The 139,001-nt window shown below is 35.1% G+C and overlaps 20 protein-coding genes and 1 pseudogene across 25 annotated transcripts in view; 8 read left to right on the forward strand and 13 right to left on the reverse strand.

The window, feature by feature from the left end:
- Positions 1-4,770, reverse strand: part of LOC112776173 (phosphatidylinositol 3,4,5-trisphosphate 3-phosphatase and protein-tyrosine-phosphatase PTEN2A) — a 5,173-nt gene extending 403 nt beyond the window's left edge. The window contains exons 1-13 of the mRNA XM_025820213.3: positions 4,451-4,770; positions 3,401-3,943; positions 2,768-2,869; positions 2,619-2,675; positions 2,084-2,149; positions 1,607-1,783; positions 1,404-1,490; positions 1,237-1,301; positions 1,085-1,161; positions 872-918; positions 621-751; positions 463-532; positions 1-314 (exon numbers count right to left, since the gene is read on the reverse strand). The exon at positions 1-314 is cut by the window's left edge and continues 403 nt beyond it. Coding sequence (XP_025675998.1) covers positions 1-314; positions 463-532; positions 621-751; positions 872-918; positions 1,085-1,161; positions 1,237-1,301; positions 1,404-1,490; positions 1,607-1,783; positions 2,084-2,149; positions 2,619-2,675; positions 2,768-2,869; positions 3,401-3,850 — 1,643 coding nt within the window. The 5' untranslated portion in view covers positions 3,851-3,943; positions 4,451-4,770. The remainder of the gene's footprint in view (positions 315-462; positions 533-620; positions 752-871; positions 919-1,084; positions 1,162-1,236; positions 1,302-1,403; positions 1,491-1,606; positions 1,784-2,083; positions 2,150-2,618; positions 2,676-2,767; positions 2,870-3,400; positions 3,944-4,450) is intronic.
- A 1,958-nt stretch (positions 4,771-6,728) lies between these two features.
- LOC112775962 (urease accessory protein F-like) lies at positions 6,729-10,400 on the forward strand. 2 transcript variants are annotated; one of them, XM_072227461.1, is made up of 2 exons: positions 6,729-7,217; positions 9,506-10,400. In XM_072227461.1, the coding sequence occupies exon 2, from the start codon at positions 9,559-9,561 to the stop codon at positions 10,279-10,281; it is 723 nt and encodes a 240-aa protein (XP_072083562.1). In that variant the 5' UTR covers positions 6,729-7,217; positions 9,506-9,558; the 3' UTR covers positions 10,282-10,400. The 2 variants fall into 2 exon arrangements, with proteins under 2 accessions (XP_072083562.1, XP_025675672.1); XM_025819887.3 differs by having other exon boundaries at positions 7,074-7,217; positions 9,543-10,400.
- Positions 8,493-8,918, forward strand: LOC112775964 (uncharacterized). Its single transcript, XM_072227462.1, has one exon. The coding sequence runs from the start codon at positions 8,493-8,495 to the stop codon at positions 8,916-8,918; it is 426 nt and encodes a 141-aa protein (XP_072083563.1).
- A 5,205-nt stretch (positions 10,401-15,605) lies between the features above and the next one.
- Positions 15,606-18,236, reverse strand: LOC112779858 (cysteine proteinase mucunain). Its single transcript, XM_025824211.3, has 5 exons — positions 17,654-18,236; positions 17,338-17,573; positions 17,120-17,260; positions 16,115-16,567; positions 15,606-16,032 (listed from the first exon to the last, which is right to left on the reverse strand). The coding sequence occupies exons 1-5, from the start codon at positions 18,132-18,134 to the stop codon at positions 15,931-15,933; spliced, it is 1,413 nt and encodes a 470-aa protein (XP_025679996.1). The 5' UTR covers positions 18,135-18,236; the 3' UTR covers positions 15,606-15,930.
- A 12,937-nt stretch (positions 18,237-31,173) lies between these two features.
- On the forward strand, positions 31,174-33,150 carry LOC112776261 (cyclin-D3-3). Its single transcript, XM_025820343.3, has 4 exons — positions 31,174-32,014; positions 32,115-32,316; positions 32,415-32,548; positions 32,636-33,150. The coding sequence occupies exons 1-4, from the start codon at positions 31,427-31,429 to the stop codon at positions 32,936-32,938; spliced, it is 1,227 nt and encodes a 408-aa protein (XP_025676128.1). The 5' UTR covers positions 31,174-31,426; the 3' UTR covers positions 32,939-33,150.
- Positions 33,151-44,169: 11,019 nt separating this feature from the next.
- On the reverse strand, positions 44,170-46,894 carry LOC112775310 (cyclase-like protein 2). 2 transcript variants are annotated; one of them, XM_025818879.3, is made up of 7 exons: positions 46,321-46,894; positions 46,202-46,246; positions 46,038-46,110; positions 45,531-45,628; positions 44,892-44,962; positions 44,730-44,775; positions 44,170-44,590 (listed from the first exon to the last, which is right to left on the reverse strand). In XM_025818879.3, the coding sequence occupies exons 1-7, from the start codon at positions 46,646-46,648 to the stop codon at positions 44,559-44,561; spliced, it is 693 nt and encodes a 230-aa protein (XP_025674664.1). In that variant the 5' UTR covers positions 46,649-46,894; the 3' UTR covers positions 44,170-44,558. The 2 variants fall into 2 exon arrangements, with proteins under 2 accessions (XP_025674664.1, XP_025674662.1); XM_025818877.3 differs by lacking the exon at positions 44,730-44,775 and having other exon boundaries at positions 46,321-46,717.
- A 153-nt stretch (positions 46,895-47,047) lies between these two features.
- LOC112775309 (cyclase-like protein 2) lies at positions 47,048-49,809 on the reverse strand. The gene is made up of 7 exons (XM_025818876.3): positions 49,289-49,809; positions 49,125-49,169; positions 48,779-48,851; positions 48,319-48,416; positions 48,115-48,185; positions 47,626-47,805; positions 47,048-47,485 (listed from the first exon to the last, which is right to left on the reverse strand). Exons 1-6 carry the CDS (start codon positions 49,716-49,718, stop codon positions 47,680-47,682), a joined length of 843 nt encoding a protein of 280 aa, XP_025674661.1. The 5' UTR covers positions 49,719-49,809; the 3' UTR covers positions 47,048-47,485; positions 47,626-47,679.
- A 3,338-nt stretch (positions 49,810-53,147) lies between these two features.
- LOC112775313 (cyclase-like protein 2) lies at positions 53,148-55,616 on the reverse strand. 2 transcript variants are annotated; one of them, XM_025818883.3, is made up of 6 exons: positions 55,079-55,616; positions 54,758-54,802; positions 54,547-54,619; positions 54,072-54,169; positions 53,695-53,762; positions 53,148-53,565 (listed from the first exon to the last, which is right to left on the reverse strand). In XM_025818883.3, the coding sequence occupies exons 1-6, from the start codon at positions 55,614-55,616 to the stop codon at positions 53,440-53,442; spliced, it is 948 nt and encodes a 315-aa protein (XP_025674668.1). In that variant the 3' UTR covers positions 53,148-53,439. The 2 variants fall into 2 exon arrangements, with proteins under 2 accessions (XP_025674668.1, XP_025674667.1); XM_025818882.3 differs by having other exon boundaries at positions 53,695-53,765.
- Positions 55,617-56,353: 737 nt separating this feature from the next.
- LOC112775312 (uncharacterized) lies at positions 56,354-57,702 on the forward strand. Its single transcript, XM_025818880.3, has one exon. The coding sequence runs from the start codon at positions 56,354-56,356 to the stop codon at positions 57,527-57,529; it is 1,176 nt and encodes a 391-aa protein (XP_025674665.1). The 3' UTR covers positions 57,530-57,702.
- Positions 57,703-66,330: 8,628 nt separating this feature from the next.
- LOC112775055 (uncharacterized) lies at positions 66,331-69,960 on the forward strand. The gene is made up of 6 exons (XM_025818527.2): positions 66,331-66,821; positions 68,489-68,593; positions 68,704-68,756; positions 68,862-68,911; positions 69,386-69,540; positions 69,636-69,960. Exons 2-6 carry the CDS (start codon positions 68,574-68,576, stop codon positions 69,835-69,837), a joined length of 480 nt encoding a protein of 159 aa, XP_025674312.1. The 5' UTR covers positions 66,331-66,821; positions 68,489-68,573; the 3' UTR covers positions 69,838-69,960.
- An 85-nt stretch (positions 69,961-70,045) lies between these two features.
- Positions 70,046-71,498, reverse strand: LOC112775054 (ADP-ribosylation factor 1). The gene is made up of 5 exons (XM_025818526.3): positions 71,159-71,498; positions 71,011-71,081; positions 70,750-70,869; positions 70,476-70,594; positions 70,046-70,376 (listed from the first exon to the last, which is right to left on the reverse strand). The coding sequence occupies exons 1-5, from the start codon at positions 71,304-71,306 to the stop codon at positions 70,280-70,282; spliced, it is 555 nt and encodes a 184-aa protein (XP_025674311.1). The 5' UTR covers positions 71,307-71,498; the 3' UTR covers positions 70,046-70,279.
- A 393-nt stretch (positions 71,499-71,891) lies between these two features.
- LOC112775056 (stress enhanced protein 1, chloroplastic) lies at positions 71,892-73,684 on the reverse strand. Of its 2 annotated transcripts, none has more exons than XM_025818529.2 (4): positions 73,514-73,684; positions 73,312-73,419; positions 72,581-72,756; positions 71,892-72,257 (listed from the first exon to the last, which is right to left on the reverse strand). In XM_025818529.2, exons 1-4 carry the CDS (start codon positions 73,560-73,562, stop codon positions 72,153-72,155), a joined length of 438 nt encoding a protein of 145 aa, XP_025674314.1. In that variant the 5' UTR covers positions 73,563-73,684; the 3' UTR covers positions 71,892-72,152. The 2 variants fall into 2 exon arrangements, with proteins under 2 accessions (XP_025674314.1, XP_025674313.1); XM_025818528.2 differs by having other exon boundaries at positions 72,581-72,759.
- A 31-nt stretch (positions 73,685-73,715) lies between these two features.
- LOC112775053 (sodium/proton antiporter 1) lies at positions 73,716-77,651 on the forward strand. Its single transcript, XM_025818525.3, has 10 exons — positions 73,716-74,169; positions 74,428-74,604; positions 74,705-74,833; positions 75,089-75,265; positions 75,595-75,701; positions 76,023-76,143; positions 76,382-76,443; positions 76,551-76,853; positions 76,993-77,287; positions 77,371-77,651. The coding sequence occupies exons 1-10, from the start codon at positions 73,957-73,959 to the stop codon at positions 77,488-77,490; spliced, it is 1,704 nt and encodes a 567-aa protein (XP_025674310.1). The 5' UTR covers positions 73,716-73,956; the 3' UTR covers positions 77,491-77,651.
- Positions 77,652-77,732: 81 nt separating this feature from the next.
- LOC112775052 (D-3-phosphoglycerate dehydrogenase 1, chloroplastic) lies at positions 77,733-81,168 on the reverse strand. The gene is made up of 5 exons (XM_025818524.3): positions 80,222-81,168; positions 79,431-79,807; positions 79,208-79,318; positions 79,022-79,117; positions 77,733-78,692 (listed from the first exon to the last, which is right to left on the reverse strand). Exons 1-5 carry the CDS (start codon positions 80,763-80,765, stop codon positions 78,021-78,023), a joined length of 1,800 nt encoding a protein of 599 aa, XP_025674309.1. The 5' UTR covers positions 80,766-81,168; the 3' UTR covers positions 77,733-78,020.
- An 11,364-nt stretch (positions 81,169-92,532) lies between these two features.
- On the reverse strand, positions 92,533-94,200 carry LOC112777196 (probable carbohydrate esterase At4g34215). The gene is made up of 2 exons (XM_025821500.3): positions 93,162-94,200; positions 92,533-93,072 (listed from the first exon to the last, which is right to left on the reverse strand). The coding sequence occupies exons 1-2, from the start codon at positions 93,738-93,740 to the stop codon at positions 92,875-92,877; spliced, it is 777 nt and encodes a 258-aa protein (XP_025677285.1). The 5' UTR covers positions 93,741-94,200; the 3' UTR covers positions 92,533-92,874.
- Positions 94,201-95,169: 969 nt separating this feature from the next.
- Positions 95,170-98,695, reverse strand: LOC112780057 (receptor protein kinase-like protein At4g34220). The gene is made up of 2 exons (XM_025824400.3): positions 96,393-98,695; positions 95,170-96,118 (listed from the first exon to the last, which is right to left on the reverse strand). Exons 1-2 carry the CDS (start codon positions 98,032-98,034, stop codon positions 95,418-95,420), a joined length of 2,343 nt encoding a protein of 780 aa, XP_025680185.1. The 5' UTR covers positions 98,035-98,695; the 3' UTR covers positions 95,170-95,417.
- Positions 98,696-104,622: 5,927 nt separating this feature from the next.
- Positions 104,623-107,350, forward strand: LOC112776206 (protein TIC 21, chloroplastic). The gene is made up of 4 exons (XM_025820262.2): positions 104,623-105,018; positions 105,257-105,514; positions 105,843-106,046; positions 106,940-107,350. The coding sequence occupies exons 1-4, from the start codon at positions 104,716-104,718 to the stop codon at positions 107,051-107,053; spliced, it is 879 nt and encodes a 292-aa protein (XP_025676047.1). The 5' UTR covers positions 104,623-104,715; the 3' UTR covers positions 107,054-107,350.
- Positions 107,351-108,362: 1,012 nt separating this feature from the next.
- Positions 108,363-110,546, reverse strand: LOC112777440 (reticulon-like protein B11; annotated as a pseudogene).
- A 669-nt stretch (positions 110,547-111,215) lies between these two features.
- Positions 111,216-113,733, reverse strand: LOC112775559 (uncharacterized). Of its 2 annotated transcripts, none has more exons than XM_025819256.2 (3): positions 113,344-113,733; positions 112,946-113,248; positions 111,216-111,729 (listed from the first exon to the last, which is right to left on the reverse strand). In XM_025819256.2, the coding sequence occupies exons 2-3, from the start codon at positions 113,183-113,185 to the stop codon at positions 111,457-111,459; spliced, it is 513 nt and encodes a 170-aa protein (XP_025675041.1). In that variant the 5' UTR covers positions 113,186-113,248; positions 113,344-113,733; the 3' UTR covers positions 111,216-111,456. The 2 variants fall into 2 exon arrangements, with proteins under 2 accessions (XP_025675041.1, XP_025675042.1); XM_025819257.2 differs by having other exon boundaries at positions 113,340-113,670.
- Positions 113,734-115,148: 1,415 nt separating this feature from the next.
- On the forward strand, positions 115,149-119,153 carry LOC112775560 (uncharacterized). The gene is made up of 10 exons (XM_025819258.3): positions 115,149-115,500; positions 115,910-115,977; positions 116,220-116,245; positions 117,038-117,128; positions 117,474-117,569; positions 117,650-117,718; positions 117,943-118,001; positions 118,098-118,220; positions 118,604-118,675; positions 118,756-119,153. Exons 1-10 carry the CDS (start codon positions 115,402-115,404, stop codon positions 118,818-118,820), a joined length of 768 nt encoding a protein of 255 aa, XP_025675043.1. The 5' UTR covers positions 115,149-115,401; the 3' UTR covers positions 118,821-119,153.
- A 2,141-nt stretch (positions 119,154-121,294) lies between these two features.
- LOC112775398 (cinnamyl alcohol dehydrogenase 1) lies at positions 121,295-122,923 on the reverse strand. Its single transcript, XM_025818984.2, has 4 exons — positions 122,760-122,923; positions 122,328-122,669; positions 121,802-122,241; positions 121,295-121,712 (listed from the first exon to the last, which is right to left on the reverse strand). The coding sequence occupies exons 1-4, from the start codon at positions 122,846-122,848 to the stop codon at positions 121,510-121,512; spliced, it is 1,074 nt and encodes a 357-aa protein (XP_025674769.1). The 5' UTR covers positions 122,849-122,923; the 3' UTR covers positions 121,295-121,509.
- Between the last annotated feature and the right edge of the window lie 16,078 nt (positions 122,924-139,001).

Below are 139,001 nucleotides of genomic sequence, written 5' to 3' on the forward strand. Positions count from 1 at the left end.
GAAATTTTGTTGGTTTCAGATCCACTGGTAGCCTTGTTAACCGTTTTAACTGGTTCAGAAGCTGGTTTTGCTTGCTTGCTTCTTGAAGAAGCAGAATGCTCCGACTCACCATCTGAAAACACATCATCTTTATCTCGACTCCCTGACTCTTTGTCTGTATTCTGCGCAGGTATGCTTGCTTCAACTGGGGTGGCACTATTACTTGAACTCTCATCTGATCTTTTTCCAGTAGCCTCGGGTTCGGAAGCCACAACATTACCATTATAATCAACCAGCACAACCTCAACCAGGAATCCTGGAGAAGGCAATTTCCTCTGCCAGAAGATAATTTTATTGAAAAGTTAACAAACTAGTTTCAATTTCCTGAGAGTCACCATTGTGTACTATTACTTACAACACCAACTCTTGACAACACTCATCAGATATTCAAAGATGATCATAAAAGGAGCACAATAGATTTACCTTGTCAAAGCCATCAAGATCATTGGTGTTCAATACTTTTCTATTTTCTGTCATAGTTGTGTTCAACCAACTAAAAGAAAAAAAGAGCAAGATGTTTCAGTTTCAGCTCTAGGTTATCAGCGGAAGCAATTGAGTACTGATTAAGACTTGATTAGTACCAGTAAAAGTCTCCTTGGCGATCATGAAAATGAATTTTGAAGTCCCCAGCCAATTCTGTAAGACCAGGCTCTCCTGGCAAAGCAAAGACCATTACTCCCTTCTTTGGAGCACTGAACCAGAAATCTTCCGGCTGCAAATCATTACTTCGTATCACAACGAAATCCCAAACAAGTTTAAAAATAGAAAATTGGTTGAAAAAGGAGAACTAGGGGATAAAAATAGCTGGCAGCAAAATATTAAGGATTCACACCAAAAGATCCTTGGTCCTTGGATGCTTTTTGGTAGAGAACAGCACACCTGCACATTAAAAATAAATAAATAAAAGAAAAGAAGGGGGATTGCATCAACAGCAGATGGTATTATTAAGTGTCTTTCATATCTATATTTCTCTTAGATCCACACAGAGAGTAGCCATAACTATATAAACATGAGGGGAAATTTAGCACAAGAATTTAAAGCACACCACTATGGTCTGAGACAGTTATAGAGGGCCTGATCCAGTAAGGGCACCTGTGAAGCCGAAATCCCCTAAGCATGCACCTGCACAGAATATGATCTCAGCACACTAGACATCAATGAGGTGAATATTTAAGTTAAATCAGGGCCAGCACTTACCTACGGGCAGGTGGGTTTTCGCCATTGAAGTAAGTCAAGACACGTTCAAAATATTTGACATACCTCTAAACAAAAGATAAAGTAAGACATAAGACAAGAAGCAAGAGTGTAATACTCCAGAATCCCCAATTTTCGGCTGAATTAGCACATAGCAAAGCTGAACTTACAATCTGACTGGGCAGAACAAGTCCTTTTCCATCAACACATCGTTTTTGATTATAGTAATCCATTGACTCCTCAGCAGTTGGAAAGAACTGCAGCACATTTAATTTGCCAAATCTAAATAAAACTGAGCAGCATAAAGAGAAAGATGGAGTAAATGTAAAGCAGGTTCATTAAGTATAGAAGAAAATGTTTAGATACTACTCACCTTTAAGAATAATAGAAGACTGGAAATCATCAACCCTGTTCTTGCCATTCCAGCCTTACAGTGGACAACCACAACATTCTCAATATCTAACTTCAACCACGAGTATGCACTATGACAGAATGAGATAACCAGTTGAAGTGGGGGGCAATTATGGTCATCAAATGGAAAGCTAGCCACCTGAAGAGGGAATTTGACATTGCAGATGAAAGCAGCAGTTGGTTTGAAAAACAAATCTAGGTGCTGAAAAAAACCTAAAACCCAAGTGAAACAGAAAGCTGACACATGTACTCTAAGCTGTCTAGCTATCATCATAACAAAACTAATGATAGATGATATGAATTAATATATTCAAAGTAGACAAAGAAATTAAAGCATACATTAATGACACACTTAAAGTTTATGGAGTATAAATGAAATTCACATCGCTTCTGTGGTTCCACACTTCTCCTCAAAGACTCAGTAAAATTTAGGACTCACCTTTCCCTCAAACAATGATGCATCATACAGCCGCTCAGAACAAAGATTGTATACTTTGTATTTATCCTGCGCATAAAAAACAAGTCAAATGCAAAATTATACAAGAAATGAAAAGAAAGGACAGAGGCTCCTGGGCTTTCAAATTTTAGGACACGGAAGAAGCAAAACACCATGTATTCAGGTTGTCTGAGATTCTCCAATAAAATTGAAACTTACCATAAAACAATAAAACACAAAAGGGCAATGGCAGGATAACAGAATATATAGAACATGGGCTCATTTTATTATAAAGGAAGTAAGGAAATATACAGGTTTACTGTAAATACAACAAGCTATGCACCAAAATTCCTAGCAAGCTATAAACATTTAATGGACCAAATTAAACAAGGGATCTGAAAACTTATAAACATTTAATGGACATATTAAATGCAGTACAAACATTTCAATGGTTATAATTTGCATGGGATATAACATTAGCCACAAATAGCCATATGAATGAGTACTTGAAATTTCATGTCAGAATATGTGTGGCTACCTTATGGTGAGTCTCAAAAAACTTAATAACTTCTTCCATATGATTTCTGTAAAATCCCTGCATGGTATATATAGAGAGAGTATGAACACTTATGTTTAACATGAATACAACTACCATAACAAACTGCATACCAAAATTCAGCAACTCACTTCAACATAACCGAAAAACCCAGAGCTCATGTCACCAGCAGGGAACCCCATAGCAATGATGTTTTCTGTGATATATGTCATATCTAAATCAAAACCTCCTTCCTGAAAACAGACATAATAATCAACAATATTAGTACATATTAGCCACAAAGTTATTTGATAAGAACATACACTTCAGAGGGAGAAAAAAAAAATAGAGGAGATGAAGAGAGAAATAAATAAAACGAAAATTAAACTCAACCAACTAGCACCAATAATTAAGCAACGAATGAATGAAAACATTTTCTCGACAATGTTCATCAACCTAAATTATATTCATGTTCTATCAAGGAGTAGGAAAACATCTGCAACCTCCAGAGAATTTTGAACTCAATAGCAGCAATGAGATCTGATCTAAATAATCCAATAACAATATAATATTGCTTAGCTCAATTTTTCTTATCACAACAGTGGTATCTGAGATTAGGCTTCAGAGATAAGCTCTAACTCCTAATTAAGGAAAGGGAAGGGAATAGAGAACATGGGATAACATCAACCATCCCAATAGAAGAAACAATAAATTGTTCAAATCATAAGACATAACAGTCTAGCAAGAATAAACACATAGTAGTTTATCTTGAAAAGGAAAGACACCTGATATCTGCGTTTATTCTGAGAAACGACATGTCGTGCCTTAACCTGGACAGCTTTCACTGCATTCTTAGAAGTGTCAACCAAACCTCTTGTGATACTTCCAAAAATATTAGATTGTGCTGGTGTCTCATTGGAACTGTCATCTGCCGGAGGAGACTTTGGTGACAAACGCAATCCCAAATTACTGGTTATGCGGGCAAAGGTTGATTTCCCAGCATTTCCAGTGGATGGGTCATCTTGTGAGCCAGATGGCTGAGAAATGTTCAAGTTTTTGGCCCAAGATGATGCCCCGGTGGAGGATGGCTTAGATGGTGCCACATGTGCAGAACTATCTTGCCCAAAGGCTACAGGAGCTGAAGAAGCTTGTCCATCGGTCTCTTTGACTGGAGGTGAAGGAGATGGGTCTTTACTAGGAGGTAAATTTGATACATCAGCAGGGACCGATTCCATTAGATCGAGAAAATATATATATGCCAATGGCAACTTAGGCAGAAGTTGTTGTTCTTATCATTAGGTAGCCCTACTGTATCTTCCTAGTTGATGCTGCAAATTCAGACATGGAATTTATAAAATGCAGGGCAAAAAACATAAATGATATTCTTTGTTAAGATTATTAGGTGGAAAACAGAAAACATGCTTATGTTTTATACTGGAAATATGTACATTTGGGATAACAAAATTGAATTAACAACCGTAATAATCATATTAATAATAGCAACTCTTGTCAACTACACAGAAAAACTAGCAGTTTTATATAGTATTGTCCCTTCTTAAGCATCTCGGCCAAAATCAGTTCAGGATAATGAGTTCAGTTAGTTGAAACCTCAAGGTCCCCAACACCCAACTGAAGTGAACCATTGAAGAAGAAAATAACAAGATAAGAAAGTGCATGAGACTGAACTATGAATCACAGTTTTTTTTTGGCATAAATTGGAAAGTCGAAGAGGATTAGCGCAACATACGTATGAAGTCAAATAAAAAGGTAAAATCGCAATGAAGATTCGAAAGAAACAAGCAATTTCAGATCTACAGGAAGGACAGAAATCTTACCAAACGTGAGAAATCCGAAGGAGCGGAAATGGATGAGAAAGGGGAGCAAGGAAGGAGCTGGGAGGTTAGGGTTTCGAGGTGGATCAGAACGGGGTTTCGTTGAATTTTCAATTTGCATTCATGGTTATTGATTATGACGTCAGAAATTAATGATCCGACGCTCGGTGTGCTCCCAGGAGTACCCGATTCCAATTTAGTATTGGTGTATCCTGTGAAGACTTCCGTCGTCAAAATTTTCTTTTAAAAAAATGTAAGAAGAGGAATAAAAAAATTATTTTTAGGAGACATTATTCAATGAAAATTAATATACATGCCCGTTAAACCTTTTTTTTAATATAATATACATAAATAAATGTTAGGTGTGCAAGTTTTTTTAGTAATTAAATTTAACCAAGTTGTTTACAAATAAAAACTTATTTGGGTGAGGTTTCTTCTTTTTCTTTGGTTTTTTTTTTATTCTTCTTTTTTTGTTATCATTGTCATCTTTTTTTTTTTCGTTCTTCTTTTTTTGTTATCATTATTATTGTTGTTATTGTCGCTGTCACTACTGTTGTCGTTTTCTTCTATTGATAACATAAAAATAGAAATTTTGTGGCATAACATAAATTTTTTTTATATGCAATATAGAAATATTTGGGAATTTTTTATTTTTAATATTGGAGTGGTAGTGGTGTTTTTTTAAAATGTGGATTGTTGGGGTGTTATACTCAAATGTGGGATCGTTTAATTAGAGAAGTAGAAATCGGACCGTCCGATTTATTAGAGGTGTAGAAATTGGACCGTCCGATTTGTAGAGGTGCAGAAATCGGACCGTCCGATTTGTGGAAGGTGCAAAAATCGGACCGTCCGATTTGTAGGGGTGCAGAAATCGGACCGTCCGATTTGTGGGAGGTACACAAATCGGACCGTCCGATTTGTGGTAAAAAAAAAAAATTTTAAGGTACAGAAATCGGACCCTCCGATTTGTGTACTTCCACAGTTTTGAAAAACACCAAAAATTACAATATTAAGGTATATCACCACTTCTACTTCCATAACAAAAAAAAATTAGCCAATATTTAGAGGATTACATATTCTATTGATAAGTTTGTATTATGTGCACAATTTTATATTATACTTTAAAAATTTGTATCCTATATCAATAAGCTATATCAATAAGCTTTTAAGTTTTTCAACAAAAATTTGTGTTCTCCATAAAATATCACTCTATATCAAAGTTCTGAAAATCGGACAAGACCGACTGATTCGATCAAATTAACTAGGAATCAATCATTTGGCCGGTTCGGTTGACCTTTAAAATTATCCTGCAAAAACTCGATTTAAAAATTGGATGAACGGGTGATTAACCATCGAACCGAGGAACCAGTCGGATTTTTTAAAATTCCGGTTCACTGATCCAACAATCAAGAAAAATACTAATATTTAAAAAATACTAATATTTTTCTAATATTATCCTTAAAAAGCAACGAAACTCCCAACAAAAATGAATTTGTCAAATCTAGTTGGTTCTTAACAGATAAATTAACAGTTTAAAATGCTACGTAGGTTTTGTTTCATTAATACAGAGAAAAAATATTAACAAAGGGACTAAATAATCTCATAGAAATAAAGTTCAAGAACCGAAAGATATTTTTTATTGAGAACTTCATTATCTTTTGAAATAATTATAAAAAACTATTTAGAATTTTTTCTCCATAATTATTAGGTGACAAATTGGTAACAAGCCAATTTGTAAAAGGTATAGATCGAACTGCTTTTTTAAAAAATTTTTAGACAAATTATCTTATTCAACTAATTTGAATTGATTAAATGGTCAAATCATTCATCTATTTAAACAAATGTTAAAAATTTAAATTTCGTCTTGTATAAAATTAAATCTGCAACGAATTAATTATTGATATGCTAAATTAAAAGATATTATGTGCAACAAAAAAATTATCTTATTCAGTTAAGTACTTATCAGCTGAAAAAAATTATTCAGCATATTCTAAGGAGACCAAAGTCTCTCTCTCTCTCTCTAACTTTCACATACCCTTTTGATTCATTTTCTCTAAATTACTCTACTTTATGTTGATAACTTGAAATTGCCTCCTCTAAATTACTTTTCTTTATGTTGATAACTTGAAATTGCTTTGTAAATTTTGTTTGAACCTCAATATTTTGTGTGTCAAGGATTTTAGAGTTAATTGCATATCTTCCTTAGTTCAATAATCATTTGTTGCCAGTAGAAAATATTAAGTACTATGATATTGTTCAATAATGTTTCGACATTTTCTTTGGGGGCAAATTTTATGATTTAATCCTCAAATATTTCATTTTTCAATCAGCATGATCACAGAGGATGTATAAGTTAGGTGAGTGTATAGTACAATAGAATTTTATGATTTAATCCTCAAATATTTCATTTAGCCGTCCGTCGCGCTCAGGCTACCATCGTCGTCTGGTCGTCCGTGCTTCTTCCTCCTTCAAGAATCGCAGCTTCTTCTTCCTCGAGCTCGGCGCGTCAGTCCCTGGTATTCATCTACTCCGTCGCGCTCCTGCCGCCGTCCGTCGCGCGCTCAGGTACCATCGTCTTCGTCTGGTCGCCGCATGTTCTTCCAACCACCACCGTCTTCTGAGTCGTGTTCGTCGCCTGGCCTCTGTCTCCGTCGCGCTTCTGCCCCTCTGCTCAGACTGCTCAGAAGAAAAACCCTTCTCCATTCCAATTTCCTTCCTTCGAGTTCAGAGAACAGAAGCTCAACCAAGAAAAAAACCCTAGACTTCGAAGGTCAGTTCACTGCTAACTTCTTGTGCGTTTTTTATATATGCCATGTTCAATGATTATTTGATTACTGATTATTTGAATGTTTTGTGTTTTAATTTTTTATTGAATGATTATTTGATTACTAATGAGCTCTAGTTCTGCTGTGTTGCTATTTTTGTGTTGTGATTTTTTATTCAATGAGCTCTGGTTCTGCTGTGTTGCTGTTTTGTGTGTTGCTGTGTTGCTGTTTTTGTGTGTTCTTTATTTTTTATTGACATGCATTGAGTGATATCACCACTGTAAGTTAATTACTTGCCCTTTCTCTAGTCCATAGTATCTTGCAATTGCTTCTGTTTGTAGAATGTGGGGTGGCTGACAAGTGACAACAACAAAGCTTCAAACCAGAATAATATAATAGTGTCTTGTAATGTGAACAATAATTCTGACTCTAAGATGGTCACAATAAAATTTTATGCACAAAAAACATGTAATGTGACACTGTAATGCATCATTTATGCTCTGTTCTGAAATTTTTATTTCTGAATAATCATTGATAAGTTGTGTTGTTGTTGAAATTATTGATAAAAATGGCTTTGCTATGCTGCTGCTGTTTTTTAATTTCTGAGTCTGCTAGTTTTGAATTTTTTTTTTATAGATTTATTGATTCCAGGGTTTAGGGTAATTATTTGTTGCTGTTTTTTATTTTGTTGCTGTTAAACAAATTGCTTGAACTGAATTGTGTGTTTCGAGGTCCTCTGAATCCTGGATCCCTTTCCAAATTAAAGCTTTTGACATTGAAAAATTGCCCTTTTTAAGAACCATTTTTTGCAATTGGGCTATTCAATATCTCTCAGAGCTCCAGAAACTGAAAATTCACAGTTGCTTTAGATTAGAAGAACTTATTCCATTCACAAAGTTGCTAGCTAACTTGCCAAGACTCAGATTAGAACATTTTAGCCATATTTCTTCATGGTTCACATTAATGTTTTATGAAGAAATAAAAAGTGAGTTGTGCTTGTGCCTGTTGTATTTGGATGTTTATTTGTAATTTATTTATTATTTTATTCTAAAACGGTTTTTCCGGTTAAACCACGGTTGGACCGATTGGACCAGTAAACCAGTGAACTAGTAACTAACGCAGTTCGATAACCGATCCGGTTCTCAAAACCTTGAGGAACAGTCACAATCATGCCCACCAGATGTTTGAGAAAATGTTAAAGTAAGTAAGAAGCTCGTTTGTTTCAGATATCCAGGGTCATGGTGGAGTAGATACTGGAAATAGTTTGCTTGCTTAGATAGATGACTATTGGGACCCTGAGTTTATTGACAATGATTCGATTCGAGAGTGGGAGTTTCAATGGCCTACCTCCTCTGCGCTCCCCCAAGTTGTCGCCACATAGTCACATCTCACTCACTAAGCCATCTTGGGTTGTGAGAACGGAGTCAAATGTTAAGAAGAAGAGAGGAAAGAAGCCGGATCCACATTGTGTAGTCTGTGAGGGGAGTGGACGAGTCGATTGCCACCAGTGTCGTGGGAAGGGAAGGACAAACCAGGTTCATTTGGAAATGCTCCCGAAAGGTGAATGGCCAAAATGGTGTAGAACTTGTGGCGGAAGCGGTCTTGGTTACTGCTCCCGTTGCCTTGGTACCGGAGAATATAGGTATATTATGGGATTCCATTTCATGAACAGGGACAATGATAAATCCCAAGAAAACAAGTCTTAGTCCCCCCCCCCCTCCCTTTCTCTTGTGGTAGCATAGGTGTATTTGTTTGTAGGTTGGAACTACTGAATGTTTTGTCTTTTTATCACATAATGTAGAATCGCTATTAATAGATTGTTCCAACTCTTACTTGTGCAATTTGATTTTAACGTGCCGATTTGTTATGTTATAAGATATGATTCTGATTGGACTGAAAAAAACATTTTTTGCAAATCCTTGTTTGGACACAGAACAACATAGTGAGTTCAAATTCATAATGTGATCTGATAAATAAATGTCCTACTCCCTCCGTAAGTGAATTATGGTTAATATTAATAAGCATGGCATAGAGAGTTCAGAATAATTAAAGAAAGGGAAACGAGGAATTTTCACGGTTCTTCCGGATTTTAAGCATTTGTTTGAAGATAGGTTTGGAGCAATGATTGAGTTGTCTTTGTGTGACCTCAAGATCACGCTTTTGGGAGCTCAATTTTGGTCGAGACATTGAGTTTTATTTCTTGTACAATATATAATTCATTTTCAAATGATGTCTGCAAGTATTTCAATTTCCTTAAAGAATTTGAATGTATAAGCCTGGTTTCTTCTTCTAGGCTTTTGTGGGAATCTGATATTTGTCGTCGATGCCAGCTGACTATCATTTACAATGCAAATAAGTAAAGGGTGTGACAACGGACCTCGCCTTGCAGCCTCCATTGCACAGTGGAGCCAATGGCAGTTGCTTGATTCTCTTCTACCTACCGGCGGCTTTGCTCACTCTTTCGGCCTTGAAGCAGCAGTTCAGTCCAACCTGGTCTCAAATCCAGATGAACTCAAGACATTCATTATCCATGTCTTGGAGAACACAGGAAGCTTACTCCTTCCTTTCGTGCACGTGGCTTCCGTGTCGCCCAAGTTGGAAACCTGGCACAATCTTGACAAAATATTGGATGCCACACTGACAAATGAAGTCAGCCGAAAGGCATCGATCTCACAAGGGTCTGCACTAATGAGGGTGGGTTCGGCTGTGTTCTCGGAACTCCCTTCTCTGAAAACAATGAGAAATGCTTCTTTGGGGTCAGGTACTGTATCTTTTCACCATGCTCCTATATTTGGACTTATATGTGGCACACTAGGATTAGATAGTACTGATTCTCAAAGAGCTTATATGTACATCACAATGAGGGATGTTATTTCTGCTGCCACAAGGTTGAATTTGATAGGTCCTCTTGGTGCTGCAGTTTTGCAGCATCAACTTGCTCCTAATGCTGAAGGTATACTAGAGAAATGGAAGAATCGCAACATTGACGATGCATGCCAAGTTGCACCTCTGCTAGATACAGTGCAAGGTTGCCATGGTTATTTGTTTTCTAGGCTCTTTTCGTCTTAGAAGGCACAAACATAACACTGATGATGTATTTTTCATAATATGAAGTACATAGACATAGTAGAGTTTTGATTGGAAGAGACAATGTTAAGTCTTTTGGTAAATTGAATTTTCCTTTTTCTTGTGAGGTTTGAGGTGGCAACTCACTCAAAAAATTGGCTTCCATTGGTTTTACATGACGATGTAGGTTCAACGATTGACACATGTCAAGTTGTGGTTCAACCCAAAACACCAATCCAAATAACCCATATATATATGTAGAGTCGTAGGGGGATATAAATATGTTCATTAAGAAAAATGTTTGCACGTCATTGCTTGGCTCCTATGGGTAAAATCAGGCCAGGTTGGGTTTGGGTGAATTTGAGAATCAAATAGATTAAATTAACTAAGCCAAATTGATGAATCCAGTACCCGATTAAAATTAAATTTATGAAACAAATTGATTAAATTAACTAAGCCAAATTGATGAAATATGGGTTGGATTGGGTAATCCAGTACCCGATTAAAATTAAATTTATGAAACAAATTGAAAAATAAAAGGAAAAAAATAAAAAAAATAAATAAAAATTAAAGTGAGATTAAGATTTGTAAAAGTTATATAAATGTTATTTTTTTAATATAATATATTAGATAATTGGATAATTGAGTTTCACGATTTTAAGTCCGATATTCGAACCGATTAAAGTAAGGTACAATACCAATATAGTTGTGTCGGGTTGGATTTTATTTTTTGATGTCTTCCGCATAAGCTTTTTTGGTGATTCATGCGACATGACTTGTACGAAGAGGATCACAACATTTTTCATAAGTTAATTAAATTTGAAACCTTTTCCTTAAAACTATTTTTGTATGGTTTTGTTATGCTATTTCATGAGCTTGTTTGGGTGTTATTTTTAAAAAAGATATTTTTTTAAATAATATTTTTTTAAAATATCTTTTATAAATATAAAAATAATTTTATATTTAGATATCTCATATAAAAAGGTTATTTTATTTATTAATTATATTTGAGTAAGATAAGATAATAGTATTTTTTTTGTTCATTTATTTTGTAAAAAATATTTTTTTAAAGAAAAATATCTTTTAAAAAAAATATAAATTATAACCTTCTCAAAAAATATATTTTTTTATTTTTCTAATATTTTTACTTTTACTATTAGAAATTTATCAAACACACTAAAAAATAAAAAAAAGATATTTTTTATTGAAAAAAGATCTTTCAAAGACCTACACAGTGGCATGGGGGACACTTGCCCCACTGTTATTTCATTTTTTTAAACAAAAAAAAATACATATATAATATGCTCCCATTTTAGATTTTAAATTATCCTACTATAAATAAACTAAGTCCAATTATTTAAAGTCCTAAATCCATTTTATCTTTTTATCATTTTGACTATTAATTAACCTAATCAAATTTAGTCTTTTTCCATTTTTAAATTTCAGCCGCCACTCATTTATTCTCTTAAACCCTCTTCTTAGTTTTATATTTTCAACTTTCTTTTTCTATTCCTTGTCTAGTGGTCACCTTCTCTTCATTAAAAGGTAAATTTTAAATTCTCTATTTTATTTTGTATAGCTCTCTATGATTCTATGTATCTTTTAATTTCATTGTTTCTGTTTTTGATATTTTGAATTGCAAATTTTAATTCAAACAATTATAGTTTATGTATTAATCTATTTTTTTATTCTCTTTATAAATTTATATATTTTATTTTATTCTTAATTTACTGATCTTTATTATTTATTTGTTTATCTTTGGTTTTATTCTATTATATGTAATTGTGTTGTATATAAATTTTTAAAGTGAATTGATCAATTTACTAATTTAAAATATATATTTTTTATTTTTAAAAATAATAATAAAAAAATATTTCAAAAGAAAGTTACCACTAGAATCTGAAATCACTCCATTAGAAAAAATATTTCTAGTGGTTGAATAAGAGATAAGTGGTTGAATGATAGTTTAGTTACGTATATAGAAAGAGAGACATTCAATCAAGTTGATAATAAAATAATTATTCAATATTTTTAAAATATGAAAACAAGAAGAGAAGTACCTTCAAAATTTGAAGAGAAAAAAGTTAGTAGCTAGTGTAGTTTTTAATTTTTTTTTGTATTCAAATAATTAATATGCACTTTTATTTTTTTTAATTTAAATTAATATATCTTTTGATAGTATTGTGTATTATTTTTATTTTTCCAACATAAATTTTTTAGATCCGTCACTACAAACAAGCACATAATTGACCATTTTCTGGGACTTGAACATTATTATTTTCTTTTAAGTTTCATTGCTGCTACAGTAATATACTAATATTGTTATTATTCAGATATAATTAATCGTACATTTACCACATTACTTGGTAGCATAAGTTTTAACACATCATGTGTAATGTTCCAACTTGTGTCACGCCTTGTGATCGTCGTCCGAGTGTAAAATACTCCGATGTTTAAGTCAGTAAGAGTTTTGGCAGATTTTTGTGTATTAGAACTTAATTTACTATCAGTATATTTATAGGAGACGAATCAATAACTACCGCTGAAGTAGTCTACTTCTGATAGTGGATAACCGGCCCTTTATTTTAGGATTGTTGAGATTTCTCTTCTAGAAATGGGTAAGAGATTCTAGAAGACAGTTACTTACTTAGTTAAGTGTGAGTTTAATCTGTTCCGACATCTTAAAAGAGGTCGGATACGTGGACGAGACCGTCCTATTAGATTGGACATTTTAACTGCATTGGGCCTGATTTGTATTTTAGGTCAGGGTATATATATATATATATATATACATGCGAGAAATTTAAAATTAAAAAGATAGGCCAATAATAATAATAATAATCATAATAATGATGACGAAAACAAAGACAGGAGATTATGTTGAACATTTCACAATTATTATTTATCTTCCTCCGCAGTCCGCATGAGGCAACTCATTGAGATCAAAATCTAGCATTCTTCTAATAGTAGGAGGATTATTAATATTATTTGAATCATCAACCACTACTTCCCTTATTGAATTTAGACTCGCTATTATTTTTGACATGTTCATCATTAAAATTATTAATAACTAACTTACCAACTTTATTGTTGTCATTAACGGTGATTGTTGTTGGAGATGGTGATGATAATGAATTAGAAGAAAGATGATTACGATTATTGATCTTCTCATCATGAACATGGCAACTCACTGCATGAAATGTTGGGAGCACCACATCTTGCAAGTGTGACACACATATCTTTCTCTAATCTTACTTGAGTTCTTGTGCTTTGTTTTATCAAATTCTTTCAACCTCTCTAACAACAACCTTTTCTCTGATGAATCTTCTTGATAATCATCATGATCATCATCACCATTACTTTCGTCTTTTTCGACTTCGTTTTCAACTTCATCATCATCATCATTTTCTTGTGTCTTTGGCTTCTTGATGCTTTCTTCCACTACTTGTTGGTTGCTTCCTCTCTTCTTGTGAACCTTCCAACTTAACAAAAAGTAATTATTATTGTTATTATTATTACTAATACCCTTTCTTCTTCTTGTTGTTCTTGATTACTTGTTGTTGGAGAATCTTATTTTGATGTTAGTAAAATATTAGTATTGTTGGTGATAACCATAATCAAAGAAAAGAATAACAAAAAAGAAAAAGAAAAAGAATACACAAAATTTAAAATACTTAAAATTTGATTAAACTTGGTTAAGATTATGATTTAGATGTAGAGCTTTATTGACCAAAGTCAGGCACAAAAATAATTATCGCTTAAGTTTTTTAGATAGATATATATTAAATATTTCTTTTTCAAAAGGAAAAGTATATGGAATTAACTCCAAATCAGCTAAAAATAGAACAACTTAATTAATTATAAATATAGTAATTAATTTTATTTATTTATGATTTAAAATATTAGTTATTAAATGTTTCACTACATTCAAATTAAGAAGAGATACGTTCAGTATCATTGTAACGTGAATCACGGAAATTGATTCAATTAGCTTCCAGTCTCTTCATCATCCTTCCCGCTCCAAATGCCTAAAATATGGTAAATCAGAAAATAGATTCAAAACCATTCAATTTACAAAGAGAAAAAACATCCTAATGCCTAACATATACACCATCCACGTAGAGATTTTAAATTCATCCAAAGGCATTTGGGTGGTACGCTCTTGGTTCTTTAACATTGTTGTTTTCAAAATAATTATCTTAAAGATCATAAGCTATTTTTACCTTAACTAGGCATCGTCTCTCTCTCTCTTTGGTTTGGCCTCAGATTCAGAGTCACCACCTTTTTTTCACCCGCTAAACTTTCACATACCCTTTTGATTCAAGTCTACATATATTTGGTTGATTTACTCCTTTATACATGAGAGACTCTTATCCTATCTAATATATAGGGGGTAAAAGATTAATTGGCTCAAAATCTTAAAATATGATACACAATTCCTATTTGACATTTTATGAATAACTATCAAATAACTATCAAATATGAGACTAATGCTGGGATAATTTAAATAAGAAAAAATGCATTATTTTGTCCTTATTGTAGACTTAGGATTATATCACTATAAAAAAATCCCTAAGTAGTATCATTTGGATGAATTTTTGCAATATATAGAAAACGGATTTGCATACTTTAAAGTATATTAGCTATGATGCACGGACACTGACACGGACACGGGACACGACACGACACGGGACACGTCGACACGCGAATTTTAAAATCTTACATGACACGGGGACACGTATACATATAAAATATAAAATATTTTTTAGATAAACCGTAATAATATTTTAATATTTTATTGATATTAAAATATAAATTAATTTTTTAAATTATTTTTAATGTCTTATTTTAATTATATCAATTATTTAAAATATTTTTTGTTTTAATAAATAATAATATATACTATATCTAAATTTATTTTAAGAATATATATTAAGAATAAGACTGGATACGCTGACACATGATGGTATTTAGGTGTATCCAAGTGTGTCCGGAGAAGAATTTTTTATTTTTTATTGAGACACGGTTTGGACACGGCAGACACGCGTGTCGGATGAGTGTCGTATCCGAAATGTATCCGACACGCAGACACGGCAACTCAGCAAAGTGTCCGTGCTTCATAGTATATTAGCAAGAGATTAATCGTTCTTAAATTATCTATTAGAGTTTACACTAATATATAATTTTAATAAGGTATTTATTCAAATAAAAATGTTAAAAATATCTTCCCTAAATTAGAGAAAATATTGATAAACTGAGAATTTTCTTTTCCGTAATGGAGTTCTGCGAATAGTAGCATATTCATGTTTTTTAGAACTGTTGCTCAATTATTAATAAGTTCCATTCTGTGATTGATGAATGTTGTAGTATACATATTGAGTTAGGGTACGGTAAAATATCGCGTGGGACTAACAGAGGAAAGAGAAAAAGAAAAGAAAAAATGGAATTGTATTTACAATTACAATCCTTCCCAAGCAACAAAGAGATCGGACTTGAAGACATAAAATATTTTTAGAAGAATGATTTAAGTACATTAAACAAATTTAATTAATTAAACGTATTAAACCATCTAATAATACTTTAAAAGAGAGACCAACACCGTACCGAAGCACCACCACGGCACCACCCTATATACATTTTCCCACTGGCTTTTCATGCCAATAAGCAGTCTTTCATGGCAACTTTCCTTTGAGTCCAAGTGCTTGTAGCACGTGTTCGTGGCAAGGAATTCACTCCGAATGGGTTATCTTTACTCTGTTGCATTGCATGAAGGAACATTAACATTGGCAGCTATAAACAAAAAGGAAAGAAGAAAGAGCATATAACGGTTACGTACCAATCTGCAGGTTCCGGCGCGAGTGTCGCAGACGGGAAACTCAGGAGGACAGCAGCTAGCACCGTCGTCGCAGCAAGTGGCGGATTGCATAGGGCAGCATCCCCATCCAAAGCAAAATCCTGCATACTCGAAGACGCAGCAGCAAGTGGTGCGAGAAGGGCAAGAGTAGTATTCGTCACAGACAGTGGAAGGGTTGACTGGGGATGGAGGTGAGGGACCAGGGTTTGGTGGGTTGGTGCTGTTCTTGATTGGATATGATGCCTCCATTGCGATACCACACTTTCCGGTTCTGCCATGTGCAAGATTTCTCTCCAGCTTGATGTAACCCTCCTCTCCCCATCCTGAACCCCATGAATTCCTCACCAACCAGTAGTCTTTACCGTCTTCTGTTCCGTACCCAACTGCGGCAACACCGTGGTCAAGTTCAGTTCCACATATGCCGGTGAAGATACCCTGATCATCACCAATCAACAAATCCTTAGATAATTTGATATATTTTATAAATTATTAAATAAGACTTCAAACAAAAATTACTGCCCCTAGCATTGCTCTATAAAAAAATATTTTTTAATGAAAAAAAGATTTTTTTTATTTTTAAGCGTGTTTGGTAAATTTCGAGTAGTAAAAGTAAAATTATTAAAAAAAATCAGAAAAAATATCTTTTTTGAGAAGTTGTAATTTACATCTTTTAAAAAAAAGATCTTTTTTCTTAAAAAAAAAAAGATATTTTTTATGTAATAAATAAACAAAAAAAATACTTTTATATTGTTATATTCAAACATAATTTGATAAATAAAAAGATCTTTTTGCATAACATACCCAAACATAAAATTACTTTTACTTTTAGATAAAATCTTTTAAAAAAAATAATTCAAAAAAAAAAATCTTTTCTTATAAACTCACCAAATGCTAAATTTCTTTCTTAATATACATGTTAATATCTCAGCTATTATCTTATTCACACGAGGGAGTTATGTAATATAAAGTAAGGTAGAATAACATTACAGATTGATAAAGTTGGAAGGCCCTGCCACCAGCTTCAATGGCAACACTAACAGGTTGGTGTGCAACAGCCTTAGCCAACGCCTTCTCATCATTTTCTGGCACATCTTCATAACCATCTATGGTAACTACATGAGCATTTTTCTGACAAAAAAGCCAATTTAGTTTAGGACATTGATAATAGTAATTAGAGGGATAGAGTGAAAGGGATATATACCGACCCTATTGGTATCACAAACACCTTCACGAGCATGGTAGGAGTAATCTTGCTCAGAATCAATGCCTCCATTGTTGAGAATGAAGTCGAATGCATTGTCCATGAGGCCTCCATTGCATCCCATGTTGAAGCTCCTATCACAATCCACCAACTCTTGCTCTGACAGAGATATCAGCTCCCCCGTCACAATTTTATTGATCCCTTCCACCGCAGCAACCGTCGAGAAAGCCCAACAACTCCCTTCACAACAAAACCAAATTCTTTTAGGGGAATTAATATTATAGAGCATCAAAATTAAACCCTAGATATAATGTGCTAACCGCATTGGCCTTGATCCTTAGCGGGGGAGACGGCACCCTTCTCCCTCCAATCAACAGAAGCAGGCAACTCGTCGCCGGCGCGGAATGCGTAACGGTCACTCTTCCTGTTGCCAGAGAGCAATCGCTGTTGCTCGGAGGAGCTGCGGGGTTTGGTGCCGAGGTACCTGGCTCTGTACTCTTCATTGGTGAGATCGGCGAACTTGTTCAAGCCAAGCTTGTAGGGTTTGTTCCCAGCGCTGTTATGTTCGTGAATGAACCGCAGGTTATCCTTGAAGATCTCGAACCTTCTCTCTTTCTCTCCCAACGCGTTGTAGACCTTGCCATGCTTCACCAGCCATGACTCGTAGAGGTTCATGAGGTGGCTCTCCGTCATGGCTTCTAACTTCGCGTCGTAGTCGATGATCGACATGTCGAGTGCTGACGCCACGACGGCCGCCGCCAGAAGGGAGAGCAAGAGGAGGAGGACATGGGAGCGACCCATGGTACGGCTGTGCGTGGTGGTGGTGCGGCTGATTTGGTTATGGCTGGAATGAAGAAGGATGAAGGGTTGCGATGCGAAAGAGGGAGTTATATTTAAATATTTATGAGAGAGAAGTTAGGGTTGTGATTGGTTCAGAAAAAACGGAAGAAACTGCGTTGAAATAGGAGGTTAGGTCAAATCTTTAAATTTTATCTTCAAATAATGACTAAGGCGGCTCATTTTTTTTGGGATATATGAGATAATGAGAAGGATTTAGATCTTCTATATTTAAATTTTATTTTAGATAGTAAAGTGGGATCTTTTATAATTTATTTTATAGGTGAAACTAAGAGTAAATATAAAAAAAATTATTTAAGAGTAGAAGATTACACTTTATTTTTTAAAGTAAAAATTTAAAATTTTAAGAATCCAAATTCTATGAGAAGCAGGGAATAGATCCTCTCAATTATTGAAAAAAATTGAGAGAGTAAAGTGTGATCTATAATCCTTTAATACATTCTCTTTTATGTTTTTTTGTGATCTAACTTATAACAATTAATGGTAAGATATCACACTTTACTCCCTCAATTATTAAAAAAAAATTGAGAGGATGCTTCTCATGTGTGTGTTGTGCGTTATTTTTTTTTTTTTTTTTACCAAAGATAGGAGACTCGAACCCGCAACCTTTTAATTGAGTATGGGGAGACTATGCCATTTGAGCTATTACTCATTGGCGTGTGTTGTGCGTTATTGGGAATGAAGAAATTGGACTATTTAATTTCTTTTTAAAAAAATTAAGCCTACTAATTGAACAGACCAATTAGTGTGGGAGAGAAAATTTAAATTTTGACGAAGGTAATCGGACCTCCGATTTGTGTTTAAAAAATTTGGGTACACAAATCAGAGGGTTCGATTTTTTCTCTTGACATCATAGTTGCGTAAAACACCTATACACTCCATAAATGCGTCATATACCATTTCTCCTTCCTAGATTAAAAAGTGTTCTAAGGCCCGTTTGCATAAACAACTTAAACAAGTTCTTTTGAAAAAAGAGTTCAAAATATAAATTTTTTTATTAATAATAACTTATAAATAAATTATTTTGTATTTGAATTTTTAGTTATAGAATTACTTATTTTAAAATTGTCGCGTTTGGATAAATAACTCAACAAATACAATTTTGTTACACAAAAAATAGATATTAAAACAACGATAATAACAAATACTTTTCAATATTGAATGTTAATTTTACATAACCTAATCACTAAGATTATAATTGTTGAGACAATTGATTCTTTATTTGCTCTTTTATTAGTTTCATTTTTTTAGGCAATTGGTTTTTCTCATTAGAAATCATTTTTCTACTTCATCTTCACCCATAACGGTATTCTTGTATGTGGTGAATAGTAATAAAATTTTAATTGATAATAATCTTGATGGCAATGTCAAAGAAATTATTGTGTAGTTAGTGGTTGCTGTTTTATTGTGTATAATATGGTATGTAAAAATAAAAAATAAATGTGAAATGTATCAATATATATTTTGTTGCTGTTTTTTATTTTTTACTCCTATTAAAACTTCATCTTCTTTTATTAGGATCAAGAACTTGCTATAACTAACTATAAAAATAAAATCACATATAAAAAAAATAAAATTAAAATTAAAATTTTATGCCACACACAATGTTAAATATAAATTTAATAATAAAAATAGAGTGATAAAATAATAATAAAAATAATCGAAAAAAATATATGCAGTAGATGGTTCAGATGGAATATTGTTTTAAAATGGTAGTGGAAGATCAATGTAAATAAATTGTTACGTAAAAATGACAGTGGAAGGCCAGTAATACTTCTAATAGATAAAACTTTGCATAAAAATAATGATGGACGATTAATATTTTCAACAGAAATAGAAAATATTTATTTATAGAACCAAAAATAAAAATAGATTTTTTTATTTTGAAGTCATTTGAAAGTGATAAAATGACTTATCAATAAAAAAAGTCATATATTTTTACTTTTTAAAAAATTAAAAATTAATTTTTTAAAAAATTAAAATTTATTTTTAAAATAATATCAAACACGTGTTGTGGCTTTTGATAATTCTAAAGAAGTTAGCTTCTACTACTTCTCAAATGTACTGTAACAAACTCTAAGAGTAACAAGTTATGAATGTTCATAAATCATAATTGGATTTGATTTGCATGTGTTATACATGTATCTTACCGCATCTTTTACTATCTAATAATTATTTTTAAATATTTTCAACAACTAATTAAACAATTCACTGCTAGTAGTTATCGCAAAAGTAGATGTATGGTTTTCAACTTAACAATATTTTGTTTTTAAATAATAGTAAAATAAAAACTGGAAGAGGAATTATTATTTTATTTATTTATTTATTTTATAAAAAAACTATACCATTTGAGTTATAACTCGTTGGCTATTTTATTTATTTGTTTACGAGTCATGTTTTTATTTATTTTATAAATGGTTAAAAATAAAAATATTTTTATATGAAATTGATGTTTAAAAATCTTTAAATAATTTGATAAATTTGAGAACTTTACTTAAATTTTCACAATAGTTAAATACATAGTCTCATGCCAGAGAAATACTTGGGTTGAAAGTTGAAACTTGAAACTCCATCTCACTTTCCTTATTTGATTTCAGATTTCATAACACCGTGCAAAATAGGCAAAAATCTTATAATCCATATCCATAAAAAAAGACCAACTATGGAGCATATAAACTTAGATCCGGCTCCTCTAAATTATGTCAATTACTTTAGAAAAAACTAGCGAGTTAATATATACCACTAAATTGATGAATAGTTAGTATTTCATCAAATTAAACATTTTATAGAAACACTTAAAAAAATTGCTATAATATTTAAAAAATGATATCTAACTTACAAAAAAGTTAAAAATTAATATTTAATCTAAAAAATATAAAAATAAATAATTTTTAAATATTTAAAATTTATTATAAAAAATAAATTAAATACCAAATAATAGAATTATAGAATTGACCAATAAATTAAAAGCGAATCACAACAAAAAAAATAAGAGGAAGGATTGAAAAGAGCAAGAGGGTAACAACTAAAGAAGAAGAAAAAAAAACAAAAAATAAAAAAGATAAAAATTCCTTTTTAAAATTTTTAAACGATTTTATGAAATATTTTTAATTTGATAAAATCTTTCATCTAATAATTTAAGGGTTTGTTAATAATTAACGAATTACTAGAATTCGAATTCAAAACACTTCTAAACTAAATAACTAAATTTAGAAGAGTGGAATTATAACCAAGCTTTTTTTAACTCTTTGGGCCAAAACAATTTTTGAATAACATGGTCCATCTTATTTTCACCTTCAAAATAGATAACTGACCCATTTTCAATACCATGCCATTTCCGGCCAAAAAAGGAGAATGCATTTTATTTATGGTAAATCACAGAAAATAGTTGAAAGACAAAATATACCAAGTTCACAATAAATAATCAATCTTAAAAGAGTCTGACACAAAAAAAAAAAAAAAAAAACTCAACAACCTCGTAGAACGTTGATTGTAATATTAGTCTCAGGGTGTTCGCTTTTTTTTTTTTTTTTTTGAAAGTAGAAGCTCAACACAATAGAGTAGAGCATACAGTGCTAGATAAACATTACAATTCTACGTAATTAAATAAATAAACACTACAAACAATTAAAATTTCTCATGTCATCTTCGGCATTACCATCAATAATAAAGGAGACCAATACATATCTACTCGTTAACGCTAGTCACGATCATGCGAATAACCTCATCTACACCTTTGCTTTTATTATGAAAGATTCTTATGTTCCTTTCCAACCAAATGTTCCACACGATAGCACAATAGCACCTTAGCTGCTGCTTTCGATCCTCTGGACTCCTCGGTTCCTCTGTCCAACTTAAAAAATGCTCTTTCATGGATTCCGGACAAGACCATTGACGGCGAAGCCCTGCTATCTAAACACTCCACACCTGTCAAACAAAAACACAGCCTAAAAACAAATGATGTACAGATTCCAACTCGTTATTACAGAAAACACAAACACTTTCTTTTGGATTGACAATCCAAAATCGGCTTAACTAGGACTTAAATCCCAAATTGACAATCCCAAACGTTAGGGACTTAAATAGAACAAAAACGTTAGGGACAAAAACGATATATAAAAATAAATTTTAGTTTTATCCTTCAATAATATCAATTTTTTCGGTACATAGTTATTCAATTATTTTTTAACCACGTCTAAGTAAATTAAACTTAATTACATTACTTTTATTCTAAATAAATTTTTTTTTTATAATTTTACTCTTAAATATTTTTACTCATCATGAAATATTTGTAGAATGACTAATACATAAACTTGAAAAAAAATGATACATATACAATAAATTATAAATTGTACCTTTTGTCTCTAATGTATCAAAAATTTTTAATATTTAAGAGTAAAAATCTTTAAAAGTAAAATTATAAAAAAATAAATTTGTTTAGAATAAAAGTTGTTCCATGGCTTACCTAGAACCGGATGATTGGGTTTTGGATTAAAGGCCCAAACAATGAGGGAACGTGGACTCTGACTTGCTTTGCGTCTCGGAGCCGCCGTCCGAGTGGATTTGTATGTGTATTAGCGAGTGGGGGGGTGGTACTTGTAATAACACTCCGATGCCTAAGTCAACAAGGGGTTGAGCAGGTTTAGAGTATATTGGAACTTAGTTTTACCTGAACGTGTCAGTGCATTTATTGATGGTGAACCAATAACCACCGTTGGAGTAGTTCCACTTCTGATGGTGGATAACCGTCCCTTTATCTTAGGGTTATTGAGATATCCCTTCTAGAAGTGGGTGAGAGATTTTAGGAGGCAATTACTTATTTGAATAAGTGTCATCTGCCAGCTCATAACGAATCTGACCTCTTTTGGGAAAGTCGGGTGAGCGGTGAAGGACAACCCTTTGGATTGGGCTTTTTTTAACTTAATTGGGTCTGGCCATTGCATTGGGTCAGAGTAGGAACAGTGCCCTTACTCGAGTCTGATCTCTTATTTATGAGTCGGATTCGAGTATTAATTAAACTCGTGGATGCTTAAGTCGGTATTTCTTTTTAAATCGAAAAACCGACGTGATTTTAGTTTTGAAACCGATGTGATTTTGAATTTTTCAATCGTCGCGTCCGTTTGTCTTTTGCATTTACACGTGGGGGGAGGGGCATTGGTAACGGCGCGTCCTCTTAATGACTGTGTCGTTTTATCATTATTCCCCTAGGGTGTTATAAATAATTTTTCCTCTTCTTTCTTTCTTTTCTTTCGTTTGCTTTCTTTGAAGTTTCCCTTTACTGCTCTCTTGTTTTCTTACTCGAACCATTGGACTCTTTCTCTTTAGTATTCTACTGCATTGTATTTGGGATTCTTTCTTCATCTTCTTCTTCACAAAGGTTCGTTCTCTATTCGCTTTTACAGTATTTTCTATTCCTGATCAATATGCTGCCTGCTTTTGAGAGCAAGATTTTCTTGTGGTATCTTTACTGTTTGTAGTCGAAAATTTTAAAGTTCTGCACTTTTTATTTGGTGAAAGTCTTTTTTGGTTGTGACTGTTGTTTTTTCCTTTCTGTTGTTTGAAAAGACTCATTTTTTGGACTAACTTTTGATGATGTCTCTTCCTTTTGTATAATGTAGGTATATCTTCTTGTGTATTACCTTTCTAAAAATGTCTTTTCGTATCCCTGAGACTCCCTTAAAATAGGTAGATGTGTCTGTTCTTTCTGAAAATTCTATAGTGGATAATATTTTTATAACTGATCTCCGAAAACACCATGTAGTCTCGATGTTGATGAACCAAAATATGAACTAGTGGCTCTAGACCCTAAGGATCGGGTTTGCTGTGAGAGGATTGATGATTCTGTCCCCCACTTTCTTTTCATATACGATTGCCTTTTCACCCATTTAGGGTTACTTTTTCTTTTTTTGACTTTGAGGTGGAGGTTTTATCTCATCGTCGAGTAGCTCCTACCCAATTCCACCCCAATTCTTGAGGTTTTCTGAAAATATACTAACTTGTCAGCCTAGAGCTGGGCCTTCCGATCTCTTTAAAAATCTTTTTCTATCTTTTCCACTTGACCAAGCCTTTTAGTAAACAAAACAAGCAACAATGGGTGTCTTTCCGAGCCATTCAAGGCCGAAAAGTTTTTTTCATCTTTGATGAATCATTCCATGACTTCAAAAATTTCTTTTTCAAAGTACGAACCATTGAAGGCCATCACCCTTTTTTCCTGTATGAGAATAATGAGTCCCGATTTCCTTTGTACTAGGTAGAAGCCTCTACTGTAGAGAAGTATGGCTTGGCAGATTTGGATGAAGTAGAGGAGGCTGTGGTAGAGTTTTTTCGAGAGGCTTGGGAGCGGGCTCCAAACCTGAATACTAAGAAATTTCTTCTTGACTCTCCGAATTTTGTTCGAACCGAGCTAGGTAGTTTTTTGTCTCTTTGTAGCTACTTTCGATAGCTTCCGACTTGTATATACTTATTTCCGACGTGTATGCTAATCACTTTTGTTCTTCTTTTCAGAAATGGTGAAAAGTGGCTTACCTAGAATCGGATGATTAGGTTTGGATTAAAGGCCCAAACGATGAGGGAATGTGGACTCCGGCTTGCTTTGTGTCTGGGAGCCGCCGTCCGAGTGGATTTGTATGTGTATTGGCAAGTAGAGGGTGGTACCTGCAATGACACTCCGATGCCTAAGTCAGCAAGGGGTTAAACAGATTTAGAGTATATTGGAACTTAGTTTTACCTGAGCGTGTTAGTGCATTTATAGATGGTGAACCAATAACCACCGTTGGAGTAGTTCCACTTCTGATGGTGGATAATCGTCCATTTATCTTAGGGTTGTTATGATATCTCTTCTAAAAGTGGCTGAGAGATTTTAGGAGGCAGTTATTTATTTGAATAAGTGTTATTTGCCAACTCATGTCGAATCCGACTTCTTTTGGGGAAGTCGGGTGAGCGGTGAAGGCCAACCCTTTCGATTGGGCTTTTTTAACTTAATTGGGCCTGACAATTGCATTGGGCCAGGGTAGGAATAAAAGTAATGTGATTAAGTGTAATTTACTTAGATGTGATTAAAAAATAATTGAATAACTATATACCGTAAAAAATTGATATTATTGAAGGATAAAATTAAAATTAATTTGTACGTATCGTTTTTGTCCCCAATGTTTTTTTCCTATTTACATCCCTAACGTTTTAAAATCATCTCAATTTTGTCCTACCGTCAATTTTGTTAACAGATTCCTAACGACAGGACAACATTGAGCCAATTTTAAAACGTTAAGGATAGGGGTGTGCATGGCCCGGCCTGACCCGAAGACCCGGCCCGACCCCGAACACTTTAGGGGCTAATTTGGTGTGATTTCACCGGGTCTAGGGCCGGATAAAGGTCTCAAAAATAGACTCGGTCATTATTTTGGGTCGGGTTCGGGCCATGGCTCAGGTCACCGAACTCGGCCCGGTGGCCCAGTCATCGTACACAATTAATATTTTGTGTTATTAGTGATACATGATGGCTATTCTTATGTGAAATTTAAGTATTGTGAACCTTAATATTTTGTGTTATTAGTTATTATAAGACTATAAGTTAATGTTTTATGTTTAAAATGCATAAGATTTTAGATTAATGCATAATATTGTGTTATTTGTATTGATTTAAATATTTGGTGTTATTAGACAATATTAGTATTGATTATGGTTATGCTTTAATTTTAGAGAAGAGTTGGTTCTTGTTGTATTTTTCTAAGTGAATTTTACCATGTCAAATAATGGTTGGAGTCTTAGAAATTTAGATATTTTCACATGCTAGCTTATAAGAAGGTATCAAGGTAATGTAATGTTAACGACCCATTTTTCACCCGGTTTTTACCTGGTATAATCGTGGCCCGAAAGTGTATAGATTTCATCGGGTCTAAGATCGAATTCGGGTCTAATAAATAGGACTGGTATGTATTTCAGGTCGGGTCTGGGTCACATCAAATCCGATTTCATCCGGCCCATGCACACCCCCTAATTAAGGACTTAAATAGGACGATTTAAATGTTATGGACAACTTTAGAACTTACCTCAAATGTTGGGGACAAAAACGATACTTTACTCTAGTTATTATTATTATTATTATTATTATTATTATTATTATTATTATTATTAACTTTAGAATTATTTTAGGACTTAGTTAACAAAAATGAATGACAAATGAAAAATATTGTGTTTGAATATTCTTTTAAATTGGTGACGTACTTTTTAGATAGACCATTCATAATTATTTAATAAAATTATAGTTGTCCACTTGAATTTATCTTTTATTCTAAAATTTAATAAATGTATCACAAAAATATGAAATTTTTTTGGTGTCAGTAACAAAAGCAAAAACAACCAAGAACACAAACTCATCAAAAAATTACATAGCAGAATTCTTTAACAAAATCTACTTGAGGTTATCACTTAGCTGAATTTACAATGTTAAAGTGGTAAGTTTTGGAAAGTGAAAGAGCAACTTTACAAAACTCAGAAAAGGGAGGCTGTGTTTCTTATTCACATCTCAATCACCATTCTACTTGAAAATGAGAATGCAAAAACTAACTATACAAAAGAGTACTGTTGATATATATAGTCACTAACTACTCTACTGCTAAATGGTTTTTCTCTCTTGTACAAGGTAACTAAGTCACTAGAGTTTTGTAACCTACACTATACACATAAGCCCACTACCCTAACTAACTAGTGGAAGTGTTAAGTCATGTAACACCCCCTCTCAAGACAGAATCAGTTACATCCATCATTCTGAGCTTGTCATGACAGTCTTGAAATATCTTTAGAGTTAAAGCTTTAGTCAATATATCTGCAGTTTCATTAACAGTTGAAACAGGAAGCAATTTTGTCACTTGTTCCTGCCATTTGTCTCGAACAACATGACAATCCATCTCTATATGCTTAGTTCTCTCATAAAAAACTGGATTGGCCGCAACATGCAAGGCCGATTGACTATCACAATATATTGCAATTGGCTTACTCAATTCAATCTTCAAGTCTCCAAGTATATTGGTGATCCACTGCGCTTCTCTGGTGGCCATTGCAAGGGCCCTATATTTTGCCTCACATGAAGAACTGGCCACTGTGTTTTATTTTTTGCTTTTCCAGGATATAATAGATGTTCCTATGAAGAAGCAATACCCTGACATTGATCTCCTTGTGTCTGAGCAGGCTCCCCAATCACTGTTTGAAAAATCAGTTGGTTCCAAATCAGTTTGGGATGAGAACATTAAACCCAGGGTAGGTTTGGTCTTGAGGTATCTTAGTACTCTGATGGCTGCTTCAAAGTATTTGTCAGTAGCACAGTCCAAGAATTGGCTTAATTTTCCTACTGTATATTCGATATCAGGTCGAGTATTGGTCAAATAGAGTAATCTTCCTACTAATCTTCTGTATTCAGATGCTGAATTGAGTAAACTCCCTGAATCTTTTGCCAATTTTATTGTGTAATCCATTGGTGTAGTTGCTGCCTTTGCATCCATTAATCCATACTCCTTCAATAGGTCGATACAATATTTTCGTTGACATATTGCAATGCCCATCTTGCTTCGAGCTATTTCAAGGCCTAGAAAAAAGTTTAAGTCACCTAGATCTTTGATCTTAAACAAATCATGCAAGTGCTTCTTGACGGACCCAATTTCATCCGGCAACGATTAAGTCATCTACATATACCAAAATGGCTGTAAATTGTGAACCATGACACTTTGTGAAGAGACTATAATCATTTTGAGATTGAGTGTAGCCAAAATCGATCAAAGTGGTTGATAATTTGGTATTCCATTGTCTACTGGCCTGTTCAAACCATACAAGGATCTGTCCAATCTACAAACCAAGTCTGGTGAAGACAATGTTAAACCTGGAGGGGGTCGCATGTATACTTCCTCAGCTAAATCTCCATGTAAAAAAGCAGTATTGACATCTAATTGGTGTACAAACTAATTCTTTACGGCTGCTATTGACAAAATTATCCTCAGTGTGCTCATTTTTACCACGGGACTGTAGGTTTCAAAGTAATCCACCCCTGCTGTTTGGGTGAAGCCTTGAGCTACAAGTCTTGTTTTGTATCTCTCCACATATCTACCAGGATTCAATTTCAACCTGAACACCCATTTGCATCCTACCGCCTTTTTAGCATGAGAAGTTTTGGTAAGAGTCCAAGTCTGATTTTCCTTTAGAGCAATTAATTCTACATTGATAGCTTCTTGCCAGTTCGGATCACAAACTGCCTCAGCATAGGTTTTTGGTTCTTTGTATTTGGCCTGGTTGAATTTTTGTGTGATTGACTCAGGTGATAAAAGAAGGAGAGGAAGTGGGGACTCAGACTCAAAGAAAAGAATGGAAGACTTGTCAAAAAATTGATATGCCTGGTTTAGTAACATATTTGTATAATTTTCAAAACATTCTTGAGAAGAACACGATGAATTGTGTGAAATGTTAGAAAAATTATTTGCTGATGTATTCATGGTATTGCAGTGATAATCATTGAGGTATGTGAGACATCTTCTTTCTCTTAAGGATCTTCTAGGTTGTGATGCTATGTCAGGATATGGATGCATGTTTGAGTTAGTGTGGTGATGTGGTGATGCATGTAGATTGTTATTGGGATTGATTTGAGTATGTTAGGTAGAATCTAAATGAGATGATAGATGCATGGTATCTAACCAACTTTGGGAAAAAGAAGGTTCATCCAGATCTAGAAATGGATCCTCAAATAAAGATGCATGATGCAATTTTGGGACAGCTTGTATTTGTCTATTATTTTTATCATTGCTTGAAAATTTCTGTAATGTAAATGGAAAATTTTTTTCATAGAATTGAACATTTCTAGAAATGAAAATGTTTCTACTCTTAACGTTGTAAAGAATGTATCTTTTAACTCCATCTTTGACCCCCAAGTATACACACTTGAGAGCTCTTTGATCTAGTTTTGTTCTATGTGCTGTTAATGTTGATGCATATCCGAGACATCCAAACATCTTGAGGCATGATATATTAGGTAATTTTTGTTTCAAAATGTAGTAGGGTGACTGGTTTTGCAGTAGAGTACTAGGAATTCTATTTATTAGGTGCACTAAATGTCCTACTGCAAAGTTTCAGAACCTTTTAGGCATGTTTGAGTGAAACATCAATGCTCTTGTAATTTTTAAAATGTGTTGATGTTTCCTCTCTACTGTGCCATTTTGTTGAGGAGTCTCAACACAGGTAGTTTGATGTATTATACCTTAGATGCATAGAAATTTAGCAGCTTAAATTCATTTTCATTATCTGTTCTAACATTTTTAATTACCATGCCAAACTGAGTTTCAACCATTTTAACATAATTTTTGACCAAATCAGCGGCTTCTCCTTTTGATTTCATAAAATATAGCCATGTAAATCTACTTTTGTCGTCAACTACAATTAAAAATACTTGAAACTAGAAATTGAAGTTGTATTTATAGGTCCCCAAATGTCCATATGGACAATGTCAAATTTATTTTCACTATTTGAAACTCTAGTTGTATATGGTAATTTTTTTTTGTTTTGCATAGTGACATGAGTCACAAGGATTATTATAAGAGAAAGTATAGGGAGCCAATGACCTAAGCGGACAATGTGTACAATGAAGGTTTAGAAAGTATTAGAGATATGATTATTAGTGTTACATTGTCCTGTCAGGTTACGCTTTTGGGATGAGTGGTTTCAGGACATGGTATTAGGTGATGTTCATTTTATTCATAAACCAAAGATTTAGCCCATTGTACACATTGTACGTTTAGGCCATTAGCTCCCTAGCACTACTCTTATTATAAACAGAAAAATTTAAGTCATTGTATTCTTTTTTCATTACAACAATCCTATCATGAGGTATGTGTCCTAATCAGAGGTGCTAGAGCTCAGAGTTTTAATTAGATAATTCCTATTTTAATTAGACAATTCATAATAATATTAGCTTCTTTTTTTAATCTAAGTGAATGACAACTTCTAATTTTTATTTAACAACTTTATAATATTTTTTATAATATTTATATTATTACCTGCAATATTGTTGATAATATTATTCAGTCAAAAATATATCTTTATAGAATTAGTTTTACAAGTTAAAAACTCACAACTAATTTTTCACATAATCATAAGACTATTTTAGGTTGGCAATAATTCATTCTTAAACATTGAATCAAAGAACAGACTTCCTGGATTACCTAGCACCTAAGTACCATAATGATCGAAGATAATACACTTAAAATTTGCTACAAGGAAATTTGAGAAAACACTAACATCACAGTTAACCTTAAAAATATTATAAAAAAAATACTGTCACAAAAAATTTTAAACTGCATAATCCAAAAAATTTCTACTTTTCTTCAACCTTTTCAATTTATATACATATAAATGCATCCTCTACTACAGCGTTGATGATTTAATTTCAAATTAAGGTTATTGGAACAGAAATATAAAAATGAAAACAAAAATTTAGAGATTTAGATATTTTCTATCTTATATCTTATATTTTTAATATTTTTATTTTTTATTTTTTTGTAATTTTTGTTATGAAAAATAATTAAAATTTTATTATTTTTTATTATTTATCATTTATTCCATTTTTTAAATATTAATGATTAACTAATATTAAAAAATAATAAATCTTATCGACTCTTTTATTATAACACAATATCAAATGGAACGTAGTTACCTCTAAAACGTTAAAAAAAGGGTTATGTTTTAGGCAACTACTCCCATGAAGATGGCAAAAACATCTTCTCATGATGATCCTTGTTCAAAAAGTGTAACTTATTTATTTAGCAACATTTTAAATAAAAGTAACACTTTTACTTCAAATCAAATCAAGCCCTACAATCTATCATCCAATGGTCAAAATGATGTATCTTCACATGATGATAATCATTAAATCTTCATTGGAGTAGCCACCTATGTTTTATGTATGTGAATATAAATATTAAATAGTGTTGAGTATTCTTAAGAAATTGATGGATGTATAAATATGTAAAAGACAAGCGTGAAACCTACTCTGCTCAAAATCAATCTCTCTCTCTCTTTCTCTCTCTCTCTCTCTGTCTCTCACTGTTTTTCTTTCTCTGCTTTCCTTCTTCTTCTTCCATCGAAGAAATAAAAGTAGTAAAGGGAGAAGAAGATGGGTGTGAGAGTGATGAGTGTTTTCTTTTTACCATGAACAAACAACTACACACTACCCTCTTCTTCTTCTTCTCTGAAGAAAGAAGATGGCAATCCAACATCACAATGACCAACTAGAACAACAACAACATCACCACCAACACGCTGTCCTCGATGCCCTTTACTGCGACGAAGGAAAGTGGGAAGAAGAAGAAGAAGAGTTCTCAGGAGAGAGTGATGTCACAACAAACCACGACCATGAAGAAGAAGATGATGATGGTGTCAACTTCAACTTGAACTTCCATTCCCTTGACCCTCTGCTCTTGTTGGAGCAGGACATGTTCTGGGAAGATGAAGAGCTCAACACCCTCTTCTCCAAAGAGAAGCTTGACCAAGAAGCCTATTATAACAATGCCGATGATGTCATGAAAGCATTGGATCCTTCTTCTTCTTCTTCTTCTTCTTCTGTGTGTATGGCTCGTCGTGAAGCAGTTGAATGGATGCTTAAGGTGAATGCTCATTACGGGTTCTCAGCTCTGACGGCAACACTTGCCGTTACTTATCTGGATAGGTTCCTCTTGAGCTTCCATTTTCAAAGGGAGAAGCCATGGATGATCCAACTTGCCTCTGTCACTTGCATCTCTTTGGCTGCTAAAGTTGAAGAAACTCAAGTGCCTCTTCTCTTGGACCTTCAAGTACGTGCTTTTTTTTTTCCTTTATTTAAAAATTATCTCAGAAAACTCATCATCACGTTTCTAATAATGTGATTATTATTTGATCATGAATCATCATCAGGTTGAAGATGCAAAATATGTGTTTGAGGCAAAGACTATTCAGAGAATGGAGCTTCTGATTCTGTCCACCTTGAATTGGAAGATGCACCCTGTGACACCACTCTCATTTCTAGATCACATTATAAGGAGGTTGGGACTCAAAACACATCTTCACTGGCAGTTTCTCAAGCGTTGTGAGAATCTTCTTCTCTCTTTGCTATTGGGTAAGAATAATAATTAACAACACTAATTAACCCTCAATTAGATCTCATTATTTAAATGAATGCTTATTATTATTATTATTATCATTTTTGGTATCTAGATTCAAGATTTGTTGGTTGTCTTCCTTCTGTATTGGCCACTGCAACAATGCTGAATGTAATAGGCCAGATTCATCACAGCACTGAGGGAGTGGAATACAAAAACCAACTTCTTAGTGTTCTCAACATTAACAAGGTTAGTATATTAGAATAGATTAGATTAGTAGTAAGTGGTGATGCAATGAATGCAGATTAATTAATAAATTGCAATGCATGTGTACAGGAGAAGGTAGATGAATGTTATAATGGCATAGTGGAGGTGACAAATAACAATAATAATGGTGGTAGGGGGAAGAAGAGAAAGTATGAGGAAATCCCTGGTAGCCCAAGTGGCGTAATTGATGCAGTGTTCAGCTCTGATGATGGTTCCAACGATTCATGGGAAGTGGTGGGGTCATCATTGTTATGTTCATCACCATCACAAGAGGAGCCTCAGCCTCAGCCTCTCTTGAAGAACAAGAAACAACAATTGAAATTGTCATCACTTAACAGGGTCATTGTCGGAATTGTTGGCACCACCCCATAAAAAGTACCCCTTTGATCTTTTAACTATTCTTATTATTATTCTCAATCTCTTCATTTCCAACAATGTCCAACAAGGTCATAGAAGAAAGGGGAAGAGGAGGGACAAAGTTGGCAATGAGGACTATGATATATCTCTTCTAGACCATACCAAATCTGGACATATGTTACATCTTTAATTTTCCTAGTATAATAAATTGGGAACAATTTTGTTTATGTGTGTGTTTTAACTTTTAATTCTATTCACTTGCCTTATTATTATTATGTGTTTGAATGTGTTTGGGTAGAGCATTGAGATGGGCGCCCAAAATGGTCCACACAAACCTTTTTCTACTACCATTACTTTAATTAATTAGTTTCTTTGAAATTGGTAAGAGAGAAGAAATAATAAAAAAGGGTTGTTATGCAGAGATTAGGAAGGTGAGGTTTGTTTGTTTGCATGTGAAAGGAAGAGTGGTTTGTCGGCCAGTTTTCTTCTTCATTGGGGGTTTCACTCTTTTGACCTCGTTACAAGGGCCATCACCCTTTCTCTTTTAATATTATTTTTCCACTGACCCTAATAATCCCTCACTACTCACTACTATTAACTATTAACCTAACCCCTCAACTAATTCAATATATATACCAACTTAACTATTCCTCTTCTCTACTCATTCATTACTTATATTTGTCATTCATTACTTATATTTGCGGGATTTGGATTCTCTAAAGTTTGAATTTCACTCTAAAGAATAAAGTATGATTTTTTACTATTTATTTTATAGATGAGACTAAAAATAAATATAAAAAAAATTATTCAAAGATAAAAGATCACACTTTATCCTCTAAAGTACAAATTTAAAATTTAGAGGATGCAAATTCATATTTGCGCTTCTTCACTTCTTTTCCTGCCAAAAATCATAGTTAAAAATGATGGTTAGGTTAATATTTTTAAATTGATTTTCGAAAAATTTTATTAATTATATTAGTCCAAAAATTATAGTTCTAAATCAAATGAGTCATTTTAACTGTTAAATGATGTGTCGTGTTAAATGTCGCATGATATGATGATTTTTTGTTCGAAGTATTAATTTGCTGTTATTATCCTATCATGTCACACTGAATATTATTGGACTAATTTAATTTAAAATTGTATTTTTTAAAGACTAATATAATTAATAAAATTTTTCGAAAATTAATTTAAAAATTATTCAATAACGAATTAATCAAGTATACTAAATTATCAAATAATTTTCACCGATTATATTTTTGATTTGAGAGTAATGTAATTTTTCATGACTTCATATTTGATGATAGAGGCCTGAGTAATAACTAATAACATGTTGGTAGCTAATGGATCCATGTATTACTTACTAATCAGAAGTTTAGAATTAATTAATCTATGCACATAGTTGGCAACTTGGAAAGAGTTGCATTTTGTGCAATAATATTAATTGCGGACTCTTGCTTCCACGCAATCTTAGAAGTTCTCATAGGGCCAGGCATGTAAGGACGAATGTACTGTTTTTTTTTTAATTAGTGACTAACCATCTTAATTAATAATAAAAACTCTCTCTGCTCTGCTATCTCTGTCAATTCCACTGTAATCTTACTTCTTTCAATACATCAAATTAAAGTATACAAAATATTCTCAATAATGTAGTTATAAACTTTGCAAAATATATTCAATCTTACTTATTACTAATATATAGGAGACAAATGCTTAATCATGTTTATGGAGACTTTTAATTACTTTGTTAATCGTTAGTTGGATTAGATGATTAAGTGCATTCTTTTTAAAGAAACAAGAAAAGGTGGCATGCACCATGTGGATAACATTCCGTAGACCTTCTCTTTCTCTAAATTGCGCTGAGATTTTTCTTTTCTTTTCTTTTTCCTTTTTGTAATTCTTCCTTACCCTTTTTCTTTTATGAATGCAAAGATTCATGATTATCGTTCTAGTGGAGTGACTATAGTGCATGCTTCACCTTTTGGTTATTTTTATTTTTCTTTCTTTCTTCTTCCCATGTGAAAATAAAATTAAAGCTCACCTTGCTTTTTTCACGTGTATAACTACTATATATTATATGTATAATTTCTATAAAGATAATGTATCTAAATTCATTGCATGAAAGCAAAATGGAATAAGAATAAATGAATAATAATGCCATATATTTTAAGACTTCTTACCTTAGTATATGAGACCAATTTTTATTGGAGGAATTTAAAGTCATAACAATGCCATATTGGTTTGGGGTAATGATATGGAGACAAAAAAAGCAGTCAGAACTTGTCTTATTTAGCATTCATTAATTGTCGCAACATTTAATGAATGCTAAATAAGGCAAGTTATGGCTGTTTTTGGCTGATTTTCTTTGGTTACCAAACATTTTCGATTGGTTTGTCTCTGTTAAGTGGAGTGTGTACAGAAATGAGTAAGACAATAAGTAAATATAAAAAATGGTTTTAGTTTTTGTGGTTGCTTTGACTAAACACCCACTAATCCTTAATTATGATATTGTAATGCATTAAGGCAGTGGATTTTATTATGGGGGACAAAATCTGATTTTGTAGGAAGATTGTCTCTGCCTCTATTAATATTTTCTTTCTTAAATTATGTTAATGTGGTCACAGTTATAAATTATTTAATTTATTTTTGAGTCATTTTAAAAGAATAGAACTCACATATAATAAAAATTATTTATTTTTGTTTTAGGACCAAAGCTAATAATAAGGACTCGTGAGACCATGAATAAGTACGTCCCCACAACAATAATTGAAGAATAATATGATGCATAAGCTTGATGAATTTAAAAACTTTCTTTTTTGACCAAGTCTAACTCAACCTTGTCCTTGTGTTATTTATTTTGCATTAGTTAATTGATTCACATAAATACAAAAAATTTGGGCTAAAATTCATCTAATGAAATTTCAGTCTGATATTTTCCTTGCTTACAGCTGTAAAGTCCAAAAGGACAACAAAAGAGGACCATAAGTGCTGGTGGACCCTCCCTCTGCTTTCTTTCTGTCTCTTAATTTCTGCACACTTAATTAATTTCTTATATTCTTTCCCTTTTAGTGTAATAGGGATTTATTAATCAATTATAATTAAGAATTTGTGCTAATCTTCCTAGCATCGAGTTAGATACAACTTTTAACCATTGTTTCTAGATACTCATCAACCAATCTAACTTTTTTCTTCTATAATAATTATGATTTTGTCATTTAGACTTGCTAATATCCTTCTCCTTTATATTACAAGTTTATAATTATACTATAGGTATATAAAAAATTATATACATTAAAATATATATTAAAAATAAATTTAACCACATATATTTATATATAAATATATAATAATTAATTCGATAACTAATTTTTTTGTATGCACTTAATATTTTTTTTATTATGTTACTAAGGTTCCAATGTTTGCTAGAATCAAAATTTTGAGATACTACTCAATTTAGTCCCTGAACTTGTATGCAAGTCTCAATTTAATTTTTAAAGTTTTAATTGCTTTTATTTATTCCCTAAATTTTGTAAACATAATTCATGTTAGTCCTTGAAACAATTTTCAACGTATAAACGTTAACGGAACACTATCTTGAATTGTCGGATGCCACACTAAACTTTATAAAATGATTTCGTTTTAGTTTTGGCACTCAAATAACCCAAAAATAACATTGTAAATAGTATTTATTAAAATTTTACCTAACAAAATAAGTGATACGATACCGTTTTTTAGCTATTTAAATACCAAAACTAAAACTGTATAATTTTATAAGTTTTAACTAGTTTATAACAATGCTTCATTAACGTTTTTATACTAAAAATTGTTTCAGAGACTAATATGAGGCACGTTTATAAATTTTGGAGACTAAATAGAAGCAATTGAAATTTTAGGCACTAAATTGAAATTCGGGACTAAATTGAGTATTAAGTACAAAATTTTAGAAGAAAATAAAAATAATATCACCTAGAAACAAGGTTGATACATCAACATGCTATTATTAGTGTACTAAATTATGATTTCATGAGGTTACATCATCTAACTTTTACATGGAAATGTATGATTGCATCAAATGATTTTGTCAATCCACACAAACAATATATGAGAATTTCAATTGTCCCCATGCATTATTTCAAATGCTAAGATATGCTGATTTCTCTTTTTAATACATATATATAATTTTAATTCAACTGTTCTATGATAAATACAAAACAGGTGGAGGTAGCCCACTCTATTAATAAGGTAAAATGTCACATCCATTATCCTTTAATTTGGCCTATTATGTGTTGAATTAATTTTATTGTAGTCAACATATTAAAGTAATTAAATTCTTCAAAGATTTGAAGAAAAGTAATTGAAATCCAGAGAAGGAGGGAAAAAAAAAAATCCAGAGTTTGTATCTATAGTTTCTATGTTTCGTCATCATGGTGTGGTAAGAGAGATAATCAATGGACTTAAATTTGAATATAATAAAATATGAAATATTTTCACATTATTATTCAATCATATATTAATATATTTGTTGTTATAATAAGTTGTTTTACTCATTAATTGAATTTACTTAGCTATAACAAAAAATAATTTTATATTCTCAGTACATGTTAATTAAACTTAAAAAAAGAATGTAAAAAAACAGTGGTTCGACTAGTCATTATCATGAGGAGGCTAAAGAGAAAAATATATATTGACTTATATATTATTTATTATTAATAGAATATAAATTCTATTTAAATTAATTAAACTCGCATATGACTTAATTACAAATGTGATATAAATCCATATAATCTAGGCTTCGATACTATATATAATAGAAATATAGAAATGATTGGTATACTATTTTGTTTTCTTTCTAAAATACACTTCATTATATATAATCCAAATATTTATTTCCTGTTATTTTTAAAACTTAAACCTAAAATGACCTAGTTAAGTTATAAGCAATTTGTCACCATAGTTAATTCCATTTTCAATACCTTTACACATATTTAATAGAGATTATTTTTGATGTATAAATAATATAAAATATTTTACACACTTGTACGATCATAATTATTTTTTTGAATGACTATTCATATAAATAATGTAAAAAATAATTATTTTTATTAATATAATGTTATGTGATTGAATACACATATAAAATCGTTTAAATATAAAATATTTAATAAATTAAATTTTATTTAATAAATAAAAAAGTGTTACGACACAACTAATATTGAGTCGCTTAATTAGTTGGTTAATTAGCACATTAGAATTTGTTAGAAATATAAATAGGAGCAATAATGACTTAATGAGTCATTGTATTAAGTATAGAAAAATTAATGAATTGATGAATTCTTTAGAATTCTTTGGAGATTACTGATTTGTCTCGAATAATTAACTTGGGTTGGTTGAGTAGTTAGCTCACTCGTCCTCTAAAGTAAGTGTTCGAAGGTTCGAATTTCGCCTTATGTATGCAGTAATCCATTGGCCAGCAACAAACCCTTAAATGAAGCTCCAATCAACGGTAAATTAGTCTTTGGCATGACGAGTTAGGAAACACCGTGGACAACCAAAAAGCAAATTAACAGAGGGTTACAATATTATCAGTAGAAAGCAAGAAAAACTCATTTGTTTTATCCTTGGACACTAGAGATGATCTTAGCTTTTCAAGTTGATTTAAAGGTGGAAGTATAGCAGAGATGCAGAGACAAATTTAGAGGCATCTAAGTCCTGAGGCCAACGTGTTGATTTGTGAATATCTCAAACTCTAAAGGAAAGTAACTATCCAACAAGTTCCATATACAATATGGTCCCCAAAAAAACCAAAGTTATTCTATTTCAATGCACAGCGCAGTTGAATGTTGATGCATGAATAATGGCCCCCCAAAAACCTCTGTCAACTTGCATTTCCACACCTGATGCGTGACCAAATTATTATCACAATTTGTTACACAGTTAATGTTTCTTGCTACCACCATCAGCAATTGGCATCCAATGTTAGTTTATGATCCATCAAATTTTAACTGGCCACCACATCTCTCAAGCAGAGACAAAAATCTTCAACACTAGAAACATTATTATAATTTGGCTATCTTATATATACATATACTCATCAAGATGTGTGAATAATCAATTAATTCAATAAGACACACGTATATAAATGCCTACAAGACAATTATTATCATCAGCATCGGTATTATGTTTTATCTTAAATTCAGATCAGATCGCATTGTGGTCCAAACTACAAACATTTCTAACCATAATGAATTTTAATTAATTAACTATATCTACATGGGCCTACTATATGTAACATTTGAGAATATTGTTGGAATAATTAGATTTATGATGAAGACCTGAAAGGTACAATTCAAGTTCTGGTAAAGTAATTACCAATCACTGTTCTAACAATCTTGAAAATTTCATAACCATGATTAATTCATCTAAACTATACTTAGAAACTGATCAACCTGGGTTGCATTGCTAGCTAGACTAATCTAACACTAATAAATAACACTAATAAATAAGAGACTTTATTTAAAAGCAAACATTAAGGTAGCATTTGTTTCGAGGTACTGAGACAGAGACTGGGAAACTGAGACTCAGTATCATATTTGTTGATTTAGAAACTGGTACTAAAATTTATGTCTCTGTCTCCAAAATTTCAGTATTTCAGAAAACCTCCAAAAAGTGGGGACATAGGAGATTAAAATTTTTAGAGATGGAGACTGAAACTTTAATAACATTTTATATCTAAAATACCTTCATTTCAATTAATTAATTCCAATTTTACCCTTTGTACAAATTAAATTAGAATTTTATTCTTGTTTCAATTTCTATTTCAATCTCTGTCTCTTAACCTCTGTTTCTCAGTCTCAATCTTTTCGTCTCTGTCTCTCCACCAAACGCTACCTAAATGAACTGAGGCAATAATAGCACACGTTGTTTTATGACAATTTTGGTTTTTATCACCTACTATACTAAGTAGATAAAAATGAACCATGTCCAGAGAATAAGACATTGAGCTATTAACTTGTTTGGAAGCTCATAGTAATAATATAAGTAGACAAGTAGTGAGTAAATCTTCATTTTAACCACTAAAAGATTTGATTTATGATACTATGAAAGAAAAAATTGATACAATAATTGTTTCAAAATTATTGTATGATAGAATGCATTAAATATAAAAAGATATATTCTAAAATATTATCTAAAAATTGAATTTCACCATAACTTTTTTCAACCATTCTTAAAAAAAATGGAAATATTTTTTTCTTTGAAAGCCAAATGTTGATTTAATTTACTCAATGGGGTTAGAGTAGACTCATCTCAACAAATAATAATCTTGGCGCCTCAATAGGGTTACCCCACCATATTCATTTGATGTCTTATATAGAAAATAAAACGTTTATAAGGGAGATGGGGACAAGTAACATTAAATACCCAAAACAAAAGGGCACAAACAGTAATATGTCTAAGTGGTCCAATGCAAACACACAAGTGTGTGTGTCTTGCTAAATCATTTTCCCTCTCTTTTTTCAATTTCATTAGCCTAAACCACAAATATCCTCTTTTAGGGTTTTAATTAATCTAGGTCATCAAATAAGCTTAATTATTTATATTTATTAAAGAGTTTAATTTTGATACGACGAGTATGACAATTTTATACAACATCTAATTAGATTCATGCGTTTATATAATTTTTTAAAATTGTGAATCTAAAAAATAATTATTTTTACTGATGTAGTAATACACGATTAAATATTTGTTTAAAATTGTTTATTTTGATTTTGTATAAAAAATAAATTCTAATTATATTAATAAAAAAAATTCTTTTCCAATTGCAAGTCTCAAATTTTAAAATATTACACACACAAAGAAAAATGTGAAGCAATAAACTTGAAGTACTTAACATGATATGTATCATTTCCTTTTTCTTTTTTTTTTTTTAGGGAAATTGGTTAATTGTTAAGGAAGGGAGCATCCCATTTTAGGGATCAATATGTAGTTGCTTTAGAAAGTCAGAAGAAAAGGACATGTGAAGTTTTAGATGTTATGATGAGGGGGCCATGGCCATCCAAAGAGGCCATATGACATGGCTTAGCTTGTGTCTCAAATCTGTGATACTTGGCAGTGATTGCTGCAACCGAGTATGTCCGACTTATCAGACAAAGATTTGGGTATCTTTTCACAGGCAATAGTGACCCCAATAAGTAACTAACCCCCCATGCAACCCTTCTCATATATTACCTCCTTTTAAGTCAATTTCGGCTATAACTTCTCTAAATATTGATAAAAAGAAGGGTTAGTTTAAATTCAGGTGCAGTAAAGTTGATAATTGAAAACTGTTAGATAAAAATGTAGTTAAATCAGTTAAATTATTTAACGGTTCTCAATTATCAACTTCACGTGAAGTTTACTATACCTAATTTTTACCAAAAAATAAGTTCAATGTGTTAATTGAATGGATAAATAGAGAAAACGTGGTGAAATTTATTAGATTGAAGTATGCAAATTTGCAACATGATGATGGTCATATTAAAATAAATTAAAGTTAGTTGGTTTGCTTCTTATATATTAATATATACATGCCTGTATTTATTAACGTGAGACAATGCAACCATTCATGTATTGTTACAACCTTAAAAATAAAGTAAAAACTCAGGTACAGTTGTTTTTAAGTAAAATTGATATTTGAAAATTGTTAGATAATTTGATAAATTTGATTAAATTATAATTTAATAATTCTCAATTATCAACTTTAAATAAAAATAATTGTACATGAATTTTTACTTAAAAATAAATGATTTTTAGATATATTGTTTAAAAAATTATTTAAATATATTAATCTAATTGAATAATTATATAAAACTCTTTACATTGTGCGGAAATAAAAATTGGATTATGCTACGTGTATACTAAAATCAACCACCAAAATCAACCATTAGTATAAAATACATGTTAGAATATAAATACACATTAAAAATAAATTAAACCACACATGTATTTATACACAAATACATTGTTAGCTGATTTTAGTGGTTAATTTTAGTGTACAAATAGCATTTTTCATAAAAATTAAACTTTTGTTTTAAGGCTTATTAATTAAAGAAGGGCACATAGAGTAAGGTAGTAAAAAACGGTGACTATGGAGGAGTGAGTTGTAAATCATAAATGGTAAAGAGAGCAAAATTAAAGACCTTATCTATTGGAAAACGCATACTTGAAGTGGTGGCAATCTACTACGTAGTACATAACATCACTGTAGGTATAAATAAAACAGACAAGGTATGATGAGGACACCAACAAATACACAAAAACAAAAGACATGCGTGTCTTGGTGTAGGGTTCATGAAAAAGTCAAAATTCTACAGTCATCAACAATGCAAGTATCTCGTACAAAAAAAATAAATTAAAAAAAAAAGCGTTTCAACTTTCTTTCTATTCGTGCCAAAATTATAGTCACATAATAAATGAAACCGTACGGATGGATGAAATGATTAAGCAAATAATGATATTACTTTGCGTCTGTAATGTTACAAATTATAATGTCTCTGCTGTACGTTCTCCTTAGTGCTAACTTTATTTCAATTTGACAATTAATCAATTTAAATTAGTCAAATAGTCAACTCACTCCTCCACTTAGTAAATGTGAGAGGTTCGAATCTCGTTTTATGCATGCAATAATTCTTTGGCCAGCTACAGATCTTTAAATAGAATTTAGATCTGTCACAGATTAGGAAATACCATGGATAACTAAAAAATTAATAATAACAATCAATTGTTGTATACACAAAACTAAATTTAAATTCTGAATATTTGATTAATTGAACGAGTGGTATTCAACCAACTTGGTTTATACGCAGAATTACTAGAATTTATACAAGATAATGATATAAGAATTGAGATATGGTCCAAGAAATTGAGATGAGATTAGAGTGTGCAGTTAGAGGCATCCACATGGCAGAGTTGATTTCATCATCACAGAAAGATAGAACCCGTGAGTGTCTTAAATGGTACAATTTTAGCTGCTTTGCATGCAGGTGGGTCAGTAGAATTCTCGAAGCTAAGATAATTAAATGGTTGGAATGTGAAGGTTTCGATGAAAGGAATTGAAGGGAACGGTTAATGATGAATGCATCAAGATAGGAACAGACAAATCTAATCCTGAGCAGTAGGTAGAGAGTAACAGTGTGTGTGTTCATTCTTCAATGTTGTTATATGAGAATTTAACATTCGTCCTTCATATATATACACAGCTACCTCTATCTTCACGTGCATTTCAACCTTCAATTATTATCTATGCCTCACTTCACTTAACTCTTACAACAATAAGAATGAGACCGACATACTTATCATCTTATCAAATTTGCTATCTAGCAAAATTAATTACTAAGAAGAAGGGGCAATATAGTAAATGTATAGTGATATTCACAAGATTTCTTTCTGTACGGAAAGAATAGTAGAAGTAGATTATCATCCCATAATTATTAGTACATTTTAAATTCTTCCATGTTGAGACTAAGATTACGTAATATATTCAAATGACGAGTGTTACGTCGTCACATGTCACAGAAGTGGTATCTAGAACATTATTATTCTAGATTGCGTTGTGTGCAATGTTTGGTCTTTTTAACTTGTTAGTTTACTGATGATATAGTTTGTTGGTGTTGCTTAGTTGATACCATTACTTATATTACTGTGTTAGTGTTACCATGCTTTATATACAGGACACAGTTTACAAGGCCTGACATTAGTGGGGATGAAGAGATTGACTTTATGAATTTCACATTGTAACAAGATCCATGCATTTGGGGCCTCTGAAAGATCAGAACACAGTACTTAAAAGGGGCATGCATGCACCCATTACATATAGCAAAGCTCGTTCTATGATTTCAGGCACACTACCTGCATTATATTCATGATATGGACCATGGTCAACCTACTGCACACTTCCCTTTGCTAGCTGCTACTAATAGTAAAAAACACAATCAAAACACCCATTATCAACTTCCAATTGAGACCAAAACCTACTATAGGTGTATTTTGTTTGCAGACTCTAGTTTTTACTATACTTTTTTCTTTTTATTACTATTTTAGAGAGATAATTATTTATATATATTTTTTATTAACTTAAAATTTTAGAATAATTCATTTTATCATATAATATTAGAACTTTTAAGATTAAAAGATCTGGAGATTCATCTTTGTTGACTCTTAAAAAGAAAATGAGTCCAGGCAAATTTCATGCAAATATAAAAAGAAGGCTCTTTTATAAAAAGATATATTAGAGATATAATTATTTGTGTGTCTCTTATTTATACAGTGTGATGATTGAATTCGTCGAGAGGGTATGGCAACAAACTTGAAGTCCAATGTTGCTAACTTGCTATGCTATCTTGCTCCCCAAGGATACTACTATACATGTGATTCTAACTTAGCATGCAAAAGAAACCCAGATTCAATGTAATGCTATTAAGACTGGTGAATACATCAAACAACACTATAATGATACCCATCCGATCCAAGCCTTCTGCATCAATCAAACCTGCACTTACACTGTTATTATTCGATCAAAATGCAGCGTATTGGTGATCCCTCAGCACCAGACAACCTAGGAGGTAAGCAATGGACTGTATATAATCCTGCTGGGATATCATCAAGCTTCAAGGCTTCCACTGGAATGATTTCCTAAAGTATTTGGAGTTGTTAGTTCATGTCATGCTCATGATGATTTCATTTCCTAAAACTTTGGTGCATCATAGCATTGTTCATAATGAGAATACAGAAAAGGCAACATCAACAACAAAGGTTACTTGGTCTTAACAACCTTCAAGAGCTCCGTTTGACAAGTGGACAAAATGAGATTTCCGTGTCTGTATATTTGACCCACAAGATGTGAATGAAAGAGGTAGCTAACAATTAACTAACATGTAGTGATATGCATAACATCAAAATCATTAACCACAAAAGATAACTTTTTTAATCTTACCCTGTCTTTTAGGAAAACTAGGTGAGATCCAACCAAGTGATCATAAGCAGCAACTGATAAGTAATCAACTCCTAAATTTTATCACAGAAAAGCCCGTCAGTAGGCAACATAAGATATAGCATTTACTTAAGATCATGATTAAGATACATATAAATAATAAAGTACTAAAATAGTTGAACATGGTGATCCGGATCACACCGGGGAACTCGTATAAGGAGGTCAAGAGATTCAGAGTAATGGCCAGAAATGATACACTTCCCTATAATTATCTTAAATGAATGTCAACATTCAACAACAAATGAACCTGCGGAAATTCTAGTTATCCGTTAAATTTTAGGATGACTCTTTTGTAATAGTACACTTCCAGTTAGGAGTAAATAGTGTATAAATGGCATCATAATCATAATATAATGATGCCAGATCAACTTCGTGGCATTCACATTACTAAATAAGATTATGCTGCCCTATCTTAACTAAGAAAAAAGAATTTTTCTTTTATTCAACTCATTACAAGAGCAACTTGACTAAATGATTAGTTTCTTATAGTCTCATTATGTTGCACGACATGTACAAAATACCTATGAAGCAATCACAGTCAAAGAATCAATTTAAGGGGCAGAGAAGCAATTTGCGGCTTACCTACAAGTTTGATGTCAGTGTTGTCCACTAGCCATTGAGCACCATCCACTGTAAATCCTACATAGCTTAAGTCACATTCCTTCTGATACATGAGCCGCCTAATAATGCAATGAAATCCAAAGATTGTGAAAGAAGATTAACATTATAGATTAGACTTGGAGATCAAAATACCAATATATAAGAATTAAGAAACAAATAAGGTAAAGACTCATATGCAATTGTCCTTTTCATATGTAGTTGATAATTGAAAATGGTTAGATAATGATTTAATTAAACTTGTCAAATCTTCTAATGGTTCTCAAATATAAATTTCACATGAAGATAACTAACTGCATGTAAGTTTCCACCAACAAATAAATGCTATCAAAGTCTCTAAGAACAGCATTAATGGGAATAAATACATATTTTGCTTATAGTGTTCCCCTGTTTCAACAGATTCATAAAAAATTCAAGTATTAGCAGTACTGAAATAGTGAAATGTCTTAATGTTGTGTTAAGAGCAGTTACCTGTCGGTATTGAGTGTTCGAAAGAGCACACGATTGACACCCCTTGGAATATTCAACGATTTCATAACTTGAGCTGCAACACAGAAAGAGACATAGCTTCATTTAATCCACAGAAGTGTCAGAAACACATGAAGTAGTAAGTAACAGTTAAAGATATACCATACCAGTAATATTGCTATGTCTTGGAACATCGATCAACAGAGCAGGACCTATAAACAAATCAGCATAGAAGAATTAACAGAAAATGAAAGAGGTGAAGAAGGGAGGGTTGTGAGGAATTAACCATTGAGGACATGAAGATCGAGGGAGTCAACATCGAAGGAAGCATAGAAGTAGTGGTCGTAGAAGTGGCCGGGGGCATCCACATGGGTGCCGGTGTGAGTAGGGAGCTTCATAAGGGAAGCGTTGGCCATGGAACCGTTCTTCATGCTACTAACCTGCCATAGGAACTGCCCGATGCCGCCCTCTGATTCCCACTCCGGCATGTCAGCCTGATACCTGTGGCTGATGTCCACTATTCGCAACCGCATATCATCATCGTACACCTCTCGCCGACCACCTACGAGGGACAAGGTGCACCATACAACAAGCCACGCCAATGGAGACTTCATTCTTTGTTAGTTGCCAAGCTGCTATTCACTCTAGACAGATCTAATTAGTGTCTTAATTTTTTTTTTATTTTTTTAGTAATAAAAAAACAAGAATAATTCAGTCGTCAATATCAGTCTTAGGGAGACCGCTTGTTAGAAAATATCTCTTTTTCCTTCCATAATCCGTCTCACTGATGGTGAAGGATTTGGTAATTTACCAAAGAATAATTATTGTTTAAAAAAAAATTAGGCAGAATTATAGAATAATGATATTCTTTTAATATATATTTATAAAAATAATAAAGATAAGAAATCAAAACAAATGACAAATCATGAACCGTGAAAATGTATATACAAAATGGGCGGCACGAGAGAAAACATTATCTCAGAAATAAGATAAAGTTTCAGGCAGAGATACTGTTTTCATTATGAATACTGTTTTTTCATTATGTTTCAGATTCCTTTTTCCGGGAGATGGGGGCATATTATTCTTCGCTCAAAAGATAAATACATGTCATTGTTTTACAAAGAGAGAAGTTCGTATAATTATTGAGAATGTATACGCATGACACGTTATGATGATGACTTGCCTGGGCAATTTTCTTTCTTTTGTTTTCTTTTCCCGACTAATCGCGATAATTGACTTCTACATACACTGCTCTTAAAGAAAAAAAAGTTCCAGATACTATGTACCCCAGACACTAGACTAGCGATATTTATTATTTAGCACTCCAAGCCGAACACGCAATTAAAAACAAAAGGATTATGGCTATTCAACCTATTACTATCAACATAGTTGCATGAAAATGTTCCATGTGGCCACCAACGCCGTTTGTTTCCTGCTGCATTTTCTCCCTCCTGCATCATCAGCATTTGACTTTAATAAGGATAAGGGTGTCTTGATAAGGAAGGATAAGAATATCAATCAACAATGTATAGATAATATGCCACACTCCCCAGGCAGAACAGGAATTTGTATAGATAAGATATGATCATACCCTAATAATGGAAAACAAGGTTTGTAGGACACAAGCAAACTCGGATGGAACAGATCATCTGATCAGAATGCAACGGATCGGTGATGCCTCAGAGCCAGCCAACCTAAGTGGCAAGCATCGTAGGGAATAAATTCCTGCTGGGACATCATCAAGCTTTAGCCCTTCCACAAGAATGATTTCCTGTGCCATTTATTTCAACTTTGTTAATACATTGCTTCTCTAATACTGATCACAAACACATTTGCTTTAACGAAAAATACAACTCATTAATTAAGCTCCCTGCATTCTCTGTAACCGTGAAACTAAAAACAGCATGATAGCAACTTATTGGATAATGACAAAAGGAAATTAATAAGAAGCTTATGAATTATCCTGTGGTCAGACAAATTTGGCCAACAAGATCTTATTTGTAGCTTTTCTTCACTTTTTGTTTTGACCCATAATAATAAAGTTAGCTTATTAGCAGTGAGGCTAGACACAACTTCTTACCCTGCTTTCCAGGAAAACAAGATGAGATGGAGCTGAGTGATCATAAGCAGCAACTGACAAATAATCAATCCCTACCATGTGCATAATAGATAAGAGAATTAGTGAAGTGACTATCAGTCATTGAGGCCAAAAAAGGGATAAGGATTAAAGGAAATGCTTTTGGGAAGAAGCAATCTAAATCTTCAAAAGTAATTTAACCCTCACCTACAAGTTTGATGTCAGTGTTCTCCACAAGCCATTTTGCTCCATCTTCCTTGAATCCCACATAACTGGTGTCAAATTCCTTCTTAAACATGAGCCGCCTGACATTACAAACAAAAATTTAGCTCACAGCCATATTATAACAACTGAAAACGTGAAACCAATAATGGTGTGTAAATGAACACAATTTCTTCCTCGTAAGGAAAAAACACAGTTGTTGTCATGTTCAAAGTCATGAGAAATTAAGACTCATATTTTTTACTGTTCTCAGAACAATATTTTGCTATTTACACTTATGAACGACGCACATGACTGTTTGGATTGAAGCATTATATTGGTAGAATAATTTTCAAGACAAAACAAAAATTATATATGCAAGAACGATGATTCAATGCTTATGGTATACAGCCAAAATAGAACATGCTCCTACAGCAGTGACTACATAGCAACTTCTACAACTTGCCTGTCAGTATTTAAGGTTCTGAATAGCACACGGCGAACACCTTTGGGGATATCTAAAGACTTCATAACTTCAGCTGGAAAAGGATTAATATGCAATATATAATACAACAAATGTTAGGGAAGACAAGTTTGCATTTCTATAGCAGAAAATCAAAACAAAACATGGCAGGAAAACGGTTTGCATAGCATATGAGAAAGCATCTCCCGAACTTCTAAGACGAATTTTAACAAATCACAATTTCCTGTGTTGCGAGATTCAGCATCTCACATGAATGAAAATTGCTTAATGGACAGTAAAATAGCAGAATCAGAGAAACTTTCAAAAAACTCCATCAGTTTATACATACCGGTAAGGTTTTGATCCCTAGGAACATCAACCAACAGAGCGAGACCTACAAACAGAACAATCAGCTTATTGATTTGTGATTTCTTCTTTCAGTGGCAATTTCAAATCCATTTCCGGAATTTGCAGAGTATATAGAATTGAAATCGATGAAAAAGGAGAGGTTACCATTGAGGACCTGTAAATCAAGAGTATCGACATCGAAGCCAGCGTCGAAGTAATTATCGTAGAAGTGGCCAGGAGCGTCGACGTGAGTGCCGGTGTGAACGCCGAGCTTCATGGCGGAGTTGTTAGCGAGGGAACCGTTCTTGATGCTCTTGAGAAGCCAGAGGAAGTCGTTGCCGAGGCCGTCCTTGGAATCCCAAACCGGCATATCCGGCACGTACCTGTGGCTGATGTCGAAGATTCTGCCGTCGTCGTAGACTTCTCGGCGCGGAGGGATGAGGATGGAGTTGGCTCCAGCGACTGAGACGTCTTCGGTGCCGGGGATGGTAGGATAAGCGGTGAAGTCTGCCGCTGCATGTGAAGGTGCAGCAGCTGCGATGTACCATAGAGAAAGTGCTGCGCACAGAAACGCAAGTAGCAAAACAGAGTCCATGCTGCTTCTTCCTTCGATGGGCTGATTCCTCTCTCCCCACTGTTCTGCCGCACTTAACACTCAACACTATCCGTCAGAGTTACAATTTTGACTCTTAAAATACTATTACGATTTTAAATTAGTTAATGAATTTTACAAAATTTTTAGGGCAAAAAAACCATAATAAGCCAATGTCAGGCCGAAATTAGGTAAATAAGTCAAAATCAAAATCGTTTCAGTAATGAGCCAAACCATATATTAATATAATTCGAACCACAATGATTCGAACTGCATTCATGAATAATTCGAACCAAAGCAGTTCGAATTACAGAGAGAGAAGCTGGTTTAAGTAAATCGAACAAGGTTGGTTCGATTTAGCAACGCTAGTAATTCGAACCAGGCTGGTTCGAATTATAGAGAGAGAAACTGCATCAAGTAATTCGAATCAGGCTGGTTCGAATTACACAATCCCTAATTCGATGAAGGCTGGTTCGATTTAGTGGTAGACAGAGCAGTATATATATAGTTGTAAACGTGAGTTGCTCTCATTAGAGGGTGTAAGATGGCTAGTGAGGAGAGTTTTGTTGTTTTGGTTCACCACAGAGGATCCATTAAGAGGAAAACTCGTTCCGGTGTGAAGTTCACAGATAAGGATTCTCTCTGTATTGTCGTGAGTCCAACGACGAGCTATGATGACCTTGTTAGATCTGTGCTGATGAAACTTGGTCTGGAAGGTGCGAAGCGGGTTAAGAAGTTTTTCTATCGCATTCCAATCACGGTTCTGCAGGATACCGTGAAGTATGATTGTTTCACGATTGGTAGTGATGAGGACTTGCAAGTCATGTTTCTTTGTCGGAGGCAGTTTCCGGAGGTGAGGACACCAGAATTGTTGGCAAAGCTGGTTGATGTGGTATCCAGCTCAGGGGGTTCGAACCGGAATACCACCACTGTAGCCACGGCAGTCGGTTCCAGTTCCAGGCCTGCCGTTGCTTCTTCCTCCATCCCTGTGTACGAGCCAGCGGTCCAACCTGTCGCCTCCCCGTCTTTTGCTGTTGATCTCAATGACAGCGTAGACGACGAGGTAGGATCATTTGATATTCTGCCGAACGCTTTACAGGGCGTTCCACCGGTTGGCGTCGGAGACGGATTGTTGGGTGATGCAGAGGAGGATGACGTCAAGCCGGATATGATTGAGGATGACAGCGGCGATGAGGTAGGAGGGTAGTTCTGGCACACAGCAGTATCCACCACATTTTTTCTCTTTGGACCTGGATGCCATGAGGCAGGAGGGGGTTTCTGGGCACTCTGTTGGATTCGGAGCTAGAGATGCAGAAGGGACTGCTGGTTTGACAGAGTTCCAGGTTGGTCAGCAATTTCAGGATAAAGATGAGGCCCTGTTAAGTGTGAAGACTTACAGCATCCGGCGAGGGGTACAGTACAAGGTAGTGGAGTCTGATTATCGCCGGTATGTGGGCAAGTGTTCTGAGTTTGGGAATGGGTGCACATGGTTGATTCGACTGAGTCTTCGGCAGCGCAAGGGCATTTGGGAGGTCAAACGGTACAATGGACCTCACACTTGTCTGGCCACATCCATCTCGAGTGACCACAGGAGTTTGGATTATCATGTGATTTCGGCGTTCATTATGCCAATGGTTAGGGCTGATTCATCCGTCAGCATCAAGGTGCTCCTGAATGCCACGACAGCACACTTTAGGTTTAGACCGACTTACATGAGGGTCTGGATGGCGAAGCAGAAGGCTATTGCCCTCATCTACGGTGACTGGGATGAGTCATACAACGAGCTGCCTAGGTGGGTGTTGGGAGTCCAGCTGACGATGCCTGGTACTGTTGCAGTCCTAAGGACGAGCCCCGTTCGAGTTGGAGGACAGGTAGACGAGTCTCAAGCATATTTTCACAGACTTTTCTGGACTTTTCCACCGTGCATCGAGGCATTCCGTCATTGCAAGCCGCTAGTCAGCATTGACGGCACACATCTGTATGGCAAGTACGGGGGAACGTTGCTCATCGCGATTGCACAGGACGGGAACTCCAACATTCTACCTGTTGCATTCGCATTAGTAGAGGGTGAGAATGCAGAGTCCTGGACATTCTTTCTCTCCCACCTTCGACAGCACGTGACACCACAGCCGGGTCTGCTGGTTATATCGGACAGGCATAACGGCATCAAGGCTGCGCTTGAGGCTCCTGACGGAGGTTGGTTACCTCCATCTGCCTACCGTGCATTCTGCATTCGACACGTAGTGGCTAATTTTGCCCTTACCTTCAAGGGCAAAGACGCACAGAGCCAAATAATGAGTAATTCGAACCAGGTTGGTTCGAATTACTATTGGAGCCAAATATTGAGTAATTCGAACCAGGGTGGTTCGAATTACTTGGTTCGCATTTACATCGATAATTCGAACAAGGCTGGTTCGAATTATGAGCAAGTGAAGTTCGAACCACCTTGGTTCGAATTATGTTCAACTCTTTCTTGGTAATTCGAACTGCCCTGGTTCGATTTATAGCTAAATGCAGTTCGAACCAGCCTGGTTCGAATTACATTAAAATACAGTTTGGCTTATTGCTGAAACGATTTTCGTTTTGGCTGATATACGTAAATATGAAGTGATGTTGGCTTATTAGCGTTTTTTGTCCAAATTTTTATTAGCTCTAATGATTTTATAATTTAAATTTTATTAAAATTTTAAATTTTACGTATTTAATTTATTTTTTTAATTTTATGTAAAATTTTGATTCTTTATTTTAATAGGTTAAAATTATTATTAATAAATTTTTTATTTTAAAAACTAAATTTTGTATAATATTTTTATGATATGTCCTAAAATTACATGTTAACTAAATTCATTTTATAAATTATAAAATGTAACTACATTAATTTACTTTCTTGTTGGAGTTTATATAATGCATCTCTTGTGTATTTTAAGAAGTAACCTTGTCTTGTGTTCGTTTTTCAACTAGGCACTACCCGGAATGTAGTTAAATTTGTTTTACACATATTATTTTGCCATTTATATTTTTCGACAAGGTATATAATTTGGAAGTAAGAAATAAGAACAAGTCTAAGGCTGAAACTAGAGTTGCTCATGTATGGGATCGTATTTGTAGATTTGCAGTAAATATCCGCATTCGATCCAAAAATTGTAGATACGATTCGATCTGCACTTTTTACGGATCGGATCGCGGATATATGCTCTACATTTGCATATCCGATTTGTGGATCCGCAGATCCGTACAATAATAATTAAAAATATATATATATATATGTTTGGTATTATATTCACTTGTTTGTATGTTGTTAGTAATTATTATTTATATATTGTATTATTTTATTTTTGTTATTTTAGAAAAGTTTGATTAAAAATATTTTAGGAATAAATAAGTTTAAAAGTGTGTAAGAAATATTTTTATTGAATTTTTTACATAGAAATATAATTAAAAAGAGAAGATTCAATTATGCAAATATATCCGATATCCCATCCGATCTAATCCGCACATTTGCGGATCGGATCGGATTCCACACTAAAAAACGCAGACATGATATCCGATCGATTCAATGAGAATGATGCGGAGCAAATCGAATTTTCGGCCATACCCAATCTAATCCCATCCGCATACACCCCTAATTGAAACCCTCAAGCATTTACTTGTAGTAAAAATGTAAAATTGTTCATTTTACATGGCCAATACTTTATTTGCAGATATTTGGAAGCTGAGGGCGAGATCATTTCATGAGAATGCAACGTATTGGTGATGCCTCAGAGCCAACCAACCTAAGAGGCAAGCATCTCAGTGAATATACTCCTGCTGCCACATCATCTAGCTTTAGTCCTTCCACAATAATCATGTCCTGCACCATTTTTATTTCAATTTTATGTTATATACTGCATTATTCTACTGTATTAGCCCCCTGGCTTATTGTTATAGCTAATGATGAGTAAAAGATTCATTGGCAATAAATAGAGAAACGATTTCTTACCCTGCTTTCCAGAAAAGCAAGACGAGATGGCACCAAATGATCATAAGCAGCAGCAGATAAGTAATCAACTCCTCCAAGTTCAACACAGAAAAAGGCATTTCTTAGTAAATGAATTCAAAAATCAAAATAATCAAAAACAGAAACATTAAACAATTTGTAAGGTTGATGTCTCTATTGAAAATTGACAACAGATAATTTATAAATTAAGCTCTGTTAATTAAGAATACCATTATGCATCAAAGGGGGCAGAGAGATAAATGAAATGCTTTAGAATCATATCCCAAAAGCTAATAATAACAATATATGGCACATAATGTAGGGGAATTCTTATTAATCACAATAGCATTATGCATCCAGAGGAATGCTTTATATCTTACCTACAAGTTTGATGTCAGTGTTTTCCACCAGCCATTTGGCTCCATCTTCCTTGAATCCCACATAGCTTGCATCAAATCCCTTCTTAAACATAAGCCTCCTAATGATTTCAACAAAACTTTAGCTCACATACCATGCAAATTAAAAAAAGAATACTACAACACTCAGAGTCCAGATTAAGCTACAACAGTTTCAAACTCTTATCACATGTAATGCAATGAGTTAATACTCAAAATGGTACTTGAACTTGCAGTCGCGCCTCAATGTCATCCCTAAACTTAAAATTGCCCCAAATTTGTTCCTGAACTCAACAACGGTTGTCCTTGAGATATTTTTTTGTGATAGAATAATGACGACCGTTGTTAAGTTTAGGGACAAATTTAAGACGATTTTAACTTTAAGAATGACACTGAGGCTCGACTGCAAGTTCAAAGATTACTTTGAGTGTTAACTCATAATACAATATATAGAAGTTACCTGTCAGTATTTGATGTTCTAAATAGCACACGTTGTACACCTTTAGGGATATCCAGTGATTTCATAACTTCAGCTGTAATAAAAGTACATTGTTAACATTAGAGAGAATTATGCCTAACACAAATTTTAACTAATAATAAAACAACACAATTAGACGACTACTATAGTTGAAAAGAATATCTATCATCTTCATTTAACATCTTAGGCATACCAGTGATGTTTTTGTCCCGTGGAACATCAATCAGCAGAGCAAGACCTATGAAAAGAACAAATGATCATGCATCAAAGTCATAGATGATTCATGAATTGAAATGGAGAAAGATCAGGAGAACTATAAGTGATAATATAAAAGATTAATAGCCATTGACTTTGTAACAGATAGAAACTCACGTGCAGTTATTATTTGAAAATTGTTAGACTAAATTATTATCTAACAATTCTCAACTATCAAATTTACATGAATTATCATCGCCATTTGTAACACCTAAAGTCAAACTATTTTGATTCAAGAGTGATTAGATTCTTCCGTTACCATTGAGGAGGTGTAAATCGAGGAGATCGACGTCAAAGCCTGCATGGACATGGGTGCCGATGTAAAGGCCAAGCTTAAAGGTAGAGAAATTGGCGACGGAACCATTCCTCATACTCCGAGTCAACCACATCAAGTACCCAAGCTCCTCCTCAGATTCCCATAGCGGCATCTCCGTGGTGTACCTGTGGCTGATGTCAAAGATTCTCCCCTCGTCGTACACTTCCCGCCGTGGAGGGACGAGGGGAGTGTCTCTGCTGCCTATCCAGCAGTCGCCGGAATCGGTTCCAGGGATTGAAGGATAGGCAGCGAAGTCTGGAAGTGCTTGTGCAGAGTAGCGGAGAGACAGAGTGCATAGAAAGGGAAGGAGGTGGGAGAGAAGAGTGTGAGAATTCTTCATGGCGGTTGGTGTGTGAATATAGGCATATAGCAGTGCATCGCAATTAATCACTTTACTTTTGATGCAGAATTGCACATTCACACAGTCACAGTGACACAGACACAGTTCGTTGGTCAAAGGTGATATCATTATCATGGACATTTCTATTCACATGCCATCATATAAGAGAAATCATTTTTGGTTCTTCTTTTCCACCATCACTTCAAGATTTTAACTTATCAACACATTGTAATTCATCAAAACTTTAAAATAATACTTTATTTTAGTAATAGTGTGTTACTTTTTCTTTTTTCACAAAACACTATTACTTTAACTGACATTTCACTGTATATATAACATGTTTTTTGTATTATGCTAACAAAATTTCAGTATCATTTTACTGATATTTTTGTACACACCAATTGATATTTACTTTTTTTTGTTATTATTTTTAAGTTCAACAAGGAGAATAGATATGTGAAAAACAAATAGGATTTATATATTTTTATCTAATATAGCATAACCCTGGAAATCTAGTGTCGCGCATTTACTTTTTCAAGTAGTTATAGTCAAACAAGTGTCCCCCATTGTTTTTCTCCTTTATGATTTAGAGCTCCCACCAAATAGTAACTTGAGAAAAAGGCAGTTTCCATTTGCATATAGCAGCATTGCAATTTTGTGACTCTTGTCTCAAAATATCAGCAATAATCCACGAGAGTTTAAGATCTGGCCCCTCACTCCTTAAAATACCACCAACTAACGAACTACTCAAAAGCACTCGCATCTCAAAACCACAATGCCACAAACTAGTGGCGTCTATTAAAGAGCTAAGAAATTAAAAGCACCTCAATTCCCCACACACTAATCTCTATAACCAACCCTCTCTTCCAAATTCCAATATGCAAAGCATCATTTATCTTTGCGTAACAATCATCTTGTGCATTCACACAAACAATAAGTGTGGTTTCCTCGTACAAGGTCTCACCTCATCCTCAGACATTGAAGCACTAAAGGCTTTCAAGGCCTCAATCAAATCCTCCTCAATAACACCATGGTCATGCATAGCATCCTGGAACTTCACCACTGACCCATGCTCCGTCCCTCGCCGCACCCACTTCACGTGCGGCCTCACCTGCACCGCCGACAACACCCGCATCAACCAAATCACCCTCGACCCCGCTGGCTACACAGGAACACTCACCCCACTCGTCTCTCAACTCACCACACTCATCACTCTCGACCTCTCCGATAACTCTTTCTATGGCACAATCCCTTCTTCTCTATCTTCCCTCTCAAAACTCCAAACTTTATCCCTCCGATCCAACTCTTTCTCAGGTTCAATCCCTCCCTCCATAGCCACCCTCAAATCGCTCCAATCGCTTGATCTTTCACAGAATTCTCTTTCTGGGTTCCTTCCAAAGTCCATGAACTCTCTCACTAGTCTCCGAAGATTGGACCTCAGCTTCAACAAGCTCACCGGTGGACTCCCCAAGTTACCACCCAACTTGCTGGATTTGGCGATCAAGGCAAATTCTCTATCTGGGGTTCTTCAAAAAACAACCTTTGAAGGTTTGAACCAGTTGGAAGTGGTGGAACTCAGTGATAACGCACTTCAGGGGATCATCGAAACGTGGCTCTTCCTTTTGCCTTCCCTGCAGCAACTGGATTTGGCCAACAACTCCTTCAGTGGTGTTGAGATCTCGAGGCCGGTTGTTGGCGGTGGCGGGAACAGCCTCGTGGCGGTGAATCTTGGATTCAACAAGATCCAAGGCTACGCCCCCGCGAATCTCGGCGCGTATCCGTCGCTGTCATTTTTGTCGCTCCGTTACAACGCGCTACGTGGCGCGATACCATTGGAATACGGGAAAAGCAAGTCCATGAAGAGGTTGTTCCTGGACGGGAACTTCCTAATGGGGAGGCCACCGGCGGGACTGGTGGCTGCCGGAGCTGAAGTTTCCGGCAGCTTGGGTGACAACTGCCTTGAGGGGTGTCCGGCGATGTCGCAGCTGTGCACGCCGAAACAGAAACCGAGCTCTGTTTGCAAGCAAGTCTACCGTGGAAGACCTACGAGATAGTGTTTCAATAATGTGTCGGTTGCAAAACAATAAAATAATTAGGTTTCTATTTTACTAAACAAGGTTCTTTGTACTTCGTAGAACCATCTTCTTGTTATAGATTACGTGTTTTATAAAGGAATCTGTGTAAAAACTAGTATACTTTATTAATCAATTAATGATATTTATCGCCATCTTATGTCGTCTTCATATATATATATATATGGAAAATTATTCTAGAAAAGCGTTGGAGAGATTTAATTATTAAAAATAATTTTTAATATTAAAAATATTTAAAAAGATTAATTTTTTTTATAATATTTAAAAAAATTAAATTTTTTTATAAAAAATAAATATATTTTTAATTGTTTGATTTTATTTATTTTTTATAATTTTTATGTTGATAAATTTTATTTTTCTTAAAATTTTAGTGATTTTATTATTTATATTTTTTATTTTTGTGATCTTTATCCAACGAAAAAAGGATAAAAAATCAGTAAATAAAAATAAATAAATAAATAATAAAAATTATTAAAATTAAAAAAATATTAATATAAAATTATAAAAAATAATTAAAGATATTTGTCAAAATTTATTTTTTAAGAATGGAAGATATAATGAAGATGTAACTATATTGTAATTTGGTGTGTATTTCATAGATATGGATCTGTTGAAGTTAGAAATTTGCAAAATGCAGGTTATGTTTTGCCATACCAAAAATAAAAAAGTTGAGTCACCTGCAAAACGCAGGATACGTTTTGCATGAATTCAAAATTAGAAAGCTGCAACAATTTGCAAAATGTAGCTTCCGATTTTCAGGAAAACAGATCAAGGACTCGAAACGTGTCCTGTTCCCTGCATGCAGACCAGACCTACTTTGTTGACCATATTGAAAGTCCAAAACGAAAGTTGCGTTTGGCAGCTGGCCAAACTAAAACGCAGGTTGCGTTTGACAATCTTTCGAGTTGCATCAGAAGAGTGTTGTGGGGAGGTGTTTAAAACGCACAACGTAGAGGGGGAGTCACCGAAGAGTAAAAAGTGTTGTGTGAGGGAGTTACCGAAGAGCGAAGAGTGTTGTGTAAGGAAGCTGGTGGGAGGAAGAAGAAGAGTAGAAAGCTTAGGTTCATTTGGTTCTTAAACAAAAAATTATGGTTTATAATTTTACTAGATCTGAAGATCACATTATTGAGTAATTGGATATTTTTTATGGTACGTAATTTTTTTTAAATTTTATAATAAATATATTTATTTGAATTTTGTTTATTTATTTTTTAACAAACAATTTAATTATTATTATTATCCAGTATTATGATGCTTAAGCCTGATAAAAAATTTGTTATCATGTATAATAATAAATTACTGTATAGGATAATAATAATAAATTATTAATATTTTTTAATAATAAATAAAGAATATATCTGGGACCCTTGATACAAATAGATGCGTCTCGAGTCCCATACAGATTACTTCTCAATACTATTTCTTTCAAATTCATTAAAATTTCATGTACTGATTCTTGAATACCTACTATGGTCGAATATTCATGTGGTATTTTCTCAGATTTTGCACTACTGTCTAATAATAATAATAAATTGTTATTATTTTGTAATGAAAAATAAATAATGTTTAATTTATTATTATTGTTGTTGTTGTTGTTGTTAGACACGTGAAATTGAGTTTGTTGATAAATACTTGTTGTTGTTGTTGTTGTTAGACACGTGAAATTGAGTTTGTTGATAAATACACAACATCTACTACATACTGGCATCGTCAGGGCATTATTTGAAACTATATTAGCCCATCAAATATTTGCACAGGACTTCTATATAAAAGGTTGCTCACCCTTTTCAAGATGTGGCTTTGAATGTTATTACAAAGCTCATTTTGCAACTCGACAAAATTCATGGTACATAGAATAGCAAATGACAACGGACATTCACAAACAAAAGTTACTCCTTCATGTGTGTTTGGTATAACCTCACCGTTATAATACACTCGCAAATTTGTAATTGTTCGGTAGGTCGGGTACCGGACGGATCGGGTTGGTATATTGGTTGGTGGTGAGGGGTCTCGTCTCGTCGTGGACTACCGGTCTCGTGTAGGCAGGGTCCCGAACACTTCTTGTAGAGGGGGTGTCACCTGCAAAGACACCCCGCCGCTCTAGTCAGTAATATGCAGGCGAAAAAGGGGGGGGGGGGGGAGAGTGAGATGTGACGTACCTTGGGGGAAGGGTAAAATCTTCCCCTTATATACTGTGTCAGAGGTGGGCCCTACAAGGACAGGCCCATCTTCGCCGAGGCGTTTTCCCCACAGCTGTACATGACCTGTCTGAGACGCGTGTCCGGGTCGGTTGCGGGGCGCCTTACCCTTGACCGTCCGGGTCGGGTGACGCTCGAGTCGAACCAACCCGTGAAGGGTTTGGGCCAGGCCGTAACAGTAATATTTTTTATAACTTCAACCTCACATAATCTGACTTTTTTGACACACGTAATTGCCAAACAAAATTTAGAACTATCAAATATGTGCAACAAAGAAGAAAAGGAGTAGAAGTGGAATGAGGCATTTTAAACGAGTGTTGCTTCTTATTTATAAGCAGGCCTCTCGAATAAAATATATTTTTTACGCAAAATGCAACTTGCGTTTTATTTTTTCAAAATTTTTTTTTTGACATTTTCAAAACGCAACATGCGTTTTGGGTCTTCCAAAAATAAAGCTGATGCAAAAAGTAAAACGCATCCTGCGTTTTATTATCTCAAAAAAAAAAACAAAAAATGTACATCACTAAACGCAGCTTGCGTTTGGACTTCAATGAAATTAAAAAAAAATAAAAACCTTTCAACAATCAAAACGCACCTTGCATTTGATTCAATATGCTGAATAAAAAAAAAATAAAAAAATAAAAGAGAAAGTAAAACACAAATTGCGTTTGTTACTCACACCATAGCGGTGGATATTTTGTCCATTAACCCATTTTAAAGCACTACACCCATATATTTTCTATAAAGAAAAAAATAGCCTATATTTATCTCTTTATAAAAAAATTTAGCCGTTAATAATTTTAATATTAACAATATCTTTTAACAATTAAATATCTCTTTTTAGAGTTAATTTTTTAAAATTAATTAATTAATTAATCCTAAATAAATATTCATATATGTTTATATAATGTTAAAAATTAAAAAGCATATATTAAAATTATAAAAAAATAAATAAATAATTAAAAATATATTTATTTTTTTATAAAAAAATTTAATTTAATTTTTTAAATATTATAAAAAATTTAATCTTTTCTAATAATTTTAATATTAAATATTTTTTTATAATCAAATCTTTCTAACAATCTTTTAAAATAATTTTTTCATATATATATATTTTTTTTTAATAAATATAAAAATAACAACTTAAGTTTAGTTACTTACAGCTATGACTGACTTTTCTAGTTGAAAGTAAGTCCACGCTTCCCATTGAGTATGCCCCACCCTCCAGTTACATAAAAATTGAATCAATAAAATAGTTATATTTATCCTGAAACATTATTTGTTTTTTAAATTATTTTTAAAAAATTTTAAATTAGTTAGGTTAATTTTCTTGTCACTTTTGTTATTCAATCAGTCATATTTATCGTTATGGTATGTTAAATGATATTATATTAATATTTAAGAGCCTTAATTGAATTACTAATATAATAAATTTATAAAATTAAATTAAATTAATTTTAAATTAAAAATTTTTAATTTAGAGTTAATTTAGTCTAATTTTATAACTTATCATATTAACCGATTAAATATGTATTATAATGTTATTTAACATGTTATATCAATAAATTTTAATATTATCAATAACAATAATAAAAAAATTAATATAACTAACTTTAAATATTTAAAAATAAATTTGAATAACAAAATTTTTTTAAAAATTAATTTAAAAAACAAATAATTTTTCAAAAATAAATTTTGACCATTTACTCAAATGAAATTGCTTCTAAATTTTAAATTATTATTGGATCAACTTGTCCGCCTTGTCCCCATCACCTATGTTTCAATATTTGTTTCATCTACGTAACAATTTCCACCATTTTCACGTACAATCTGAGATTGAATATTAAACTATCATTAAGTTCCCTTTTCTTTTTTCGGTTTCTAACTTTGAGTTTTAAATATTTGAATTTGATATCATTACTTGAATATTTACTTTTGATATTGATTTGCATAATGTGAATTTAAGTACGATATTTAGTACTTTCTATTAACATTTTAATGACAAGTACGAAGTGAATATTTCAAAACATTATTTATAATACGAATGCTTTTTATATATAAAAAGAAAATTCTATATATCCATTCTTTGCCATCCATAGAATCATTATCCCCAGATCTGTTTTCGGAAGTTAACAGCTGTGATGATCTTGATCACAAAATTGTTGTGTTGATCGCTTTTTGAAGCTAAATTCGGCTTTTTCGTGTAATATCCCTCTCCTTCCATCTTTTAATAGCCGCATAAGCATTTGCTCTTTGAATCTTATTTTCTTACCAAGTTACGGTATTTGTATTGTTTGAGATTTCCAGAAAACGTATTTTTTAAGTAAAATTATTTTTAAATTCATATAACTCTAAAGAAATTTCATTATTTTAGTAGCAATTTCTTTTTTTTTTTTAAGTCTCATAAAAATGAATTTGAATGAACCCACCTATGTTACACTTGCGGTACATAATCGGTCCCAAGTTCGGATAAAGGAGGAGGGTTGTGTTAAGTCTTTGACAACCAATATAAAAACTTAGTCGAATATTCATAACATGAATCAAAGACGTTATTGTGCTAAAGCTAGGTCGTTGCCCGGAAGTAACGCGCTGTATAGCTCGAGTACAGTGTCAAATGAGCAAGAGTCGCTGCATCGGTACTCGGATGTAGTGTTAAATGAGTAAGGGTTCCCGCGTTTCCGTGAACGGACGAGGGTAAATAAGCTAGTTCACAAAGTAAAAGGTAAAAGTCGGAGCGATAGAAGGTTGAGATTTGTGACATGGAACATAGACACCATAACAAGAAAATCTATGGAAGTGGTGGACACGATGACAAGGAAAAAGATTAACATTATGTGCCTACAAGAAACAAAATGGGTTGGTGCGAAGCTAGGGAGTTGGATACTTCCGATTTCAAACTTTAGTATACAAGAAAGGTGAAGAATAGGAATAAGGTATGTATTATTGTGGATAAGCAGTGGAAGAAGGACATAGTGGATGTCAAGAGGATGGGAGATCGGATCATCTCTATCAAATTTGTGGTGGAGAGAGGTATTTTTCATGTGATTAGCACTTATGCACCGCAAGTGGGTTCGGATGAACAACACAAGATAAGGTTTTGGAAGGATCTAGAGAGTTTGGTCCAAGACATACCTTCGGAAGATAAGATTTTCTTAGGAGGAGATTTAAATGGCCATGTTGGAAGAGAAGTGTATGGGTATGAAAGTATTCACGGAGGCCATGGTTTCGGGGCGATCAATGTCAATGGTAAAACTATTTTGGACTTTTCCTCAACCTTTGACCTTCTCATCGCAGATACATGTTTTAAAAAGAGAGACGAACATCTTATAACTTATAAGAGTGGCATGACAAGCTCTCAAATCGACTTCTTCTTGTTGAGGATAGTCAACTGAAAATTTTGCATTAATTGTAAAATTATTTCGGTAGAGAGTTTAACAACACAACATAGGATGCTCGTCATGGATTTTTACGTTGAGTAAAAGTTGAGGAAAAGACATCATACGAAGAACCCAAGAACGAGGTGGTGGCAGATGAAAGGTGAGGAACAAAGAAACTTCCTAAGACGGGTAGGATAAGAGGCAAAGTGGGATGGGAATGGAAGCGCGAAGGAGATGTGGAGGGAGATGACAGAAGTTATCAGAAGAACAACAAAAGAAAGTTTTGGTGAATCTAAAGGAATAGGACCAAGAGACAAGGAATCCTGGTGGAAGAATGCGAGTGTACAAGAAAAGATAAAGGTAAAAAGGGAGTGCTTTAAAGAGTGGTCTTTGTGTCGCAATGCAGATAATTGAAAAAAATATAATGCGGTTAAGAAAGAGACAAAAGTGGCTGTAAGTGAAGCAAGAACAAGAGCATATGAGGGTCTTTACCAATCTTTAGGCACGAAAGAAAGAGAAAAAGGTATATATAGAATCGCAAAGAGCCGTGAAAGAAGAACTAGAGATTTGGATCAGGTTAAGTGCATAAAGGATAAAGACGGAGAGGTGTTGGCTCAAACGGAGAAGATTAATGAAAGGTGAAAGAGCTACTTCTACGAGTTATTTAATGAAGGGCATAAGACTCTTCCGAGCCTTGGTCGATTATGCACAAGGGAAGAAGATCAAAACTTTTACTACTACCGGAGGATTCGAGACTTTGAGGTAAAAGAGGCTCTAAAGCAGATGAAAAATGGCAGGGCCTTGGAGAAAAAGGTATCAATTGGTTAACCAAGCGTTTTAACGAGATTTTAAGGTCAAAGAAGATGCATCATGAGTGAAAGAAGTAGGGCTGTACACGGATTGGATCAGATCGGATATAACCTATAATTCTATTCGATCCGCACTGCACTCATCGGATCGGATCAGATACAATATCCGCATTTTTCACGTTGGATCCGATCCGCATCGGATATCGGGTATATCCGCATAATTTAAAAAAATTGTTTTAAGGTCCTTTTTGGCTCTATAAAATCTATTTTGTCATTCGTTTAAGCCTATTTACTCCTAAAATATTATCAGTAAAGGTTCTATTGAATAACAAAAGAACAATAATAACACAAGATCTAAGTTTAATTATTCTAAGTTAAAGTACAACATAAAAAATTAAAAAGAAGATATCATAAAATTCATAAAACAACATACTAAAATTCATATCATATTAGGGTTTACTTTCTTAAACTATGCTATTTATGAGATGTGCGGATATGCAGATTTGCGGATCAGATCCGCGGATATCATTGCCAAATCCGCAATCCGATCCTACCATAGTGCGGATCGGATCCGATCTGATAGCTCTGCGGATCGAATAATATCTGTAAAATTCGGATCGAATGCGGATAATTACCGCGAATATGCGGATATTATCCGATCCATGTGCAGCCCTAGGAAAAAGAGCACCTTGGTACCTATCTATAAGAATAAAGGGGATATACAAAGTTGCGGAAACTATAGGGCTCAAGCTCATGAGCCATACCATGAAGTTATGGGAAAGAGTGATAGAACAGAGGTTGAAAAAGGAGACACAAGTAACAGAGAACTAATTTGGTTTTATGCTAGGCAAATCCACCACCAAAGCAATATACTTGTTAAGAAGGATGATGGAGAGGTATTGTAGTAATAAAAGGGATCTACATATGGTGTTTATTGATTTGGAAAAAGCATACGATAGGGTGCTAAGGGAGGTCTTATGGAAGGTTTTAGAAAAGAAGAGAGTAAGGATCACATATATTCGTGCAATTAAAGACATGTATGATGGGCCCTAACAAGTGTGAAGACTCAAGGTGGTGTGACAGAGGAATTTCCTATTGGTATAGGATTACACCAGGGATCTTCGTTATGTCCATACCTTTTCACATTAGTCTTGGAAGTACTCACAGAGCACATCCAAGAGCTTGTGCCATGGTGCATGCTTTTTGCCGATGATATCGTCCTTATGGGAGAGTCAATGGAAGACCTAAATAAGAAGTTGAACTTATGGAGAGAAGCTCTGAAAGTGTATGGTCTGCACATAAGTCATAGCAAGACGGAATATATGGAATGTAAGTTCGGTCTGTGAAGGAAAAACCCTAATATAGAGGTGAAGATTGGAGAAAACATCTTACGAAAATTCAAAAGTTTTAAGTGTATTGGGTGCATCATATAGGATAATAGAGATATTGAACATGATGTAAATCATAGGACTCAAGCAGGTTGGTCAAAATGGCGGAGTGCATCTGGTTTTATATGTGACAAAAAAGTGCCTTTAAAACTTAAAGGTAAATTCTACCGCACTGCTATAAGACCGGCTACGCTTTTATGGTACAGAATGTTGGGCGGCCAAAGAAGAGCACGAACATAAGCTAAGTATGGCAGAGATAAAGATGTTGAGATGGATGAGCGGTCATACGTGACTGGATAAAATAGGGAACGAAGATATAAGGGAGAGAGTTGGAGTAGCACCCATTGTGGAAAAGATGGTAGAATCACGTCTCTGGTGGTTTGGACATGTGAGAAGAAGACCGACAGATCACCCAGTCAGGAGAGTGAATGAGATGGAGGATGGATAAGGGGTGAAATGTAGAGGAAGACCTAAGAAAACCATCCATGAGGTGGTCAAATGAGATCTACATGTAAACGGTATCGCTGTAGACATGATTTATGACAGAACTCAATGACATCGTTTGATTCATGTAGCCGACTCCACCTAGTGGGACAAGGCTTTATTGTTGTTGTTGTTGTATGAATATCTCATTTATACTATCAGGTTAAGGAGGCCCATATAAATAAAATTTTAATTAGTGAGGCCCATTTTTAGGCATGGGTCCATTGTTTAAACAAACCAGAAAACTAGGTCTTATAGGCCGCGTCCCAAAAAAAAAAAACGGTTAGAGGGATTGAAACCGAAACAGTACAACCGAACCAACCAGAACGTGGGTAGACCAATATTCTAAAAACCGAACCGAATTGGTTCGTCGTACCGGTTCAACTCGAACCGGCAACATTAGCAGTTCGGTCAGACATGTAAAACCGTCATTTAAAAAACCGGTGAAAAATTGTTGAACCGAACCAGAACCCGCCCGCTTTACACAAAAACGGAAGCTCCTTCGTTTCTTTCTCCCTTTCCCCCTTTCTTTCTTTCATTCAGAAAGAAATCAAATCACACAACCCCAGCCAAAAAACCCTAGCACTGTAAGCTTACACCACCCCCGCAAGGAGTGGCATACTGCCGCGTCCGTCGCACTCAAAGTTCGCCATCCGTCCGTCTATCTAGCTTCCATCGTGATCCAAGTCTTCAACCCCTGTTCGCTGTCACCGATCGCGGCTGCTTCCTCGAGCTCGGCGTCCGTCGTCTTTGTCTGCTCAGCCGCGCTTCCGTCGCCGTTTGTTTGCCGTTCACGTTCGCCTGTTCGTTCAGCTGTCGTCTTCGTTCGCGTTCTACGCCGTTCACGTTCGCTCGGCGTTCACCGTTCGCGTTCACTCGCCGTTCACCGTTCGAGTTCGCATCCGTGTTCGTCTGGAAGCCACGTTGCTCTGCTTCAAACACTGCGACCAACCCGCGCGCTCCACCTAGCCGTCGAACTGCTCTCTTTTGTCACCGCCGTGAGTTCCCTAAACCCGCCACCAGACAATACACTCGCACAACACCAATACTCTGCTTCAAACTCTGCAACTTCTGATTTCTATTACAATAAGTAACTATTTGATTTGGTAGTGGTTTGGATTATTTCATAGACTGAATTAAAGTTACAATAGTTATGTTCTCTTCTCTATCACATTGATATTAAGCTTTGAATTCTCTTATTTTGTTTTAATTTTACTGTACTCAACATGTTTGATGAAATGCTTTAACCATATTTCTGGTTGGTTTTATAATTTCTTCCTTTTAGAAACTTAGTAAGTTGATTGCATGTGAAATTAAAATAATTGGTTCTTACTAATTAGGAAATTTTAGCTGCACAAATAGCATCTTTGCAGAAAACATATTAGCATGATGATTCCACTTGCATTAGTGTTCTTCTGCTAAATTTTAACTGTTATTGTGGATTTGTTAATTTGCTAATTGTTCTTGTGTTGTTGTTCTGTTGTTCTTCGTACTTTTAATTTTTTTGTTTTTGTTGTGATTTTCTGTTCTTGATTTAAGCTGTGATTGAAGGTTCTTTGGTTTTGGTATTCTTCACTTTCCTGTAAGCTTAACTTTTAATGCTTTGAGCATACACGGATCAAATCATTGTTTTCAGCAATGGTGATTTTTAGATTTTTTTTTTGGGTTGCTTTGTTTTAAATGTTCCTATTGTTGTGTTTTTGATGTGATTTAAATGTTCTTTTGATTCTTTTTTTTTTTTTTTTCTGGAATGCCCAGTCAGTACTTGGTTGATTGGTTTTGCTCACTGAATGTCTTTGATGATAAATTTTAAATTGATAACTCTATTACTGCTTTACTGTCTGTTTCTGTAGTTAAATTTTATTAAAGTTTTTTGAATTTGCACTGCCTATGTTATTGATTCACTGATCTTTCATTGCCTTTTTTTTTGTTGTTAATCATTGTGATGAGCTTTGTTAAAATTGGGTTGAAAACTACTAATCTTTCTTCATTTTTCACTGTTCTAACTCCTGTTCATAATAAAAGATTTGCAATTGGTGATCTTTTGATTTATTATATGCTTCATGTTTTCATTGTTCTGTTCTTATGAAGAAAAAATTTGCAATTAGTGATTTATGATTCATGTTTTGATTGTTTTGTTATATAAACAAAATTCTGTTTTCATTGTTTGGTTGCACTGTCCCTGTTCTTGATCTCCGCCGACTTGCTACCCCTCCTCCGTGTTGGATTCTTTTTGTTTCAGGCTTTGTTGTGTTTTTGTTTCAGCCTCTGTTGTGTTGTGTGTTTGTTTCGGGCTCTGTTGTGTGTTTATTGTCCAACACTATCATTTTTTGTTTTACTTTTTGACTTAGCTACATTAAGACAATATTCTCTATCTTTAACTTGTGCATTGTAATTCAATCCAGCTATTTTTAATGGAAGTATAATTATGTTAATTGTCAACAAATTTGCAGCAAGTTATTGCATATTTTGATGATTAATTACATTAGTTGGTGATATTTTACGTAGGGTTTTAAATTTGAAAGATATTTAGGATGTTTATTTATAATTTATTTATTATTTTATTATGGAACGGTTTTTCCGGTTGAATCACGGTTAGACCGGTTGGACCAGTAAACCAATGAACCAGTAACTAAAACGCTCTGATGACTGGTCTGATTTTCAGAACCTTGGGGTAGACCCTATTTGCGGCTTTCCATCAGTAGTTCTTCTCCGCCGCTTCGATCACCGCTTCGCCGCTACCTTCCACCATGGGAAAGACGAGGGAAAAGTTAATATCTTCCCTTCCTTCCCTGTTTTCCTAGTTTCCAAAGTTTAAAATCTACTTTGCGACTTGAGCTGGAGTTTGCAGTTATTTATGTTCTTCTCTCGCTTTTGCAGGGCGGAATCAAAGTCCAATCGCAAGTTAGATAAAAAGGTTCAATTTTACTCTAGTAAGTTTCGAATCAATTTTTTTCTGTTTCTTTCAAATATGGAATTATTACATACCAAAACTGTCCATATATTTTAACTGCATCCAATCCTTGGTGTTACTGCAGAGGTGAAAGATGCTGTGGCCAGCTTGAGTGCTCAAAAGTCTATTACTAAGGTAATAATCTTATTTCAAACGGTATTATTCTTAAGATGGATTATGGAAATACTTCATTGTGCTTGTAATAGGTTTGTTGGCTAGTTAGATGTACTTTGCACTGTTATTTTGTTAATAGACACTAAAGATTTTTAGGGTTCTTTGTTGTGTATTGCTTTTGTTATTGTTTTAGGGATCAGGCATTCTGTCACTTAATATACATGCTGCTCTTGTGCTCATATCTGGATGAGCTTGTATTTTACTCTTGATGTGAGTATTCCAAGGAGAATTTTATTTTTGCTTTCAAAAGAATCTATATTCTTCCTGTGAGTAAATAGCGATCTAGGATTAACTAAATGGTTGATGCATTCACATAAGAAATGCAGTTTGATGTAATCCAAATGAATTAGTTTTAATTTTAAACGATCCTTTACAGGGGAGACCGTTAGATATAATCTTTTTTGGTTTTTTAGTGATGTTTTCCTCTCCTTTCAGAAAAATAGTAAACAGCAAAGGCGGCAGAAGAAAAAATTGAAGGCATATGATCTCTCTGCTCTCACAGAATTCCTTCCTGATCCTGAGCCGAAGACACCGCGGAAACCAGATCTGCAGGATGTCAAAGTTAATTGTAAATCTCGGCGAAAGATACTGTGAGCGCTTCCTTTCATAATTGAATATTATGATATCATATTTTCTTTTGATGTTTTAACACTATATACCTAACCTTGTATCCCCGTTTAATCAGATTGAGGGAAGTGCAACAATTTTCTGCAGTTCTAAACAATCCTGACTTCAAATCAGATCCCGTGTCTGCCATGAATAAACACTTACGGAGCACACTACCAGTTAAAGAGGAACAACGGCCCAAGAAAAAAGTGAACAAAAATGGATCCAAGAAGAAGAAGTCAAAGGCTTCTTCAACCGGGCTAATGTCTATGGACATGTAATGGTTATGTGTGACTACTAAAATGATCTTCTTTCTAGGTCTTCCTGTAATTCATTACTTTTCCAAAATGTTAGAATACTCATATTGTGAATGGAAATACTGCAAATTTCTTAAGCATTTTCAATGTCGATGTCTATGATATAGTTTGTGATAGTTGTATCCATTGGTTCGGGGGTAACATGTTGCTGGAATGAAGCCACTCATAAGGGTTCAGAACAAAAAAAAAAGTATACTGTGAGAAACAAATGGAAAAAAGAGTTCCTGTTCCTGAATGTTAAAATCATGACTAACAATTAATTGAAATTCAGACTCATTCTTTGTCACTACCCTCAGTGTTGTAACAGATTTACAACAATGTCTAGGAAACTTTTCCATTTCCACTATAATAAGACGTATATAACTTCAAGCTGGGAAAACCTCCATGATCCATGTGTGGAAGTTAATCATTTCTCATGCTTCCTAGTTGATATGTTGTCAAGTAGCCAATCAAGACCTTGATAGAGTCCTTGGCCTGAGATGGCAGAAGTGCTCTGAATGTACCTGAATGAAAGAATTCACCATATCATTTTTGTTTTGGGTTGTAAGTTTAGAAACTTGGAAATGAATATATGTGGCAATAGAATGAAGCTTAAAACATACCAACTACGATCTTCAAGCGAATGTAAGCCAAGCTTATCAGCAATCTCAGCAACACTCATGGCAGTTGAGAGGTCCTGCTTATTGGCGAACACAAGTAGTATAGCATTGCGTAGTTCATGCTGCAAAAGGATGCATAAGGCAAATCTAGCTCATAATACGCTACACTTAACACAAATGATGAGATATACTAAAAGATGACAGCAACACTGCAACAGAATAAAAGAATGAATAGAATATATAGTATCTTCTATTGTTACATTATGGCTAGACTCACATCAGTTAGAATATTATGGAGTTCATTACGAGCTTCTATGATTCTGTGCCGGTCACTGCTATCCACCACAAAGATAAGTCCAATGGTGTTTTGAAAGTAATGCCTCCACAATGGCCGAATCTGCATTCACCAGTTACTTACTTATGACTCATAATAACTAATGACTGATCATGAAATGAAGATTTGTTCATTTTGACTCTTTATACTTATAAACATATATTATATATTGACATAATAACACAAAAGCACCTGTTATATTACCTTCTGTTGTCCTCCAACATCCCAGATAGTAAAGCTTGCATTTTTGTACTCTACACTCTCCACATTAAAACCTGATCCATCACAAAACAACATTGTACTATGTCACTTCTGTTGAATGTCAATGAGGGAATGATAAGAAAGTGGGTACCAATAGTTGGTATGGTTCTGACTGTGTCCCCCAGTTTGAGCTTGTAGAGAATGGTAGTCTTCCCTGAAGAATCAAGACCCACCATTGGGATCCTCCATTCATACTTTGGTAAGAACCTCTTTGCCAACCGAGACATCACCTTACCCATGGAACCACGCAAACTAGTTCTCAAGAATGGAGAGAAATCTTACTTACAAAATTCTTTAGCTATTATAATGCGAGAATATGTTCATATCTGATTGGGACAACTAGGTGGATTGTCACACTTCCATTCATAAAGCCTAAAAAGGAAGTAATCTTATTGTATTTTTTTAAGTAGACATCACGAGACAAACTTAGAGACATAATAAGGATATTGTGCTATAATATTATTAGGAAAAAATTGTGACAGAATTATGTCCCTAACTTCCAAATTAAACAACTATATAAAAGAATATCCCATCCCTCACACCAAAAGGCTTAACACATTAAAATAACTATATAGTTGTGCTGATAGTTAAGCTTTTCCTTATATAATTTTTCTTTCTTTATTAGACTAATTCCTGGTTGCAACTAAAAGATTCATTAAACAATTACTTAAATTAAAGTCTTTGCTTCAAATACATGCTATTTACACAAGAGGTTGTGCCCGAAAATACACACCATACTACGTGCAGAACCATTGATAATACAAGATGATGTTTATTCTCTTGCATATGATTATATCACGTTTTGTTGTGTTAATCATCCATTATGCTGTGCAAAATTCTTCCTCAATTCACAATGATACTTGTTTGGAATGGGGACAATATTTCGAAGGAATCAAAATTGGCTTGCACAACAGGCAAAGTTTTGAGGCCTTCAATATCGCTTCCATTACTACAACATTCTGAGGCGTTGATGCTAAAAAAAAAAGAAATTACAACAAAAAATAATGGAATTTTTATGTTGAAAAAAATAAACACTGTAACAACAGAATTTACAGTAAAACACCATCAACAGCATAAATACATTATCAGTTCTTTGAGGCTGACTGGAAGATGAAAACTGCAGTCAAAACACCCACCAGTCCTGTTACTGCCAAGGCAACTGTAGGCAGTGGAGCTGTAACTCCAAAATTCTGCAAAATCAAAGCACAAGAGGAATATAAGTTACTCTTTTGCATCATATATTTTGTTATTAATCATTTGGAATTGGTGAAACAAGTAGTAGGAATTGAAGAATGAGTCGCCGAATTTAAGTTTTATGCAGTGTCAGAGTAATCATATTTGAGACTTATTACAACTTGAAATGATTCTAGCTTAGCTTCCTTTAAATAACAAAGTATGCTATTTACATGTGGAAATTGTTAATTTTATCAGGGCCTAGAAATCGGAAACATTAATTGCAGTCTAAGTCTCTAAATCAAGCCTGAAGTAGTTCATTCAATGCTTTGTTTCATACCTCAAGGAGACCCTTGCCAGTAGCAATTTCAACAGTGATGGCCGACGCAAAGCCAACCATGGCTAGCCGGCCTAGCCATACATCCACACTGTTCCCTCCCTGCGAACTTTGCTCGCACTTTATTGAAACTGGCATTGCCTTGCATATGGTTTTCCTTTCATAACTTGTTTGAATCACTGCTACAGACACAGGAAACATTACATAGCTTAATGACTATGTAAAGCTATGTACTATGTAGGATCTTTGATGAGCAACACTTTAGTTCCATAAAAAGGACATGGATAGCATTATAGTTCTTAGATGTTATAGATAAAACAGCAAACACCCAAGTATACATAAAGTTAAAATGATTTTTCCAACAGACTTATGTACAGTTATCCTAGCTAAGAATAACATGAACATATCTGAACTTCTGAAGAAGCTCAAGTTGAATACAAAGAGTGTTTGGTTACAAGCTCATGTGGCCATGTAATTGATTTTACTCAAGAATTGGAATTCAATTCCTTCATTTGGAACTAATTAATTGTATGGACATAAAATTAAATCAGAGGAATAAGGTCTATTTTGTATGGAATTGATGTTAGAAGATTATCTACCTAAATTGAAACCTAGATATCTTCTTCCCCTTTCTGTCAAGTGCATTCCAAACTCAGAAACTTCAATTCAATTCAGTGATATAATTTACTTGTTTACAGAAAAGATAAGACGGGTTGATAAAGTAGGAGTCTTACAGAGTGGGGAACCAGCAACAAAGGATGCTCGAGTTGGAACCAAATTCGAAAGAGCAAGGCGAGAAGTGGCAAAATGCTTTGGAGGTGGAGTGAAAACACAAGCAGCATCTGCAACACAACGCAAGTGAGAAGTGAACATGTTAGTATTAGAAAGAAATGGTGTGTGTGGTGTGAATAGAGGAAAACAGAGATAGATAGCAACCGCGAAAAGAGAGGGAAAGAGAAGCAGAGGGTTGAACAACAACTGCCATGGCTTCTGTCACTGCGAAATATGCGGTGTGAGTGTAGTGTTGTGCTTCTCTATCTATTGGAGAAAGCGATTACACTCTCTGTCTCTCTGGCTTCTCCTTCTTCCACGACCACCTCAAACACAATCTTAGACTCATCTTACTTACACGTGCCCTTTTCTGCCTTTTTCCTTTTCCTTTTCTTTTTAATTTTTATGCTTCATAAAAATTATTACTTTATTAGTAAACAAAATCAAGTTGCATTTTTTATTACTATTTTATTACACCTGAAAGAAAGATGAAGCCCCGTATCATCGTTTTTCCAAGTTTATCACCGAACGAGAACACCGAACACCCTCTTCTTCTTGTTTGACTTTGTCACTGCTGGTTCAAAGTTACTAGATTTGGGTACACTACGATGGCCACGTTTTCCATTGGGACACACACGCACTTGTGCATGTTCCACCATTTCCGGAACTCTAGGCTCTCACTTCATCGTCTTCACTCTCTTCAATCCTCGCCCCCCTCTCTCTGTAGAATCAGAGGGCCCAGCTTGCTCCGTAATCATGTCTTGGCGCGTGCAGAAGATAAGGCCAGAGGTTCCTCCACTTCTTCCCAGCAGCAGTTCCAGGTTCTTATGGATACCCATTTATAGCAAAGTTTGTGAATTTGTATATTCGATACTGATTTGCATACTTTGAGTCAAGGGTACCTCAAAAACCAATGCAAGATTCAAAATTTCTGGAAAGTTTGTTGAATTTGAACCTAATGATATTAACTCCACTTAAAAATAAAATAAAATATAAACCTCCATAAATGTGGCAAAGTTACATAATCTGCTGCTTATAGCTTAGTGCTTAACTCATACTTCACGTATAAATGTTTTCAGGACTTACCAACTGAATCTGGAACCTGTGATCCCCTATGTTCACTTGATGAAACAAGCTCACAAGATTTTGAGAGCAGTTACAAGCCCAAGACCGATTTGCTCAAAGCTGTTGCGGTATTTGCAGCAGCTGCAACTGGGGCAGTGGCAATTAACCATTCTTGGGTGGCCGCAAATCAGGTCTATCAATGTCCTCTTAGCTGAAATTCACTTGTGTATGTTTCAGCATGAAGTGTTTGCATTTGGGAATATGTTTACAAGTCTGTGACCATGACTGCAGGATCTTGCCATGGCATTGCTATTTGTAATAGGATATGTAGGCATCATATTTGAGGAATCTCTAGCTTTCAACAAAAGTGGAGTAGGACTTTTGATGGCTGTAAGCTTGTGGACTATAAGAAGTATTGGGGTAAATATCGATCACTTAGCTTTTTTTACTTTTGAAATTATCAGTGAATTCCTTATGCATCTGTTCCTTGTTGTGCTTCCGAGATTTAGGTAGCTCATACAAGCTTTTGTTTTGCAATGAATAGGACACAGACACTCAATACACATTGACCTGAAGTTGATGTACCTATTCAAATTAGTTCATGTCTCCTTCCTCCTGATTTGATTTTCCACTGCTGTTTGCTTTATCTTTTATGGAATGTCTGTACTGTAACAGGCTCCATCAACTGGTGTAGCTGTTTCTGAGCTAACGCGTGCGTCTGCGGAAGTCAGTGAAATAGTGTTTTTCTTGCTTGGAGCTATGACTATTGTGGAAATAGTTGATGCTCATCAAGGATTTAAGCTAGTTACTGACAATATAACAACTCGAAAGCCACGACTTCTCCTTTGGGTGGTAAATTCAATTGCTTTATCTCTAATATATTTTTGGCCATTCTAAAGATTTCTCGGAAGATACCCTGCAAATTGAGACTTTTGAGATTTGATTACATTAGTTGAAATTTTCATTCTATGGTCAAATATGTTATTATCATCCAGGTTGAACATCAATGAAAGGAGTTTTTCAACAATATTTCAATTCACGCACCCCCCCCCCCCCCCAAAAAAACACCCACCACCCCTCTCTCGTCTCTCTTCCAACCAAAATATTCTAAATCTTCAGTGAATTTGCATGACACATCAGTCTTCATGATGGAATTTGACAAGTTATTATTGAATTTGCAGATTGGATTTGTGACATTTTTTCTCAGTTCAGTTTTAGACAACCTTACCTCTACAATAGTCATGGTTTCTCTGTTGCGGAAATTAGTACCCCCATCAGAGTATCGAAAGTATGTGTCTCTGTTGTGTTGTTAACTTATCAATCTGAATACTTACGTGAGAAATCATGAGTAATTTTCTTCCAGAAATTACCTGTCTCTATATATATATTATATCTGTTCCTTCTAGTGTATATAATTCATTGTTGATGATAGGAAATTGCTGTTAGTATTATCAATGGTTTCCTTTGTTTATGTCGAAGGCATGAAGATTCAATGGGAATATTCCAAGTTTACAGTTTTGGGAATTCTGCTACTGCCATTAAGTTTAGCTATGAATCTCTTTGCATGTTATCAAATTCTCCAGAAGTAGATTTTTTATTCTATTGACAGGATTCTTGGAGCCGTTGTTGTAATAGCTGCAAATGCTGGTGGTGCATGGACTCCTATTGGTGATGTTACCACCACTATGCTGTGGATACATGGTCAAATATCTACAGTGCAAACAATGAAGGTACTATAAATTACACTATAAGTTATAGTGGTATAATGAAGTTAGCACTAGCGACATCTCGAAAGATTGTTGAGACATACATAGAGTCTTTCTGTTGGTGATATTTGATTTCAAGAACACTCATATTCTGCTAAGTGTCGATGTCATTTCCTTGTTTCAATTATGGACACCAACGAAGTGTTAACCAAATGCAATATAAGAGCAAGCAGTAGCATAATTATATATTATTTGATTACAGGGTTTGTTTGTACCTTCAGCCATTTCTCTAGCTGTTCCATTGGCGCTCATGTCCCTGACTAGGTATCCTTCTATCTCTAGAAAAATCTGCCAGCAAAGCTTAATTGAATGCCGAGATTCAACGTAACATATATTACAGTTTAGATGATGTTGATTATTCTTATTTACAGCGAAGTGAATGGGAAGGGACAGGATTCTCCAAATGTCTTGGCTTCCGAACAGATGGCTCCTCGAGGACAGCTTGTTTTCTCAGTTGGTTTAGGGGCTTTGATTTTTGTCCCCGTGTTCAAGGCCCTCACAGGTTTACCTCCATACATGGGGATGCTACTTGGACTTGGTGTCCTGTGGATCCTCACTGATGCTATTCATTACGGTGAATCGGAACGACAAAGGCTAAAAGTGCCGCAGGCTCTGTCAAGAATAGACACTCAAGGAGCTCTATTCTTCCTGGGAATTCTATTGTCTGTTAGCAGGTAAACAAGAAGATATATTTGATTATGCTATTGCAGCAACTTGTGGGCGATAGCCATCAGTTCACCGATATGAATCCATAATAAGATGCGAAAGACACCGTTAACTTATTGATTGAATTCAATGTTTGTTGTGTCACAGCCTGGAGGCAGCAGGAATCCTTCGTGAAATAGCGAATTACCTTGATGCTCATATCCAGAGCAGTGAACTGATTGCAAGTGCCATTGGGGTCATATCAGCAATAATTGACAACGTTCCATTGGTTGCTGCTGCAATGGGAATGTATGATCTTGCGTCTTTCCCTCAGGATTCTGAGTTCTGGCAACTGATTGCATTCTGTGCCGGTACTGGTGGGTCCATGTTAGTTATTGGCTCGGCTGCCGGAGTTGCATTCATGGGAATGGAGAAGGTGGATTTCTTTTGGTACTTACGGAAGGTATTTCTTACTTTACATGACATATTGACCTCTTGAAATATTTGTTCATATTTGTTGACAGAAGCCACTTATCTACACTGCAGGTTAGTGGCTTTGCTTTTGCGGGTTATGCTGCCGGTATTGCTGCTTATTTAGCATTACATAACCTCAACATATCCCCGCCTACAACTCTAGCAGAGGTTCCTTTCCTTTCTGGTTCATAAATTGAGAATTCAGAGTCCATTTGGTTCAATTTTTGTGGCACTAAGCAGTAGTTTGGAAATTATGTATACATGGGGAACTCATGGTGGAAATTCTCAAACCGTTAAGATTTTTGTAGACAGGAAGTTTATGCAATATGTTGAAGTTTTACTTGGAACCTTAAGTCAAAAGCGTATTGAAGAAATTGCCATCAGGACTAGCATGTATGCATGTATGCTCGAAGTCAACAATGACCAGTTGGATATGGATAGGGGAATTCCGGAAATTATTATTAAGGAGTATAATGGCTTTAATAAACAACAATTCATAAAGCACAGTATCAGTTACACAGATTTCTTTTTCATTTGGACTGTATCAATGGCAAGTTTAATCATTATTTTCCTCATCCCCCAAAAAACTACAGCTACTCTCAATCTTTCATTGATGATACCGCATCAAAACCGGGCACACTATGCAGTCATGCCCAACCCAACATTTAAAGAAAAAGGGGGGCAACAACCCCCGGTAAATAAAAACAAGCATGTCACATCTTTTACAACTTGAGGAAAACGAACTCTTCAACAGCGGGAATTTCTCCAATCTTCTTCAAGGTGTCTTTGCTGGGTTGTTCGTCAACGCCAATTGCCATCACAGCTTGCTTACGGGGAGCAATCCTTCCTACACTCATGAAGCTGACGTTCACATTCTCTTGGCCCAAAACGCTCCCAACCTTTCCGATCATGCCTGGCTGATCCACCTGCCTACAGAGTATAATGCTACCTTCCAAGCTCACATCAACATCGAAGGATCCAACCTTGGTCAAATGCGGGATCCCATCTTTCACTTTACCCTCAACTTTAATCTCCCCAGAGTCTGATATGGCACTAGCAAATCTGGATTCGACATTAGCAATCTGTACCTGGACGAACTCCACTGGGCTCTCAGGTGAACCATCAAGAATAATCCTCTCTTCGGTTATCCTGATTCCTCTTTGCTTGGCAGTGAAATCAGCATTAACCAAGTTAACGAAAACACTTGATATGGGCTCAATCAGACCCTTGGTTATCATAGCACGAAGAACACGAGTGTCAAGATCATCAGGAGCCCTTGCAGAAGCATAGGTCACTTTCACTGTTTTCACACCACTTCCTCCTGCTACTAACTGGACAGCCAGCCTCCCCAATTTCTCAGCAAGATCAACATATGGTTGTAATTCTGTCAACACCTGCAGTCAGGAAGGATACCTCAGGTGTTTAATCTCAGCCCGGTATCAAATTAAACTGAGAATTCTATTCCAATTCCACAGGTTGGTCGGATAAATTTAATTGTAGAATAGAAAGCAATAAAATCCATTTGAGCAACTGAAACTTGGAATAAGAGTGCTTTTCCTTTATCTTTTTCTCGGATTCTAAGATTGAAAATGGTACGGCAATATTTTTCTGCATTCCAAACTAACATAAACCTACCGGTGTACCAAATTTGATGAGATATAGTGAACCAGGCAATGAATAGGCGATGAAGAAAGATTGTTTATCATGCTAAGGAGAAAGATACCTCTGAGGGAACCATTGGTGCATTGACTGCAGTAGAAGCAAGCTCCCCTTTCAATGCTCCAACAACAGCTTCTGCTATTTCAATGGCCACTCCTTCCTGATGGGCAAATTTAAAGGTTATTTCTTTTTTATTTACATAAAAGCCAACACAGCTAAATGATCATATGAAATTATTTAAGTAACTTACCTGAGCTTCCATGGTACTGGCACCAAGATGAGGTGTTGCAGTGACTTGCTCATGCATGATCAACTTGCTGTCTTTTGCGGGTGGCTCCACCGTGAAAACATCAAGCGCTGCCTGCAACAACCGAGACACAAGACAATAGTTATTTCTTTAGTAGGAGAAACCAATGATCTTACTAAACGCTAAGGTGAACTTTTAATGCTTCCAACCAAGGGATGGCAAGAACCTGAGCTACAATGCCAGAATCCAATGCTCTAACAAGAGCATCCTCATCAATGACTCCTCCACGAGCAACATTGACTATGCGAACTCCTTTCTTCATCTTGGCGAAAGTCTCATCATTGAGCATCTTGTTTGTAGCAGGTGTAAGAGGCATGTGCAAAGAGATGAAATCTGCAGTGGCAATGGCCTCATCAAAGCCCACAAGCTCCACACCAATGGCACGAGCACGATCTGCGGGAGCATAAGGATCATGTGCAATGACATTCATACCAAGCCCCTTGGCACGACGAGCAACTTCAGAACCAACCTTCCCGAATCCCATGACAGCCAGTGTTTTTCCAACCAGCGAAACTCCAACGTACTTGTTCCTTTGCCACTTCCCTGTATCATCCAAAACAAAGAAATAATAATTAAAAAAAAAAAAACAGAATTCATAGCACGAACTCCAAGGGGAAAAAAAGACAGCATCAAAAGAACAAATATCCAATATAAAATGTTAGATCTCAACATAAGTACAAAAATAATCAGCGAGAAGTCCTACTTTTAGCTAGGAATATCTAATATTTATTTAGCTCAACACTTGCTTCCATGAAAAGACATGGTGAATCTTCGAAAAGCTTTTTCCCCTGTTCAAGACTTCAAGCTACTTCACTTCAGCACACACGACGATACAACAATCGAGAGTTCAATATTCTTGACGAACAAATCAACTGGCGTAATTCAATAACAGGGATCTAAAACAAAGCTAAAGAAACAAGGTGCTCGACGAAATGCTTAAAGAGATTCGAAACTAACCAGCTTTGACGGACGCGTCAGCCTGAGCAACGTTCCTAGCCATGGCTGCGAGAAGCGCGATCCCGTGCTCAGCGGCGGCGACGGTGTTGGCGGTGGGGGCATTAACCACCAGGCAGCCATGCTCGGTGGCGGCAGCCAGATCCACATTGTCGATCCCGACGCCGGCCCTTCCGACGACCTTGAGCCTGCCGGCGGAGGACTCAAACACCTCGCGCGTGACCTTGGTTCCACTCCTGACGATTAGCGCGTCGCAGAGCGAGATCTTAGTGCAGAGCTCCTCAGGGCTGAGGTTGTAGCTGCAGTCCACGTTAGCAAACTCCTTGAGCAGCTTGAGGCCCGCCTCGCCGAGCTTCTCGGCGACGAGAACGGTAGGTTTTGCGTCGAGGCCGGCGGAGACGAAGACGACGAGGGGGCGGGCAGCGCGGCGGCTGGAGCGGAAGGAGACGGAGAAGGCGGAGGAGAGAGGAAGTTTTGAGGAGAGAGAAAGAGAGCTGGAAGATGAAAGTGAAGAGATTCGAAGGGTTTGTGAATGTGCGGTGGCCATTATTGAAGTTGCGTAGAAAGAGGTGAAGTTGAATGCGAGTGTTAGTAAGAAGAAGAGTGTGACGAGAAAGTGCGTTTGAAGTATTAGGGGTTTTTATAGTCAGTGATAGGGTTTATGAATGAATGAAAATCAATAACGTCTCTCTTTTTTGTCCAATTTTCTTCCTTCTCTTGCGGCTTTTACTTTCAGGCTCAGCTTTCTCTTCTGTGTGTGTTTGGTGTGCGAGTTAATTCCACGCGCCGGGGTTGCTCGTTGCCAAACACATAGAGACAGGTGGACTTTGTATTGTTTGTTTATAGTGACGGCCACCTACCCTCTCTCAGTAGGATTTTTACTTAAAAAGATGCTGTCAATGAAATGAATCTTCCTGGATTAAATGGAATAATTTAAGGATTGTTTCCTAGTTAAACTTCTCTACCATTTATAAATTATGCTTTGTCCTTGATTGGAATATCTATTATTAAACACAATAAAAAATATTTTGTCTTAAAATACAATTCATCGATCGTTTTTCACTTTATATAAATGGTTTATACACTAATAATCTTATGACATATTTTTCTTATTAAATGACTAATTGAAATATTTTATAATAATATTTATGAGTTCAATAGCATTGTTTTATCTATGTAGTCCATCCCGTTTAATAGGATAAGACTTTGTCGTTGTTGTAGTATTTAGTATTTAAAAATACTTAAGAAATTGTGTGTGTATACATGTGGCCGCCGCATGATTTTGAATTTTTGATTAGCACACTCATTAACCAGCAAATCACATAAGGTGCAACGGATCTACCCACAGGGAACAGGCCATATTCAACTATTCGTGCATGCCGCAATTTGCCAAAACTTCAACAGAGATTACTTTTGTCTAACAACTTTGTTTCAATTTGCAGTTTTGAAGGGATCGAAATGGTATTTATTGTTTAGGAATTAAAATATTAATTTCATACGGGAGTAGAATAATGTGTAATCTAAATACTTAGGATGAAAGTCCAATAATTTAAATTCTTAATTCATTTTTTTAATTATTTTCTGAATCCAAACTTTTATCTTTTTATAGCCCCCGTTTTTTCTCTCCTCCTGAAACAACCTTTTTCCCTCGCTAATGTCAACTTGCCAAACGTGGCGACGGAAGATAAAAGCATAGAGAGAGTAGGGCACACGGTCTTCCTGTCGCGTGGAGGTGCAGCCCCGCAGAGTGTATGAACCAATGATCAATTACACCAGCAAATCTAACGAATCAGATAATCAGCTACGTGGAGGCCACTTTTTTTCTTTTTCTCTTAAAATAAGACTGTAAGGGAGTTGTAAACTTGTAATCGATCCGATTGGTTCGAGTTTGAGGGTGAAAACTGAAAAGGACCATATACCGAAATTAACAATGAACAAACTTTTCGTTTATTGGGCTGGATAGAGTATTATGTTTTTGGGCCCAAAAAAAGGCGTTCAGTTCAAAGTTATTATTAACACCAGGCCACCAGCTAACAGCATTCCAAAGTGCAAAGCAGTACAAGCACTAATCTCCAAAATCGAAAAAATGACAGATAGATCTTTTCGTAGACGGATATTTAAGTCTTTGAAGATTTGAAATATATTTAACTTTAAATTTTTGACATTCCTAAAATTTGGACATATCAATTCTTGAGTTTAATTTGTTTCATTTTAAAAATTCTCCCACATATACATTCGTATCGTATGTTGACCAAATCAGTATAACAGAAGCCATGTTTGATTCTATTGGGCCTGACAAACCCAAATAAACAGAGAGATTGATATGTTTAAATTTTAAAAAATTCAAAGACTTAAATATATTTTTAAATTTTCAAAAACTTAAATATTGTTACGGCCCGGCCCAAACCTTCCGCTGGCTTGGGCCGACCCGAGCTCCACCCGACCCGAACGGTCAGGGGGCAGGGCGCTCCGTCACTGACCCGGACACGCGTCCGTAACAGCTCACCCTTAGCTGTGAAGGAAACGTCTCGGGAATAGTAGGCCTGCCTTCACAGGGCCCACCTCTGACAATATATAAGGGGAAGATTTATTCTTCCCCAGAGGTACGTAATACACTCTATCACTCTTTTCGCCTGCACACCTTACTGACAAGAGCGTCGGAGTGTCTTTGCGGGTGGCATCCCCCTCTCACGCAAGTACCCGGGACCTCGCGCACCGCTGACCGGCAGTCCACGACTTGACGAGCCCCTACCATCATCCCGGATCACAACCCGAACCGTTCAGCAACCGACTTACCGAACATTGGCGCCGTCTATGGGGAGTCGTCCATGGACTTCGTGCTAGTCGAAACGGAGGCAAGCCGCGAGGCCGTACCCGGAGGCGATGCCGCCGGGACAGGAACCTGACAACATCCGAGATCCCCCCGAGGAACGCAACCCAGGCGCATGAGAGACGCCCTTTCAGGGGGACTGGCGACAACCACGCCAGAATAATGCAAGAGCTACGCCATAGAATGCAAGACTTAGAGCGCCGATTGGCGGACAGAGAACGCGACCAGCGCACCCCGGAACAGAGTCACTCACGCTCTCGCTCCAGGAGCCGCTCCCAGCGCACACCTAGCCCTCAGGGCGAGTCAGAAAGCACCGGGGAAAGAGGGCGCGCGAGAAGGCGCCATGACCCCGTCATTTACGCCAGGTACGAAGGGCGGCGTACCACAAACCGAGAGGACGAATACGCTCGTCGGGAGAACGACGATGGGAGAACGAACACCCGGGGACACGTGATAATAGGGGCCACCCCATTCCACCGCTCCATACTCGAGGTTCGGCTGCCAAAACATTTTGACAAGCCGACGGACATGAGGTACGATGGAACGCAGGACCCCCTGGAGCATCTAACGGCCTTCGAGGCCAGGATGAACTTAGAAGGAGTAGGAGATGAGGTAAGATGTCGCGCTTTCCCGGTCACTCTGGCGGGACCTGCAATACGGTGGTTCAATAACCTCCCGCAGGGCTCGGTGACTCAATTCTCCGACATCAGCCATGCCTTCCTGGCTCAATTCACAACCAGGATCGCCAAAGCCAAGCACCCGATCAATTTGCTAGGGGTGACCCAAAGAGCCGGGGAGCCGACCAGGAAATACTTGGACCGTTTCAACGACGAGTGCTTGGAAATTAACGGTTTGACGGACTCAGTGGCGAGTTTATGCTTGACGAATGGGCTCCTGAATGAAGACTTCAGGAAGCACCTTACTACAAAGCCAGTCTGGAGAATGCAGGAGATCCAGTGCGTGGCTAAGGAGTATATCAACGACGAGGAAGTAAGCCGGGTCGTGGCTGCCAATAAACGGCAATCCGCCTACAACCAAGCCCGGCACTACGAAGGGAGAGAAAAACCAAGGGAACACGCCAGGGAACACACCAGGGACGGCGGCCCAAGCAAAGCCTCAAAGCCATTCCCCCGAGTCGGGAAATTCACCAATTACACCCCCTCACGGCACCGATCACGGAAGTCTACCAACAGATAGCAGAGAAGGGGATACTGACGAAACCCCGACCTCTGAAGGGCAGGACGGGGGGAGACAAGAGCCTCTACTGCGAATATCATAAGGGATACGGACACAAAACCCAAGACTGCTTCGACCTAAAAGACGCCCTAGAGCAGGCAACCAGGGACGGAAAACTTGCCGACTTCTCCCATCTTATAAGGGAGCCGAGGAGACACAATCGGGATCACGAAGGCGAGGACAGCTCCCGGGCAGCAAGACAACGCCGAGAACCAGAGGGGGACGACCACGGTCTCACGGTGGTGAATGTAGTAACAGCGAGAAACTCCGCCCCAAGGTCGAAATCGGCACAGGAAAAAGATGCCAAGGTCCTCGCGGTCTCCTCCTCCTCGTCTGCCAGAAGTTCCCGGGGACTCCCATCCATCTCCTTCGGCCCCGAAGACCAATGGTTCGACGAGATGCCGGAAAGTCCCCCCATGGTCATCACGGCCAGGGTCGGAACCGGCCTCGTCAAGCGGATCCTGGTGGATACGGGGGCAGACTCGAACATCATGTTTCGAAACGTTTTTGATGCCCTGGGACTACGAGATGCCGATCTGACGACCCACCAGCACGGTGTGGTAGGATTGGGAGACCACTTCATCAAGCCGGATGGAATCATCTCGCTCCCGACCTCCGTGGGGCAAGGGCAAAGGCGAAGGACTGTGATGGCCGATTTTGTAATCTTACGAGATTCCACAGCTTACAACATTATCTTGGGGAGGAAAACCATCAACGACCTGGGGGCTGCCATTAGTACGAAGCTGCTCGTGATGAAGTTTGTTGCTGATGACGGATCCGTAGGATCCATCAGAGGAGACTTAGAAACGGCGGTCGCCTGCGACCACGCCAGCCTCTCTCTCAGGAAAAAGTCCAAAGAAGCTTCAGGAGTTTTCCTCGCCGACTTGGACGCCAGGATAGAAGATAAGCCCAGACCTGAGCCAGAAGGGGATTTGGAAAAATTTAGGGTTGGTAATGGGGACGAGAAGTTCACATTCATAAACAGAAACCTTCCCCATGAATTAAAGGAGCCTCTGATGGAGATGATCAGAGCCAATGCCGACCTCTTCGCTTGGACGCCAGCCGACATGCCAGGGATAGATCCCCAGCTCATGTCACACCATCTGGCCGTCAAACTAGAAGCCAAGCCAGTGGCCCAGAGGAAGAGAAAGATGTCACAGGAAAGGGCAGAGGAGGTGGCCAGGCAGGCGGCCAGCCTCCTTGAAGCAGGGTTCATCCGGGAATTGGACTACTCGACCTGGCTGTCGAACGTAGTTTTGGTGAAGAAACACAATGGGAGGTGGAGAATGTGTGTAGACTACTCTGACCTCAATAAGGCATGTCCTAAGGACTGCTACCCCCTGCCCAACATTGACGCACTCGTCGACGCAGCGGCGGGGTACCGGTATCTGAGCTTCATGGACGCCTATTCTGGGTACAACCAGATACCGATGCACCGACCCGACGAGAAAAAAACGGCGTTCATAACGCCAGGAGGGACCTATTGCTACAAAGTAATGCCATTTGGTTTGAAAAATGCTGGCGCCACATACCAAAGATTGATGAACAAGATATTCAGTGAGCTTATAGGCAAGACAGTGGAAGTCTACGTGGATGACATCCTCGCAAAAACCACACGACCAGACGATCTCCTGAGCGACCTGGGGGGCATATTTGCATCCCTCCGGCAACACGGCATGAGACTTAACCCGCTCAAATGCGCCTTTGCCATGGAGGCCAGAAAGTTCCTGGGATTCATGATCACCCAAAGAGGAGTAGAAGCCAACCCCGAGAAGTGCCAAGCGATTCTCCAGATGAAGAGCCCGGGTTGTATCAAAGATATCCAACGATTGGCGGGGAGACTGACGGCATTATCCCGTTTCCTCGGTGCATCGGCAGCCAAAGCCCTGCCCTTCTTCAATCTGATGAAAAAGGGAATAGCATTCGAATGGACCCCGGCGTGCGAGGAGGCATTCAACCACTTCAAGAAGACCCTAGCAGCGCCTCCAGTGCTCGGGAAGCCCAAGGCCGGAGAATCACTCTACCTCTACCTGGCAGTAACAGAGGAAGCGCTTGCAGCGGTGCTTGTAAGAGAAGAAGGGAAAGCTCAGCAGCCGATCTACTTCGTGAGTAGGGCTCTACAAGGAGCCGAGCTGAGGTACAACAAACTGGAAAAACTGGCGTTGACACTCCTAACTTCCTCCCGAAGGTTAAGGCAATACTTCCAGGGTCACCGTATAGTCGTGAGGACGGACCAGGCAATTCGCCAAGTACTCCAAAAACCTGATTTGGATGGTAGGATGATGACCTGGGCCATCGAGCTCTCCCAATATGACTTGTAGTATGAGCCCCGGCACGCAATCAAGGCCCAGGCAATGGCAGACTTTTTGGTAGAGGTCACGGGTGATCCCCCCGAGGAAACGGGCACACGGTGGAGGCTCCACGTGGACGGGGCCTCCAACCAAACGTCCGGGGGAGACGGGGTCATCTTAGAAAGCCCGGCAGGAGTCATCTACGAACAATCGACCAAATTCGAGTTTCCTGTGTCGAACAATCAGGCGGAATATGAAGCTCTCCTAAGCGGACTAATACTAGCTCGGGAAGTCGGAGCAACGAAGATCGAAGTATGCAGTGACTCACAGGTCGTCACCTCGCAAGTAAACGGAAGCTACCAAGCCCGGGACCCCCTCCTGCAAAAATACTTGGAAAAGGTTAAAGAAATGACAAGTCAGTTCCAAGAGGTCACGATCCAACACGTCCCAAGAGAAAGGAACACACGGGCGGACCTCCTATCCAACTAGCGAGCACGAAGCCAGGAGCGGGTAACCGGTCTCTCATCCAGGGCATGGTGAAGGAGCCAACGGTCGCCCTCCATCTGACGGAGTCAAGCCCCTCGTGGTTGGACCCCATCATAAACTTCCTGGAATTCGGCAAGTTGCCTGACGATGAGAAGGCGGCCAAAACATTGAGAAGGGAGGCAGCCAGATATGCAATTATACAAGGGCAACTGTTCAGAAAGGGGCTCAGCCAGCCCCTATTGAAGTGCTTGCACCCCGACCAGACGGACTACGTACTTAGAGAAGTCCACGAGGGATGTTGCGGCCACCATATCGGGGGCAAAGCCCTAGCGAGGAAGCTCATCCGAGCTGGATACTACTGGCCATCAATGATGAAGGACTCCAGGAAATTCGTTAGAAAGTGCGTAAAGTGTCAACAAAATGCCAATTTCCACAAGGCGCCGGCCTCCGAGCTGAGCCTTCTGACGACTACACGACCTTTCGCTCAATGGGGAGTCGACCTTCTAGGACCCTTCCCGGTTGGCCCAGGACAAGTCAAATATCTCATAGTGGCCATCGATTACTACACCAAATGGATAGAGGCTGAGCCGCTGGCCGGCATATCTTCCTCTAATTGCAGGAAGTTCATGTGGAGACAGGTGATAACCCGGTTCGGCATCCCGGAGGTCGTCATCTCAGATAATGGAACACAATTCACTGACAAGAAATTCACGGAGTTCCTCACCGGCCTAGGGGTAAAGCAAAAATTTTCCTCAGTTGAACACCCCCAGACGAACGGACAGGTAGAGTCCGCAAACAAGGTCATCTTACTTGGCCTCAGGAAACGCCTAGACAACAAGAAAGGTGCATGGGCCGACGAGCTCGCTTCGGTCCTATGGTCCTACCGAACGACCGAGCAAAGCGCTACGGGGGAAACCCCTTTTCGCCTAACGTACGGGGTCGACGCCGTGATACTCGTCGAAATCGGCGAACCGAGCCCGTGGCTACTGCTCACAGGTGTGGACGAAGCGGTAGAAAAGGACCTGGTGGAGGAGACGAGGGAGATGGCCCATTTGTCAGAAACAGCGTTGAAACAAAGAATAGCCCTACGATACAACGCTAAAGTCCTCAGGAGGGATTTTGGGGAAAAAGACCTCATTCTGCGACGCAACGACGTCGGTCTGCCGACCCCTGGGGAAGGAAAGCTGGCGGCAAATTGGGAAGGACCCTACAGAATTAGAGAAGTGCTTGGCAAGGGTGCCTACAAGCTCGAGAGACTTGACGGCAAAGAAATTCCTAGAACATGGAATGCAGGTAACCTGAGAAGGTTCTACTCCTGACTTGGGTAAGCCGACCAGGAGGCCTAACGGACTTATGCATGCCTGTTCTGTTCACATGTTAATTTTTAATCACTTTCTAGCTATTTACTCTTATTGAATACTTACCATATTAACAAGCTTGCCTAGCTGACGATTAATTCTCACTTGTCAAAATATTATCCTACTTATCTGTTACTTCCCAATACGCGCTTCACACGATTGCGTCCTAAAACGGCAGCCCGAGACTGATCACCCCGAGAGCCAGATGGACCATTGCCATAATTAACACGGCGACAACACGACCAAATTGGTCCGAATAGTTACCAACGTAAAAATGACAAACGGGCAGAAGCAATAAGCCCACCACGAAAAAGGCGGTAACAAAAATAATACGACGAGCAAGGCGAAAGATAGTAACGGCCACTCGGCCAAACGACTAACCTAACATAAATGTTACGGAGTATCAAATTACAAAACACGCAACAAACGTTCAACAAATCTACATCAAAATGTTTAAGTTATAAGAAGTCACTTCCTAGGCATGTCGACAATCTTGCCGTCTTGGACCATTTTGAAGACCCCAATAGCCGAGGTGTCAAAGTCTGGTGCCACGATCTTCACCTGAGCCTTCAGGACGTCCTCAGTCATAGAAATCGCATTCTTCCCTTGCTCTTTGGTCGCTTTCAGCTTCTTCCTGAGCTCCTCGACCTCAACCCTAGCGGCTTTAGCCGACGACACGGCTTGGTCCCGCTTCTTTTCCAAGGCTGCCACACGCCCCTGGGCGGCGTTCAGCTGGCTCTCCAAGGTCATCTCTCGCTCAGTTAAACGGGCCACCGTCTCGTCGGAAGCCTTCAGTTTCTCCTCGGCAGATGTCGTCTTTTCCTCGGATGCCTTGAGCTTCTCCCCCATCTCAGACAACTGACTCTGGAGCAGCTCAACCTGCGCCTTGAAGTCATTGTTTGCTTTGACAGAAGACTCGAGCTTCCTCCGGAGGGCCTGCATTCTCGACAACTCGAACTCAGCCTTTCGAGCTATCACGGCCCCCCCAGAGCAAAGTCCGATACATCCATCTTGCCTGCCCGGCTAGGTCGGTCCCGTGGAAATGCTCCTCTGTCCCAGGGATCAGCTGCGAGTCAATAAAAGTTGTGGCATCGAAATTCCTCTCCATGATGGTAAGAGCCCCCTCTGGGCTCGAAGACGCCCTCCGCCTCTTAGGGGTGTGGATGAGTTCCACATCGTCATCTACCTGAGGAGCAGAGGGCGAATGCCCGCCAACGATGACCTCGGGAGGGGGAGAAGCCTGTGCCCCCTCTGGGTTCACACCGGACATATCGGTATCCTGGAGAGGGGGCTCAGTCTGGTCCTCCTTCTTCCCAGAAGGTCCAACCGATTTTCCGGCATCCTTCTCCTCAGCTTTCTCGTCATCGCTTTCTTCGAAGAAGGTCTTCATCAGGTTCTCGAGACCCGTCACTGTAGCAGACATTTCCACTGCAACAAACAAACACATCAACCGTTATATCGTGTAAAGCAAACAATAATAAACAACACAAAAATAGAAAACAAGACGACTCACGGATATAGCTCCTGGCGGCCTCCCGTTCACCCATAAGGAGATGAGGATTTACAGGGTTCTTTTCAAAAATAGCAAATAGCACATCGGCTATTTGCTTATCTACCGAGGACATCCTCTTATATGTTACCTTAATAAAAGAATTCGACCCCGCCCCAAAGCTCCAGTAAGTAGGGATGAGGCGCTCCCCCTCCAAGGATAACCAAAAGGGATGGCGACCTCTAACGGGACGGACTTTGAAAAACTTATCTTTAAACCCATGGTAGGAGTCCTCGAACAGACCAAATATTCTCCTACCCTGGGCAGACCAGAAAGAAAGGAACCCTTTCCTCGCCTTCCCTTGTTTGGAAGGGTTGGTAAGGTTGAAGAAGAAAAGGAAGACATCCACCGACACCGGCAGCTCGAGATACTCGCAAACCATCTCAAAACAGCGGATGGAAGCCCAACTGTTCGGATGGAGCTGTGACGGAGACACGGATATCCGATTCAAGAGCGACATCTGGAATTCGGAAAATGGAATGCGAACCCCAACCTGGGTGAACATGGATTTGTAAAACCAAATCCAGTCGGCAATTCGGGGAGAATGAAGATTGACCTCGTACAGCCGCTCATGGGGGGCAGGCACGAAGGTCTCATAATTGGCCTCTTCGTCTGTTCCCCCGCACAAGTACCCGGCCTGCCGGAACTCCGTCAACTCCGCCAGATCCATCTGGTTTGGCGAATCCTTTACATCCGAGGTTACCCAAGCGTACGGATCATAGCTCGCCGCGAAAGGGGAAGCCCGGGAGACGACGCGAGGCATACCTACAGCGGGGTACCATTCCGTTAGTCTATGAGATCGGGAGCCCGGAAAATACCCAGAAGCTATGATTCGTCCTACTGAACAGTTAAAATCAAGTATGAACCAAGCAAGCCACCTAAAAATCTACCCTGGAATAGTACCCCTCCCCTAATACTCTACCTATCATCAGAAAGCCATGTAGCAACAAAACCCAAATAAGGCAGCAAAAACAAACATACACAAACAGCAAGCATACAATGCCAGAACGAAGAAGAGGAAGGTTCGAGGATTACCTGGATTTTGTTAAAAACTGGAAGGACAAGAGGAAGATGTTCGTAGAAATTGCAGCGACACTCTGGAACTTCTGAGAGAAGAAGAAGGAGATAGCAAGGAAATGGGAGAGGCAAGAGCGTAAAAAAGAAGAAAAGTGGGAGATAAACTATTTAAAACTGCCTCCCAGGAAGCGTGAAAGACTGGGGGCAAAATGGTCTTTCCATGCGGGGTTTCCCAACCCATTATGAGCATTCAATGCTAAGCACGGAGAACGAAGCGATGAGCGGTTACCTTAGTAACCAAAAGACACGCGCGCAGGGGGCACGTTCCCCCCACGGGCGGCCGATCTGACGACGTGTGGAGAAAGAAGACAAACACGCCACCAATAGTCCTCACGGCTACCACTGGCGCGTGGGGGCACTGTTACGGCCCGGCCCAAACCTTCAGCTGGCTTGGGCCGACCCGAGCTCCACCCGACCCGAACGGTCAGGGGGCAGGGCGCTCCGTCACCGACCCGGACACGCGTCCGTAACAGCTCACCCTTAGCTGTGAAGGAAACGTCTCGGGAATAGTGGGCCTGCCTTCACAGGGCCCACCTCTGACGATATATAAGGGGAAGATTTATTCTTCCCCAGAGGTACGTAATACACTCTATCACCCTTTCCGCCTGCACACCTTACTGACAAGAGCGTCGGAGTGTCTTTGCAGGTGGCACCCCCCTCTCACGCGAAGTACCCGGGACCTCGCACACCGCTGACCGGCAGTCCACGACTTGACGAGCCCCTATCATCATCCCGGATCACAACCCGAACCGTTCAGCAACCGACTTACCGAACAAATATATAGACCAAAAGATCAAAAATCTATTTATCCTTTTCTCCTCTAAAAACATATTTTAGTTCCTTAAATATAAAATTTATTATATTAGTCTTTGAAATCAAACTCTGACACTATATTAGTTTCTAAAACCTTTTTAGTATTAGGTCACTCAATAAAATATTGAGCTGACTCACGCTGAATACCAGAATAAAATGTGTCAATAAACTGTTTTGACACTTAATTAAAGTAAAAACAAAACAATGTTATTTAGTCTTGTATTCAATGTGAGCCAATTCAGTACTTCGTAGGGGTGTTCGCGAATCGGATCGGATATGGCCGAAAATTTGATCCGATCCGCACAATTTCCATCGGATCGGATCGAATATGGTATCCGCACTTTTTAGTGTCGGATTTGATCTGATCCGAATCGGATATATCCGCATGATTAAAACTTCTCTTTTTAATCATATTTCTATGTAAAAGAATTCGATAAAAATATTTCTTTCATACTTTTAAATTTATTTATTCCTAAAATATTTTTAATCAAACTCTCTCTAAATAACAAAAATAAAATAATACAATATATGAATAATAATTACTAACTAAAACATACAAACAAGTAAATATAATACCAAGCCAATGAGTTATAGCTCAAATGATATAGTCTTCCCATACTCAATTAAGAGGTTGCGGGTTCGAGTCTCCTATCTTTGGTAAAAAAAAGTAAATATAATATCAAACATATATATATATTTATTTATTTTTTAATTATTATAGTGCGGATCTGCAAATGTAGAGCAAATATCCGCGATCCGATCAATTTGCGGATCGGATCGTATCCGCAATTTTCGAATCGGATGCGGATATTTACCGCACATATGCGGATACGATCCGATCCATAGACACCCCTAGTAGTACTTCATTGACTGACTTAGTATTAATATGATATTTAGATCTAAATTTGAGAGACGAGAGATACTAAAACAGTGAAAATTAGTCCAACAGACCAACACAAGCACACACCAACATAGAATGACAAAACAAACAAGATCTGAATTTGAATTTTGAACTTTCAACAAGGATGAAAATGTGTAAGATAAGCCTCGGCAAGCATTTGACCCAATTGAACTTGAGCCTCTGTAGTTAGGTGAAGATTATCTTCCTTCAACTGCAATCCCTTGGCGTCGACGCACATCACATTCGAAATATCAATCGCCTTTTGTGCCTCTCTCACTTTCTCCATGTACTCAGATCCCGAAGCTATTGCAACCTGTATCCAAAGCCCGCATCATTTTCTATTTTTATTTGCCAGACACACTACTCTACAACAAAAAAGGGCAAGATGGGAATTTACGAAACCTGAATGATTGGAAGAGAAGGGAGATTAAGGTCTTGACGAACGTTTTGGATGAGATTCTCCATATTGACCTTGTAACCCTCAGCGTCTTCCTCACTTGACGTGTCGCTCTCTCCTTGGTACCACAACAACGCTTTGATCTCGCTCTTATCATCTTCCTTCACGCTCTCCTTCGCTCTCTTCACCATGTTCTCGTACAATTCTTCCCCACGCGCCCACTCCTTTATGGCCGTGCCCCCCACCGCGCACGGCACCAATCCCAAAGGAGAGTCCACGCGCCGCCGCACAGCGTTCGCGAAGCTCATGCCGGGACCCACCCCGCATGCTTTCTTGGTGTCGATGTCGGCGTGGAGGGGCTCATGTGCTTGTTCCCATCGGAGGGCGGCGCTGAGGCGGTAGGTGGAAGGGTCAGAGCTGCACTCCGGCGGTACGACGCCGTCCCAGTGCTGTATCGTCCGGTGGTGGTGGTCGTCGTAGGTCTTGATGACGCCTCCGCGACCGGCCATGTTGCTCTGGCCGGATAGAATGAAGATGTGCATTTTGCGTGGGTTGAGGTTGGGATCTGTATTGGATTCTTCCATTGCTTACTTGTGAGTGTAAGTTTTGTTCTTAACCCAATATGAAGAAGGTTCAGAAGCTTGCCTTGCACACAAGTCAAACCCATAACGAAACTGTCAGTAATTAAATGAGTGGGCCTAATGGTTGTCCTTTTTTGTTGGTGGGTGGACTTATTCAATTGTATAGACCCAAGAAAATCATAGGCCGTTCTTCCACAATTACAATGATCTCCAATGAGTTCTTCATATACTAGCAGAAGTTATCACTACAATAAAGAGGCAATCATAAGTAACAATTAGATGGGTAATCGTTCATGACATACTTCACTAGCCAACTGGTCTCTTCGTTTTTTGAATTTAAGGTGCCGGAGCACATTTTCTGAATCTCCTCTCTGGATTAGATATATATTTTACGCTCCCCTGCACAAAACTCCTGCCATGGATCATCATCACGTACACAAGAACACAAGGAAAAGAACGGCCCAGCCCATTGCAACAATAAACATCATGGGATAGTCCAAACAAAACTAACCAACTTGCCATCAGCGTTCAGCAACGTGCTGACTTGTCCCCATCAAAGTAAAGGATGTTAAATATAATTTATAACCATCAAGCAAGATCCTTGTACTGGTGAAGGTAAACGTGACTTATAGTTATAACTCTAAAGGGTCTTTCATTTACTATTTTTCCGTATACATGCTTAGAAAAATGAAATATATACGTTACGATCCGCAAAGACCTTTCTTCTTTTATGAAATTTTCGGGACCCTAAAATGCAGCAGTTCTCTTATAATAAAGGGCTTTCGTCTTCAAGGGTGAAACTACAAAGGGGCCTCAAAATGAAGAATGTTCAATTTAAGTCCTTTACCCCGATAGAATCAAATTAATGAAAATACTAAAATTAACTATTAAAATTAATTATTAATATAAAATATATATTAAAATATAAATATATATTAAAAATAAATTAAATTTTATATATTTATATATAAATATATTAAAAAAAATTAGAGAACTAACAAAAATATAAGCCAATTCTCTCTTTTCTGATTTTAAAATTTAAAAAAATAGAGTTGTGGGGGTTGGATTTTTTTAAATAAACAGGTTTTTTAATTAATTGACTAGAGTTAGCTTCTGTCCTAATTGATTTTTTAGCGGAACGGATATATTACTAACTGATTTTAGTTTATGAATATAAATTTTTAAAAAATATATATAAATAAAGAAAGAACTTTTCCCATCCTTAATCCTTTTCAAATCTATTAAAATAGTTGTTTCTGATTTACGAATAGGCACGCATGATGATCTAAACAGCATAAAACTATAAACTTTAGGAAAGCTTTAAACAAAAGTAGCGATTCCAGAGTTCACATTATAAAAAGACTTGGATCCACGCATCATCAAACATTTGTGTAGCAGAAATCAGATGCACCGAACCCCACACATAAATCCGTCATAATAACCAAACCATATATGTATGTAGGACCAAACAGTCAGCATCTGCTGCGTAAGCTTTATTACTAATAGTCAGCAACACCGACCATTGGTCTCCGTGAAAAAGCACATTACACAGACAAGGATTTGATTCGATTCGATTCAGTGGTCAATGTTACAATCATCGTCACTTTCCCTCCATAAACTAATTAATACTGCTAATCAAGTCAACAAAAGCAGAGGAAAAAAGCTAACAATAGAGTGAGTTTAATTTGTAGCAGATGAAGGGATCTTGTCCAAGATATGCAGAGCCTCTTTCATAGAGGGTCTCTTGTGTGGGGCAACTGAGGTACAACTAAGCCCCAACTTGAAGCATGTCAAGATAGCAGTCTCTCTTCTGGCCACGTCAGACTTGATTGCCACGTCGGCCATCCTCAACAACACCCGGTTCTTCTCCTCTTCCACCGAACCCGGTCCAACTCCAAACCACTGCTCCAACTCCCGGTCTGAAACAATCCTCCCACTGAGAAGCTCAAGTAGAACCATTCCAAACGAGTACACGTCCCACTTGGGGTTCGGCCTAATGTTTTGAAGCGATTCTGGTGCTTGATACGCCATTGGAGTCCCACTAATGGATGATGATGTTCCAAGCATTGTTGTTGTTGTTGTTGTTGTTGCAGCATAGGGGCTTGAACCAATGGTTGCACTTTCTTGCTGCTGTTGAAGTAAGTTCCTAGCTGAACCGTTTGCTCTATGGTTAATGTTGTGGTGGTTCAAGATGAGCCGGTCTAGCCCAAAATCACAGATGATTGGTTCCATCTCAGAGTTTAACAAAATGTTGCTGGGTTTAATGTTGCCATGCACGTGTTTCTTCTCGTGAATGAACGCTAACCCTCGCGCAACCCCTTTTGCTATCTTTAACCGAATTTCCAATCCCAAGTTCAAGGGTGATGATGAACCTCCTCTTCCTAAATTATTAAAGATGAATTAATTAAAAATTAATAAATAATAATTTAGTCAAATATATTATTAAAAATAAGAGATTAAATTAAAAAAATTTATGTATTATTAAATATATTTAAATTATATAGAATGAAATAATATAAAAAGATATTTATAGATACTAAAAAAATCATAATAATAAAGACGTAATCCCCTACAATAAATATTCAGATATACTAAATAATACTAATCGATTCTAATTATATTCTAACGTATATCAAATAGTGTGTTAGAACTTACTGGGACCGATGGAAGCGAGGGTGGTAGTAGAAACGTAGTCGGAGACTAGAAGCTTCTCGTCTTTCGCCCAGCTGAAAGCGCGAAGCCTAACCAAATTTGGGTGGCGAAGCTTGGCAATGGCTCTTACTTGGTTCTCGAAGTCCTTCATCCTCTCAATTCCACACTCACCGATTCTTCGAACGGCGAAGATTCTTCCATCTTCAAGAACTGCCTTGTACACTATGCTGCTGCCGCCACTGTTTCCCAATATATACGCCGATGCCTTCAGGAGATTCTCCAGATCAAGCTTTGTCTCTCCGTCCACCGTCACAAGACTCCCTCCTTTCGCAACCTTGTTGTTTTCTGAGTTCTCCTGCTCACTCTCTGAGCTTGTTGATTCTTCTGATGAGGTCGCTTCTTCTTTCATTGTTAGGCATGAGCATGGGAGTGATGATGTTGTTTTCGCGTCATTCTCGTGGTTTTGTTTTGTGGTGATTATTTCGTCTTTGTTTACGCTGTTGTTGGTTGGTTTTGGATCCCTTTTCTTTCTCTTTTGGTAGACCAAGAGAATGATCAATGCAAGAACGGCCATGCCAGCTAAATCTCCAACAACAATGGCGGCTATGGTTGCAGGTTTTAGGCCACTCGGTGACACGTTATTGCTTCCTCCTGTTGCGTTTGTTGGTGGTGTTGTGTCGATTGTTTTTGGTATGGCTGCAATTGCAGGTGAAGATGTAGTTGCATTGGTTGGAGGATCAGAGAGTGTAGAAGGAATGGAACACAGAATCTTGAGAGGCTTCCCGCATAGATCAGCATTCCCAGATAGAGATTCGGTTTTCTGGTTGAGTAAAGCAGAAGAATCTGGTATTGGACCTGTGAGGTTGTTGAATGAGAGATCAATAGTGGCGTTTCCAGGAATATGCCTTGCAAATGTTTGTGGAATTGTCCCTGAAACCTTGTTGTAAGAGAGGTTCAAGTACCTCAAGTTTTCCCCACCAAACTCATTTGGGAGAGAACCGTTGAGCAGATTTGATGAAAGATCCAAAACCTCGGTGAAGTTGAAACCACTTGGGACCCTTCCTGAGAAGTAGTTACTCTTGAGTGAAACAGTTGTTAGGTTCTGCAAAGAAGTCAGGGTTTCTGGGATTGAACCACCAAAGGCATTGTCAGAGAGATTGAGAACTTGAAGGCTTGTTAATTTGTCAACGAGCTCTGCTAACTCTCCTGAGATGACATTGTTCGAGAGAGAAAGAACTTGAAGCTGTGAAGAGTTGAAGATAGAATTTGGCAGTGAACCATTGAGGAGGTTGTGGGAGAGATCAAGGTGGCGTAGGTATTGGATCATGCCTAGCTCTTCAGCAATGGAACCAAGAAGCTGGCTATGGGGAAGGTTCAAGCTTGTGACTCTCAGAAAATCCGGGGTATCTGGTGTTCCAATTTCTGTGCATGTGATTCCATTCCATGAACATGGAGTTACATCATCGTAGTTCCATGTATCTAAGACTGATAAAGGGTCACTGAGGATAGAGTACTTGAAGTGAAGCAAGAGAATCCCGTCAGAGTTAAGAGCAAGTACTGATGATTGAAGCACAACAAGAAAAAGAAGAACAACGAAAGATGAGACACTCCACCACAAATGGAGAATGTTAGAGGTAAGGTTCATGATTCCTTGAAAAAACACAACATGTTTGCAACTACAAGTTCATAGTGTAGAAAAAGAGCTCCAGGAGCCAAGGGTGAAGTGCAAGAGACAAAGAAGAAAAAAAGAAGGAGGAGATAGTAACCAACTACAAGCTGTTTGTTTTGTTCACCAAATCTATGATCACTTTAACTCAGTTAACACAAAAACCCCTGTAGAGAGCAGCTAAGATGTGTTGTGTTATGTTATGAGTATGGTAGACAAAAGAGGTTGTAAGAAGATCAAAAAATGATTAAATTCTGTACTAAGAAAATAAAGGAGGGATTGGATTGAGTTGTAGAACAGTAGAAGGAAAGTGGTTGGCTGGCAGCAGAGAAAATTAAGATAATTCTCTTGTTCTGTGTAGTTGATATCTAACGAACTGAACCTAACCAAAGTAAAGATTAATAAAAGGTCTTTAAGAAAGTGAGTTAATTGGTACTGCTGTGCTCTCTCTCTCTCTCTCTGTCACATATTGAAAACTATAATTTTTCTTAGACATAATTGGCAAAAATGGAGCAGAGAGGAATCTAACTTGGTACTAAAGGACACCCGAGTGAGTTGGAGCCCATAACTTATTGCAGAGTCCACCACTTCCCCCCCGTGAATTTGGTATAACCTATACACGAAAAAAAAAAAATGAAATGAAAATCAATAGTTAATCATTACTGCTTTGATTTTTAGGAAAGTGATTCATTTACATTATTCTTTACATCCTCCTTTATATTAGTTTTTTTAAAAGTACTATATATACATCAAAATCCACTAAAATAAGAGACCAATATATTTGTGTATAAATATATATGTGATTTAATTTATTTTCAATATGTATTTATATTTTAATATGTATTTTATACTGATAATTAACTTTGGTGATTAATTTTAATATACATGTAACATAGTTATATTTTTTTATATATATAAATTTGTATGACTTAGACGTTAACATGATGAGAAAACTCTTACTTTTGGGAGTTGGATTAGGTCTATTTAATGCTTGTTTAGCCGTTATTATTTTGATAAAAAAAGATTTTTTTTTTTAATAATTTTTTTTATTTTTTAGTGTGTTTGACAAATTTCTAGTAATAAAAATAAAATATTAAAAAAATAAAAAATATCTTTTTTTAAAAAACTGTAATTTATATTTTTTTTAAAAGATATTTTTTCCTTAAGCCATTATTTACATGTCTATCATGCAAATTTTATACTTCTCCAAGTCCTTGTTTTTTGAGTGTGATAAAAGGTAATAGAGTTGCACATTATTTAAAAATAAGATGTCAATAACCTTGAACAATTGCAGCATATAAAAAAAAAATAGAGACAACAAACTAAAGTTGCAACAACAGTTTGGTGATTCAACTCCAAGCAAAATACAAGTCATATGAAATGTTGGATTCCCGAATATCTATCCTTCTTCGTAGATATAATCATTTATATACTTTCTCTTATAGTTTAAGATTTTAAAATAAATAATTTCATATAATTTTTAAAAGAGCATATGGACAGAAATTGAAGTCATAGAATTTGAAAGGAGTAAATGGGGGGCCTCTTATTTTGTTTCGCTTTGCCTCATGCATATTGAGTGCGGTATCATCTACGTTTAGTTCCTATCAATATCAAATACAACAACTGTGGACCTAAGAAAAATAGGCTAAGGTGGTAATGGCATCAAAAGTGGTTATTAGTGAGTACAAATAAGTTGTAAATATTCAGCACTAAAGTCACTAATCAACACCATTTGAAGTTTTGGACACATGCATGTACAGTTTAACAAACATTTCAGATCACGGGTGTGTAAAGTGTAAACTATTTGGAGGTGAAAACATTTCACCCATCACCTCAGATTATATAGGCCATTATTATCATTATTATTATTCAATCAATATTCATCCATGTAGAGGTGGCTCTGTGACTTCACAAGATGCTAATTGAATTCAACTACAAATTTAAGCTCATTGTGACAGACCTTGTCACACTCAGATTCCTAAATAATCGACATTGAACATTGTCACACGCGATGTCGTACATAATCCCAACTCCTACCTTAAAAGTCATTAATTATTGACCTCATAGAAATATAGGTCTAACTGCTTTCTGATCACACCAGTTTTTAATTGGGAAAATGTGGGAAATAATTCTAATTTTCAACACAATATAGCATAAAATCCAAAGCCTATCCCTATTTTTCTAATTACAGTCACGAGGTTACATAGTTCTCTTAACAATATAAGACACATTTGTAGATATATTTTTTTAATTATATATACATGTGAATATAAATATCTTATTCATGAATCATGAGTGTGCTTGCAGTTTCTGTAAAGGGACAAAACTTTCACATGAGTCTTCACATTTTCTTCTGATATGAAACACTGTCCAATACTAAGGGCAGGGCAAGAGAATTTAGAAAAAAAATGAGTCATTATTGGTTAAGTAATTATAATTCCATTAAATGACTTGTTAATGTTACAAGTGTGAAGAATAGAATATGAAATTAACAAAATGGGAGAATTTAACAACATTTTTTTATATTCTTAACTAATAAATCACTACTTAACATAAAACTAGTGATTAGGGTGAGTTTCGTGAAAAATAGATTAAGTAAAAAATAATGGTTAAGATGAGAGATTCAGGATAAGTATACTTGTGAGGAAAACACTTCTATTAATGATGAATAAGCAATACAAGAACTAATAATGAGAAATAGAGGTAGAGAACAAGTGTTGAGACCTCCACTAATGTCACAAGAGGATGAATGAACTTTGTTTAAAGTGGACAATGGCTGGTTAATGGTTGTCGAGTGTTTTGGTGGAACACTCGAATACCAGTTTTTTACTCGTGAAGGTGATGAATGAAATGAAGAACAACGATAAGAATTTTTGGGGAGAGAAAAAGATGGGTTTCTAACTTCTCAGCTTCAGAAATAAGAAAGGTCTCAGAAGAAGGTGAAGGTGAAGGTAAAGGTGAAGGTGAAGGTGAAGGTGAAGGTTTTCAGAAAAGAAGCTCTGCCTTAAAGAGGTGGCTTGAGGTCTTTTTTATAGTGTAAAACCATGATGAAGAGAAAATCTATTATCCAATGTTATAGTCTGACATTTGATTTACTCCTTTTGCCCAAAATATTTTTAGGTATTCCCGTCACTTTAAGTATTGTCAACCGAAAAGGTAGGAAGTTGATTTCCACAAGTTAAACTAAAGCTCATGACATGTGACATTAGTGAATAGACATTTAATTTGGTTTTCTTTCAACTAGATTATACTCTTTATACTCCAAATCCAACCAATCCACTTCCACCAATTTAGTTCTCACTGAAGAGAAATTCAACTCCTCAAAGTGTTCTTTTGAGTTCCATCCTTTTTACCCAATACCTTTAGGAGGAACTTGACTCTTGTTTGACCATGTTTGTAGGTCATTCTTAAAATTAATTATGTACAAAAAAGATTTATATTTTTAGTACACATTGAGTGAGAACATTTGTCCTTGATATAATTAGCATTAAAACTCTAATCTATGGTAAAAAGGTAATCATGTGGGATTTTTTTAAAATAATATTTTCTCTAAGCTGAAGTTAGGAGAACAAATTGCTGATAGAGAATTTGGAACTGTCACAAGCAGCATAATTAATGGTTTGTTTTCAAGAGTTTCTTTTGAGACATGATTGTGAAAACTCATGCAATTGAAGACAAAAAACATTGAATGGTCTTTCGAAACTGCTGATAATAAGGCCATTAGTTGAAGCACTAATGGTCCCTCTGATAAGGTATTTGAAAAGGCTCTAACATGGTTGAAACCAAGGTGGCTAAAAATGGTGACAAAACAATCATTCGAAGCTCCCCGAAGAAGTAAAGAGAAACCAAAACTCTAGCGGGTTAGACAGTGTTTGGATGCAAAGAATGTAATTGTCAAAGGCAAAGGGTGATGATGCGCATGCACTTGGAACCATGTGGATGATAATGAGAGATTCTCGCTTGAGTGTTCTATGGTGAATCCCATGCAATACCATAAGAGTTCCTTTCGTGATTATTCACAACTGCACATGCTACACTTTTTGTCTTAAGTTTTGGCATGTCATTCTTATATGAAAATTAGATAAACTAGTGAGTCTGTTGTGCCATGCCCAATGAAATAAATTAAATATACTATATAATATATTTTAATAAGTGTTATATTGTTTAGAAATTGATCAAATAATATATAAATTAATATTAAATTTAAAGTGTTATATATTAAAATTATTTTGTATAATATTTATTTAATAATTCGTATATAATTTCATATATAATTGTTTAACTAAAATATAATATAAATTGAAATATAATTTGTTATTTTAGAAATTTAAATTTATTTATTTTAGAAAAAAACAAAGATTTTTTTATATTAAAATTATACAAAATTGTATTTTTATTTGTTATTTTTATTTTTATTTTTATATTTACTTTAATTTTCATACTTTCTCTTCTCACTTTAGCTTTTAAATAATCCAAAAAAAGATTAGAAACAAAAATAAATGAAGATGACGAATACACAAAAAATAATGTAATATAAAATTATAAATTAATTTTATAATTATAATATATTTAAATGTACTTAATAAAGAGATGTGTTAAATTTAAATTTGTTTGTAGGAATTTTTGACAATTAGTATGACTTTATGAGAGATTAAGAAATGAAGTAATAATAATAAAAAGCAAGTCAAATAAATATAGTAATAATTAAGTTTTATACACTATGTATATAAATTATGGAATTTGAATATTTGTAATTGAAATTTTTTATAATTATTATTATGATACTACCAATGTATATATATATATTTATTGTATTTAATTAGTATTTTATATTTTAATTGAATAAGAATAAGTATGAGCTTTTACTTTTTATTTTTTTAATTTTTTACTAAAGAAAGATTAGTTGATTTATATCTTTTATCAAGTAATTAGAATTGCTGATATGACATCATTAGAAAGGAAAAAATAACTTAGATTCATTGTATAAAGAGTTGGTATTAACTTTTATATATTATAGATAGATAAATTTATGATTTAGTAAGTATTAAAATTTCTGAAAATCAAACCAATTTAAATGTTTAAAAGTCTAACCGAAATTTATTAATTAGAATTGAATTGAATATAATAAAATAATATATTTATATATAAAATAAATATCTTTTCAAAAAATATTTTTATATTTTATTCTTTTAAACAATTAAAAAAATCAGTTTGACTGATTTACTAATTTTTTATGTGTTGATTGGTATTGGCAACTAATTTTCTATTTTAAATTGAACAAAATATGATGGATGATTTTTTATTAAATTAATCAAATCGATCAATTCGATCTGATTCTAATAACCATAGTCAACAACCACCTCTTTAATTCATTCATGAAGTAGACATAATGTGATGAATTATGTTTAAAAAGTAAAGTATTAACACAAGGCATAACTATCAATGATACTTAAATAATATCCCAAATTTAGTGACTGATGAGGTATATATTTAAGTATGCATTAGCAAGAGTTTGCAACTTTGCATAAAGTCCCACTTAAACTAAATAATAATAACGACAGAAACAGGAGGAACTTTATATCTTTTAGCCGGTTCATGTAAGAAAAATGGTAAAATATATTATCTTATTAGCTACATAATATAATAAGGAAATAAGCATGGGGCTAGTGGTGCAGTAAAATTCAAAAGTCGAACTTGCTTTATTCAAAGTTGTCTGGTAAAGTGATGGTTTTATTCAATTTGTATGTATCAATCTATTATGATAAAGGATTTAATGTTGTTTAAAAGGGTTATCAAGCTGTACCTCACATCTAAATCCACTCAACATCTTTTTTTTACTTTTCTTTTTTAGATCGTATTGCTTCTTTTTCTTCACCGTATATGCTACAATGCCCGTTATGATAGCCAATAAACTATTATACACGTATTATATTTATCCCTATGTTTTAATTGATTATAACTATATCAAGTCCATAATAATGACAATAGTACCTCATCACATGTTTGCATATGCATGAACAAAACAAATGCAAAAAGCAAAATTTATTTTTCTTTTGGTAAAAGACAAAAGAACCTTAGTGACCAAGTATTTGTAAAAGGACTTGGTCACGTGACCCTGTGGATCGAATAATGTACAGATTTTTTTGGGCACTAAACTGAAAACAGTATTTAAGAATAATGGTAAACCGTTCTACCATATGTTTGTTTGTTTAATTAAAGAAAACAAATACTTCCCTCCACAGAGGATAAATTTCACTTTACCTTGTATACTTAATAATTCACATGTAGATACAACACTTTTACAAATCATAAGAAACTCAATTAATCCTATTCGAATGGAGTTTGGTAAACTGATTAAATTCTTGTGTATTCGTTAATAAATTATTTAATTATTTTATTGGGTCATGGATCTTGTATTCTTGGACGAAAGGATATTGGGCTAGTTTTAATTCTTGGTGGTAAAGGAGGCCCAATAACCCAATCAATACTGAGTCGTCAGTCTTGGGCCCAATAATAGGCCCAATAATAGCTCTATTTTTATTTTTTTGGTGACAGAGCTACAAAAGTTAAAACTGTTGGCAGCTGAGAAAGCAGAAGACGGAGAAAGACCAGTGAGCAGCCAAACAGATTCTCTTCTTCTTTTACAGAAATCAAACTGCAATGCAAACGCTACTTCCGCCGGCGACACACTCCGGGGGGTTCACGGTGGCGCCGGCCGCGGTTCCGCTTTCAGCCTCCGCAATCTCCTCCTGTCGGATTCCCCGAGCTATTCTCCGCGCGAATTTCCTTCCCTCACTCTCTCTGAAGCCTCTTCCCTCACTTGCACCTTCGTCTTCCTTGTTCGGTTCCTTGGTTTCTCGCCGTCCGTGGAAGCTTCCCTTCATCGTGGTGAGTGCTTCCTCTCAAGTTTCTCAAGCTTATTCTCCCTCCAACGACGAATCAGAGAAAGCAAAACTTGATCAGGTACTCTCTCTCTCTCTCTCTTATCGCCGTCCGCATTTCTCTCTCTAAAGTTCCAATGAATGTAGATTTCTGAATTTCAGAAGAATTTCCAGCTGCTTCGTAGCTCAGTGTCTCTAAATTATTCGAATGTAGAGTTGACTTCCGATCTCTAGGTTTTAAAATTGTAGTTTCAGTTGATGCAATTCGAAATGCATTTACGGCAAGGCAATGTTGCTTCGTGTTGATAACACTTATGCAGGTGTCGAAGAGATTGGAGAAAACTGCGAGGTACTTCAAGCGATTGGGTAGCTTAGGGTTTTGGGGTCAGCTAGTGTGCACCGTGGTGGCTGCAGTTATACTTTCCTTTTCAGTTGTTGTCACCGGAAAAGTCACGTCGCCGGCTACGTTTTATGCAACTGCCGGTGGAATTGCGGCTGCTTTCATCTCTGTGTTTTGGTCGTTTGGTTATATTCGGCTCTCTGAGAAGCTTAGAAGAACTGCCAGCGACCCAACCAAGGTGCATTATCATTGTTATTTTTTATTGTGTGAATTATGAATGATTGAGATGATGTTGAATTCTAATGTGATTCATGCACTTCCGAATGTGTATAATTTCTGAATTCTGAGAATAGCTTACTCAGTTAGACGAAAATGCTGATTGTCCCAAGCATCTTCATCGTTTTAATGCGAAATCGTTTTCTGTTTATAATTCTGATATCAAAAACCAAGATAATTGACTCTGACTTTGATGTTTTTGTAAAACCACATCAACATTATTGATCTCATGTGGATCTTTTTTATGTGTGTATGACTGATAGTAGCTTACAATTTCACTGGTGTTTTAGGCTCCCCCTCGTGCTGATGTAATTAAAAGCTTGAAAAATGGTATCGTAGTGAACCTTTTGGGAATGGGTGCTGCTATTCTTGGGATGCAAGCTACTGTTGGATTGTTGGTTGCAAAGGCTCTCACTTCCTCTGCCAACCCATATTATCAGGGAATATCTCCGGGCTACAGCCCTGTTCTTGCTTTGGATGTATTTTTGGTGCAGGTAAAGCATACTATGATTCCTTACTGTAGATGAAACCTTTTTTATTATCTTTGGTCTGATGTAGGACAGAGAGTCTTAGCTAGGTTATACCAAGAAATTGGAAAGTTTTGAGAGAAGAATATGTCAACAACCAATGGCTAGTTTTGTTAGTGTAACATCCAGGAAAAGAAAAATGTTCCATTAGTAATTCAGATAGAAACAGTTGTGCATATAAAGAAATGAAGAATAATGCCCGGCTAAGACTCGGATTCCATCTCTTTAAGTACAGACAATCACATTCTGAACATGGTTTGCTATTCTAAACTTAAAAAAAAAAAAAAACCCAAAATGTAATTGTTGACTCTTACGACAAACCCAAACCCATTAAGAATTTGTGGGACTTACGAATTGATTATGGTTGGTGGAACTTGGATTATAGGACTCAGAGCAGAAACCACAGATCTCTTGTCGCATAAATAACATCTTATGAAGTTATCTATTATAAAAATATAGTAGGGGGCCTGTGTATGAATTGCAAACGACTTCTTATCTTGAGAAATCTGTAACACTCAGTATGAAACTTTCTGTGTGCTGCTTAGTGGTGAATGAAAAATTGGAAAGTCTTAGTGGACCTTATTAACTGTCATGTATCTGTAGCCTGTAGGTTTATTATATTCCATAACTGCATTTTCGTTGCAGTTAGTAAATTTCTTTCTTTTATTTTTGGCATTTTTCCCTTTTATTCTAAATTATCAGCCATGCCAATTTTCTTTGCAAGCAACTTCTTCATATTGAGTTGGATACATCTGATGGCCACTGCTATTTGAGAATTATCAAGAAATTAAAAGAAACCTTTAGCTTATGAGACTGAGTAAATGTTATTGAAATGTTTGTTATCCTTCTTTGATTTACAGGCTTCCGCCAACACCATTCTTTCTCATTTTCTTGGGCTAGTTTTCTCACTAGAGTTGTTGAGATCTGTCACATTACCACCGTCAGAAGCAACTCCATTTCCCAAGTTTGCATAAGGTGTGCTCAACATTAGTATTATGGTCAACTATAAATATCACTCCCGTATGATAAACGCACAGGGGAAAAAAATTTAAGAGTTCCCACATTTGCAGTAGTTGTTTTGTTAATGGACGATGCTCAGCCTTGATAAGGCATTTGGTAGTTCCAAGTTTTGTAAAATCCCAGCAATATTTCTAATAAGCTTCTCACCAATTAACACTTGTAAGAAATGATTGTACATTAGACCTGCGGTACCATCCTTGGGTATTTGTATTTTTTTTTTGTGCGTAAAAAATATAAGCATGCTTCTCCTATCTCTGGATGTAGAGGTTTATTTGAGGAACAAGGTTTGTCTTGTTAGCGTCGATTCTGGACGTAGTTTTTGCAGTTGTCACTTTTTAAAAATAATCCGAGATTTTTACAGGATTCGTTTTTCTGTTCATGCTCAGTAGTAAGTATTCACATGGGGTTTTATGAAGGTATTTGGTCGATCTTGGCATATATTAAAGCCTTGAGGAGAAATTGCAAAATAAAATATCCAAACCAAACCAGTATAGGAAGGAAGAATAACTGCTTTTCACTTCTCACATAGCTGATCCTGAAGCAGTCCTTTTACTTCATATACAAGGTTTCCGTTGAACTTGTTCCAATACGGATATATAAAATTATTTAGTGTTATTTGCTGCTATTTTTATTGATAAGTGGTAAAGATCTTCAAAACAAAGGCATACTGCATAAATCTTCGTGGGTCTGTCTGGGGTTTATATAATAATTTGTATGACAGAAATAAACATGCCTTAGTAGCTAGTACTGGCGATAAGGCTCTATCTAATTCTTGGGGACCTAAAATTTGGAGGAAGTGTGCAATATTGCTCAATAATAAACGTGAATTTGAATAGACTTGTTTGTACTATGGTTAACGATTTACTTGGTTGTAAATTTCAATATCTAAATATTATGTACTACATACGTATTGCGTAACGAAGGAAAAGTGGAAAACCATTTGTCTAAAATATACCAACAATTATACAGGAAACCAAACTTCGTGGTCGAGGAAGGAAACGACCGTTACCAATCAAAACATGCGTCTTGCTGGGAGCAATGACAAAAATGTGGCAGTAAGCCACACATTTAGTTAATTCTTTTGATTCTCATTACTACATTCCTACTTAGAACAATAAACAGATGATAAACCGAAAAAAAAAGAGGGGGGGGGGGGGATTTAAAAGATGATAAATACTTCCAGTAATTATCATATAACGAAATACCAACCTAATCAAAATCTTTTCGTGGTCAAAACCAATCTTACAATCGTGAAGAAACAAATAGATAGGCAAATTCTCCCATGTCCTTTGTTTTCTTTCTATTTTTCTTCCCTTCCTGATCCAGTAATCTATTCCAAAGTGAAGCATAACAAGGGTAACATACCCAACTAAAAAAATCCAAAGAAAGCATCTTCCAATGGGTAGGTACCATATAAAATTGGAAGAGAATATTACCTACGCTGCAGCTATTTGTCAATCTTGCGTCTCAAGAATTACCATACCATCTAACCATCAACTAAAACAGCGAGAACATCCCAGCTAAAGAAAAACCTCAAGTACTTCATATGTTAAGCACTCATTTATACGCCCCTAAATTGACTTCGCTTGTCCATGTGCACCCTGAATTTCAAACTTGAAGAAGTTAACCCAAAAATTCAGGTAAACCATTTTAAGGTTTTTAACATAATGCTTCATTCATATTGCTTATAAAACTCAGTTATGATTGTTAAATCAGTTAAAATGATTAATCAAAACAGTCATCTGCTTAAAACAGAGAGATGTAAGACAAAAGGACAGAAATGATCAACATACACCAAACTAGCATTATGCGTATATACTACCAGTAGAAGCAACATAAGATTGCGTTTGTACTTGGTATAGCAAAAATTGAAACATTTCATCACATAGATAAATTGCTTACAAAAATAAGACCGCAATATTTGCTCTTTTAACAACTATCAGGTTCAAATATGAAAAATGAAGGTACATGTTGCTTACCTACTGCACCTTCTTTTCTTTGTTTGACAGTTTTGGAATCTTGCTTGAAATCCTTCTATAATGTGGCTCAATAATTCCATTTATCATGTACAGCTTAGTATCGATTCGGTCCTGGAACTTGTCATACAAAACAGGAACTGACAAGCTTAGAAGAACACCTATCAAGAAAATTATTGAAATATCAGCAGCAAATTAATGCAGGCAAACTATGTAAAAAATATAATATCCGTGTACAAAAGCTAAAGAAGTAGAGAGCCTACCAATATAGATTAAAGTCAGGAAGTTGAACAGACCACCAATAAAAGATATTACCCACAATGCACAGGCAACCTGATTCAACATGTTCACATACAGAACTATCGCGATAAGTACTGATCCCAAAATTAAACACATTGAATTTGGCAATACAAAAAGATGAGAGAAAACTATAGCCGCATACCTGTAGGCAAAGGAGCAAATTCCTCTCGATAGCTATGTCATGTGCAATGGACAATGCATGATTTATCCAAATTTTAAGCATGTCAGCAACCTTGGCAATGGTTTGCTCAGAAATCTCCAGATCAGGTAGAGGAGGAAGAGGCCTGAATCATAGAATCAATTTCAGATGAAACAAAAAGCATACTGAAAAATGAGACCTACACAATATGTCTCTGAAAATTTCAGAACACTGCACTCTTATAAGTTAAAATTAATCCATGTGGACATTTTATTAGAACAGTAAATAGAGCATAAATCACTTTTAGTCATGAATATCATAAATTAACAATAGAAATGATATTTTAGCAGATACGATTCAGCGTAAAAATTGAAATAGAAATGTGATACCTATTAAGAACTCTAGCAGATTTGGCCCACAAGAAGAGAATAACGACGAGAAGCAATATTACATTGGCCACGAATGACAAGAAATTATAGCCAGCTCGTTCGAAGAGGTACCACAAAGCGGTAGCCGAAGCCAGAACAACACCTGCGCCACACCAATTCTTCCAAAGCAACACATCGGCAACTGCCACGAATTCAAATCACAAACCGAAACACATGAAATACAAACCAATCAGCTTCTAATTTTTTCTACGGAGAAATCTATCAATCGCATCGTTACGGAACAGAGCTATAGGAACAGATCGTTTTCCTGACTATCAGCAACAGAAGTGAAGGATCCATTGCGGAATTGGATTTGTTTAGAAGACGAAATCAGAGATTGCGAGAGAGAAAGAGAGAGAGAGAGAGAGAGAACCTGGGCCAGCGCCGAGGGCGTGGTGAACGGAAATGCGTTGGCGAGGCGTGGTTTCTCCCATTGGCGAAGGTTGTACGGAGAGTGAGTGAGTGAGTGGTGGCACGTCGCGACTGTCGAGTATAACAACCAGCGGAGACTCAGACGTTACTAACAGATACAGTTGCGGTTACGGTGGCTCTTTCTTCTTTCCGTTTTTGCTCATCCCACGCATGCCTTTCTCCCTGTGCTTCGGTGCTTCCAATACCAAACACTGAAATACGAAAGTCCGTTTTCACCTGCCCATTAATAAGATGGGCCTCACTTGGGCTTTCTTCAGTCCATTATTCTCCTAAATGTCTCTCTGATGGACCACGAGCAATTATGGCCCAAAACTAAACTATTTTTTTCCTATCAACTCTCATAAATAAAAACCCCATAACGATGTACCAATGCAAGTTGGCACAAATAGACGAGGGTTGGCACAAATAGACGAGGGTCTGTGTTCCTTAACTCATTAGGCTTGTACCAATGCAAGTTGGCACAGATAGACGAAGGTCTGTGTTCCTTAACTCATTAGGCTTCCGGCCTGATGGATACTCTGGTGCAAAAAAAAAATAATAATAACCCATAACGATGTTAAAAATATCATGTATAGTCACCAAATCAGTCTATATTATTTTTTACATATCTCTAATATGCATTTTGTATTTTAAGTTTTTATTTTTTAACATAAACTCCATGCAAATAGCTGTTTTAATGGTTAATTTTCAGTATATGTTGTATGACAAGTTGGTTCGTCTAACTTTCCATATCAAAGCTTGCTTATGCTTAAAGGTTTTACTTATTTACGCATGATTTAGTCACATCAGTAACAAGTAAGTGGCACGCTTCTTTTAACCACAGAGCTTTGAAACAACGATGTTCGTTCAGGAGAGAAACTTCATCTTAAATTTTGTGCTAGTTTATACAATATAAAACATACAATTCTAATTTAATTTTAGTTTTGGGGGAAGAAGCTTGACGTAGAAAATCAGTCAATCTCAAAGCAACATGATCTTCTTACAAAGAAACCCATGCAACATCACAAATCAATTCGGCCTCAAGTCAAAATCCACCTAGCTTGAACCAAATTTCAAGTGTTTGAGTACAACTAAAGCTTCATCTAAGGTGCTGCCTCTTCATCTTTATCAGAGTCTCCATCATCTGAAGTATCTTCTTTCTCTGGCTGCTCTTCTCCGCTGTTTAATTTCATCTTCTTCTCCTTTTTCCTTTGCTTCTTCTTTTGACGCTTTGCTCTTTTCTTCGCCGTCCGTTCTTCTGCAGCTTTTAGCCTTTCCTCCCTTCTCATTTTAAATTCTGTTAGCTCTTTCCTCTTCTGGTAGTCAACCTCCATCCTAGCAAGTCGATCTTGCTCCTTACGCCGCATTTGCCGATACTATTGCAAACAGAATTTGAAGAGTATTAAAAAACAACCAGAACAAATTATTTATCACCTTCTGAGTTATTGATTCATAACAAATAAGAGAACAGCTAAATTCTCATAAGTTACAATATTATGTAGGCCCAATCACACTAGAAAAACAAGAAAATCAGTGAACAGATGACAGATGCCCAAAACATAATTAAGGACAAGATCTCAGGTGCAAGAAATGATGTATCAGCATCATCAACAATGTCGCTTAAAAACGAATTACAGAAGCAAGCTAAAAAGCACTAACAAAGTTTGTGCAATAGAAAATGACACTCGAAACCAAAAGATTCAAAAGTCATTTGCATTTGAAAAATCAAGAACACCCATCAAATGAGCTAGTAGCCTTCACTTAACAAACATGCAATGATCAAGATCAACATTTTTGCCAATCAGTTTGCATCAAACATCCATATGAAACTTCACAATATGTTTTACAAACTGAGCTTTGAGATTTAATTATCCAAATAGGAGAGTTGTATATTGTTTTTTTGGTATAGGAGTGTTATACATTCTTAAAAGTGCTATTTCGATGCAAAAAATTATTAGTCACAATGAAAAATTGATACAGAACACTTTAAGCCCTCCCCTTCCATTCTAACCCCTGCAAGTACAAACTAACAGTAATCCTCGCCTCCTTGCATAAACGTTCAACTTATAGAACTTCTGCGCCCTACCATGCTTCTGAGCTTCATACATGTGGAGTTTCAGCTATGCACCTATCCTCCTCATTATGGTTCCTTCTGAGCCTCATGCATGAGAAGTTTCAGTTATGCATCCATCCTCCTTATCACTACCATAAGAATTGAATAATGCAGTGATCTAATAGGCAAACAAAAGATACAGTTGCAGCATCCCTTCATGCTGCTTTTGTCATCTTGTTACAATCCAAAATGGGGCATGATTCATTTACTGCAGCCCTATCCACAAACCAAAACTAAAATTTCCTACTCCCACTCATGTCCTTTTGTAATTACTGTTTGTGCATATAGATTGAATCAAACAGTTTGTATTGATTACTCCTGAATCAAGAATCTTAGATTCTTAGTGCAAGTTCTACTACAAATATGAGGGCATCATTTGTCATTGATAAACACTAATACCATTAATCAAACAACTAAACCACAAGGGAAGTTCTTATTTCTTTATTTCAAAAAATAAATGCAGAAAACAGCATTCGTACCTGATGGAAGTCACCGGAGCCAGAACCGGCAGAACTACCGGAGGTGTTGCTGACACGCACGGGGACGTTATCGATAATACGGCGTAGCTTGACTTCCAGGTCCTCCTCTTCCTCCTTGAAAGTCACCGGTGTTGTGTATTCCACTAAGGCATTCGAAGATGATGGCGCTAGCGGCGGTTTTGAGCTTCCAGGCACTGCAACCATCTGAAAGTCACCGTCTTTGGGTTTGCCCGTCGACATATCTGGAATTTACCAAAACCCTAATAGTTGTGGTGTGCTCCTCTCATTAGTCTTTATCAAAACCTAAATGGTAACCAAAACAACAATAAATATCATCCAGACTATATACTATATATTACTTCATCATGTACCAAAAAAAATAGAGAAGTGATACTTGCATATTTACAAATTTCTGCTAGTTTGGAGATCTTGATAAAAATTTTGCGAAGCTGAGAAGATGCGATGGATGCTGCGGAGTTGTGGCGATGAGAACCGAGAAGCTACGATGGAGGCTAGAATGAGGGCGGCTGACTGAGCCTTGACCCTAGCCCGGTTGAATTAATAGACCGGATAGCAATTTTAACCTTTGGGTCTGACACTCTGACCTGATATCAAGCCGGGCCAATTTTAGCCCAAACACACCGGATCTAGGCGGCGCCTTTGGATAATGCCGATGGTGCTTACCCCTAAGTAATACGGGAATTTTCTGTGCGATTTGGCTTGATTTTGACTCTAAAATTCATCAAATTTAAATACTAAGTTTGTTTGTGTTTCGGTTGAAATCGAATGATTTTTTTTTTTCAAATAATCCGATCCAATTTTAAGCAATTTGAATTTTACTGAATTTGTGATTTTGTTAAATTAAAAAAATAAATAAATATATAAATAAATTTTTTCTTTAGAAGTTTTTGTGTTTATTATCAAGAGAAAAACCAAAAAAAAAATAAGTCGTATAATCCTTTCATTTTTTTTTGGTTTGATTCTTTTTTATTTTTTGTTTTTACTCTTTTTAGATGGTGAAATAAGAAGAATTATAAAGGTGTAAGACAAGAAGAATTATAAAAATAAGAAAAAAAGATGAAGAGTTATTTTAAAAAAATATAAAACATAAAAATAGTATCAAAATTTTTTAATCACAATACAATAATATCTTAAATTTGACACTAAAATTTTTTAAAGTTCTAAATTTAATACAATAATTTTTTAATAAAAACTTATTTGATTTCTTCTTATTCTTCTTTTTTTTTTAGCTTTTTTTTGTTATGCATTTTTTTATTTTCTTCTCTTTTAGTTTTTTTTTTTTTTTTGAGAGAAAAAAAAAAGAAAAATAGAACTGAAAAAGAGAAGAAAAAGAATATAATGATGATGTTAATAATGCGGAAGAAGAAAATAAAAAAAAATGTAGAAAAAGGAGGAGGATAAAAAAGAAGATCAAGTAAACGGTATATGTAATTCAATTATTTATATTTTTGTGTTAGCTAAAATAAATTTGGTATGTGAATCTAAATTGTATTATTTCAACTTCGTTTGACTTGGTTAAATAAAAAATTTGGATGCGTAATTTTGTTTGGGCGCCATTATTTTGTTAAAAAAAGATCTTTTTTCAATGAAAAAAGATCTTTTTTTATTTTTTAACGTGTTTGGCAAATTTTTAGTAGTAAAAGTAAAAGCACTAGTAAAATAAAAAAAAGATCTTTTTTGAGAAGCTGTAATTTACATCTTTTTTTAAAAGATCTTTTTTCCTTAAAAAAAAGATGTTTTTCGTGTAATAAATGAACAAAAAAGTACTTTTATATTGTTATACCCAAACATAATTGATAGATAAAAAGATCTTTTTACATAAGATATCCAAACATAAAATTACTTTTACTTCTCTATAAGATCTTTTAAAAAAAGATAACTCAAAAAAAGATCTTTTCTCAAAAGCTCACCCAAACAAGCCCAAATTGAATAACATTACAGTAGGATTAATGATACTTCGCTTTTTCTTTTTTTTTTTATTTCCTAAAACACTTAGCTCGTTTTCATAAAAGGAAAAAAGAAGTCACCAAAAAAAAATAAAAGGAAAAAAGAAGTCACCAAAAAATAAAAGGAAAAAAGTCATTTTGGGCCTATATTTTTTCATAAAAGGAAAAAGTAATTTTGGGCCTATGTTTGTTTGTGCTGTGGAATCCGGTAGAGGGCCCAAGTTCATGTAACTAAGTTTGATTTTACTATATGGTCCCTGCCCATCTCGCATCTGAGTTTGAGCGACCGGAGAGAAGAGAAAGAGAGAGATTCATTCATAGATCAGAGTGCTGGCATTCGCCATTCGAATTTCGCAGGGAAGAAAGAATCCTGGATCGACTTCTGTTCTGAGCTGACATAGCAAAATAGAAGAGAAGAAGAAGAAGTAGAAGAAGAAGAAGAAGAAGAAGAAGAGGAGGAGTTGTGAACAGTGAAGAAGGCAAAGAAGGATGTTGCCCACATCATCTTCGAAAGGACGCGCTTCGTCCTCCTCTTCTTCCTCTCGACCTAATCCCATGCTCCTTCCCTACCTCCGCAGAATCATCAAGGTTCTCTCTCTCATCTCTCTTACTTCCTTCCCAATTTTCATATCTAAGATCCAGTTCACATTTCATTCTACCATTGTTAATGCCATACAACGTTTTCCCCAACAACTTTTGCCATGGGAAACCGAATAGGTTCAGCTCTAATACTCGTGCTTTTTTGTGACTTCTAAAATAGTTCGATTAAGTAGGTTTGATTCTGAATTTCTGAATTGAATAGTCATAATTCACTGCTCATCTGTGTCCGATGAAGCAGGTGTGTATGCCTTTCGTTGTTGTGGATTCTGTGTTATGATTCTAATACGGAAATCCAAACAGCGCACTGGAAATTTATATATCTTGATATATGTTTTAGTTCTAATTTCTACTTTGTTAACTCTTTATTTTCTCTCTGTGATTTGATTATGCATTGTAGTGGCGACAAATGGATATCGAATATACGTTTTGGCAAATGCTTCATCTATGTACGTCACCAAAAGTTGTGTAAGTGTTAAGTAAATATAGAATTTTCCACTTCTAAAATAGCTAAAAACACATTTTGTTATCATGATCTGCTCCCACAACAGTATGATCCCTCTTTTATTTGACAAATTGCACCACTGTATGGTGTACACACAGACTTATTCCGATGTTCTGGGTTGTATATGTGCTTGGAATTCTGAATTACCTGTTTTTCTGTTTGCCTTTTTTGGTGCACTTGATGTGGAACTGGATAATGGATGCAGCTACCAGCATACAAAGTATCATAAACGTACGTCCTCTTCTGATGATTTTCTTGTTCTATCTTGCCGTAAATATTTATAGATCATGATTAGTTCAATGATTATCTTGTTCTATCATGCCGTAAATATTTATAGAAAATTATTAGTCCAACAATGTTTATTAAGCTTCTTTTTTACATGTGTATTACTGGGTTATTATCTGCAACACTTATGCTAGTTACATGCATATTTCACATGTTCTGGGATCTGGGGTGTGGGGATGACAAATAGATGTTATCCTCGGTAAACTCTTGATAAAAGCATTGTGCATGAAGTAACAAGTTAGAAATGCATTTAGTGATAAATGATGCTGATATGTTATCCATCTTATCTAATCATGTATTGCTGAAGTTTCTTAATCCTGAAATTCACTCACATGGTCTGGCTTTGGCAACATTGCTGCTCAAACAGAGGGTGTTATGAATGTCAACTGATATGGGTCTCATCCCTCTATTACATTCCCTTTAGTTGTATCTCTTAAGATTTATTAGTACATTTTAGCAATTTGATCAATTTTGTTCACAGTAATAATGGGGTAAAAATTAATAATTTTACAGTTAACCTGCCTTTTGAGTGAAGATATCACTATGCCTTTGAACTTGAGCCTTAATGATGTTTGTTAAGGATGTTTCGTCATCAACTTAATTTGGTGATATATTACACAGTTGTTTCAGAACAAAAATGGAAACCATTTCTTACATAAGTATCTATTTTGAAGAGCAAATTTCTTTGTGTTTCATAAAAGGTGTTTAATTTGTTTCTTTTGCCTTATTTGGTATCAGAAACCAAGAACCAATGGGCACGTGACGACCCTGCTTTTGTTGTGATCTGCAGCCTTCTTGTGGCCATTGCAACTCTGGCTTATTGTGCAGCGTAAGTTTCTCTTACACCATGCTGGTGGTGTCTTATCATCATTAGATTGCAAGGAAAATAAAAATAAAAAGTTTTAACTATTGTGATGCGAAATCAACATATAATCACAAATGAAAGTCCTTGTGTTTCATCTATGCAGCTAAAGGGTAATTGTTTCGAAAAACTTTACAAGCACCAGCAAACAGGCTCATTGAACCTGTGTGTTGCTTTATATTTCGAAATGTATGACTTAGCAAATCTGAAAATACTTGTTTCTAGACTTATATTATTTGCCTCCTTATTGAGTTCAGCAAGTGCTACACTGTTCTAATCTTAACTTTTCTGTATTTTGCCATTTATTTTCAGGTATGATCATAGTAGTGCACATGCTATTTTTGTTGTCTTCTCAGTATTGCTCTTCCACTTCTTTTTGACTGGGTTATTTCTAGCTACTTTTTGTTGGTAAGGAAACTTCCAAAAGTAAATAATACATCTATTTCTTTTTTAAGATCTTGATATTAAAGCTGATCTGCAATCTACAGGTTCCTAACTAATGCCTATCTTCGAGAAGAGGCTCCAAATAGTTATGTGGTGGAACAGCGTGTTGAATGGTAAGGTCCAGGATGTTATTTCCTGCTTACCTGCTATGTTAACAGTATTTAGTTGCATACATCAATTTCAAGAGCATGTCCTGATCTTTTTTGAAACTTAATTTGACACTTCTTCTTTAAAGGCTTGACATCATTGATAAGCATGGGATTTAATTGGTCACCTGTCTCAGATTTTATTTATTATATTCTAGTGGCTGACTAGATATTTTTTTCTTTCATGGAAGGATGTATGCATTTGATGTGCATTGTAACTCTTTCTTCCCAATGTTTGTATTGCTATATGGTAATTTCTTACTCTTTATATGTTATAAGATTCTGTCATAATGTTGGCAGCCATATTTCTCGCATTAGAGGGGCACTAATTCTGGTTCCTTGGCAGTGATCCATTATTTTCTGTCTCCTCTATTGGTGGCTCATGGCTTCATTCCAGTTTTGCTGTCAAATCTACTGTTCATGGTGGGCGCATCATACTATCATTATCTAAATTTTTTAGGTTACGATGGTAATAATACTCTTCTTTCTCTTGCTTGCTCTCTGTCTCTCTTATTTTAGGTTCTTGGCTTAATAACTGATTATTACTTTCGGGATTGTATATATATAGTCACTAATGTAATTATCAAGTTAAGCTGTGTACATTACACCTTTTGAGTGCGGCCCTTCCTCAGACCCTGCTTTAACACAGGATGCTTGTGCATCAGACTGTCCTTTTTTTTTTCTATATATGGATGTTACAATATATTTCAGTGTAGTTTCCATTGCTGGTGACGGAATAACTGGATGTTAAGAATGTTTGTGGCAAACTTGTTTCTTAGGAATTTAATTTCAGCTTGAATTTGAATTAGTGGGAATAATAGTGAACTAATTGACTGACGTATATGGCTGTAGTTCTGCCCTTTTTGGAGAGGACCACCTTTTTCCTTTACCCGATTGGTGTTGTAATTGTCCTATCTCCCATTTGTAAGTATTTAAATACGTCTGTCATTTTTGTTCTTTCACGCTGTGTTAATCTCGCAATAAACTCAATTTTCGGTTTGCAGTGATTTTGAGTGGCTTCAATCCTTCTAGATACTTCATGAATGTGTACTTCAGCCGACAAATATGATCCATTCCGGCTTCAACTTTTGACCTGTCAAGTGTCCTTGAGCTTATTAGGGTATTCTAAGACTACAAGATGAGAAGGCATGGCATGGATGAGTGTTTGATTGTTTGTTTGACGAATGCTATAGCTTGGAAATGTCTCAATTTAGGCCTCCTACCACCCAATAGAAGTTGGATCTGTAGTAATTCAAGATAACCAGTGTATTTTTTACAGTATTAAATAGAAAGATATTTGTTAAAATGAATATACCCATTGTAATGAATTTTTTCTGTCAATCTGTTATCTTTTAGCTAACAAAGAACATTCATGTTAAATATATTCTTATTTTCATCAAAATTCATACATGATAGATTGATAATTGTGTGTAAAATACTCCTGTCATGATCAAACATCGTATTGGTAAATGTTTCCATTGTGTGACACTATCAGATAGACATATAGACATTGAGCTTTTGGTCCTAATAAGTAATTACTGTTAGAGTTGAGGAAGGTTAGAAAAAATTAAAAAGTGTTTGATTTTGATGCACTAGAGTGTACACTGTCGATCAATTATATTAGTTTCTTTAGATGATTATTCACGTGTTGATTATTGAAAGAGAATATATACCATCGTTCAATTATATTAGTTTTTTTAGATAATTATTGACGTGTTCATTGTTAAAAGTAATTATTTTTATTGATGTAGTGATATATAATTAAATACACATATTAGTTTTTTTAGATAATTATTGACATGGTCATTGTTAAAAGTAATTATTTTTATTGATGTGGTAATATATAATTGAATACATATGTAAAACTCATTTACATTGTGCGGGCAGGGCGCAACTGAAATATATTAATTGTTGTTGGCTGTTGCAGTTTATTGACTAAATATTTCCTTAGGTTACTCTCTGCCTATTCTTGTGTGGAGTAGGTGAAATTAAAATATGTACAAATTGTCGCGTAAGGAAATGAAATGCAATGACTAATTTATATCAAGAGATAAAGTCATGCAATAATGAAGCTGTCTCTTAATCATTAGATGGTATTAAGAAAGGTTAAAAGGAAAAAATAATGCCAAATGCCCAGTGAGACATACATGCACGTCGTTATATAATATAATATTGTCATTCATAGTTGAAGTTGCTACACCTATACGGAGAGAAATGGTCGTTTCTGGGACACATACCAGTGACTACAGCCTAAAGGGGTAAGCTTGCCTTAGATACAATGCATTGAAGGCGCCCTTTTGATTCCGAAATACAACCAGCTACATGAATGGGGGGAAAATAAATCATATTAACTAACTTGATTGTTGGATAAAATCAGAGTTGGCTTAAGTAAGAACTAAAATTTAAATAGTTAGTCAAAACGGTCATCCAAGGGTGGATCCATAAGTTTAATCTCGAAGTGCTTAAGAAATAATAGAAAGAATCTTCATAAATGGCATCTGTTAATCAAATTATGGTTTTGTTTATTTATTATATAAAATTATTTTTTTTAAAAATATCTTTTTAAAATAAAATAAAATTATAACTTCTAAAAAAAAATTGATTAAAAAACAATAATATTTAGGAGATATTTTTCGTATATCATAAGAGTGCATACACTTGTTTTACATTATAAGTTGGTGAAACATTTGATTAAAAAACAATAATATTTAATTTAAGAAAAAGTATAGGTAACCAATAAGATTTTTGAACAATGTGTAAACAATGTGAATTAATAGGGTTAAAAGAGTAAATTTAATTAGTAGCATTAAATTAGGGTGTAGTGTATTTTCATTTGATTGGTAGTTGTTTATATTGTTCAAAATTTTCATTGTTCTCCTAGCACTTCCCTTAATTTAATGCTCATTGTACTTTCGCGGTGACTCTTGTATTTAATATTGTGTAATAGAGATATTTAAATCTTGGGCAATTATTGAAGAAACAAAATACCAGCCTCGTCATAATATAATAATCATTATTGATCTGAGAATTAGATCAAATTAATTGGTTAAACTGAATTAATTAAAACTTATTCATATGATCATTTTGGTTTAGACTAAAAAATTTGTTAAAATCTGATAAAATCGATAAACTAATGTGATTTTTTTTTCTGAAAAATAGTTAAAAGATTAACTTTTAAAAAGAAAATATTTCTTTAGAAAAATATATATTTTACAAAAAATACTATTATTATCATTATTATATTTGATAATTAAATTTTTAAATCTCTAATTTTACATGATTCAATAAACGTTTTCAATCATGCAAACGAAGAATACGAAGCTATAAAGTGTAGTATAAGCTACGAAGCATGTTCCAGTTCCACTTAACTAACTACGTGTGTGGCTGAGAGAGAATGTCTCATTTTCACTTTCAAATCAAATATTAGGTGGGTGGTGTCACTCAACGACTTACACTCTTCCACACCTTTCAATGCAAGTTGGTGAGCCACTACCCTAATCCATAATCTTTTCTTTTCAACTTTAAACGGATGGAAAATGAAAATCATTTTCAATATTCATTCATTCATTCATCAAGAAGACTCCAATTACAAAACAATAAGTTTGGTATCACAAATAGCTTTTAACAGAGGAAACAGAGGAAACAGAGCACTCATGAATTAACAAAACACAAAGAAACTACTTAATCGGGTTTATGCATAGCACCCCATATATAATCTTCTTCATCAAACTTGTTTAGTTGGTATAATAGTAATAATGTCACTGATCAAGCTTGCTTCCTTTAACATCCACAACAAACCTGTATCTCACATCGTTCTTCTCCAGTCTTTCCACTGCTGTGTTGATATAATCCATGTTCACAATCTCAATCATCGAACTCAGTCCCTTCTCCTTCCAGAATTGCAGCATCTCCTCTGTCTCCTTCATGCTCCCAATGAAGCTTCCCGTGATTGATTTCCTCCCTACACACACACCCCAATACCAATATTAACATTAAAACCAGTATATGAAATCAAAAGAGTGGTTGGTTGGTTCAGAAGTAGTTACTTACCAAGCATGACCATAGGGCTAACGAATTGAAGAGGGGTGTTGATGACACCCATCAAGATCAACTTGCCATCAAGCTTGAGAAGAGACAGATAAGGTTCAAGAGGGTGTCCAACAGGGACAGTGTCAATGATGTAATCAAGTGAATCAGCAGCTTCTTGCATGCTTGAAGAATCAGAGCTAACCAAGTAGCTATCAGCACCAAGATCCTCAAGTGCTTCTTTCTTCTTCTTATCAGAAGAGCTTATAACAGTGATGTGGTGACCCAGTGCCTTTGCTATCTTCACACCCATGTGTCCAACTCCACCAAGCCCCAATATTCCACCTCTCATGCCACTCTTCTTCAACCCAAAGTGCGCCAGTGGACTGTACACAGTCACACCTGCACACAACAATGGCGCAACTTGCTCTGGCTCCATGCCTTCTGGTATCTTCACAACAAACCTGAAGTGAACATTGAACATCATATCAAATGATGGGTATTTCAGGATTCGCATAAAGACAAGGACTTGAATGAAGAAGCTACTTACTTTTGCTCAACGATCATGGTTTCAGCGAAGCCACCCTGAGTGGGTCTTCCATCAATGTAAACATCGTTGTAAGACCAGATCTTCTTGCTGCAGTAATTCTCTACTTCAGATTCGCATGCAGAGCAGGTTTTGCAGCACCCAACGAGGAGTCCTGCTCCCACGATCTCACCCACTTTGAACCTCGTAACGTTGGAGCCAACCTCGAGAACCTCCCCTACGACTTCGTGGCCAGGGACCATAGGGTAATTGGACATGCCAAGATCGTTTTTAATTTGGTGGAGATCGGAATGGCAGAGTCCACAGTAGTGAACTTTGATGTAAACATCATCGGGGCCCGTGTCTCTGCATGCATGGATTTCAATTTAATGTTGAATGACACAAGAGATTTTTGTTAGTTAATTAGTACAAGTGATGGAAGAGATTATTAATTACCTGAGAGGGTATGTGTATGGAGAAAGAACACCAGAAGGGTCTCTAGCTGCCCATCCAACAGTTGTCCTTTCGGTCTCAAGGCTACCCATTTTTCTTGTGAATCTCAATGAAAATGGATCTTAGCTTTTAGATTTAGTGGCTGTTGCAGATAAGAAGGATATATAAAGAAAAGTAAGGTCCCATACATGATGCCAAATACCAAGGTGGTGGGTGGGCTCCACCTTGTGGTAGGTGAGTGACTATGCACCCTATTTTTTTTTTCAAAAATGTTATTAAAATACTAAAATTAGTTATTAAAATCAACTACTAATATATTTGTGTATAAATATATGTATAATTTAATTTATTTTTAATATATATTTAAATTTTAACATATATTTTGCATTTATAATTGATTTTAATTTATACACACATAATTCTATATTCGTCCAAATTCATTTTAAAAAATACTACTTGTATAACACTAATCAGCCTTTAATCATATTTAATTATTTTTTTTTATTAAAACATATCCCTATTTTTTAGATACATATCTATAAATTAATTTAATTTAAATATTAAAAACAAAAATTTCTCTAACAACATAATTCACTTCATAGGTAGTTATTGGGACTTTGCTTCTTTTACGTAACTTCTGATAATAAATACGATTTGTTATTCTTTTTTTACGTAACATTTACACTGCTTTAGTGAATTTCAAACGAACAAGAACCTTCAAGCTGAAGCCTCCTCTTTTCATATCACCACCTTCCAGCTGAAGCATCCTCTCGTCTTCATTGGTGGAAGGTATCACCACTTTTTACATATGTGCTTTAGTAATGTTATGAAATATCATGTTCATCATTTTTAATTATATTTAAAAATAAACATACAAACTCCATTCTTATTTAATCGAAACAAGTTTGATTTTATTTGATTTTATCAATAGAATTGTTACAAATAAAGTATTTTGAGTAAAGAAGCAAAAAAAAATTTATAGTTTAAGAGAGAAGATGGAGCTGATATGGTCATAAAAATTGTGTATTTTTTAATTATAACACATCTAATAGTAGGACTAGAATATTATATACAAAATATTTTTAAAACACATCCAAAATCGTAAAATTTTAGTTTTTAAATATAAACGTTTTCAAAATCGTTAAATTATAATTTTTAAATATAAAAATTTTCAAAACCAGTTAAACTCACTTCAATTATTTTTTTTATTCAAAATATTCAAAACTCATGTAAACAACACATCTAAAATTAAATAAACAACATAAACACATTTAAAATTATGTATTAACACATCTAAATTATTATCATTGTAGTTCTAAATTACATATTAAACACAAAAAAAATTAAACTTAAATACACATCCAAAATTATAAGAATGCACTCTAAATATTTTATAACACATCCAAAACTCATGTAAAAAAATTTATATATGTACATAAAAACATAATGAACAACATAAACACATCCAAAATTAATTTAGAATTTAATAAGGGGGAGACGCTACAACTCTGGATCTTTACGAGCGAAGATTTTACTAGTGATTTAAGATAGTTTAAGATTTATTTTAGAATTTTAAATTCGAAATTTTGAATTCTAACTAATTTGATTTTTGGATGTGTATTTAAACTGTAATATATTAATAATTAAATATATTAAATCTGAAACAAAAATTTAAAATTTAAATTTAAATTTTAAATTTTGGTTTTATTTAGTTTGTTTTTTGAATGTGTATTTAATTTTAACAAGACACTAAATCTATTTATAATTTTTAGATGTGTTTGTTTTATTTTTTAAAATTATTGTAATAAAAGGCTGAATATTGTACAACTTTTAAAGAATACCTAGTTAAATTGATTCACTTTTAGTCAAATCTCTCTATTATTTTAAAATTATCTATAAATATAAGATATATATTAAAATATAAATATATATTAAAAATAATTAAATTATTTATTTATATACAAATATATTAATAATTAATTTTAATATATAAATAATATTTTTAAAAATAAATATATATATATATATATATAATTATTTTATATAAGATGAATATATTTATAAATAATTTATTTTAAAAATCTATTTCAAACATAAATAAAAAAAAAGTAGATATTTTCTGTGCGTTGTACTGATATAAAGGAGAAAATATTGCTTTTGCATCTGATTATTTATCTTGAGGCAACAAATATATGACTATCTGAGTGACCGAAATTATAAAGGGAAAGAAATCTTCCAATTAAGCTCGGTTTGCGCATGCGGATATGGTTACTAAAATTGCATCATACATACGTCAATTTTATTTCTTTATTTGCATATAAAAATAAATGAATGGTTATATTTTCTGTGGTCCAAAAGTTGCTGGGACTTCCTATTCCATTTCGTGTTCTTTTTCTCTCAGTGAATTGAACTTATTAGTTATTACTTTAACTAATAACTTGCTAACTGTAGAAAGAAGGGAGTTACTAATAATTAGGAGTAGAATTCTCTCTATTAGCTATTAATATGAATTAATTTTTGTTCGTAATTGGTAATTAATTAAAAGTCAACTAATATAATACCCAGAGACGATAAAGTTAGATAAAATATTAGAAGAGAACAAAAATATTTATATAATAAAATAAAACTAAAATAAAATTTTAAAGATGACTAAACTAAAATTTATATATAATTTACATATAAAAAATTAAAATTAGGAAGGCCATTACTCTCCTTTCCTATCACTAGGTTCTGTCCCTGATAACACCTATCTATATATATAAGAAAGTAGAAAAAGTTTTGGAATCAATATTTTTATTAAACTTTAGTCTGTACTTAATCAATAAAATTTTTTTATATTGTTAAATATAATTTTATATTATTAAAAATATTAATAATAATTAATTGATAGTTACAAATTACAAAAATTGATATCCTAAACCCTAACACTCCTTTCACACGTTCGTGCTACAATCACTCCACCACTTACCATTTTCTCTTTCGTAAGTTTATTTTTTGGTAAATTTTTCGTTAGGTGTCTGTTTGTTTTTGGATACTTAAGCAAAAAAGTTAGGTGCATGATTTGACGTGAACCAATTTATTTTAATATTTTCTTATATATATATATATATATATATATATATATATTATCAGCAAGAGTTGAATGTTTATGCCAATGAGTAATAGCTCAAATGACATAGTCTCTCCATACTCAATTAAGAAGTTGCGAGTTCGAGTCTTCTATCTTTGGTTAAAAAAAAAAGAGTTGAAGGTTTATCATTATCAAAATATAATATTTTTATTCAGCTATATATATTATATAGAAATAGACTTTTTTTTTTAATTTGACAGAAGGCAGAAAATGAAAAATAGAATACCGGACAATCAATGTGAGTCCTTTGAGATTATCCCTACATTACCCCAAATGTGTAATTTTTATTAATTAATCTTAACTAATAAAGACTTAAAATATTCACCAAAACAAACTAAACTACTATTTCATCACATACACTAGAGAAATAAAATGGATAAAGGGTGGATGAAAAGGAAGATAATATTTTAGTTGAAGATGTTGATCGTTGGTGGCCAAGTCGTAACTAACTCAAGTTAAAAAATTAACTTTATTAATTAATAATAAAATATTATTTATATATTAAAATTAATTATCAAAATTAATTATTATGTATAAATACATATGTTATATAATTCATTTTAATATATATTTTATATTAACAGCAAATTTTAATAACTGATTTTAGTATATACTTAATATGATTAATTAATAGTTGTATGTTAAATTATATCAAATAATAAATATGTGTAGGTTACATGGAAAAATTTTTATTAATAATTTTACCAAAAATATAAACAATTGTGAAAATATATTATTGCATTATTTTGTATATATTTTTAAAATTGAGATTTAAAATCATTTAAAAGATAAATGTGTTCACCATTTAATCAATGTAATATATTGTTTTCTATCTTTTTTAATTTTTTTTTATTTTTTCTAGTTAAGGATAAAATTTTTAAATAAGACTAAACCATCAAAATAGATACTAATATAGATAAAATTTTCTGATGTTAGAAATTCTCTCGCCGGACATCAAACAATCATTCACGTAGTTATCAAAATGATTATCCAACATTTGTTAATTGTATATACTTAAATTGACTCGTACAAAATAACCACTCTTACGGGGTAGAAAGAATCGACGATAACGCATGGAGACAGGGGAGGAGATTCAATAGTGGAGGAACAAGATGTGCAAGTCATTCCTTTGATGTGCATCCGACATACCTGAACATTTCTCTCATTGAATTCGTCTCTGTCTAAGGTGGCTTCAAAACCAGCATTTTCAATGGCCTCCCAAATGGTCTCGTCGTTAACGAAAGTGGGGTAGAAGAGGACTTGAACACAGTTGTTAAGAACATCTATGTTGCAAAAGGTGGCCGGAACTCAAGCCTCCATCGTTGCATACGCAAGTTAACGCCAGAAAATTGTTAGCCATGGTGGCATACGAACAACAACTAACATAACAACAACAACATCGGTCAGAGATGAAAGAGGAGGAGGAGTCGAATTGGTGGGAGTAAGGGTGGCGTCGATGAGGTGGGGCACAGCAGCAACAACGGCACGATGGGGAAGACAAGCGGAGCGCGAAGAGGCTGGACAATTGACGCAAACTGCGCGACGGTGCTGCTCGGGCGGTTGCGGTGTGCACAACTGTTGGTGGGAGAGACTGGGCGAGAAGGAAGTCACCTCGCATGGGGAAGAGAAAGGCCGTTTTGCACTATACGTAATTGTTGCAAATTCTTATTTAATTTGACTTTCAAATTAGAAATTATTAAAAATCAATTAATTTAATTTTATTTCTATTGTACACATTGTACACTAAATTTATTGGTTCTCCATATTTTTTCTTTAAAAAAATAGAGGTAAATATCAAATCAATACCCGAAAGATTCTGACGCTGACAAAATAATCCCCGAAAGATTTTAAAATTTGACAAAAGTGACCACTTCTCAATTGAATTACTTGGAGTTAAGGTTTAAGGGTGACATGTCCGTTAACAATTTTCATAATTATAAAATTTACCACTTTTAATTTTTATAATTTTAAAAACACCCCAATTTCAATTTTTTAAAATCCTCCTCCAATTTTCTTCTTCTTCCCCAATAAACTCCTCTTCATTTTCGTTCATCGCTGCCTCTACCTTCCTCCTTCTTCTTCCTCCGACTAACCTCCGACTCTGACTTACTACAACAGCGCCGCCTTTCTCCCCTCTCTCTTCTAACCAAAGATGCTTATCTGAGACTCAACCCTTCTTCACAAGACTCAACCCCTTTTTCATTTCTCTTTTTTTTTTTTTTTTTCTTGACCCAGTGGTTGTGATGCTATTATGGCTGTTGAGCTCATGATAGGTAGTCATAGAAACGACAACAGCAGCAGTGGCTTCGCCACTTCTAAGGCTGAAGAGAACGCCGTCCAAGAAGTGGCATCTTTATCAGACTCAGCCCCAATACTTTAGCGCTTCTTCTTCTTTGTCAATCAAGGCATTTTCATTACCATTATCATCCATAGAAACTGACACCTTAATAGCGTGGTTCAATTCACGTTCAATCTCTTGATCCGCCCCAAAAGAAATTAGATTTTCGCTGTCAACTTGCCCCCACTCCCAATTTTCATAAGCATCTTGTCTAAAATATTTGATGTATCCTTCTTAGCCGTCTTACTTGAGGTCTCTCTGGTGAAAAAAGGAGAAGAAAAAAAGATATTAAGATTTTTTGAAAATGATGATGATTTAGAAAAAGAGCGAGAGTTCCAGAAAAAACGGATTAGAGTATTTTAAAAATTAAATTGGGGTATTTTTAAAATTATAAAAGTTAAAAGTAGTAAATTTTGTAATTATAAAAATTGTTAACTGACATGTTACCCTTAAACTTTAACTCCAGGTAACTCAACTGAAGGTTGGTCACTTTTGTCAAATTTTAAAATTTTTCAAAAATTATTTTGTCAATAATAAAAATTAGATACCATTTTACTAGAGTTAGAATCTTTCATATACTAATTTGGTATTTACCTCAAAAAAATATAAATAAAAAATAGTAGGTACACGAGGCTAGAATTGTAGCATTATAGATTTAGAGTAGTTATGTTGTGTTAGTCAGTTACACTGTGTTTGGAACAAAAGAAAACTAAAGGAAAGAAAGTGGAGAGAATGAAAATGAATGGAAAACTTGGTTTTCCTTTGATTGGATGTGAAAGGAAATTTGATGGAAAGGAAAAAAATGGACGTGGGACTCATGTTAAAGTTTTCACTTCACTTGTGGAAAGAAAACAGAGAAAAATTTGTAAGTAAGTGTAATATTACAAATTTACCCTTTATGTTATATTAATATTATAATTTTTATATAATATAAATAAGGATATTAATGTAATTTTATTTAGTTATGATTTTCTCTCTTCTTATTTTTCTTTCTACTTTCTTTTTTTTTATTTTCTCCTCATCCAAACAACACAACAAAAATTAACTTTTCCTTCCATTTTCTTTCCATCCATTTTTTTTTTCATAGGTAGTTTAATTTTCTGACTCAATTGAAATTGTAATTTACAAAGGCGAGTGGTAGTTCGCATCAATGCATTCACAATGGTGCTCTTTCAGCTAAAGTCATATTGGCGCACAAAGCCAAAGTTCCGGAAATGTGGGACCAAAACGAGAGATGACCCTTTTTAATAATAATAAAATATTTGATACATAAAAAATATTAACTAAAAACAGTTAAAATTTGTGTTATTTATTATTTATTAATTTTAATAATAATTATTAAATATTAAATAAAATAAATTTTAATTATTTTTTAATATTACTGTATAAAAAAATTAAAATACTAAAACTATTATTAATAAAAAAGTTTAAAATAAACAAATTAATATATTGACAATTTTATTTTGTATATTTTATATAAAAAAATTCAATTAGTAATTCTAATATGTATTTTTAAGATATATATTGATTAAACAAAAAAGAAACATCAGTCATTGAAAATGAAATCGAAAAAAAAAGCAGATAAGCAAAGTGAGACGGACAAATTAATAATTGATCAGATAAACAAGGAGAAGTTGTTTCCTCTGAATGAAATGATTTATTTCTTCGCACATAATTCTTTTTTTATTGAAACAGGGTTAAACGTCAAAAAGAAACGATAATTAAAAAAAAAAAAGAGAGAAACTAAATACAAATCATATTGGGTAAAGTGATCCCTCTATCATGCTCATTGAGGATGCTAACTAACTCTGACAGTGACAAGTCCCAGAATAAAAAATCTTCCTCTAAATTTATACTTTTTCTAACTAGAGAATCAGCACAACTATTTCTTGGCACATAATTTATAGCATTCATGTGTTTCATGGGCCTCATAGTTGGCCCGGTAACAATAAGTTTCCAAAATTAAGAGTTTGATTGCTTTTTTATTTTTTATTTTTATTTTTAGTATTTTTTATTTTTAAAATTTTGTGAAAGAAGAAGTGAAGATAAAAAACAGGATTTTATTGTTTTCACTTTTTTCTTCACAAAATTTAAAAAATATAAAACACTGAAAATAAAAACAAAAAATAAAAATGCAAATATAAATGTTTCACTAATGCAATTCTACTTTCTCTATATATCCAAGTGCCAGAAAATAAATATTCTTTGTCTATTCTCTGTACCCACTTCACAAGTTTATTGTTTAATAAACAAAACTTTGAAGCTAGTTAAGATATTCAATTAAGGTAAGGAAACACATGCAACTTAAATTATGCAAAACCCAACCTAATGATATATCTTAGTATGACAAGAATTCACTTAATCATACTCCTAATGCATACAAACATCTGAGAATGCAATTTATTACTTGCTTAAGAATCAAATGATTAAATTTGAACATGACAAACGTGCAGCCAATTATTGAATTTGTGTTACTCAAATATTCACATTGTTTTATTCCCATTAACACGTAAACACTTGATTGAGATTTTTATTAGAAGATAAAGATTAAAGACTATAACATTCTACCATCTCAGTAGCATATCAGCATCATTTCCAGAATTAGTGTCCTATGCCAGCACAGCAGGGCACTAATTAAATGACTAATTTAAATAATAAATTAATGAGCCTCTCATCTTATAAACTCTTTATTCTTCCTTGTTTTCTTTGATGTGGGACTAACTTTCAACACTCTTCACACTTGCAACATTAACACTTGATTTATGACCCTTTCCACCAGGGCTTGGCCCTGAGTGCATCATGGTCCAAACCGTTCTTGCAGTTGTGTTAACCTCAAGTGGCCGAGCCGCAGCCGCAGCCGCCGCAAGGAAATGAAGAACAAGAAGAAGCATAAGAACACTAAAACAGAAAATCCTCACTTTCTTATAACTATACATTATTTTGTTAATGGTCTTAATTGAATTTGAACTTTGAAGTTGATACTATATATGCATGAAACTATGACAAGTTGACAACCCTATATATATATAAGAGAAATGAAGGAGGGTATGGAAAATAAAGAATGAAAATGATATGCATTGAAATTTGAAACTGAAAAAAAGTGTTGACTCAAAACTCTTGGATGTGTTAATTTCCACATTTCAAGCTTTGGTTTGAACAGTGAGGCCTACACTTGAGAGGGTTTTGAGTAACATTGTCTTATGGTTCCCATCAACACTTGATTTCAATACAAAAAGGTAACATTTACTTCAGCCTCACGTTACAAAAACCACGCCAACTCTCTTGATATATGTTTTTTCCTACTTTTCTTAATCTATACGGTGACCAAAGAACTGAAATTCTAAGTGAATAGTGCACCTAATATCGAACTTGGTGCTTTAACATTAGCTTCAAAATTTCACTTATATTTATTTTCCTTTTTTAGGTATTCACAATCTACAAATTCATATATTATTAGCCAAGTTGATGTTTACACAATAAGGTTAAGAAAATTATCATTAAACACTAAGTTTTTGTATTCCACTATTAAATTTTAACATAGTCCCTGCTTTAATACTCAAACTTTTGTTCTTTATCATAAAAATAGTGCTAAAAATTGAAGAAGTAAAGGAAAGACAAAAGAGGAAGGGGGTAATCCATTGAAGTCTGATTTTCTTTTGCAACAGAATATTTTAGTTATGGTTTTACTGTTGAAAGCGAAAGCATGGATTTATTTTACTAAGTACTTCAGCAATGCAAGCAACTAAGCCTGCTAGTGCCCAAAATCTATTAAAAGAAAAAAAATTCTAGGAGAGTCACTTTCATGATTTTTTCTTAAAGCTGATGTGATACTTCAGTTTAGTCTCATGAAAAAAAGATGGATAAGTTTGGGAAGTTAAGGATGGCCATTTACCATGTTAGCTGATTTAGAATCAAGCAGTGTTTCTTAATGTTCAAAATTAGGTTCTAGTGAAATCTGATATTGATGGTTGTATAAGTAGTAATCATGACATTGACTAGCAAAGAAAGTCAATGTTAAAAATAATTTAAGCCTAGCTATAAGCCTATAACTCAGAGTTAGGCAACAGTGCACTTTGCATTTCTGAGTCTTGTTAAATCTTATTTTTCATCAGCCAATGTTCCAAAATCATTTAAATCTCATGCATAAGTTAGTTGCACAGTTTAATTCTGTACACATTATTGAGTATCTCCAGATATATTCTAAATTTCTCTATAAATTTAAACCACAACAGTGAAGAGATAATAGTATTCTATCTATTTGAATCTACACTTATGTCAAAAGAGTAGATATGTGTTACATTTTTGTTAGTTAAAAACATTCCAGATTGATGATACATTCAGTGAATGTTGTAAAGTACCTACCGTACACTGTTGTTAACTAATTTAAGTGATGAAATGAATGATGAAAGTTAGTGAAAGTGAAGCATGAACTCTGCACATGTTGCTTATGAATTGAAAGTAGCCGAAAGGAGAGAGACCCATTTTCGTCATTGTCTTCCTTTACGCTTTTCCTAACTCACTTACAAGAAAATAAGTCTAGAATTTTCAGTTCTTGATTAGAGTGCTCTCTTCTTTTTCTGAAATTTGACTCATAGAAAACCAATTAAGTAGGAGGTGTAATGTACATTTGTACATCAACAAGAAGATCTTTTTGGTTTGGTGCTGATTTCTACTGTTACATTAAGAAAATGGTGCACCGTCTGGATCTCCAAAAGATTTGCTTGACAATGATTAGTTTGGATGAGAAAAGTAAAAAACAGAATTTTGGTTCACACTTCACACCTATATTTTGGTTCATGCTTGGAATAATATTAGGAACTACTTTTGGCTAACCTATGCTAACTAAATTCCTAACTCTTTCTAAAATTTCAATCTTAACACTTTGCATTCTTTTCGAATTAGTTTTCTTCTTCTTGTCCTTTTTTTTTTGTTAAGATTTATATTCAATAATCAGTAAAAGTTAGTGTAGAACTTAAAAAGCAGCTTTTTATAAGCACAAAAATGTGACAATAGACCAATTTCATAAGGAAAAGTATATAAAACCAACTCCTAATCAGTTAAGAATGGAACAACTTTATTAATTATAATTATATTAATAATTAATTTTAAATTTTTAAATTCAAAATTTAAAAAATTTAAAATTGATTAAATAAACATAATTAAAACCTATAAAAACCTCAATCTTCTCTCTTACATTAACTTACCCACTTCCAATAATCACACACACAGACCCCACCGTGAGGCCCTCTTCGCTTTCTCAGTGCGACTCACTCCTCTTCTGGCACCTCTCTGAGCAAGAATTGAAATATCGGATTTCAACCCACATGCGGATTTCAACTTTAGTTGACAACACCAGGACTCTGCACTTATCGGTACTATCTTTCGATTCTTCTGCAATGTAGCGATCACAATCTTGAATGAGTTTGGTGAATCTGGAATCATCAGGAGCAAAAGAGGCACCAATTTGGAGTGCTACCTTTGCAGTTTGATACTCTTCCAGCTTAATGAACGCAGTTCCCTTACGAAGGTAGGCCTTAGCCAGCAAAGGACTCAATTGAATGGTTTTGTTCGCATCAGAAACAGCTTCTGAAGTTCTCGAGCTTGTATAAAAAAAACATTCATTTAATATGAAAAAAAAATCATAATACTTAACAAAAGAAATATCAATTATATTTTAGCAAAAATAATTAAACATCTATAAAATTTAAAAAAAATTATAAAATTCTTAAAGAAATAGAGACATTAGATTCTGATATTTATCAGAAGAAACATCCATATATATTAACTTATTTTTATTAAGATGAGTTTCGAGATCCAGCCCATTAAAAAGTTGGCAGGAGTTGGGTGAACTCCTTCTTAGTTTAATAGGTTAATGCATAATCATTAATTTCCCAAAAGATGGGACTTAATTTATTGCTTGGACATGGATTTAATCACTATATATTAATTTCTGCTATATGGTCAATTGGTTCTTTGCATGAAACTAATGAATATAACAATTTTCTGGCACAGCCCTTTTTCTTTTTTGTGGTTGTCAGTGTCTTTTTGGTTCCACCTCACAATGGCGGCTTTTAAACCATAGACTTAATTCTAAATTAGCAACTCATTTGGGATTTATTTCCATATGCTAAAACAAACAAAATTATGTGTTTAGAGTTTAGTTGTTTTTAGGAATTTAACTTCCTCAAGCAATCCTACTCAGAGTGGGACTCTTAACTGAGATTTTCCAACTTAATAACAATATCTCCAACATTATATAGTTAATGGATTAAAACTCACATTGTAAAACTTATCTGTTAATCTTAACATCCAAATTAATAGTGGTTAGGTTCAAAGCCATGTGGTGACTTAGAGAAAAATAAATTAAAAACACTTACTTGATTCTTCCTAGGTCCAAAGTAAAGGAATTCTCTTATTAGAAATTTCAGTGACTGCATGAGAAATTGCAACTTTCTTTGACTTATATGCTCAACATGTCACTTTCAAGAAACCCCATATTTTCAAAATGAAGAACCTGCCTTGTGTGTTTCCTCAGCAAAGGTATAGATCTGGTGCCACCTCACTATTTCTACATGGTTTGTGAATAGTAAATAAAGCACACTCTTTGATAATAAATCTCATAGCAGCAGAGGGTTTTGTTTTTGTTCCCTATAAATAGGCCACTTGAGCAATACAAGAAATAATAAGCCTTGACCTTATTATTATTATTATTCTTGATTCAAACATGGACACAAGACCACTCAAGTGTGTGTGTGTGACCTTCCTCCTCACCCTTATTCTTCTTGCTTCTGTATCAGAATCCAGGCCATTGCATAGTCCTGTAAATGGTGTGTTAAGAACATTGAAGAACTCTGGTCCAAGCCCTGGTAAAGGCCACATGCTTAAAAAGCTTCAAAACGTTGCACAGATCAAGCACTCTGGACCTAGCCCCGGTATTGGTCACAACGTTAACAATTCTCAAAACCTTGGAGACATTAAGGAATCTGGTCCTAGCCCCGGTGTTGGTCATTGATTCAGTTCATACATCTCCTAGTTCTTATGCTTTTTTTCATTTTGCATTAGACTAGTGATGTATACTCTCTTATCATTTTTAACTTGTAACATATTATTATTATTATATAGTCCATAGCATACATGTTACTTGTGACATCTCCTGCATTTCAATCTATATATTTCATTTCTATGATTATGCATTTATTTGTTACCACAGTAGATTAAAAATGCTATAGCAGATACATTAATTAAGAAGATCATGGATACTTAATTAGTGGATGCCGCATTGGAACATTATTTAAATATATATATATATATGGTTGTTCAGATTTTTATCCCTCCATTGTTTTGAAAGAGACTAATTGTTTTGATGGTTAGTTGGTTACTTTACGGGTGGGTTTGTTTGTCCTATGAAGAAAATATATTTAGAGAAAATGATAAATAAGTCCTTGACCTTTTGTCCCGCGGATATTTTCGTTTCTGACTATTGAAAAATACTTTTAAATCCCTGACCTTCACAAAACTTGGACGGATCAGTCCCTGACGGATGCATTTGGATGGAGGGACTGATCCGTCCAAGTTTTGTGAATGTCAGGAACTTAAAAGTATTTTTCAATGGTCATGGACGAAAATATTCACGGGACAAAAGGTCAGGACCTATTTATTCTTTTCTCATTTATTTATGAAAAGAAAACAATAGAAAGTTGTGTGTCGGAGTTTAGGTGAGCAAATTCCTGCAGAGAATGTGGCAAATTTTTTTTTTTTCCATATAAAAACGAAAATGAAAATCGAAAACGGCGAAAAGCACGTGATTTTTTTTTGGACATTGAAAAGCACATAATTTTGACTTTTGACATACATGGCCCAGACCTAATGGGCGGTGGTGCTACGGCCCAATCTTCATGTCTGGGCTTACAACCTACCTATGTCTCAAACCAAAATAATTTAATATTTATTTATTAACAAAATTGTTATAGTATCTAAAATATAGTGTTTAATTTATTAATAAATATTAAAGATTAATATTTAATTTAAAAAGTATAAAAATAAATATTTTTTAAATTAAGCAAAAGTTAAACATTATAGAATTTATCGTATACTGAATCACCAGAATAAATTGGATGATTTTATCATGACAAAAAAAATGGATGATTTTCTTGTTGGTACATGTCCATGAAAAATGTGATGATATATCTATAGAGTATGATTCATAAGTAGAAGAGTCATACTACTGCATGATAACTATTTTTGAATCGACATATCGCTAATATATTGGAGGCAAGCTTGACCACCAAAGTAAGCACAACAACATATCATCTCCAACAATCTCATCTCACCTCATAAAGTTATAACTCAAATGGCATAGTCTCCCCATACTCAATTAAGAGATTGCGGGTTCGAATCTTCTATCTTTGATAAAAAAAAAAAAAGAACGGTGCAAAAGTTAAAAATATAATCCCATGATTACTGTCAATAAATTATAGTTTAAATGGTATAGTCTTTCTATACTAACTTCCTTTAGTGGAAAAAGTAAAACAAGCATTAGCCTCCCTCCTTTTCCTTAATTTACTTTAATGATGCCTAACGACTGTTGTTAATTTTTTTTTTTTGAGATATAGTTATTTATATATTTTCTCTTATCAAATTAAGTTGTAAGACAAAACAAATTATTATATAATATTAACATTTTTATTACATACAATTATAAATTCAATTTTTGTTACTAAAAAAAACATATAAAAATATATAAAATTTTATGTAAATCTAGAAAAAAAATATTAAAAATTTAATTATTCATATATCTCTTTGGATCACCTTAAATTTTTTGAACAAATAGTTTCAAGTAACAAGATTTTCCATATATAACTTGTCTATTTTCTAAATACGTATTGTTTAGTAGTGTGTAAATCTAAAATAAGGATTAGAAATCCGGTGGTGCATGCATGATGCAAATTATATTATGGTTATTGGTGACTAACTTGATGCATGTTGATATCATCATCAACAGTAATCAAACTAGCTAGTGCCTTAAAAAGAAGTAGTGCTCCATTCTGCTTTCTTCTCAAAATAAAGATAGATTTTAAATCCAAATTTTTAAATTAAAAAAAAATAAAAACTTTGAGCAGAAGCATCTCCTGTTATATAAGGTTTCTATTCAAATGATGTACTTTAACAATTTTATACATAATTAATGTATGGAATACGGATTAACTTTGCTTACGGCTTGGAATTCAGCCATGATTTTAAGGTCACATAAAATAATTCATCTGTCAGTAACTATTAATTTTTTGTGTGTGTCTGTGTGATATTATTAAATTTTAAATCAAAATTGTAAGGAGTATTTTCATTTTTTAAATTGTTATTTAATTCTCATCAGTTAATTTTTTTCTATTTCTGGATTATAGATTTATTATTGTTTTTAATTTAAATTTAAAAATATTAATAAAATAAAATTTTAAATTTTATAATCATAAACTCCAAATCCTAAAACAAAATTAACATTAAATCGATAAAACAAATAATACAAAACAAACATATTCATTTACTCTCAAAACATGCAAGAAATTTATACAATATACCTAAAATAATTACTCATATAATTCATAAATCATATTCATTTTACCAATCGTTTCTTTGAAACATGCATTTTTTGTCAGAGTAGGGCCACTAACCTTCAACGGAGACATGGCGGCAACTGGCAAGACGACGGCGAGAGCAGAGACGATAGCAAGCGGTGACTCGAAGGTGAGCTGGTCCAAGCCACGGACAGAGAAGCCAGCGAGGATGGGGACGACGTGCCGAGCTACCTGGGTTCCGAAAAAGGAGAAGAGGAAGAAGTGGAAGCGCTGAGAACCTGGGGACAGCCGCGGCAAAGAATCTAGGGCTAGGATTTTGCCGTTTTGGTTTGGGACTTTTAATACTTTGCTTCAGAAGGGGGGCAAAAATGATTAGGGAAATTGGAGAAGATGAAGAACGATTGATTTTTTATTTTTTTGATATGTTTTACTTTGCTTCAGAGGGAGGGGACGAATGATTAGGAAAATTGGAGAAGATAAAGAACGATTGATTTTTAGTTTTTTTTTATGTTTTTATTTTGTTGTTTAAATTATTTGAAACTATAAAATTAGGATTAATTGAATTCTAAAATTTGATTAATTTAAAAGAGTATTTTTGTCTAATCAAATAAAAAATATTTAAGATGACTTTTTATAAAATTAAACAAAAAATATTTTTTATTTTTATTTAATTAAAAGAGTGTATTAGTAAAACACGAAAATGAAAATAAAAAACGGCGAAAAGCACGTGATTTTTTTTTGGACATTGAAAAGCACATAATTTTGACTTTTGACATACATGGCCCAGATGGCCCAGACCTAATGGGCGGTGGTGCTACGGCCCAATCTTCATGTCTGGGCTTACAACCTACCTATGTCTCAAACAAAATAATTTAATATTTATTTATTAACAAAATTGTTATAGTATCTAAAAAATAGTGTTTAATTTATTAATAAATATTAAAGGTTAATATTTAATTTAAAAAGTATAAAAATAAATATTTTTTAAATTAAGCAAAAGTTAAACATTATATATCTATAGAGTATGATTCATAAGTAAAAGAGTCATACTACTGCATGATAAAAATTTTTCAATCAACATATCGCTAATATATTGGAAAAAAAACAAAGAAACTAAATAATAGGTTTTCTCTTGTTTTTGTAAAGATAGATGAAATAATATGTTTTCTCTTGTGTTTATTATTATTATGAAACAGATATCATCTCAC

This window comes from Arachis hypogaea, chromosome 19 (genome assembly GCF_003086295.3).
Source record: "Arachis hypogaea cultivar Tifrunner chromosome 19, arahy.Tifrunner.gnm2.J5K5, whole genome shotgun sequence".
In the NCBI taxonomy this organism is placed as follows: domain Eukaryota; kingdom Viridiplantae; phylum Streptophyta; class Magnoliopsida; order Fabales; family Fabaceae; genus Arachis; species Arachis hypogaea.

Coding starts and splice junctions, on each gene's coding strand:
- LOC112775056 (XM_025818528.2), bottom strand. CDS start 73,562: ATGGCAGTTGTTGTTCAACCCTCTGCTTCTCTTTCCCTCTCTTTTCGC. Junction 73,420..73,513: donor TCTTTCCCTCTCTTTTCGCG/GTTGCTATCTAT, acceptor GTTGTGTTGCAG/ATGCTGCTTGTGTTTTCACT. Junction 72,258..72,580: donor CTGGCAAGGGTCTCCTTGAG/GTATGAAACAAA, acceptor TTGATTTTGCAG/AATTTTGGAGTTACAGCTCC.
- LOC112776261 (XM_025820343.3), top strand. CDS start 31,427: ATGGCAATCCAACATCACAATGACCAACTAGAACAACAACAACATCAC. Junction 32,317..32,414: donor TCTTCTCTCTTTGCTATTGG/GTAAGAATAATA, acceptor TTTGGTATCTAG/ATTCAAGATTTGTTGGTTGT. Junction 32,549..32,635: donor GTGTTCTCAACATTAACAAG/GTTAGTATATTA, acceptor GCATGTGTACAG/GAGAAGGTAGATGAATGTTA.
- LOC112775559 (XM_025819256.2), bottom strand. CDS start 113,185: ATGTCGACGGGCAAACCCAAAGACGGTGACTTTCAGATGGTTGCAGTG. Junction 111,730..112,945: donor GCTCCGGTGACTTCCATCAG/GTACGAATGCTG, acceptor TGTTTGCAATAG/TATCGGCAAATGCGGCGTAA.
- LOC112779858 (XM_025824211.3), bottom strand. CDS start 18,134: ATGGGTCGCTCCCATGTCCTCCTCCTCTTGCTCTCCCTTCTGGCGGCG. Junction 17,261..17,337: donor GTGTTTGTGATACCAATAGG/GTCGGTATATAT, acceptor CTTTTTTGTCAG/AAAAATGCTCATGTAGTTAC. Junction 16,568..17,119: donor CCTTCCAACTTTATCAATCT/GTAATGTTATTC, acceptor GGTGATGATCAG/GGTATCTTCACCGGCATATG.
- LOC112775962 (XM_072227461.1), top strand. CDS start 9,559: ATGCAAATAAGTAAAGGGTGTGACAACGGACCTCGCCTTGCAGCCTCC.
- LOC112777196 (XM_025821500.3), bottom strand. CDS start 93,740: ATGGAAGAATCCAATACAGATCCCAACCTCAACCCACGCAAAATGCAC. Junction 93,073..93,161: donor CTTCTCTTCCAATCATTCAG/GTTTCGTAAATT, acceptor CTTTGGATACAG/GTTGCAATAGCTTCGGGATC.
- LOC112775398 (XM_025818984.2), bottom strand. CDS start 122,848: ATGGGTAGCCTTGAGACCGAAAGGACAACTGTTGGATGGGCAGCTAGA. Junction 122,242..122,327: donor ACCATGATCGTTGAGCAAAA/GTAAGTAGCTTC, acceptor TGTTCACTTCAG/GTTTGTTGTGAAGATACCAG. Junction 121,713..121,801: donor TAGCCCTATGGTCATGCTTG/GTAAGTAACTAC, acceptor GTGTGTGTGTAG/GGAGGAAATCAATCACGGGA.
- LOC112775560 (XM_025819258.3), top strand. CDS start 115,402: ATGTTGCCCACATCATCTTCGAAAGGACGCGCTTCGTCCTCCTCTTCT. Junction 115,501..115,909: donor ACCTCCGCAGAATCATCAAG/GTTCTCTCTCTC, acceptor TATGCATTGTAG/TGGCGACAAATGGATATCGA. Junction 117,570..117,649: donor TTTCTAGCTACTTTTTGTTG/GTAAGGAAACTT, acceptor TGCAATCTACAG/GTTCCTAACTAATGCCTATC.
- LOC112775310 (XM_025818877.3), bottom strand. CDS start 46,648: ATGAAGTCTCCATTGGCGTGGCTTGTTGTATGGTGCACCTTGTCCCTC. Junction 46,247..46,320: donor CGATCTTCATGTCCTCAATG/GTTAATTCCTCA, acceptor ATTTGTTTATAG/GTCCTGCTCTGTTGATCGAT. Junction 46,111..46,201: donor AAGACATAGCAATATTACTG/GTATGGTATATC, acceptor TCTGTGTTGCAG/CTCAAGTTATGAAATCGTTG.
- LOC112780057 (XM_025824400.3), bottom strand. CDS start 98,034: ATGAACCTTACCTCTAACATTCTCCATTTGTGGTGGAGTGTCTCATCT. Junction 96,119..96,392: donor CCTCGCTTCCATCGGTCCCA/GTAAGTTCTAAC, acceptor TTAATAATTTAG/GAAGAGGAGGTTCATCATCA.
- LOC112775055 (XM_025818527.2), top strand. CDS start 68,574: ATGGGAAAGACGAGGGAAAA. Junction 68,912..69,385: donor CTCAAAAGTCTATTACTAAG/GTAATAATCTTA, acceptor CTCTCCTTTCAG/AAAAATAGTAAACAGCAAAG. Junction 69,541..69,635: donor AAATCTCGGCGAAAGATACT/GTGAGCGCTTCC, acceptor CCGTTTAATCAG/ATTGAGGGAAGTGCAACAAT.
- LOC112775964 (XM_072227462.1), top strand. CDS start 8,493: ATGACTATTGGGACCCTGAGTTTATTGACAATGATTCGATTCGAGAGT.
- LOC112775313 (XM_025818882.3), bottom strand. CDS start 55,616: ATGTCCATGATAATGATATCACCTTTGACCAACGAACTGTGTCTGTGT. Junction 53,766..54,071: donor CACTGACATCAAACTTGTAG/GTAAGATATAAA, acceptor TTGAACTTGGAG/GAGTTGATTACTTATCTGCT. Junction 53,566..53,694: donor TTGCTTTTCTGGAAAGCAGG/GTAAGAAATCGT, acceptor AAAATGGTGCAG/GACATGATTATTGTGGAAGG.
- LOC112775312 (XM_025818880.3), top strand. CDS start 56,354: ATGCAAAGCATCATTTATCTTTGCGTAACAATCATCTTGTGCATTCAC.
- LOC112775053 (XM_025818525.3), top strand. CDS start 73,957: ATGGCCACGTTTTCCATTGGGACACACACGCACTTGTGCATGTTCCAC. Junction 74,834..75,088: donor GGACTATAAGAAGTATTGGG/GTAAATATCGAT, acceptor GTACTGTAACAG/GCTCCATCAACTGGTGTAGC. Junction 75,266..75,594: donor CACGACTTCTCCTTTGGGTG/GTAAATTCAATT, acceptor TTGAATTTGCAG/ATTGGATTTGTGACATTTTT.
- LOC112776206 (XM_025820262.2), top strand. CDS start 104,716: ATGCAAACGCTACTTCCGCCGGCGACACACTCCGGGGGGTTCACGGTG. Junction 105,019..105,256: donor AGAAAGCAAAACTTGATCAG/GTACTCTCTCTC, acceptor ACACTTATGCAG/GTGTCGAAGAGATTGGAGAA. Junction 106,047..106,939: donor TGGATGTATTTTTGGTGCAG/GTAAAGCATACT, acceptor TTTGATTTACAG/GCTTCCGCCAACACCATTCT.
- LOC112775052 (XM_025818524.3), bottom strand. CDS start 80,765: ATGGCCACCGCACATTCACAAACCCTTCGAATCTCTTCACTTTCATCT. Junction 79,319..79,430: donor ATTCTGGCATTGTAGCTCAG/GTTCTTGCCATC, acceptor CGGTTGTTGCAG/GCAGCGCTTGATGTTTTCAC. Junction 78,693..79,021: donor CACCAATGGTTCCCTCAGAG/GTATCTTTCTCC, acceptor TCCTGACTGCAG/GTGTTGACAGAATTACAACC.
- LOC112775054 (XM_025818526.3), bottom strand. CDS start 71,306: ATGGGTAAGGTGATGTCTCGGTTGGCAAAGAGGTTCTTACCAAAGTAT. Junction 71,082..71,158: donor CAGAACCATACCAACTATTG/GTACCCACTTTC, acceptor GTGATGGATCAG/GTTTTAATGTGGAGAGTGTA. Junction 70,595..70,749: donor TCCATAATATTCTAACTGAT/GTGAGTCTAGCC, acceptor ATCCTTTTGCAG/CATGAACTACGCAATGCTAT.
- LOC112775309 (XM_025818876.3), bottom strand. CDS start 49,718: ATGGACTCTGTTTTGCTACTTGCGTTTCTGTGCGCAGCACTTTCTCTA. Junction 49,170..49,288: donor TGATTTACAGGTCCTCAATG/GTAACCTCTCCT, acceptor TTCTGTTTGTAG/GTCTCGCTCTGTTGGTTGAT. Junction 47,806..48,114: donor TTGTTTTCCTGGAAAGCAGG/GTAAGAAGTTGT, acceptor TAAATGGCACAG/GAAATCATTCTTGTGGAAGG.